This window comes from Agelaius tricolor, unplaced genomic scaffold (genome assembly GCF_023055355.1).
Source record: "Agelaius tricolor isolate 1412-34295 unplaced genomic scaffold, bAgeTri1.0.p SCAF_2, whole genome shotgun sequence".
In the NCBI taxonomy this organism is placed as follows: domain Eukaryota; kingdom Metazoa; phylum Chordata; class Aves; order Passeriformes; family Icteridae; genus Agelaius; species Agelaius tricolor.
The window spans coordinates 40,367,149-40,511,327 of NW_027269262.1; the positions used below are offsets into that span (position 1 = coordinate 40,367,149).

Consider the following 144,179-nt stretch of genomic DNA (forward strand, 5'->3'; position numbering starts at 1 on the left):
ATTTTCCCCTCCCGTTACACCACTCCATGGGTGCAGGAACTCCATTTCAACTTAATCTGGGGGCCTTAATCCCTTCCCAAGCTGGGCTCTAGGTGTGCCTGGCCTTCCCAGCTGTGTTCCATGGACCTTGAATCCCTAAAGATTCTGGATCTTCCGGTGCATGTGTCTGGGGTTGTTGATGGTCACAGTCATCAATGCCCTGCTTGGGTGATGCAGGTTGGCACACAGGTCAATGAAGGTGTTGCCTGCTTTGGTGCTACCCCTGAGCTGTCCTACCTCATGGAGTAACCCCATTCTTGCTGCTAACACTTTAAATGTGCAACACTCTCAGAACCACAGATTTGGATCCCTTCTTCAGAAGTATTTGTATGTGAAAAAATCCTTGAATAAAATTTAAATGTGATGCTGAGAGCAGGGACTCAGCAATAGTTCATTCCAAGTGACCGCTCTTACTCCAGGGTTTACAATATACCTTCCACTGGACCTCTTATTTCTTGTTTTTTTTTCCCAATGACTTAATCCTGGCTACATATCTTCAAAGCTTCAAGTGAAAAAACTTCTAAGTAAATAAGCTGTAGTTTCCTGTTTAAGGCACCTGCTTTAAAGATGCCATATAATCAAATTCCTTTAGCAGGGAAAAGAGTTTTGGTCCTTGAACTGTTTTTACTTGCTATTTTATAGGTGATACATACCACCTCTGTTTCCATATAGACAGAAAAGCCTTTTTTTTACCTAACAAAAATATGTTTAATATAGAGTGAAGGTTAAGAGATGCATATCCCAAGTAGAAGAGGACACCAGCCACTTCAGCCTCAGGAAGAATTAAGAGCCAGTGTTTCCTCCTGGCCTGCTGCAGGCAGATTCAGGCAGAACATGTCTGACTTTACACTGAACTCTCCTTCTAACATTTTAGGCCTTGTCATGTCAAGAAGCTTAATTCTTTTTGAGATTTGGTGGTGGATTCTTGGGGCTAAATCAGGACTATGGTTTCCATGTTTCAGGTTAGATACAGATTTTGATAGAAATGAGATTTTGTTATTATTGTTCTGAATCTCCTGTACTGGAATATGATCCCAATATTACCGGGTGGAACGTGCCTGGGCTCGTCTGGCTCTTGCTGCTTGACCAGAGGTGGCAACTGAGGTGGTTTTACCTCAGAGACACCCCTGGCTGGCTGTATGTTGCAGCTGGCACTTGCGACAAGTCCAGGCAAGCAGGAATTCAGTTTTAACTCTGGTGGAAAGGCTTTAGGCAAGGGTGAAGGAAAAAGGAGACAGGTCCTGCTGGAGGGTTTCCATCCAGAGCTTTATTCGTAGCACACAGACCTCTGAATGCTGCAACAGCTCCAACAGAACCAAGAACCGCGTGGTCCCTGTGTCTTTTAAGCCCGGGGAGAGGGGGAGGGAAGGGGTAGGTGTGCCACCAACCAGGTGGGAGGGGGGAAGTCTCAGGGGACAAGTGACACCCAGATAGCCCAATATTGCCAGGGCTGAGAGGCATCTTTTGAACTTTTGCCAATCAGACGATGCCCTTGCTGGAATGTTAAGATTGACGGACAGCACTTAGCAAGGGGCAAGGGGAAGGGGAAGGGAGAGGTTGTTGTAGGCACACCTGAGGGAGGAACTGGGATAGCTGAAACAGGGTATTGCATCACACTGCAACACTCCCGTATCTTAGAAAGATTTTGAAACTGAGATTTTGATGTACATGATCTGTGACTAATGGAAAAACTACCTTACTAATAAGGCAATCAGAGTTTTAAAAAATGGATGTGTTAAAGGCTTCAAGCACCTAAAAGCTAAAGAGCTTAAGGAAATCGTATAACATAAGTAGCTGAGCCCAAAAAGACTAGAAAAGTTTAGTTTTCCTATTGTCAAAGAAGCACTTGTGCAGCATATTGATGTTTAGAATAAAGCTTTTCTGTTTCCAGTGGACTCGGAATTATCTGTAGAACAAACCTTGGCAGTGAGGAGTGTTCATTTTTATCTTGATTACATGTATTTCAATATTTTAAAATTATAATAAGTACTGAAGTACTGACATCCGGTAGAAATAGAAAGCTTCAATGTTAAAAAGAACAAGGAAGCATTGAAAGTTTTGGCAAGATGAAATATATGAAGCATTTCTTTGTGCTAATAAATACTTCAGCTGGATAAAGTGGAATCATTCCAAAGGAAAAAGATAATTCAATGAGTAGAAATAATAACACTTTCTAAAGATGATATGTAAAAAAAAAAAGTAAACCAACTTTTGACAAGACGCTCATCAGGTAAGAAATATAATTAACTAATTTCCAATTCCTGTTTAGTGAGGAAAGAAAATGGGTTGGCTCCTACAGCTTTTACTAAAACTGAATCCATGTATCTGGTATCCTTGCTGAGCCCTGAGGGTATAGGTTGCTTTAGGTCAGCTACCTATTTTTGGGAAAGGTAAGAATTTTATTTTCAAAACATTTGTTTTTCAGCCTGATGTAAAATGGAGGAAATGTGGATATCAGGAATCTTTTTCCTGTCCAGCTTTCCTACTTGGATCAAACACTAACATAATTCTGTATATCTCAAATTCTTTTTAACCTTAGCCAAATATCCACTCAGGAAATGTCAGTGATTTTATCAAAGGCCCCCATAAAGGACTGTGTTGAACAACTTGGGAGGGAGCAAATCAGTTTATCTAAACTAAAGCCAAAGTTACATTAAAAGTTAAAGATATATTATGTTAGAGACTTATAGTGGATTTTCATTTCATAAATTGATTTTAAACACTTGTTGTTAATCGTACTGCACCTAAGTTTACTCATCTATAAAATGGATTAATGGACACTCCTTAAAACAACTATGTTTGTTGCTTACAAAAATAATTATTAAAATTTTCTGTGTTGCATAGCTACAAAATATTAAGCAAATATATTGTTGGAGGAAATTATCCAACTCAGTGTGCTCAACTTTCCATTGAAGGAAGATATGAGCAAACAATCCAACAAAACCCCACCAAACAAAAACCCCAACAATTCTGTAATATTCATCTCAGATGCTCATTTATGCTGCCCACTGAGAAAATTACATTTCCAAGGGGCCTTTATCTAAGGCCCATGAAGCTTCAAAGTATCTTGAACCTTCAGGTACTTGAGGGGGAAATAATTTTCCCCTAAGTTCTTAGGAATATACTTGAACTTGGTTTGTTTATTCTTTTTTCATAAAAGCAGAAATCAATATAAATCTTGCTGAATAAAAAATTTATATTCCTAGTTTTTCTGTTTGGAGGATTAATTGAAAGGTAGAGAGTTGTGTATACTGTTCAATGATGCATTTCTCAAAGAACATAACAGCTTCACCTGCTATTGATACCTAAATTGAGGATGAACATCAATGAGTACCTCAAGATACTCCACTTGTGACAGAAATTATTGTACTGCTGTTACAGAACTTTTATAATGATAATAAAATATTTCTGTTTTCTGTCATGAACTTCTGAAATGTTTTTATTAAATAGCTGTAAAATAGTCTCAATGTGGACTTTTGTTTTATTGGTGTTTATTTTTCTTTTTCTGCTTGGAATATTTATTTTTCTTAGACTTCATGTGAGCCTGGTCCTCATCCTGCATTGAGCTATCCATGTACAGCCCTTGCATTCGTGTGTGAGAAATGATGCCCACTTTTAAGATTTCAAAGGTTTATTAAACCTTAACAAAAATACAACAGAAGACTGAATAAGGAAAAAATCAAAGCTCTGGGAGCACAGCTCTAAACTGCCATGTCCTTGCCTACAAAAATGGATGCTCCACCTTTTATACCTCTAGCCCCTCCCAAAGTCTTGTCAATCAGCTCCTTCTTTGCCTTCCAGTGGTGGAAATCACTTTCTTACATCTTGATTGGAGGTCAGGGTTTACCATAGTAACAAGCAGACCCTCCCCAAATGCCCCAGCTGCCAAGGCCGTCCTGTGACATCAATACAAAGGGGGAGGCGAAAGAGGACTATGGGATGACATGTTAGAGGAAAATAGCTATACACCTACAAAACTTCTCTTAACATACACATAACATTCACCCCTTGATTGTGAGAGCCAATCATCACATTGCTCATCTAAAACATCTTGTATTCATGTTAACTTTGGAAATGTCATAGCCAGCCTACAAAGCCTTCTGCAGTACTGTGCTCTGTGGGACATGCACTGATCAGATGAGCCAGACAGTGAAATTTCTTCACAGGCAAAGAGAGACATAGCCAGAGGGGACACACACCAACAACATCAAATCCCAATGGCAAGGCCACACTGGAGCTGTCAGAGCAGGAGTCAGTCCTGGCTGGTGTTGTGCTTATCTAAGATGGGATTTCTAAATGGAGACTACATTAATCATCAGTAACAAGATCCTTAGAGCAGAAATTATAAATTGCCACCTTTTCATCCTTAAGGAACATGAAGGACTTTCTGTTCAGCCATCAGAATATACTGATTTTTACTTAAAAACTTTTTCCTTGCTAGCATAAGCTAAATTAACAGAAGAATACCTGAAAAATGTTCTAAGGATACTCTAATTTTGCAATAAAGCATTAAGCACACTCTCTCACCTCAAGAAGAGCACAATTTAGTAGGAACCGTGAGGGTGTAATGGTGTTCAAAAGGGAAGGTCAAATCCTCCTACAGTCAGAGGCAAAAAGACACTGCAAAGTGTTTAGGTCTTCTTTACCAGTAACTCTGCATGTGATAAAGGCATCACCTTGATATCAGCATCACCTAAGGAAATAAGTCTTCCAATTATCACATTGCAAAGTACTGAATTAGCATCAGAACTTACTGCTGCAGAAGTGGCAAAGACACTGCACATTTAATATTTTTTTAATATTTTTTTTAATACATTTTTTTCACAAAGAGTTGGAAAACCTTAAAAAGCTGAGTACTAAGCATCTTTGTACTGCAAGACATAGGATAAGGCATGCATCTACTGATGTGATCTGAAAAAAACAGAATTTAAGGAAAAATTTATGTTTTGGGAGAACTAGAATTACTGGAGTCACATTCATGATGAAACAGTGTTGTACAGTAGATTCTTCTGCTTCTATATTATAGAATATTTTAGGTAGGAAGAGACTTCAGTATGTTATCTGTGTCTTTCTTTCTTTGCTAAAATACATTAAATTCTTCTTGTATCCCCTAAAACACAAGTGTGATGTCTTGCTCTCAAAATCTTTGTTTTCTGCAGTTCCTTGTTCACAACAAAATCTTTTCTTCTAGAAAAGATTGTTGTGAGACAATTCAAGCAGCCTGAATTAGGATACTTGGCTTCTTTTGCTGGCTTTAATAAATACTTGTCTGCCAATTGTAAATGATCTTTTAAGGTCTGTGATCTCCACCTTTTTGACAAATTCTGATGTTGTCTATAAGTTTAAAAAACATTTCAGTTGTGAGGGATTGATGTATTAATAGTCAAATTGCTAATATTTTTTCATTTTTCATTAAGCTAAAGACCATTGTATTTATTTGATTATTGCATGTACATCCATAGAAGAATCTAGGAGTATCTTTTTACTTCCTGAGTCTGCAGTATTTTTATTTTCCAGTGATTTATATTTTTTTCCATAGCACTTATATGTGTGTGTATGTATATTTTTACATATATATGTGTGTAAATATTTGTGGTTGCTTGGCTACTGATATCTAACAAAACTATATTATCTCAGTTATGCAGCAAATTGTTAACCTTAGATAGTTCTTAGCATAGGGAACTCAATGTATCCAATGTATCCAAGAAACTTGAGTGAATCTAGGAATAAATTCTGAGGTGATTAGCAACCTTCAACCACCTCTGGGCTCAGTACTTGAAGTAGTCATGTTAGAGATTATTTTCCTCCAGGGTTTTCCATTTTGCTGGTAAGTTAGAGAAAATACATAATTTCTAGGTTCCTATTTTATGAGCTGACTCAGTCTCTACTTGGTGGTCTAATCTCTTTTGTTCATATTATACCAAAGTTCTTGTGCATGTATCTTTAGATGCTTACATCTATTTTTTAATTAATGTGAGAGTTGTCTTTTTGTTGAAATATGCTTAACCAGGAGTTTTATTCGTATTAGAATGAGCAAATCTTGTTGCAAACCAAGTATGAACATCAGTCTGAACCTACATAGTGGAGGTACAAAATCTTTTATACTCCTGCAGACACCTCATTTGATGTAAAAAGCAATTACACTATTTGAACATGACTGCTTAAGAATAAGGAAATTAAAGTTGCTTAATAATATTATTATTGGTAGTAATGTAACTGGAAGCAAGGAGATAAACTAGTTATGTGAGTAAATGTTGTGACACCTTCTTTATGCTGTGGCTTCCCATCTGTAGATAAACAAAGGCTGTGTTATGTTTTTGTTTAAAATTTCTTTTAAACAAAAGTACATGGACTCTCAACTATAGAAAAGATTTGTGCTTTCTGAGCAATATTTACAGAGTGGAACTACCAGAACTACTAAAAGAAAAACAATTTTAAGGTGTGGCAGAGTGGTCTGTTTTAGGAAACTGAAAGTTGCCTTAGTCCTTTCCAGACACAAATGCAAAAACCTTAAAGGCAGAAGGATGCTGGGAGAGATACAGTCTGGATGTCTAGTAAAGGAAAGAAAATGAGAAGCCTTTACAGATCTGTCCTCTATTTTCAGATGGGTGAAATACCTTTGGAGAAAGAAAATGATGATATAATGATATATATAATAGTTTAATAATATAATATAATATAATATAATATAATATAATATAATATAATATAATATAAATATAATGTTATATATATATAATATGTTGCTGGGGGACAGGGGCAAATAGCTCCTGTGTTCTCATCGCTGTGGAGCCTGAGGCTGTTCCTATGCCCAAGTTAGTGTTACAAGAAATAGACAAATTCAAGGATGTGCTTGGTATCTGTCCTATTTTAATTCTATTAGTAAGGAAATTCCAGTCAACTGTTTTGTTCTGTTCAGTCTCTACCAGCCAGAGCCCAGATTAGTGAGTGGGAAATTTTCAACTGTGCTGGTAGGGGACAACACATCTCATGGTGGTGTCCTGTGAGGAAAGTAATGGGCTGTAAATCTTTCCTGATATCCATGCTGTCTGCTTGATATGTCACAGATCAGAGTAAAAGAAGAAACAATGATCAGACTTTATTGTAATTATTTTATTTTCTCTTAGAACTGTTGTAATCACATTAAAATAAATATGATAATGCCTTATTTTCTCTCTTTCTCCCCATCCCTACCCCCCTTCTCCTGCCATCCCCCTCAATTTGTGGTACAACAAGAATTCAGTCTTTTGTGTGCTTCCCAGTCTAAAAAAAGTGGTCAAACTCTTTCCTCAATGATCTACAATCTCTTTTGTTATATAACTGGTTCATGAACAGGCTCATAGGATGCTTATACCTGTAATAATCACTTCCTGGTGATAAATTTCTATCAAATTTAGAATTTGCTGCCAAAACAGCATTCAGAAACATGCAGAAATTTGACTTTTTAGGAACTTTGTGTAAAGGAACCAAGAATTTATGAACACATTTCTTGTCTGCTTCTGCCTTTGGGATTGAAAACTATTATACAGCTCTATGTTCAAACAAAGCACTTGCCAGGTCAGTAATTTCCCAATTCACTGCTACCTCCCTAATATCACTCTTCCTTTGTAGAGCCATACAAAGAAGGTCAGTATCACTAATCTGTTCTTTTGCAAATAGGAGTCTATCTAAACTATTTACTACTGGTATGAAATGTCTCCATAAGGACTATTCCTGGCTTAAGATGAGATTATTAGGCATAAACTTGACATCCTCTGATCAATTTTGAGGACAGTTGGGCTCCATTGGTTCATGCTATTTGGGAACAGTATAACTAGGAAGTTTATAGCAGAAATTACCCTTGTAAATTAAATTCCATACTTTCTCCTCTTTCTCCTACATTTATACAACAGCTTAAGTTCTGTTACTCTTGGCCCAAACTCATCATCCTGGAGAGGATCCAGGTTTCAAAATCTTAGATCATGCTGACTGATGATCTTAAACGTAATAAAGGCCAATCATTTGAGTAAGATAATGGCTCATTTTGGTTTCTTTGTATATAAATCTCTTCAAAAGCTTTTTGTAGAATGATCTACAACTTCTTTTTACATAAAGATAACTTAGAGGTATGCAATGTGGAAATAAGTTCCATTAATGACATTAAAAATGTTAAGTTTGAAATATATACATATTATCCATATTACATATACATACATTTCACTTGGCAAATCATTACAATTAATTTTACATCACTCAAATTCCGGGTAAATACATTCTATGGAAATACAAACACCAAATATTTCTTTAAAAAGTGGCTTTTAGGGTAAAAGTTGTGTAAAATGTATTAAATTTATTTTTAAAATTCAACTTTTTATCTTGTAGAAGCATTTTAAAATTTTAAATGCAGAAAATCCAATGCTGACAGTTTGTTTTGGTTTGTTTTCTTTTGAGTGGGAAGGGAAGCTAAAGAAAAGTAGAACAACATGAAGTTTAAGCTGTTAAATAGTTGTATGTCTTCTGATACACTTCTGAACTAAGTTTCAAGACAGCTATATTTAATATTTGTGCATCAATGCTTGGAAAGGAACAAGATGCTTTGGGTGCCAGCTCACTTGTCCTGTCTTTTCTCAGGAGCAGCAGGAAGTGCAGAGGGGAGCAGTGAGAATTCACAGGGTCACTCATCTTCTGTGTCACTGCACGCTGTGGGTGCAGCTCTAGCATACAGCAGATTTTTATCCAGAGGAAAACTGGGTACTGGTATTTCCATGCCTGATAATTGACTGTCCTATGAGAACAGATTCAACTATCGAAGATGAAAGTTCCCAGCAGTAGGGTGTCGTTCTGGTGCCAGCTGCTCCCAGCAGCAGGTCCTTACTGTCTGTACACAGCTTCCTGGCTTTTAAGGAGCATTGCAGCATGGCAGGGTTGCAGTGCTGGCATGGGGTGTCCAGAAATGTGCTCATAAAGTGCTGATTAGTGTTGCTCTGGCACCACCCAGCTCATGCTGGCACAGTGGCTGTGCAATCTCGAGCTCCTTGCTGTGTATGCTGCAAGTGAAAAAAAGGCAGAGTTTAAGGAATTTAAAGATAAGGAATTAAAAAAAAGGCAGGTTGTGGAATTTAAAGATAAAAATAGAGCTGGATGTAGTGTGGTAGAAGGCAGTTTTGGTTTGAGTGTTCAGTGCAGGTGTAAAGAGAAGTGCGGAAAAGTGGAAGAACTTGTTTGGGGCTTCTGTGTCAAATTAATGAAGGAACACAGTTATGCTCAATGCTGAACAGCCATGTGGGCCAGAACATAACCTGCTTTTCTGACTGAGCACACAGCTGCTGCTGCTAGGTTGGTGAAATATATTATAGATCTCTTGAACACATGCTCAGCCTGCTCCATGGTTGGACATACAAGCAGGAAATTCAGCTAACAAACAGTGGGGAGAACATTCTGCATTTTAAAGTTCCTGGTCAAGAATTGTGACTTTAAGCAAAGGTTTCTTTGTTGCCTCTTTATGGAAACAAAACTTCCATGGGAGGTGTTTCCACTAGTATTTTTTTTTTTTTATTAACAGTAAATCCAGTAAGAATCATTTAGCTTAAAATATTTTGGAGTAACAGAAGTTCTGTTATTTGTGGGAGTTTTGTCTTTTTTGTTTTTGTTTGTTTTGGATTGGTTTGGGCTTTTTTGGGTTTTTGTATGTGTGCAATTTTTTAGTTTGTTATTTTTGGGGCTGGTTTTTTTTGTTGGGTTTTTCTGGCTTTTTTTAGTTTGATTTGGTTTCTTTTGTTTACTCTTTTTGAAAATCATGCTACTGAACTTTTTTTTCCTTTAGTGTTCAATGCTCTAAGACTTATTGAAATAACTTCATTTATTATTGTGCTAGTTTAAGTGATGTTTTACCTTTGCCATTCTGGTGATGCTGGTGACACAGAATTAGTCCATCCAGCTCATCCACCTATCTCTTCTCAGATATATTAGCGTTTGAGAACTAGGTTTTCCCTGACCTAATAGCTTGTATTGCTACATATTAATTACCTCTTTTGTGAAGCAATTTATCCTGAAGTCCCTTTCTGATCCATCTTTCCTTAGCTTTGGTTCATGCCCCTTGTTTTTCAGCCTGTTATTCTGTCAAGCATTTTCAGGGCATCTGCCTTTTATATGCCCTTCAAATTTGTGTCTCTTAATCATTGTGTTCTGCTAATCACTTCTACCCTAATTAATATATACCTTACCTAATGTCCTTTCAAAATTCTCTTGCCCCATATTACTATCTCAATTGTTCCCTGTCTCCCATATTACTATCTCAATTGTTCCCTGTCTCCATGCTTGCTCTTACCATCTGGTTTATCAGATTGTGTCAGATATTCTGAGTAATTACCTGCAGCAAGGTTCACATAGCTTATATTAAAAACTCAAGCTCTGGGACCAAATATCACAAATTTGTGGCCAAAACCTGTGTCCTGTCATCAGTTCAATGCAGACAACAGGTGACATCCCAATATTAATGTTCACATTAAATTGTGGTCAGTATTTCCTAATGAAATTAAATGAAAAAGGGAACAAATATACAGGCAGACACTTCCAGCATTTGTAAAGTAGCAAGCCTTACTGGTACATGCAGGGGAATTAGATGAAATCAATGTACTAAGACCTAATTGCTAGCCTGGTGTAGTGGGTCTCCCTAGGATGGAGTTAATTTTCTTCATGGCAACTCATAAGGTGCTGTGTTTTAGATTTTTGATGAAAACAGCGCTGATAGCACTATGAACAGTGCCTGCAAATCATGAGCGCCTTCTGTGCGCTCAGTAAATTTCCAGATGACACTAAGTTGGGTGGGAGTGTTGATTTGCTGGAGGGTAGGAAGGCTCTGCAGAGAGATCTAGACAGGCTGGACGGATGAGCTGAGGTCAATTGAATGAGATTCAACAAGGCCAGGTGCTGGGTCCTGCCCTTGGGTCACAACAACCTCAAGCAGTGCCACACACGGGCAGAGTGGGTGGGAGGAGGCCCAGAGGGAAAGAACCTGGGACAGCTGGTTGACACCTGGCTAAACAGGAGCCAGCAGTGTGCCAAGGTGACCAAGAAAGCCAAAGTCATCCTGGCTTGTATCAGAAATAGTGTGGGCAGCTGGACTGGGGAAGTGATTGTTCTCCTGTACCCGGCGCTGGTGAGGCCACAACTCAAATCCTGTGTTCAGTTCTGGGCCCCTCACTACAAGAACGAGATTGGGGTGCTGGAGTATGTCCAGAGAAGGGCACTGGAGCTGGTGAAGAGTCTGGAGAGTGAGAAACAGCTGAGGGAGATGGGGTTGTTTAGGCTGGAGAAGAGGAGTCTCAGGGGAGACCTTGTTTTCTACAACTACCTGAAAGGAGGTTGTGGCAAGGTGAGGGTTGTTTGGCCTCTTCTTCTGAATAACCAGTGACAGGACAAGAAGAGACAGCCTCAAGACAAGGAAGGTTCAGTTTGGACATTAAGAAGAATTTCTTCACTGAAAGAGTTGTCAAGAATTGGAATGGGCTACCTGAGGAAGCTGTGGAGTCACTGTCCATGGAAGTGTTCCAGAAATGCCTGGTCATGACTCTTAGTGCTATGGTCTTCAGTCAAAGTTTGGACTCAATGATCTTGGTGGCCTTTTCCAATTTTAATAATTTTATAATTCTATGATTCTGTTTCTCAGTCTGTCCCTGTCACAGTGAATAGGCTGTGAGAGGACACAGACAGTAAATGACCTTAAACAACTGCAAAGGTGTTTTGTACCCTGTAACGTCATGTTCAGCTATAAAAGTGAAAAAAGGGAATTTTAGGATGGCTTTGCTCAGGTAATGGCTGGGCATCAGTCTGCCCTTGGGAAGCAGTGAGTGATTGCCTTTGTGTTCTGATTTTGGCTGTCATGGATCTAATTATCTCCATAGTAGCCAGTATGGGGCTATGCTTTGGAGTTGTGCTGGAAACAGTGTTTATAACACAAGGATATTTTTGTTTCTGCTGAGTAGCGCTCAGACAAAGTTAAGGCTTTCTCTGGCCCTCATACCATCCAGTGAGTGTGCTGGGGGTGCATGAGAAGTTGGGAGAGGACATGAGAGGGATAGACGACCCCAAAAGAACAACTCCATACATCTGAATTATGTTCCTCCACTCCAGTATGTCCCCAAGATTCAGAGTTTTCTTTAAGTTTACCAGTAAAAGTTAGTGCCTTTCCGTTATTAGATTATTGTTTCTTTTCTTCCTTTAAGGAATAAATCTTAGTGAAAACAAAATGCAGAGTACTATCTTTTTTATATTTAGTTTCATGACTTTAGGTATTTATTTTCCCAAGCCTTTCATAAAATGTGCTTGGTTATGTATCCTAAAACATACAGCAATGCTCTAATAGCTCTTGTTCTATTTTATTCATTTAAATAAGCCATATGTACCTGAATAGTCATTATACTATGATAAATTACTTTTATAACTCTACACATTGTAATTAATCAACTCTATTCCAGCATAATATCCCAATATAAGCAAAAAGGCTTTTGCTCAATGTTTGTTCATAATTGGCATAGTCCATTAATTACATTAATATGTCCACAATTATTCAAAGGCTAAGCCATAGAAATTCTCCCTGCACAACCTTCTGTGGTTTCTTTCCTTCCAAAAATTATAACACCGTGATTTCATGTTTATATTCCCAGAGTGCTGGTATGAAGACAGGAAGTAGATGTCTTTTATACATAGTCACCCCAAGACAGCTGCAATTTTCTATTACTTTTTTTTCCCCTTCAAATTCTAGGTTTTTTGGCAGGATATAGAAAATTAATACTATTGACTTATTTTTCTTGAGGCCTGGAACATCACAGGTTTATAACAAGAGAATACTAGGTCATTTTTGCATTAAGTAACAGCATTTCATCACCACAAGTGAACCACTTATCAGTTGGAAAGACAAAGCACTGAGAGCCAAACCAACTCTTTCAAAACATAATTTCCTCAAAAGAGAAAGAGTATTATTACAATAATGGATGTAAAGAGAAAAAGGTAATTCAGAACAAATGATGGGGCAAAAGATGGAAAACATAGTTTAAAAAATCAAATGTATGATGTGTCATTATAATTGGAAGGAAAACACTGGAAATGAGCAGATGGTACCATCAATGAAATCAATTATGGGGCCGTACTGATGTAATAAGGATTGTGCTGCCATGAATCACCTCACTAGCACTTTCATTCCACACTTTCGGTAATGAGCGTTAATGACTTGGCAAAACCACAATTTTTAAGGTTTTATTTTAAATCAAGATCTGTCTAAAATTTGATTCAGTTCTGAAGAACTGAAACATAAGGTTTTTTAATTTGCTGATTTTTCCAAACATGAGGTGTAAACATCTGTGAAACAGATGTGTGTGAAACAGCCAATGGTCTTCTGATATTCAAAGCCTCTGTGAAGCAGCCAACGGTCTTCTGATATTCAAAGCCAATAAACAGACATTAACAAACTGAAAGTATGCACTTAAGCCAATACTTCCACTAATATGTAAAAAAGTTTCATAAAAGGTCACTTATTCCTGCTCTTAATGAAATTTTGACCTGCTGAAGATGACATTTTAATTTTAGATGAACTAAAAGGTGAGTGAAGGATGATGGGAGAATATAATCTATCTTAGTGAATTTATCAACAAAAGTCCACATTGAGAAGGAAGAGGGAGAGTACACTTGAGCATGGAGAAAGGCCATGTTTATCAAAATAGGTACTTCTTTAGATGGAAATGTTAAAATTAACAAAAGTTCATGCATTCCTAAATAGACAAAAATTGGTTAGAGTAGAATGTGGGAAGTTTTAGACTGAAAAATTTTATCTTGTTTTTAGTGAAAGGCAGAAGAAAAAATTTACGTAATTTTTATAATATATTCTTTACAATGAAACCTCCATTGAAACTTTCTTCAGGCACGAAGCAAATGTAGACATCAAGCAGAATTTCATCATTTAGACTGAAGGAAATTTCTGGAAACACAAATTGTTTGTATTTAGTTTACAGCACCTACTTGTTATCTGTAAATGTGTCTCTTTAATATAAAAAAATTGTAAAGAACAGTACCCACTGTATCTTTTGTTTGTTCTCTTTGTGTTGCTCTTCAAAGATCAGCTTTTCTCACAATCTAGTCAGCAAAATGAAGTACAGGACTGTAATGTCCAAAGGTTTCCTCCCTCTAAACTTAATAAAAAATGTCATTCAACAAAATTATTTAAAATAAGGCTGGGAATATAGAGAAATAAAAAGAATATTGACAACAACAAAATAATATATTAATTATTAAAATACAAACATATGAGCTATAAAGCAGTAGGGTTTCTAACTGAAAATAGTGCAGAAGTGAATACAAAGAAAAAAAAGAGCACTGAATACTACACTGCATCGTGGAAATGAAACCTGAACTTTTGTTTGACAGCACTGAGGCGATAGTGAAGAATTTATTGTATTGGATGACACTGTTACAAGTCCCTCCTTTCCATTTCTTTTCTTCTCTTACTGAAAACCCTAAGGTACAGGTTCTTTGCTCTCCTTCAGTTACTGTAATCCCCTGATGATCGTTTGTTCAGCTTACAAGCAGGAAAATCGGCATTATCTGAGAGACAGAAAAGTTTACTTTCTATACGCTTTTGACAACAGCAATGGAATTCAATCGTGTCATGTCTTGTGTGTCATACACTACCATTTATGCGAGGTTTTTCTATTATTCCTTTGATAGAATGGTGTGGAAGATAAGGAAAATGCTCCCAGGTCCAGGAACACAGGCAGTGCTTCATTTAGTCCTCTAGAACGTCATATTACTCCATGCTTTCTTGCATGTTCTGAAGCTATAAACCCCATTTTGCTATGTTAAAATAGTTCCTGAGGAATTATTTGAGGAGATCATTTGCTGGATTTTTTGACATTCTTGGCCAAGCTGAAAAAGAATAAATTTGGTTGAAAAGAGACGTGCCAAATAGAAAATGTGGAGTATATCCATTTATTATAATAGTCACATCCCCACTATTAACACATCAAAATGTATAGATTTTATCCTTGCATTGTCATCAATCATGATGCCAGAAATGAGATTTTAATCTCAATCACTAGGATGATGACTTTCTTACCTTCAGTCTGGGGGTAAAGCAGCTTTGAAGGTCAAGTAGTTCTGAAGGTCACAAGTGTTGTAATCCTGAAGTGTAAAGTTTGATATCTCAGATACATAAGTCACTTAAAATGTTGGAGTGTTATTAAGAAACTGAATTTAATCTTCAGATAAATATCTCCTGATTATGGCTGGCTTGTCAATTAACTGTCAGTGTGTAACATCAGTTTTTAATGCCTTGGTTTAGGAGTTGCAGTTTCAAAACTTCCATTAAAAAACCCTGCAAATTGGAAGACTGTTCCTGAGAAATATATCTAGTTAAACGTAGGTGTTTTTGGAGGTTTGAAATGAGATGCTTTTGCAGATTGACCTTTACTCTAGGTAAATGGAATCCATATCAGAGAAGGTGATATAGCCAAATACCTAGACTCTGCACAATAATAGAAAAGAGCCGGAAAGTTCCAAGTTCCTGTAGTTTCATCTTTTTTTTTTTTACTCTGTATACTTTTTTATTAGACCCACAGGTGTTAAGAGATCTCTCCTCATTTTCGTCATAAAAAGGACTCTGTTCATAAACCCCAATGCTTCCGTAAGGAAAAAAAACCCGCAAGTGATGAAAGTATTAAATTTTTAGAAGGTGAAGCAGCAGAATTTTCACCTTTATCGCATCCACTGATGTGAATATACTGAAGAAGTGCTTAGAAGAAGTAAGAGACAGCAATTCAGTTGCTCAATATTTCTCAGAAATTCTGTAGATACTGGAAGTAAGTGTTAAAATATTTGAGATTTTATATGCCTAAACTGTACTCTTGAGAATAGACCCTTAATTTGATTTGTAGTTTTGATAGAGTTTTTTAAAAATCTGAAGACTCCACAGTGTGCATTATAGTGGAGTTATAGCATGAAATTGCAACAATGAACAGTAAAACGCAATTTTTTTTTTTTTTTTTAGTTTTGTGTGGAAACATTGTACAATAATTTAACCTACAACAAATTAATGATGGTATTTACCTCAGAGTATACTTTAACGATAAAGAATCACTTCTTCTTGTGGTGCTATAACACTTTATCAGTCCAAAGACTCCAGAAATTTTAGCCTTTTTTCATACTGCACAGTACTGCACATAAAAAATTCATGGTACACATATTCCTTGAAAAGCACAACAGAAGCAAACATATCTATCTCTCTGTGTACTTGAAATGGTTGAGATGTGGAAAAGTAATTCATCCCTCTGAAAATATTAGCAAGTAATTTCAGGAAAAGAAATGTCAGCTACACCATATGTCCTATAAATGTCATTTGTAAAATAAAGAATATTTTTATTCCAGAAGCTGTAGCCTAAATTGCTTACCTGAGGAAATTGAAAATATCTTTAATGTGATTAATTATCTTAAAACCCATAAAACCTTGTTTTTTATTTAAAAGTATTTTTTATTTAAAAGTACTACTCTGCAATGGGAAAATCACTTGTATTATTTTGGGGCTGTGTACCTGCCTCATGCAGAAAAACGTATCAATAAAATATAAAGTATGAATGCGTAAATTAAAAGCCCCCCTGAAATACCATATTTTAAAGAAATCAAACCTCCCAGGTTGTCTCAAGTACCTTCAAAGTTTTCCTTCATGCAAATCCTGGCTATTGCAGCAAGCCCCACAACATATTGTATTGGGTTTTTTTAGAGATATTCTAAATCAAATCTTCTTTGGCATGTCAGGCAACAGAAAGAAAAAGTATTTGTTTAAAGATAATATCTTTGTTTAAAAACATCTTTTTTGCCATGCTGTTGTTATATTTAGACAATTGGTTGCAGACTACTTAGCTTAGTTTCGAATTTTATTATGTGGTGTATATCAGAACAGGTGTTAACTGCGTCACAGGAGTTTGAATGTGTGAATGATGTGATTGGCCATGGCAGATACCATTAGTTCTCTTCAAAACCTATAATCCAAGACTTGGGATACATGATGGACATAAATAAATAGTCATTAGTGCAACAATGTTATCTTCCAAATAGGGAATTTCATAACACCTGTCTATATATTATATCATCTTATCTCTAGATAGTACAACTTTCCAGTGGAGTTCTTCTCTGTCCTTAGGGCCACAAAGGCTTCCTTCCCTAGGTCTCCCTTTAGAAAATGAAAAAGGTGTTCAACTTTTGAATAGTCAAGATGGTCTTTAGAATTAACTGGGGACTGCAATGTTTTTCTGTTCTATGAGGTGACTTGCCACAAACAATGACATTCTGAAGACAAAGAAAAGGTGGCAATATCTAAGAATGAAAGTATTGCAACTCAAGCTGATGTTCATGTTTACAACTCAACTTTTACAACGTTACCAAACTGGTCCATTCCAAATTTCAGACTAAAATTTGTGAATAATTGTGCCTAGTTTTGAGTGAAACAATAATATTCTCTGTGGAAACAACAATGACAACAACAACAACAAACAAACAAGCAAACAAAAATTTCCAAAGTAATTAATTTCAAAAATATGTTTTTGGTTTTTTTTTTTTTCAGAAGTCATTTTATATTGTTAATGGGAAAAAAAATCAATGTATCTCTGTCAACACCACCTTTTTTTTTCTCCTTAAGAAAGCAGTTTGTACACAAAACCAGGACTGAAAATACTTGCAATTTGCACTATTTAATGTTCTGAGAGCTTAAAAAAAATTCTGATCTTAGAAACTATTTCTTTGTTGCAGGTAATAGCTCTGTATAGGCCAATTTTTCTTGTTTTTCATGGTCAAAATTGCTTTGGAAGTTCATATAATTCGTGGCAGCCTGTGAGATGACCTTCTACCTGCCTACTCCACCATATTGTTTTACTGGGGGAATACTGAATTGACAGCCTATGGTTCTGCTTCTCTCCCACTACAGAATATTATTTTAAAGAGAAAAAATAAAGGAAAAAAGAAGGAAAACATCTAGAATGGTGAACATGAGTTCGCAAAAAAACTCAGGGGGATAAATTTCAAAGTGTGTTTCCTTTGCAAGTGGAAAGATCATGACTGTGTAAAAGAACTCTTTTACAAATAAAGAGAATGGTTTACAGCAAGAAAACAATAGCTTTGAGCTATCTTCTCCTAGTGACTCATAGTTCAGCTCTATAGGTGGAGCATGACACCCAAAGGTAAGGGATAACCCTTTGCTCAGTTGGGGTCAGCTGTGCCTGCTGTGTCCCCTCCCAGTTTCATGTGTGCCCCCAGCACCACCCTGGTGGGGCATTGTGAGAATGGGAAAAGGCCTCAATGTTCTCCAAGTGCTGTTGTTTTTATGTTTGTAATTTCATGTTCAATAAGAAGGCTATTGTGCATCACAATGAACTTTGAAGGTCAGCACTAGTTGACAAAACGTTTTTCAAGAGATGTGTGTTTTACCATCTATAGGAAAATTTTAATTTCCAATTTGTAAGGAAGTCTTAAGTTCAGGCATAATGTGACGTTCTTGAAATATTGGTCATCCTAAGACTTACAAATTCCTACGGAATACTTCACACAGTTTGTGTGGAAGCAGGTTATACTTCAATAAACAGTTTATCAGACATGGTATAGTTTAAACTCTGCAAGAATTCCAGACTGAGGGATATCTAGGCCTTTAGCAGTCTGCTTGGAGACTAAAGCCTCAGGACAACATTTCTTCATTACAGTCTTTAAAAATGCTAAAAACCTGAAGGACAAATTTTAAGGGAAAATCTATCCCCACAAAAAAAGCTCTTTGGAAGAGGGCTTGTAATTTTTTGGTGTGTTTGTAAAAAGCCTAACACAATGCAAGTATTACTCCTGACTTAGAGCTGCTTGAAAGCATCTGTGACAGTAAGACACAATTTCAATGTTGAATTTTCCTTGCTCGATCTTCTTTCAGGAAGTTGATATTACAGATTTCTGTGGCATAACCGGTTGTTAAGGGCAGAAAACAAAGATTCCAGAAAGTGAATTAGCAGAACTCATAGAATTTTATCTCTTCATCCAGGCTGAAATAGGTTGAGTCAACAGGGAAATATAAGATTACAGCTGCTAAGGTTCTGTGATAAACAATTTTTAGGAACTAGTAGGCAAAATTTTACACCTCCATTAAAACAGAGTTCACTTGTCACTGTGAGTGAGGTGCACAGGATATAAAGGCACATATCTCTGTCTGTCCCTGTGAGCCATCTCTCAAAGAAAATAAAAGGGCTTTTGTACCTAAAAGGACTACTAATAAGTAAAGAAGTAATATTAAAAGTAGGGAGAAATTTCAAAACTACTACTAAAAGCATAGTCTTAATCACATTTTGTGTTAAAAAGTAAAATATTATAATGTTTTAAGCAAAAACAATTCTAAACACAAAAGTTTGAAACAGCATCCAAGTCTAGTTTCTATTCTTTTGATCTGATAAAGATTGGCATTTATTTTTGACTTGTATGATTGACATGAATGCATATTAACAAATGTTGATTTTAACTGAATAAAGAAATGCTGAGTGGTTTATTAATTAATATCAAGATCAAATATAGTTGAAGTTTAAATACATTTTTGGTAGATTGTAAACTATTAAACTTCCATATGTTTGGCCTAGGATCGTTATTATCCCTTTGGCTATCATTCATACCTAGTTAATTCCTTCTTATTCTAGTCCTGGCTGCTGTTTGGTCATAAAGAGACAATGGAACAGAACATCAAAATCTGCCAAGAAATCAATAAAGCTGGAGCCTCTTGTGTATATTCATTGGAAAGCCAACAGAGTAATTTGTAAATTTTAAAGGTTCAGTGAAGGGAAAAAAAGGATATGCTGACATCCAGACTAGTATATTAGAAGTACTTCTCTTATATATTGTGGTGTCTGTTCTTGAGCAATTTTTTTTTAAATTGCAATAAAGAACAGATCAAACAGAATGGGTCAGTAACTCTTCATATGTCAAATATGCTCTTGCTCTTCTGTTGATACTCCAGACATCTGTTACAGTTTTCAAACTTTTGTAACTAAATCTGCAATTATGTTTAATGTTAGTTTAAGGGCTCTCAAAATTATAGTTTTTCCATTTTCCAGGATTTTTAAAGAATATATTAACAGTAATTGTATGCTTTAAAATATTAGATTTCTGCCTTTGTGACTACAAAAGTCTTGATGTCTCCTGATTGAGAAACATGAACCTCTTTTGATCAAAGAAAAATTATACCAGACTGCTGTGGCTAATGAAGGGTAAATCTCAAAAGTTAATAGTATGAGTTCAAATAATCATCCATAACCTGATATTTATACTAGTCAGTCCAAGAATTAACCATATGAGTTAGAGTAACCCAATCACAGGGTTTCAGATTTTCATTGCCATTGTGTCACTCCAACTGCACAACTTCTGTTAGAAAAGCAGGTAGAAACTTCTTTTTTAACTTCAGAAAATACAGATAATGTCAATAACAGAAAAAGGAAGTGCTGAAGAAAAACTCAGGAAGGGATTTCCAGTAGCCAACAGATGTATAAAAAAATCTTAGGCTAGAATTGAAAGAGAAAAATAAACTTGAGTTATCTATTTGAGCACAAAGGAGAATTAATCTGGCGGAATGGAGCTGCGTGTGGGGAGATTGGCCATTTAAGTTGGACTAGGCTAGGCAGAATTTGAGAAGTGTCAGGGGAATACATGCAGGGCCAGGATGAAGTGAAAGTTAAAATTTGGCATTAAGATGTCAGACACTAAGTCAGACAGCAATTTTAATAGGACAATCAGATCAATAAAAAATGCATTGTCTGAGAGACAATATATGACTTTATAAATGAATGGTAAACAGAGCAGAAAGCCAAGATCAGTTATGTAAGACGTAGGCATGAGTTGAAAGAGGATCTAATCAGTTTTGCAATGGTTGATTTAATGTCGGTACTATAGGTACCAACACTGCAGCAGGTCCCTGTTTTGTAACACGACAGAGCAAAACATGATATAAAACATAATGTAATGCTACCTCTTTTGCCATTTCATTAGTTTACTTTCTTCTATACATTATTTCATTATTTCCAGTTGCTATGTGAGGCTAAAAAACTGATATGTCTCACTTTAGTTTTGGAAACTGGCAATGGGAAGAGGGAAGGTTTTAATTTCAGCTTTTAATTTTGGCTTTTTTTTTCTACTGCCTGGGAAAATTCAGTTCCCAAAGCCTGAATGACACCCATCATGTGAACTGATATATTACAAGACAGTAAAACTAGAAGTGAAAAGGACATTTAGTTATGAAAAGCTTTTGTTCTCACAAGAAAAGCCCTTGATTGGGTTACGTCTGGTCTATTTTGCATTAAATTCTGTATTGTCTGCTATCAAAACATCTCTGAATATGAGCTGATGTTTGAAGACAAAACAGTGGAAATAGAAGTCCAGGTGCACTCTGAAATCAATGTTAATTTTTCAAAGCCTTTAATTTCCCCTCTTTCATTATTTTCTTTCATAGTGAATATTGCTTCCTTTCAGGACACATGATAATGAAAATGACTTATTTGTTTTCATCCAGTGATCATGATTGCCACTAGTAGAATTATCTTTGAAAATATCACGCTTTTATCCTGCTGCTTTCATCTTTTTGGAGGCATTAATCTTCAGTCTAGGGAGAAAAGCAATATCTCAAGTCAAATCTACTCTTTCACACTATTCAGCTAGCACAGCTATTTTGGACAAAATCTGCTAAATAAATTTGCAATGCATCCTCAAGTGTAGTTAATAATAAATACAGAGTTATGACAGTGAGCAGCAGTATAATCAAACCTTTCTTTTTATTTTTCAAAACTGGCTTGCAGCACTGTATATTATTTTTGTGCTTAGGATTATGATCTTGACAAAAAGAAGGGCTGGAGTATTCTTCAGAAATAAATGACTGGAAAAAAATATTTACTGTGACTTCAAAGTTCAGTGCCTTAAAAGCCTCTGATCACACATCTAAGGAATGTGTTCCTGGTGTACAGAATGTATATGAACACACAAATGGTTCATAAATAAATTTAATGTTCCCTCATGATCATAGTGACTTGATTTTGCTGTGGTATGGGTATCGGTATTATAGCTATGATGGAAAGACCATGTTTTAGACCTAATTATCTGTAGCAGCCTGGCCCTGTGTAGACATGAGACAGCCTTAATGTAGATTAATTTATTTCTCTGGAAAGATCCATTTACATAACTAAGTCACTAATGTCAGAAAACATTTTTCACCTAGAGTCAACTGCAATGCAAAGCAGCTCATTTCTAGCTTGCAGTCACTCTAAGGTCATGAAGTTTAATTATGAATTTGGTACAAGAATAAATTCCTTGGACTCTTAAGTTCAAAATGTTGAGAACTAATTATATGGTGTTTTCAACATGTAGCATTTATCCAAATCTGCTATCTGTACACAAAGTATATTTTACATTTGAACCTAGATTTGGCTATAGCTGCTTCCAGTCCAAAGCAAACTAGATAATTCAAGGTGTGCCAAACTGTATTTATTATTTGAGTGATGAAATAGAAGACATGGGGGAAGAAACCAACTACCTGACCTTACAATGCAACTGGAGAAGAATTCTCAAAATATAAACAAAATTAACAGAAACTCATTGGTATTTTTGCCTTAAGGAAAACATAAACTGGATATGTAACTGGAAGCTTGTGAGTTCTGGTCAGTGACAGAGCAGCTGCATATATAAAGACCTCAGGGTAGCAATTAAATATCTCCCCAAAATATACTGAGTCTTAATGCTCTTCAGGGTTGTAGTGACCTAGCCCTGTAAGGGTTGCCACTACAGGGGCAGAGTACCCTGGAGGAAGAAGAGAGGCTAAAAATACTTTTTCCCTATATTATTGTTACCTCTAGGTAAACAGTGTTGCAGGTGAAGAACATGTCAACATCTTGTTAGTAAGAATTCAAAATTCCCTACTTAACTAATTCCTGGGTAGATTCCCACATCATAGCTGGATGCTGAAATGGTTCAAATTGGATATATTTCAGTGATACCTAATCTGTGTTTTGGAAAAAAAGCTACTTTTTTTTTTACATTTTTTTCCTCTACATGTACATGTAATTAGAGGATTTTTAAGGTCACTTTCAACCCAAATCATTTTATGATGCATGATTCTATGATTCTGTGGATCTGGCCTCTAAAGAAATACTTTAATGTTTAATTTAAAATACATTTATATCAATTTTTAGTAACTTTAATCCAATTATTTTATTTTTATTTATATATTTATACAATTTTTTTACAATATTTGAATAAAAGCTTTTGGGATTGGTACAGGTCCTTGATACAAAGATATTTTTTCAATTTTCCATTTCTAGCAATTTTAAGTTTCCAATTTTCTCCAAGCAATCTTAAAACAAATAAAAACTTCAACTCAGAATAAATACCTCCCCATACTGGAAGCACACAAATAATGCTTCCTTTATTTATTCCATAAATATAAACTTCAACTATGTATGGTGGGAAAAACAGAAAACAAAAAGTTAGAGTATTAAGATTTAGATTTTGAATTTTAACATCCTGCAAAGGTAGATTAATACAATTTCAGCTGGTTTCACTGAGGTTCTCTCTTATAAGAAGATTTTCTTTATAATTTCTTTTTGGAATTTTTTTCATTCCTTTCTGATTTAGATACATCCTAATTCTTATTCTTCTCTAGACGTGTCTGACCTTTCTCTGTTTAGAAGAAATGGGGTTGACAGTTGCTCAGCAAGTCTTGAACCTCTTTCAGTATGTTAGAATTGTCTAGACATTCCTTTCCTTGGAACAATAAAAGAAAAAGATCTGATTTTCAGTGTGAAAAATCTTCAACATAGACCTGTTTACATGTCCTTTTGATATTCATTTAAACAAACATAAAAGCTCCCTTATGTAAAATCTCTGAGACTGGGAAAATAGTTCTAGATAAAGCCCTCTCCCCACTTCCCTTCTCACAGATTTTAATTTAAGAAGGTTTGCAAGTGCTCTGGATAGTACATTTATGTTTTTGAGATTGTGTTATAAGAATAGCACAATAAAAGAAGAAGAATTAACATGTACAGTATTTAAGGTGAAAGGCTAATGAGATTGGACTGTCTCTTCCACAATGTTCCTAATGTTCCAACACACATATTTAAAGCAATATTTATGTGTGCTGCTCATTGTTGATATTCTTTGATTTATTGTGCAGAACTCATAACAGGGGTTATGGTTTGAATAGGGAATTAAATTTAATCAGAATATGTCACTCTTTGTGGTACTGAGAACCAAGTAACTAAAATAATTTTAGAAATTTTCACAATAAGGTTTTTTTCTGAAGAGGGACTTTTATTATGTGCATATATATATATAAGTACTAGTACATTGTCATCTTGAATAAGGAAAAAAAATCAAGCAGAAGGAACTGACTCTCTCACTTAATCTTTTGCTCTCAGTATCATCAACTATTTAAAAAGAACTAATATATTGGCATACCCACAAATATAAAAAACAAAGTAATCTTTTATGTCCATTCTTTTAGATCAAATTTTAATACACTTCATGGCATTGGTTTCTCATCTACAGTATTAGTGTTTTATCATCCCATGAGCAAAAGGATTTCTTTGCTCTCCATCATCCTTTTTCTGAAAAACAGCAGTAAAATATCTGCTATGTCACCAATATCTAAATGGCAGTAAATAATTCTTTTGTCTTTTTTTTTTTTTTGAGTGAAGAGAAAGGGAAGAAGTGGAAACCTTTCAAGATCATTTTGTATTGTTCAGTTGAAGGCAATATAATAGGATAGACAGGTGGATGGTTTGTAAGGTCAGTTTACCTTGATCTGATCACTTTTTATGTCATGTCTAACCCTAGAGACTCATTACAAACAGTTTTTTTCAAGTCTTGACAGAGATGCTTTTCCTGTGAGGTTCCGGATATCTTTACTTTTAATGCATCCACAATAAAAAGGACACATACCAACGGAAATAAGCTTTTCTGCAGAAAACTTTAATTTTTGATGATGTCACCTGATATTTGTTTGTGCCACAATATAACATTTTTTCCAGTGGCTGATTCAGTTTTAAAAGGCTACCAGCCTCCTCTGATTTTCTTTTGCCCTTTCTTTAAAAGTTACAATCCTGTTAATCTAGTTACAGTTCCTAGGTGGACAGAGTCCAATTTGTTCCAAGCTTTTAAGGACTGGAATTAGAAATTTGAATCTTATCTTGCAAATACCAGTGGTAGCAATTATATGCTGATCATTTGTTCTGCTGCCAATAATTATGACTGCTAGGGAATGATTACCATGTGACAAAATTTGTATCAGGTTGACTTAAATTAATATTGGTCTACAAAATATATACATAACCTAGGAATTTTAGTTTTACAAAGATATCCCCTGAAATAAAGGAAGATTAAAACAAGTTAGATGATCTGAAACAAGTAAGGTGATATGAAACAATTATACACTCTGTAAAAATGTTCAAATTTATAAATCTTTACTTATAAACTATGGGAGAAAAAAAAAAGTAGTAAATGCAGAGGCAAAGGAAAACAATCCATTCTTCTGCAATGGCAACCTGGAACGTTCACAGTCTCATGTTTTTTCAATCTGTCTTGACAGTGAAGATAATCATATAAAAATACCCCAATAAATGAAGACTTACCAATGAACCCCACAAAGGGATCTTTGGAGTGATGGGTTTTGTCTTCCCAAGCCCCTGTTGTGATGTGGCCCTGCTTTTCTGAGGATGGCTGAACACCTGCCTCCCAATGGGAAGTGGTGAATTCCTTGATTTGCTTTGCTTGTGCATGTGACTTTTGCTTTCCTTAATTAACTGTCTTTGCCTAACCCATGAGTTTTTTCACTTGTACCTTCCCGATTCTCTCCTCCATCCTGCTGGTGATTGAACCTTGGCAGATATTATAAACTGGATAACAGCATTAATCAGACTGATTTTATGATGGCACCACTTTTAGAGAAAGAAGAATGTTGGATTTTTAATTAAAAAAAAAAGCTTTGTTGGTTCTCAGTGGAAATTATATTAGGACACTTTTGAGACTAAGCACACACATGCAATTTTTTTATAAAATCTCTTAAATGGCCTGGACAATCTTATTCTAGTGTCAGTCATTTACTTGACTTGATTCAGCATTCCCATAACCAGTAAATGTCTTTCTAATTTAAATGCATTGAGGCCTCATCTACAAAAATAGAACCTTTGCTATGACCAGTGTTTTAATCTAAAGTCTAATTGGTTTATCTGAATAATTTTCTTTATGCATAATGTACATTATTACACTTAGTGAAATAGTAAGAACACTTAAGATGCTAAAATACTAAAATTATTTAATCTAATTTTACATTGTTTGCATCACTAAACTTCTACTCAATTCAATTTGGGCCCTGCAAGAAAATGTCTCTAGAGTTTTCCTGTGTCTTTAAAACACTGTGTGGCAGATATCCTCATTTCAAAGTATAGTCACTATATCACAGAGTCTGGATAATAATTAGATCATACTGATAGATGTGAATTTTAATTACTGTGTTGACATGAGAGACTATCCTACCTACTACTGCTTCAGCTACTGATAGGATCTGTCTCTTGCATTTTAAAAATAAAAATTTCAAAGGAGAGCATAACTCCACAGTAAAACACTTGTAATCAAGAGATTCATCAAGATCAAGATTTACATTACCTGGTTTACTTTATAAAATAAATTTTACTATTTCTTTTTAATTTCAATATACAACACATATTTTTACAATTTCTTTGCACAATAATTAGTAAAATGCATCCTTTGGCTGCTGATGCTAGATGCCATCAGTAATCTACTTTTTTCTCTAGTTGAATTAGGTGGCCTATTCCTTGTTGTGCCCAAGAATTTGGACATCATGTTTGGGAAAACTATGATAAATAAGTTTGAACACCTTGGAGTTTCTCATTCTCCAAAAGAAATGATTTTGTCCTGCATCATAGTCATTGGAGTTAAAAGATTGGTCTGTCCGAAAAGCCAGAAGACTAAAAAAGGAATTTAAAAATGTTTTTTTTAAGAATACAAAATTAAAGACTTTTTCTGGACATCCATTTAAAAATTATATTTACAAGAGCATTTGAACCACAAATCAGCATATAATTTAATAAAATATTAAATATAAATATAATTGAAATTTAAATTATATAATAAAACTAATAAAGGCAAGTAATATGAAACATAATTTTAATAATTATTTGCTTTGAATCTTCATTTTAACGTACATTCTCCAGCTTTAAAACCACTGATTTATTTTTTATTTTCTCACCTTCTTTTGATTTGTATTGAATATAGCAATCACACACTAAAAATGTAATAGAAGATTATTTCTGCTATGAGTGTTAGACTCGATTTGTGGATTTGATACAAATTAGCATGCATATATTTAGATATGCATACAACTTTCTGTCATTAACTCCAGGGGAAAGAAAAAGGGAATAATTTTAGGTTAGATTGTTTCTTTGCTCTACTTCACTGTGTGACTGTGGAGCTTATGGTGTTAGGATGAAGGTGGGGGCAACAAACATTGGGAAAAGTGTCTGAGGGCATAAGAATGATTGCTTATTTGGTGGATGAGTTTCAATTTATTTTGTTTGTACAAGCTAAGGAAATTTCTGTCCAGAGAAGTGCACTATCTGCTAAACACCTACTGAGGTAGGAGAGAAACACTTTTCCCTTATCACCAGCATGACTTGCAGTGTTCAGATTTTTTTGTAAGCAAAACCAAAAAACACATGCTGCCTTTTGTGTAGCTGTTAGCAAGGTCTGACTGCATGGATTACCTCAGTCTTCCAGTAAAAGACCAAGAATTTCTGTAGATGGAAATAACTTAATCACTTTGCTGCTTTATCAGGTGGTTAATTCTAGGTCTATGATTATCTCAAATTTTGACAAGCTAGCACCCCTGTGATCTCCTCAGTCTTTATCAATGAATCCCTACTGACTAAAACAGCACATTCAGTCAGGCTCAAAGGGGGCGCTTTGCCTAAAAACATCACTTCAGTCTGTCACTGAGAAACAGGGGAGCTAGGAGAAATCTTAACAGTGAATGTTATTTTTTTTGTCATTTTTTTTTAGGAATACTGATAGGAGTTGAAAGTAGACTACTACATTTTCAAATTTCCTATTTATTATTCTGGCAGTATCCATTTCAGGATCCAGCAATTTTCAAAAAATACGGGGTTTAAAACTGGTATTTATTACAAAGGAACAGTAGAATTAAATATTTCTGAGGCATCTGAATGACTTTAGAATAAGCAGAAGGGATTCTTCTGACTCCATTCCAGCTAAGCACTGAAGCTCATAGAAGGCTAATAGCTTGTATATTAATTAATAAATTCATACTAACATGTTTGCCACTCAACAGCGATGTGTGTGAATACCTAAAGCACTCTAAGGCTAAGGAGTTGGTTACTGTGATCAGTGGAGCTGCCAGTGGTCTAATGAGTTCCACCATCCCTGCCAGCTGGTTGTGCAGACGCTGTCAGGCTGTCCTGACACTCACTAAGTAGCCCCAGCTAAAGCTCACAACTGCAGAGCTGCAGTATTTTATGACAGTTGCCTGCAGTTATGTGTCCATGCATGTCATGTCCCTACGGAAGCATTCTTGTCCAGATAATGTCAGCATGTGTTCTTATGCCAGGGCAGGAAGAAAATTGCTCATTGTAAAGTTGATGAAGCAACTTTAGTTACTGAAGCAGCTTTACATTAAAAGTAAATTTGCATAAATTTTAAAAGTCCAGAGAAAGAGACAGCTGTATTCATGTTGTGGAGAAAAGACCAAAAAAAAATCCAACAAGCAGATATTAGTGTGAAAAAATGGCAAAACTGAAGAGGGAGCAGTTGAGTTTTCCAGGGACTGCCAAGTCTAAGGGCAACTGAATTTGAGCTAACTGTAATAATTTCACCAGAAGATATTAATCGGAATATTAAAAGGAAACATGTACAATAACATCAATTAAGTGTTCTGACAGGTTCCCATACCTGATCAATTTGTTAGAGTAAAATGACGATTTTTAATGATTCCTTCCCAGAGATAATATTATTAAAATAAATGAACACAAATTAGGCAAGGCGTTAGATATTTTTTTCCTCACCAAGATAATACACGTTGAAGCAATTGTTTGGACAACCTGCAAGTAAATCCTCAAATCCTTTCTGAATTTGTTAAAAAATTCATCTTCCTAGTCAAAAAAACCTCTTTTTGCTTCAGCCACATTGGAAAGTTACACGTACACATTACAGGCTGCCTTGTTAATCATGAAAGTAACTGTAGACCTTTTATGTTTTACTGAAGGAAATATAATGCTATTTGATCCTTCCTGAGCTGACTGGTTCCTTGGTTTGAAAATGTCCCTTTTTGACCTTGGAATTTTGAACAGAGTTAGCACTCTCATTTCTGCATTAGTATATGTTTGCAGGGGTTTTTTTTTTAATAATGTGAGTGCAATTGTTCAGGAAAGCTGGATTTTTTTGTCTGACTCTGCCACAAGATAATACAAATCTGCTAAGTATACCTGGAATCATTCCAGTTAGGTTTTTATATAAGTGCTGGATAATTTCCTATACCAAGGACATATTAATTCTAAGTAGGGACTATGAAAATCAATGCTAATGAGCTTCCGAGTGACCATAAATCTTCTTTTATGTAAGTAAACAGAACTCAGTTAAATAAAAACTTTTGTATCCCTTGATGTACAAATGTGATATTAGGGAGAACGAACATTGTGCTTAGAGCCAGTGAGCACCTGGGCCAATCTGTACCAGATTTGTGCTTCTCCACTCCTCTTCCTTCACATCTGCACAAAACACCATGCTCTGCTCCCATAGCAACTGCTATTGTTTGGGACCATATCTCTGTGTATTCAAAAGGCACCTTGTTTTGCACAAGCCTTTCAGAATAACCAGTAGGAAAATATTTTTTAAAATATTTTAAATTCTATTGACACAGAAGAATGAAACAAAGCTGCTGGGACTGTAAGCAAAGGATTCTGTGCCAGGCAGACAGAGTTTGTGTTTTCCATCTCGATCCAAATCTAGCAGAAATACACTGAAGCCAAATCAGAGAAAGAAGGAGCATTTTTGCAGCTGCAAATGTATCAGTGCTAACTGAGGAGTAACTACAACTTTTGACAAACTGAAATTGATAATGAGAAACAGCATCAATGTTTGAAATTACTTTCTTCTTATCCTCTATCTTACTTGAGGTACTTATTTCCATTTTGGTACCAGCCTGCATTACTGAAGTCTCAAAAATAGCCTGTATATAATCATGTAACTGACTGAATGCAGTCACAATTTGAAGCAGCTAGAAATGGGGATGAACCATAAAAGTGTAGAAGAATATTTATTTCTATGTACTGATAAAAATTAATTTCCTTTTCTCCATGATGAGAGAATTTGAAAAGTTTGTTTGTTTTTTTTTCTCTCTCGTCAGTAATTTCTTGGGTTCTGCACCCAAGAAAGGCAAAGGTACTTTTGTCTTGCACATAATGAAGACTAGAAATTTTGATGAACTGGAACCATTACTGACAGATGGTCATGCATATTTTCATTTTCAGTACTGTGCCAAAACTCATTGGCCCAGCAATAATCAGAAGGCAAATTTAAGCTGGAAACAGAATAAAGAAAGCAAAAATGCATGGCATATAATTAATTTTGCAATAATTTTCTCAAAATTTGTTGCCTATTATCACTATCCTTGATTGCTTATAAGTTTTTAAAAACTTTATCCCTTATAAACAATTTTTGGAACACTGTCTAGTCATTAGTATTTATTGCAAAGCTCTGTTTATTTTTTGTAGATGATTAGTGGGCCATCAGAAGTAATTTCTAAAATTGCTGTGTCATTATAGGTCCTAACTTCATTGAGGACCCATGACCCTGTAGCATGAAATTGAATTCAGACTGCTAGACTTGAGGCTCCAGTGTATACAAAAAATGTTAGCCAATTTAATAGGATTAAATCCTAGATCAAAATGAATAAGATACACCAATATTAGCAACCCTTAAGCCAATTTAAGAGCATCTGCACAAGGGATTTCATTGGTTTAAATCAATTTAAGAATTGATTTAACTAAATTGTAACAATTTCTTTCTGTACACAGGGGACAAGTTACGTGAGTTTTATTTTTGGAAGAGTTAATCACTCACCTACAATACCATGGATTTCAAATATTATTGATGGAAAGCAGGTAGGTGCATTCCATTATAAATGTTAGGGCTAATCTATAGTGTCTGGGGGATAAGCATGAGTGACAGATACAGGGGAACTGGATAATTATATAACATAATTATATATTTCTATCTATGTATATTTACAATAAAGGTAGGATACTCAGATATGAAATTAGAAGGTCTGGGAAAGCTGTCAGATTCAAGAAAGGACTACAAAGTTGTTATAATGTAATTGATGGTGGATAGGAAGTGTCTTTACAGTAAGAAGTTATCATGCATATCAAGCTTTGGAATTTTTATCCTTGACTTGCCAAAATCAAGATTTTCACAGGTATGTTAACAGCACAGCTCAAAACTCTGTTAATAACCAAAATAATTCAGCATCTGTTCAGCAGCTGTTGTGTTCCTGCTAGGAATACTACGTAGAATGTCTAATAGTGACGCTTTTGCAATGCCTGCTCAACCTGTAGATAGGTATTCCCTTGGAGCTAAATGTTCTTTCCTTTGGAAACACCAAATTTCAGACTAGCATTCTGTCATTACAGGTGAGATCTGAACTGATGTTTCTGTTTCACTTCAACATCTTGTAAGGATGGATTGAGTGATGTAAATTGCTGTTGATGCATGCCTAATAGACATGGAAACATGGAAAACTGAAACGCACATTTCCATGTATTCCTATATACATGCCTCTATACAAAGTACCTCATTAGTTACCAGGCCCCTCCATTTGACTATGTTTTTCCTTTCTTTCTTTCTTCTTTAACAGAACTGTTGCAAAAGTGTCACTGTGCAAAATAATTTTTCATCAGTGTCCTTATGTTTTCACATCCATTTTCAACACTGAGCTGTATTTAAGGAACCATGAAAAATTAAGACTTGAATTTTTCAAAAGCTGTCATGAAAGTGAAAATGGATGCCTGAAATATAAAGACTTGTAACTGAATATTAAAGAATTCCCTTGAAGCTCCTAACTTCTTAGAAATCCTTAACTGTATTCCAATGGTTATAGAAAAGAACTGGAATGCAATCTACTCTTAATAAGACTAAGGAAGCCACAGTTTCCTCAAAAGTCTAAACACAAATAACTATTTTATCAATTAAACTTCCATTTTAGAAAGTGCCATTTCAAGTATTTAGCATGCAGGTGCCCAAGAGCTGCAGGGTCACCCCTTTGAAGCACCGGATTCAGCTGGCTCCAAAATGGACACACCTCAGGGACAGCTGAGCCCCTCAGCCAGAGTGATGATACATCTGAGGAAAGATATTTAAGAAAACCATGAAGAAATGAGAGGTGTGAGGAAAAAATGTAGGAAAAAATGTGAGAAACAGCCCTGCAAATGCCAAGGTGAGTGATGAAAGAAGGGAAGGAGGTGCTCCATGTGTTGGAGCAGAGGTTGCCCTGCAGCCCTTGGAGAGACCGCATGGGAACAGGTTTATGCTGAAAGACTGCAGTTTATGGACAGGACTTCTCCATGTTGTGGAGTGAGAAGTGAGAGAAGGAATAGCAGCAGAGAGAAGATGTTATGGAATGATCACAACTCCCCAGCTCCTCATGAGCCTGTCAGACAGGGGATCAGAGTGAGTCAGGCATGGAGTAGTGAAGCAGAATATGAGAAGTGGAGAGAATCTGTTCTAGCATTTGGTCTTATTTTGCACTGTATAAATACAGTCTATCAGCAATAAATTACATTGATTTTCACCAAGCTGATTCTGTTTTGACAATAAACATTAAATGATCTCCCTGTCTTTAGCTTTGCTTCATTTTATCCCACTGTCCTTTTGAGTGAGAAAGAAGCTGGACAGGCATCAGCCAGCCAAGTCTGCCCAACACATCAGCGTGAATGACAGTGACATGGAATGGGCCTGTCCTGGAAAGACCAAACTCCGGTAACCTTTTTCAATATAGATTCTAGAATTTCACAGTGGTTGTGAAGACAACAACAATACTTCAACATGTTCTGTTCTGATTTGATTTATAAGGGTTATCAAAATAGGAAAAAAAAAGTGACCGGTCTTCATACCTATCACTGCAGTTAAAAAAGGAAGAACACACTTTTAACTTACGTAAAACAGTTGACAAGCTGTGATGATCAGAGTGTAAAGTGCTGATCACATGCTCTCACTGTTGTTTGCACCAGTAATTTTAAGAAAAGATCATTAAGGGAAAGAGACAATTAGGTTATGAAGGAAAAAAAATCACAAATGGTTACAAAATCTCTTTCTAGCATGTGTCTGGGTTGGAAATGAAGGCCAAAAAAGTGAATACATGATTGCTTCTTTTGGTGACAATAAATCTCCTTCAATTGGTGCACTTAATTTATTTAGTTGATTTACTTTCAGATTGATTTGTTTTACCTTATGTTTAGGCATAAAACCACCTGATATCTTATTCAGTAAAATGAACACAATCAAATTCTTTGTCAATTTATTTTTTTTCAGGTAAATCCTGCCACAACATAAGAACTCTAGCAACTTTATAAAAAAATATAAGTTTGGATTAGGGCTTTTTGTTTTTTCCCCCACACTTGCAAACTACCTAAACTTTCCATCTTGTAGAAAAATCAAAGTTTGTCAGAAGACTATGAAAATTAACGTAAATATGAGCTAAAGATAGGTGATTCACATTTTACAGTTTATTTGATAGTAATATCAAAGTTGGAGGATTGGAGGATAACCCAGATATTGAGTAATTAAGAAAGATGATGAAAAACCTTTAGAAGCTGGAAAACTTTGATATGGAAACATTGGGATAATTTTCTTTAAAAGTTGGGTAAACAAGGCAGGACATAGAAAAAGTTTCTTTGCCAGGAACAGGGAGGTATATAATTTAATTCCTAAGTATGAAATTTAAACCAAATTAAATGATAGTTTGTAATTAAACTACAGTATTCACTGAAGTGAAAAATTCTTGCATCTTAGAGCTAAACCAAATAATAGGCCCATATCCTCAGTCACCTAGCTCAGTCCTACAAAGCTGTAGGTAATGCCTAAAAGTTAAACTTGCTGTGCCCACAAATTAGGCAGGCCTTTGGATCATCAATACGTGTGCTGGGAAAAAGTACTTCTAAGTCTCATTACTGTCCAACTTTTACATGTTACACGGATAAGTTTGACTTAATCTCCATTGTTCTGTCTTCAAGGTTATCCAAATGTTCAATATAAATACTACTCACACACTTCATTGATTTTATCTTGCAAATATTTATCTGATTTCTTAAACACATTCCAGCTTGTTTTAGCAAGGTCATTAAGGAAATATTAAATGCAATCAGTCTCAAGATATTCATAATGACTTTCACAGTTACTCTGATCACAGTTCATTATTTTTTCTTGCAATAAGACTATTACCATTTCAACTTTAGTCAATTGAAAAATAAAAAAAAAAAATGAAGCTTGTGGTAAGTCCCCTCTGTATGTCAAATAAAGATTTTTCGATATAATATTGCATCAAATGACCCAACATGTAAAGATTTATTATATTTAAGTCAGTGCTTTATTGGTTATGTTATCCATGGTAGATCTGAAAAAACCCCACATATTTTTGATCTCATTATTTTCTACAGATTCTTTCATTTATTTTCCCTCATTATTTTCATATTTCTTCAGTGTAAGTTCTTGAGTTTTGCCATTTTTGAGATTCTTTCTTTCCTGTCTTCACAGAATGTTGTGTTTCCTCTCCTCAAATGTTATGATATACTTTTAGAAACTGACATGACTCATGTTTTACAAATGTTCTTTGACAACGTGACTTTAATTGTCTAGTCCTTTCAATATAAACATATCCCCTCTTTCACAACTTCTTTTCCAGTATGACCTTCTACTTGTGTCTGTTAGCTTTTAATTTTTCTATAGGACCTTTGGAAGCATCACTGCTCTTAGAAAATCATGAGAGAAAATTATAATACAGCTGTTTTGAGTAATGCCTAGATTGCCTTTAATATTTTCCCCATCAAAAATTTACCTGTTTCCCTCTCATGCATTTATTAATTTTTGCTAAATTTATATGGTTGAGTAAACTGATCTTTTTTGCTTTTAAATCCTTTACAACACTAAATCTAGATTGGTTTTTTTGGGAACTCTTACTAACCACTAAAATAAGCTTTCTCTTCGCAGACTTCTTTTTTTTTTTTCTTCATATCATTTGAAGGCTTAATACATTTTCTGAGACACTTATTTCCATTCGGGTTTGAAGTATTTTGCTGTAAGAAATACATATTCTAGATAAATTTTACATCTTTTACCAAAAAAAAAAAAAAAATCATCCAAATCCCAGCATTACAGTACACCTCTCTTGATTAATTTCTTTGACTTCTAAGAATTGCCAGCATTGAATTAAAGAAAAAATCCCTGATAACTTTTATGTATGTCAAATTATTTCCTTGTCACCCAAAGGAAGATTATTTTCTTAGTAATGAGTTTTTTGAAGTGTTGATACTTCTCCAAACCAAAGAAAAACAGCTTCCACTCTGCTTGGTTCATTGATATTCCGTGAAGAAATCTGATGGATGTCATATTCCAAAATTATCTGAGACTCACCATAATTAAACTAACATAAAAAAAGTTTTAGAATGTTACTTATCAAGAGCATAAAACTATCGTAATTAAACAAAATGTTTCTGAAATTTTCTGTTTCCAATGAATGACAGATCCAAGCAAGTAATTTTTCAGAGTTTAGCAGTGTTTTATTATGATACAGGTATAACATTGCATGTTTTGAATGCTATCAGGCCTGGAATGAGCACCATCATAGTGGCACTGCGATACTTGAGGTATCCATCCAGTGTTCCCTAACAGAGGGACAGCTTCCATTCAACCCGGCTTCTACCCCAGCCCTCCTAACCAGAAGCACATCAACTTTTATTTTCTGCCAAGAGAAACAGGTCTGAATAATTGCCCTGCTCTGTTGGAATGTTGGGGGACACTAGACAGATTATGGACTTTGGACCTGGTTAACATAAGAGATTTGTTAACAGGATGCCTTGGCAAAAGCAAACGGAACTTTGACAATGAGACCTAGATTGCCAGAAGATTAAATCAAATGGGTTTACCCAAAAAAGAAAATCCCATTAAACTCTGCAAGCAAGAGATGTTGTTATATAAGTTTGTGTATGTGATTTTAACCTAATCATTGTAGTACACATTACTAGTCTCCCTGAAATAGTATATAAGCGTTTGTATCCTACAATAAATCAAATTCTGATCACCCAGTCAGTCTTCCCCGTCTTTCTCCATTGCCAGCACTGCTCCAGCAGCATGGAGCAAGCAGCAAGGCTGCTTCATAGGGACCCCTGTGTTGTCTCACACGATTTCCACCCTTTACTACTTCTTTCCTCGACATTTGACCTCCTTTTTGCCACCCTCACACCTTACCTTCTCTGCCCCAACATTTTCCAGGTAAATAATTTCTCTGTAATTGCTTCTTCCCTGTCAGCTCCATTTATGCCATACCTATATCCAGTTTTGATGGCTTTGATATAATTGAATAGGTAAATTTCCCTTATATAGCATTAATAGGGGGTCTCCAATTACCACCTCCAGTTACATGTGAGGCTTGACTCCTCTAGCCACCCATGAGGATGCCACCATCTGCTTGGTGCTATCCCTACCTCCCTTCCAGTGCTCACACTGTTGGCTGTCAGGTCATGCCACTCGTCCTGCCAAGTCCAGAGATTTTCGTGTCACACTCCATTAGTGTAGCAACAGGGCAGGTCATTTCCTGCAGCCTTAACAGTGGTGAGGACAGGTCTTTCCATAAAACCATAAAGTTCCATAAACTTCTGAAAAGTATTTCTGAACCTTTTTCAAACATACTGGTGCAGGTTGTCAATAGTGTTACTTTTTTTTTTTTAATTGCATATGTGATCCAGCATGCTAATCTCATCCAGCCCAAGAATGAATGCAGCACAGCTAGATAACAAAGAAAAAAATTATCTTGTATTTTTTCAAGTGGATTCCTTTTCCTGAGTGTCACACATTATGATTTCCTATCTATAATGCTGCATTTATCACATTTCATTTTAACAGACTGTAGAGAAAGACTCGTCTACTGTTTTATATGCACTTGAATGCTGGAATATTCAGACTTAGCACTGATAAGAATGACTTTGACTTGAAAAATAGACTCTTCAAAATACATTAACATTTGGGGAAATCAGTGTTCTGAGACTTTCCGATAAAGTTTTTAATTCTATTTGAAATATTTTTAAAACTACAGACACAATCTAGGAGAACTCAATTATTTAATACACCCTTGTACAATTTAATACACTTTATTACAATTTAAGTGCCCCTTCATACAATGGATGTTATAATATTAGGGCTTTGAGCATAAGAGAAATTATGTACATGTAATTTTGTTTGATATTAAGAATTTTCATACAGAGGAAAATCCATGACTTTATGCAGAGAAAAATGTCTCATATCAGTATGAGAGCTTATAAACAGTAAATTCTTAATGGCTGCTGTGGACATAATGAATAAACCAAAAAAACACAATATGACAGTGGTCCTTTGAGCTCCCCTTGAAAAAAGTGTCTTTGGCACATTTAATCTAAAAAATCACATTTTTTATGATCTTTTATTCTTGTTGATAATAATTATATATCTCACCATATATTACAAGTTCAAAATTTTAGAAAAATTAGACATTAGAATTAAAAGAAATATAAAAATTAGAAATTATTTGATACTTTTTCTGTTCTGGTAGTCCTCTCCCCAGAGATGCCATGTGTTATGAGTTCAGAGGACAAATCAATGAACCTGAGCAATGAATCTAGGGTGTCAAGGATAACTTGACAGTTAATTGGTTTGATTTGAACTTGACTTCACATGTACTAAAAGTCCTGATAAGAGATTTTAGGAGAAAGAATGTCATTAAAATGGATGAACAGGCCTGCACATGCTGGCGGACAGAGATGCAAATTACCTTTTACTGAACTTGAATGTGCTGTTGGAATTTTGTAAAAGTTCCCCTAGGAGACATGCAGGGGTCATTCACCTTTTCTTGACAATTTAGCATGGAAAGAGCAGGCTGAAAAAGCAGTGTCTATTTCAGGAGAGATTGAGTTATATCAGTTTTAATGAATGAGAATTCCTTCCCAAAATTTTATCCCCATGTTTTCTTTCAGAAAAGGGTTTGATTTGCTATGTCTTATTTGCAATATGAAGACCTCCTTTTTAACTTCAAAATTATTGACTTTTAATGAATAAAATAATTACTCATTTAGTCCTAAAGTTCTTCGAATCATTTTCTGTCTCAAGGTTTTTCAACAAAAAATTGATTTGATTTTTAATTTGCTTTAGCTCAGTGACTTAGCTGAATATGTCCTGAATTGCTTTGACAATAATAAGGTTTATAGCTGTTTGTTGATACCTATGTGTACCTGGAAAACTGTCTATCCTATCTCAAACCAGGACAAAGCAAATTACACCATCATTAATAAATCCTTGCTGTTTTTCTCAGTAGTTGTTTTGGAAAGTGTTTTCCAGTAATTAAGCAGAGTTAATCCTGATTTACATAGGCATGCTAAGAAAACCATGGCCCACAGCTGTATGCCACAGACCTAATACTTTCTTTTATGCCTTTTCTGATTTTGATGTATACGAGCTCTGTTATTAAGATGTTAATGAAATGTACACAAATAATGGCGAATGTTTAAGTTAATTTCAGCAACTAAATTGAGCTTACTGAGTTCCATGAGCATAATAAAGCTATTGCAGAAACATTTATGCTGACAAAACATTACAATCCACATGTGTCATTAAATTTAGGGAAAAGGGGTCCCTCAGAAAGAACTCTTAAATATTTAGAATAACAATTGCTGTTGTGAAAATTTAACTAAAAAGATTAACAAAATACATTTTTAGAATAAGATTTTAGTTTTCCCATAAGGACAATTGCAATTGCTTAATAAATAATGTAAACTCCCCATGGATGTTAAAAGAGATTTAACTTTAGCTTTCCTGATTGCTTTATAAGGATTAATTGCAACCTCTGTTTCATAAAATATAACAACATAAATAATTAAAAATTTGATTAAAGTAGTTTCTTTGTAGAAGAGGTTCTAATTTTGTAAGCTGAGCATAGTCTTTTTTCATGTGTCTTTATTTTGGTTGTGATGAGGAGCAAAATTGCAATATTACACGGATTAGCAAAATAAAATATTGAAATCTGTTCCATTTTATTTCAGCATATAATTTGTATTTTGAACACTTTGTGATAAAATTAAATGTAAGTTTTGATGGAAAGCTTGTTTCAAGCTGAAAACCAGAAGCCACTTCTGAAGTTATATAACCTCCTAACTCCGCTATATCTCTTTGAAATACTGCAGCAGAAATCTATACTCTCACCATATGAGAAATATAAGAATACAAAAACTTGAGAAGTATCTCAGTGCTGCAAAGCTGAAGTCCCAGATTTCCAAGTGACTTGTTTGCCTAAAGGTTGCTTTGAAAGTCAGCGAGACTTAAGTTTATAGTATCTGGAGGTTATATGTAAAAACAGGAAAGGTAGGGATGGTGGTTCTGTCTGCCACAATGAATTCCTGTTCCTTTCTTCTGGACAAGGATTTCAGAAGTGGAAGCTAACGTCATAAATGGATGGTTATTTTCATTTTAGGTACCTAATAATTGTAAAGTTAGTTTAAAAAAAAGTGTCGTATTTCTAAATATTTCACTTAAACATTTAATCTTCCTTGACTCATCTAAGTTTAGTGGAAAATTGTACATTTAGCTCAATTTCAGCCCATAGTTACCCATTGTAATCTCACTGCAGGCCTCTTGTCTGTCAATACAGTTACTTGCACAGGTTATTTCTATGGAGATTATTCCAGACATCACAAAAAATCATCTGATCATCCGTTGAACTCCACTGTGATTTGTGTCATCCTCATTTATCCTGTAAATTTTGCCTCTGGAATTTTATCTCCCACCAAATACTGTGCTGCAACTATGAATTTTATCAAAGTGACACTCACGTGGCTTCAAGAATTGAGCCAAGTAAAAACCAGAATCCATGATTTAAATTGATTTTTTCTGAAGTCAAAACAGCATGTCTCTAAGGTGTTGGTATGCAATTGTAGTACCACAGCTATTTCCCTTTCACAACACCTTTCCTTAAAAAAGCTGGAGACAAAATATTTCTTCTATTATTCATCCTTTTATCAAACATATTTGGAATACATTGACTTTGGATTTTTAGCTGTCCTTCAATACAGTAATTTTTTTCCCTGATAAAGATTCTTTAAAAATTTCTTGAATAGAAAAGTTCAAAGACCTTATTGTATGATTTCTGTAACACGTATTCTGAAATGAGCCACCTGGGAGTGTCTTTGAAGCTGATGCTTTGATGTGTCATTCATTTTCTTTCATGTTTAGCTGAAATTGCTTCAAAGTCACTGCATTTTGTCCTTACTCTACTTTCCTGTGAATTCATTTGATGTCTGTGGAATCAGGTGTTAAGACTGAACTGGTAGAATAAAGTGAACAAAATAAACCGTGACTATTTTCAGGACAAGAAAAACAACATCAAAGTGTTTAGAGTTATTTCAATGGCTAGTAATGATTGATATTGCACGGTAACTGGATAACGAGTATATTGACTTTCTTTCATTTTATTTTGAATTCAAACTTTTCAGAGACATTTTTAGATCTGTTTTATCGAAATGTCAGTATTGAAATAAAAGGCAGCTTCTTATCTTTTCTTCTTGACCAATATACTCATGTGGGTAAGAAGCGCCCAAAAAAAAAAAAAAAATAGTTCATTCTCCACTGTAAGTGATGGATACTGCATGTTCACCTGTAGTTACAAAAAAAAACCCAAAAAACAAACGAACAAGCAAACCAGAAATGGATTTACTGAAACATTTTGATATTTCATCATTTATTTCCACTTGATATTAATAATGAAAAAACAACATCTTATCAGTAAGATGTGAGACACCCACTGCTTGGGGAGACTCCAGCTGGATAATGGAAGGCACAGGTTCAAGGAAATGATACTTATTTTACATAAACCAAGGAATTTTATAACTAGCCCATGTATGTCCCTCTTTCTACATCAGTGCTCTAACTAATGTTCTTACTGTTGTTGCTCTGGTCCTCATCTTTTTGGTTTTACCGTGAGTTTCACTCTAGGTCTGATAAAGATCTGATGAATTTCATTACCAATTTTATTCCAAAAGAAAACAGTGTTTTTCTCAAGTTCTTCAGTGGCTTTGCTATTGACCCTGTAAATATATCCAAGAACCAAGTCTTACGTACTAATAACCTACAGTAAGTAGCATATTATAAATTCTAGCTACAGCTATTGTCCTCAAGGTGACATATCTGAATAAACTTCTTTATTATTAAACATTATTAAGGATGTGTTCTAGTTGACAAACAATTTAAATGACAGCACAATTCTCTCCACTATTTCAAGATAATACAGAAATGTCAGATTTAGCAGGCCAGGATATTTCATCCTTATGAGGAGCCTCTGAGGAGCTGTTTAGCTCAGAGGAAAGGAGGCTCAAGAGAGAACTTATTGCTCTCTACAACTACCTGGAAGGAAGTTGTAGAGATAGGAGGGGTGGTCTCTTCCCTCAAGTAGCTAGTGACATGCCAATAGGAAATGGCCTCAACTTATACCAGGGAAGATTTAGATTTGATATTAGGAAAAAGTTCTTCATGGAAAGGCTTTTAAGTATTGCAACAGGCTGCCTGGAGAGTGGTGGAGTCACCATCCAAGAGGTAATAAAAAGATGTGTAGATGTGCCACTTTGGGACATGGTTTAATAGTGGACTTGACAGTGTTGGGTTAATGGTTTTCTTTTACAATCTTAGAGTTCTTTTCCAACCTAAATGATTTTACATTTTTATGACCCTGGGGGATCTGCATTTCAATCCAGGAATTCAGTATTTTTTCCTTTTTCTCAAAACCAATCTGATTACACAGATTCAAATGTACATTGATATGTTGGCTCTAACTAATCCATTCTGTCAAATACAGTCAAGGTTACCACAGCTCATCTCAGGTGCTATTAAATCACTTTTGCTAATTGACCACCTGATCTCAGTGATAAAGTTCCAACACTAAACAACTGTTTCACTGCTATTTTCTCCCCTTCTTACTTTTTACAATGTTTTGCATAATGATACTAAATCTCTTATCAGCTGAAATGGCAGTAAGAATGAATTCAGCTTGCAGATAGGAATTAAGAATTTGTTGTTCTTTTGTGTCCCATCTCCTGTGATGAAAGTATTTTTTGAAATAGCAGATGCTTTTTATTCTCCTCATAGGATTGAGTTAGCAATTGAGTTAGCAAAGATAATCCAACCAGTCTCAAAACTATTCTCAGGCAGATTTTTTTAAATTATGTATGATATATATGCATATGTTTCCAAAGGTAAAGGTAAATATGTATATATTTAAGTTTCCAAATATATGTATGTGGATGCATCATATTCTGGATCAGTATTTTCATGATCTTTCTTTATACTTTATTCATGTACACAAAACCCTCCAACCTTTTCTGAAGATGTGAGAAATTAAAAACTGTCATTAAATGATACTTAGTGAATTTGAATATAATCCTCAAGGATTCAAGGATTTAGAGTTCAATTTACATTACTAGCAATTAAGCTATCTTAGAATTATCTCATTCTAGTTTGTTTTCTTTATGTAAGATGCTTCACTCTGTAATAAGTACACAGAAAATAGAATGGTTTTTGATTATTCAGATAACAATGGAGTTCTTAGCATTGCACTATAAAGAGGGTGCCTTGTTGTAGTGTGGAACATTTTAAATTTTCCTTCATTTTTAATTTTATGAAGAAATTCTAGTATAGAGAGTGTGTTATTTAAACAGCAATCTTTTAGTGCCTGAGGTATGGCTTTGATTTTCATTCCCGAACAAATTGCAAATCTATTAGCATCCCTGTTACATTTAGAATGGGCCAGCTTTGAAGCCAGTTGGAGGGAATTCCTGGCACAAAAGAAGCATATATTCCATCAGAGTGTAGTGTAGAAAGCAGGTCTTTGTAGGTGGCTTTCACTCCATAGAGCAAAAGAGAGAGTAAAAGCTCTTGCTTTTATCAAATTCCTAGAGATGTTGAGATGCAATTTAAATGCATTCCACAGTCTCTACAATGCTCTTTTAATACTATAGAGCATTAAGGGACTATAAATTTGAATTTTGTATGGAGGTCTCTCATCCTCTATGTTATTCCACTAAACCTTTTTCCAGGGATTTTTACATAAACACAATTACATAAATAGGATTCCTTTCAATATAATTAAAATAGTCTGGCATTGCATGCTTCCAATGTGAATTAAAATTTATTAATTGCATTTTTATTTATGCATGCAAATCTCAGAACTATAATAGTATTTTTCTTTATTTTTGTTTTTTCAAGTGTTCTAAGGATTGCATTACGCTGAATAAAAATCAGTATTTATAATCAGATCAATGTAACTTGTGTCAAGATATCTTTTTAAACATTTATTTAGGAAGCTTCATTTCTAAAGGAAAGTTTTTGACCTTTGACATCTATTTTATCTACATTTGCTCTTCAAAATTTTGAGATCAATGATAGAATCTGGTCCGTTTTCTGACATTTAAAAATTGATGTTATTTAGGAGAAAAAATTAGGAGGAAAAATCTCCAGCACTACTTTTTTACTCTTACTTGGAAGCTGAAGTAGATTAAGAATATTTAGTACTTTTCAATATTTTTTTTTATTTCAAGCTATTATATTAAAATGAGATTTTGGCAGTTTCTGAGCTTCTAGGATTTAAGAGGACTTATTTTATTTTCATGAAGGAGAGTTTTGTACTATGATTTATTACTACACAACATCATTAAAACATGATGGGTTCTATAATTTTCTTAGCTGATATGTTTGCAATGTCACTGTAGATAATATCTTGTCTACACTGACAGAATAGAGTTTATGTGACACTAATGTTTGAACAGATGTTATTAGTCATAATTAAATTATCTCATGTGTTTGCACTATCTGTGGTAAGAAACACTCACTCTTTTTTCTTCTGGTGTTTTCTGAACTAACCAATAAAGCTGAATTCTCAGCAAGTTCCTTTATATTATGACAAAGTAAATATTTCACACTTTGCTTAAGGAAAACATCAGCAAATCCTGGAGGATTGTGGATTCCTCAGGGATTTTTGCTGGATCCTGTGGATGAGCTGGGAGTTGAGCTAGAAAGAAAAAAACAGGAACATATTGTTTCTTAACCCATTGACTATCTAGCCACTTTTTCCTGTGCAAACTCAAACACTTTAAAAGAAAAGGTGGGTAAAACAGCTTACATCAATTGTTCCTTGTGAAGATTGTTATAATTTCCCCTTGGTTGTCTTTAATAAGAGTGGTAACTTCCTATATTAAAAATATTAGCATTTAATCCCAAACAAATAAGTAAAACCACATTTTTGTCTAAAAGTTTGCTACTTAGGTCATGAAAACCTTGAAGCAAAAACTGAGTATGTAAAACTACATAGCATGTGGAAATGTGATTGTTGCTTGAGGTCAGGATATTTTTACTGAGCAGTCACTGAAAAGACTAACTGGTTATTTTATGGGTTGAGGTAAACCAGCTTAAGGACACTACATGTGTGTGTGGTTGTGTGTGGGAGTGTGTGCATGTATTTTTCTGGGGAGGGAGTGCTTTGCTTTATCTATACAGGATCATCAAGCTCTGGTAGCCACATTGGAGTGCTGCGTCCAGCTCTGGGCTCCTCACTACAAGAGAGACATGGAGCCCCTGAAGCAGATCCACAAGAGGGTGACAAAAATTATTAAGGCACTGGAGCATCTCTCTTATGGGGAAAAGCTGAGAGTTGGGCCTGGTCAGCTTTGAGAAGAGAGACTGAGAGGGAACCTTAGGGTCTATAAGTATCTGAAGGGAGAGTGCCAAGAGGATGGATCCAGGCTCTTCCAAGCAATGGAACAAGAGAGAATGGACAGTAAGTGATACACAGACGTTACACCTAAATACAAGAAAATGCTTCTTTACTCTGTGGATGAGTGTGCACTGGAACAGGCTGCCAAGAGAGGTTGTGGAGAGGTTGTGAAGTCTCCCTCACTGGAGATATTCAAGAACCATCTGAATGAAATCTGTACCACTTGATCTGGGATGACCTTGCCTGAGCAGGGAGTTTGGACCTGACAACCCACTGCAGTGCCTTTCAACCTGACCCATTCTGTGATTCTGTGATTCTGTGAAATAATATAACAGTATGAGGATACCTTGAGTTGGTCTATTAAGATACAGTGAGAGGGCTTTAAATTGAAACAATCAGCACTCTCATGAAGTCTGATAAGTCACTTATGGATGCTGGGGTTTTTTTCTTTTTTAAATAACTTAACATATAATTTAATAACTTTAATAACTTTTAATAACTTTTTTTAATAATTGAGAACTCTGTATGTCAGCCATAACACTGCTTAAAGTCACTGTCATACGCACAAAGCCTATAGCTTTAATGTGATTTGCAGAAGAAGAGGAAATGGCTGCTGTCAGTTTCAGAACAGATGAGGAACAAAATCTGTCACAAACCTAGAGAACTTAATATATCACTAAAGACAGTTAATTTAGCAGCCATGACCTATGTAGGCAACAGAATTAATAGCAAGTCTGTTCAGCAGTGATGTTCTCCCTGCTGTGCCATTGGGAGTGCAAGTCAATATTCTGATTTCAGCAGCATTTTGTGTACAGCCTGTTCTGGCTCTGCTTCCCCACCACATACATCTCCCTTGGTGTCATGGTAGCCAGCCACCATGTTTCTAAACTGATTGTGTGTTGATTTTGATTAAAGAAGTATTCTGTGGTGTGAATTGACTGAAATGGATTGTGGGATTAAAACATGAAATAGACCCTGGATTGATTAAAATTCCTTTTATTGCTGAGCACTTGTATTCCATTTAGAAAGTGCTAGATTTTCTCCTGACATCCTATGTCCTTTTATGTGAAGTAAAATAAAGTAAAAAATCAGGACAGGGATTTTGTCACAGGTGTATCATGACTGTGTAATGGTAAGGTTACTTTTGCAACATTTTCAAATTTATTTTCCCAACTATTCTTGAGGTGTTTTTGTTTTTTTTTCTGTGAAGAGATCTCTTTGCAATATTCCTGAAATGAACCTCCCAAATATACAGCTGGACGAAACAACAGCACAAATAAATATAACACAAAAATTGAGCAGGTCTCTATTCAGACTGTTTTAGATAGCAGTTTTCTTTACAGAGAGTAAAATCGTCAAATCCTGAAAATAGTTTTGATACAAGATTGATACAGAATCACTTTCACGTATTTAAAATTCTGGAAATACTAATAGGTTATTAAACTAATGAGTAAATAACAAGATTTCTAAAGTATTGTCTATTGCAGATGTGGTTTTACATTGTACTTGAAAATAATGACATTTTAAAAATTGTCAGGAATTTTTGTAATTTAGAACAGAATTTTATGTTCCAAACCACTACATTTTGCCAGTTTTAAAACAGTAACTGTAGCAAGACTATTTGAAATACAGAAATAATGTTTTGCCTTATTTACTGCATGCAAGGGAAAATACAACTCTAGCTTACATATTAAGCAGAATCAAAGTAATTAAATGTCTTTTAATGCATGTCTTTAGTTGCTTAAGTGCAAATATGTGATAAGCAATCTTATCTCAGAACTGGAGTCACATATTGATTTAAAGTTTGCCTTCCTTCCTTCCTTCCTTCCTTCCTTCCTTCCTTCCTCCCTCCCTCCCTCCCTCCCTCCCTCCCTCCCTCGCTCTTTTTCTCTCTTCCTTTTTCTCTTTCTTTCTCTCTTTCTTTCTTCCCTTTTACCTTGGTTGAATTAAGTCAGGTTTCCTTTTTGTTTAAACTTCCATGTATTTATTATTCCTGTACTTTTACACAACTTCCCTGAAAACTCAGTCCACCAACTGTAGCTCCATATGCAATCCTGGTATCCCGCATAAGCTCAACTATGTCTTCAAATGAGTGTAGTCTCAGGTTTGAAAAACAGCAGAGTTAGATATGTAGGGAGAAAGTTAAATGAGCTCATATAGCTGACACATGATAAATAACAAACACTGGGAGATTTCAGACATATCTTACCTCTGTAGAGATAAAGATCTCAAATGGAAAAAAACAGGAGCTAAGTCTAAGACGAGAAGAATTGATCTTTGCTTAACTAAAAATATGTCAGTAAGATCATTGAAAGAGAAAAAGGAGACTTTGGGCACCTGTGGACTACTAGAAGTAATATGAAAGGGAAAATAGCTGATAAGGTGAATTCCTTCTAAAGGAACTTCTGAAGTCTAAAATTTTATTTATAGCCTGTGAAACACAGTGAGATCCACTAAGGATGGAGGAAGGAAGGGTCAGAACAGAGAAAAAGTTGTAAAGTAGTAAAGAAATCGTGTGGAGATTTCTGAGCACCCGGATTGACAGTAAAACAAGGAGGGATACTTTTGTGGAAAATGTTGTCCCACCAGTAGCAGTTCTATGTTTGCTGGTGTATGGGTGTGTTCACCACATTTTCCAGCCTGCAATCCGGATTGTGACTTCCCTGAGGACTCAGACAATGCTCAAAATGGCAGCAGGTAAGGGTAGCAACACTGGCAGTGTGGGTCTGTTCAAAGCATTTAAACTCCCTCTAAGCATTTGGGACTTAGGTGTTTAAAAGAAACCCTTTATACTTTAGTAACTAAGAAGTTAAAAGAGGATTTTGAAGATTACACTTTCCAATATAGGCATATGAATTTTCTGCAAGTCCTTGGTGAATTTGGGCCAAAGTAATCTTCTCTTTGTTCTTCTTGTCTTTGAAACTCAATGTATGCTTCTGTCAAACATACAAGATCAGCATGAAAACTATGTGCCAAAAGAACATTTAATTCTACTTAAGCTTTTAATATTCAATTTTTTTTTGTTGGGGGGGGGGGAAGTATGACCTAGTAATCTCTTGGGCACACGGTGTGATTCTTGAGGTGTTCTGTGCAGGGCCATGAGTTGAACTTAATGATCCCGGTGCCTTCTAACTCAGCATATTCTATAATTGTACAAACATAAAGAAATACACTTTGCCATGGCCACATGCCTACTGATAGGAAAGAAAACACCAGTGGAAAAAATCCAAAGTTAGGTCATCATCATACTTCTAAACTAATGTAATTCTGTTATTGTGACCCTCGTATACGGTCTCTTCTTTGTTCTTCAGCACAGCTGTTTACAGAAATACTTCAGTGCAGAATTGTTTTCAGTCCTGTACTTTGTACTTGGTGGAAGGGTTTGTTCTTGAGCTTCCAAGTCTTGTTTTCATATTCTTTTAAACCTTGAATAACATTTATTAAATATGTATCGCCATCTCCTATATATTTTTTTCCAAAAATTTATGACTCTAAATTGTCAATGTACTACAGTGAATGAAAGTGTAGGTGAGAGTTCAATAAACATGAATATAAAGAAATGCCACAGTTAATATTTTCAAAGGTTTCTGTACTAATTTAGATTATTTAGGTTAAGGTTTTTTCCAGATGTATCATATATGTTTGGTTCTCCTCTAATTTTTTTCTTTCATATGATCCCATTTTTCTAGCCTTTGTCTAACTGACAAAAGGAGCCCACCTACAACTGTTAGAGTCTAGATGATCAATAAACTTGACTACTTTCCTTTAAGAGTATTTACTACATCACTGCTTTGTGAAAGAACTGGTTGGTGAAAGGTAGTTTGATATCACAGAATCCCAGAATGGGTCAGATTGGAAAGAAATACACTGGGTGATCCACTCCAACCTCCCTGCTCAAGCAGGTTCCACCTCAAGCACATGGGATGGGATTGTGTCCAGAAGGTTCTTCAATATCCCCTATCTACACCTGCATTGCTGTGAAAAAAGTCATGTAATAATTGGCTTCCTAATCTTGTGTTTCACCTGTACAGCTAACTCATTCAGTTTCAAAACAACAAAGACAAGCTTATACATTTTTAAAATGTTTTTTTTTTACGTGCAAGAAAGTAGAGAAAATATAAGCCTCTATTCCAGGTACAAAACGGGCAAAAGAAAGTGGTTTTGGAGAGAGATTCATCAACTTTGTAGTACATCACCTGGGCAGGTAGTGTCTTTAATCATATGAGCAAATCAGAGCATTACTCTAACATCATGCACCGTAGGGGTATTTCTACCAGTTCTAGAGCTGAATACTAAAATGTTCATGTTCGATATTATATATATATATATTTATATATACACTTACTATTAATATGATGTTGGGGTAGTAATACACATTGTGTCCAATTTTCTCTTACTCTGATTTTTTTACAACGTTGTCCTAAGATATCAGTGTTGTGACAGTCAAGTTGCATTTTCTTTTAAAAAAATGTTGTAATCAAGTTGAAGGAGTAGCAAAATATTTATTCATGATTACACACTAAGTCAGATCTAGACCCAGAAACTGAATCAGTTTTTGCTTTCACCATTTTACGTTTCACATTGGAATGTCCTCAACTTTCTTAAAATGTACTTTAATTTAGTTGGACATTATTTCTATAGCTTCTCTTCCTCCTCTAGACCGTCAAATTATATAAGAGGAGTGGCATGAGAAGAATGATCAAAGAGGCAGCCCGGGGAATATTTGGTAACTTTGAGCCTGTGATGCAGAAAAGTGAACACTGTTCTTGTTTTTTCATAGAAGTTTTTGGTATGTAACAATAGGCTACTGATTGTTGCCGAAATTTTCCTTTTTAATCCCATTTGGCTGTTACTACATTTGAAATGTTTGAAATTGCAGCGCATACTGCAAACATTTCTATGTAATTCAACAGCAAGATGACAAGACGTTTAATTAATACTTGTTAGCATATCTGTAGTGTAAATGAAAAGGACCGAATTTTTTATAACCAGCTGTACTTCCAATGTGTCTATAATTTCCTCAATCCCTTAGCACATGCTTTTTGCATACTTTTCTTATGCATTAGAACAATTTCCTTTTGCTTTCTTTGTGTAAGAGGCAATCCCTGAAAGAAAGAAAGGACCTCAAGGCAGAACAGTAGGAAGCTATTCAATAGCATTTATTTATCTATGTGTCTTTAGGATATATAGTAACATAAAGGTTGTCAAAATATTGGGTGAGCCTGGCCAAAAGAATACAGAGTTTGAAAAGCAAAATTACACTTGAAGAGGGAAAAATGAAGATTTGGCAATTGTAGCTGGCATACCTATAAATAATTCTTAATGTTTTCCAGAAGGGAAAGATAAAGGTCCATCAACATGTATTACTAAAGGAAAGGAATTTAATTCCAACAACTTTAAAATTTGAGTTTGTTCTAATTGGAAGTGAAAATAAGCAGATGGTAGACCCTGGGACTGACATGGCCACTGTAAGGTTTGTGCTTTCTTGGAAGGAACAGCTCTTGTGGTAACCTGGCCTGCAGTAGAGCAGTTTGGGAGCCCTGAGCTGCTTTTCCCTTGAGAGCGTGCTATCCTCATCTCTGTTACAATAAAAATGGAGTTCCTCAGTACTGAGCCCCATGATGAGTTAATACAGAGATTCAGACAACATTTGGTTGTTTCAAGAATTATTCAGATTATGAATTTACTGAGTAAAGAGACCTAGAATTTAGATGAATTAAGCTGTTTTTGGAGTTGCTTGGTAGACCAGAGATAAAATGGATGAAAGCTACCAGAAGAAAATTAAGAGTCAGAGAAAATATTTAAGAGATGGAGATCCATCTGCTGCTTTTTCCTCCACAAGTATAGACTATAAAGTCAACTTTACTGTAAGAATATTTGTGGAAACCTATCCTACCTTTCTGTAGGGCAAGTGTTCACACTATGCTATTTCTATGATAATATAGATATTCTAGATAATAAATGCATTTTTAATTGCTTGAAATAATTTTTAAATGTAATATATCTATTTAAAACTATCTTGACCTTATTTCAAAATTATGTCATTATATTTTCAAATATGACAGCAATAAATAATTGAAAGCAAAAAAAGTAAATTCAGAATTAAAAAAATATGTTTATAATTAAGCAATAGGTCTCAGAAATACATTCCATTTTTGTGGTTTTATGAACCAAAATTAGCTTAAATCTTAACTATTCTCAATTTATTCCTTTCCTTGTAAACAGTCTTCCCAAATATCTTTTTCATCTGGGCTTGCCAGCAGCAGACTTTTCTCCATGTTCAGTTTAAGATGTGCTTTATCTAACAACGCAACATGAATCCTCACAAAGTTTTATCTGTTTTCCTGTCTGTTGTCCCAAGAAGTGTCTAATCCTCCTCCTTTTTTCCTTTACTGTTTTCTTTTCCAAGGAATATTTTTAACACATTAGGAACCAAGGCATTTGCTAGTAAAATATGAAAGTAGAAGAATAATTTGGACCCCCTAGGAAATAGGAGATATTATGTATGAAAGAGCAAGACAAATCTGTATTAAAACATCTATTGTTTACTTTTCATGTCTTCAAGTTTAAAAGATTTGCAAACTCCCTTTCACATCCCTAAGATCTATCTTGGTTCCATTGTCTAAACACAGCCATCTGGTACCATTTGAAGCAAGTTGTCATTACCCAGGATAAATACACAGAGCTGGAAGAGAAGTCATAAACCTATGTGACCCCTTCCTGAAGAAGAGTCCACCAGGATGGATTCAGAGATCACCAGTAAGGCAACTAGTGAAAGGTCATGAGGAATACATTCATCTGAGCCTAGGCAGTTATTCAGATTACCCTAAACTAGTGGTTGATTAACAGAGTAACTTTCCAGACTCCATATTCAGTGTTGACTCTATTTTAATGGATTAGAATTCCAAGATAGATATGTCTTGCACATTCATCTGAATGTAGGTGTCAATCTGCTGCTGGATCTCATCCTAGGTAATGATTCCACATGGCTTTCAGGGACATGGTAAAACTGAGGGGCTGCCCCAGATGACAGAAGACTGCAGATGGTAAATGAAAAGATGAAAAGTACTTGGAGCTCAGACTTCAAATTAGCGTAGCATGAAGAGGCTACAGAGGACACCACCTAGAATTCAAAGTGAAGGCAGGAATAGGCAGAGAAAAAATGAGAACAGAGCATTCTGTCTTTAGAAAAGGGCAGTATGTAGTCTAAGTGAAAAGAAAAAGAAATGCTAGTTTTATTAAAATTATATATCGGTATGTATATATAGTAAAAGTATCATAAAGTAACATAGTTAAGCGTATCATAAAGGCATATGATATAGTTCAAAGGAGATATAAACCTGCATAAACCCCTGTATGTATATACAATGCATTACATGTAGAGAAATACAAAATTCACAGCATCTAAAATGCCCAAAATTATCACTTCTGCTTGTGTGACTTATTTTGCCATGATAATGAAGAAACAATTGCTTCCTGTTATGGTCTTTGTTTTAATCATTTGAAGCACTCCATCCAAATGCCACTGCACAGTGTGTTGAGCTTCTGAATTTCTGAAAAGCTGAAAAATTCTGAAAGCTGTTGGCTCTCTTTTTTGCCTCTCACACTCATCTATGTGTACTGTAAGAATGTGTGGGAAGACTTTTCAGAACTCACACCAAGTATTTTACATAACAATATTGTAAAATATATATGACAATAACTTTCCATTTACCTATTATAGAATTTCTCCTAAAAAAAGTAGTATTTCTGGATTTAAATAGAGCCATATCATGCTCCGGAAGACACAGCATAGAAAAACAGCACATTTCAAACTCCTTCCAACTTTTATACCCGGAGTGGTCCCGAGGAGTTTCTATGACGTGTATGAAGTTTGGAATAAAACTTTATTTCCTAATGAACAAAATGTTTTCCTTTCTTCCAAGCTCTTCCCTCATAGTAACAGGAGAGAAGTCTTTTGGACATTCAGAATTCATCTTTATTTACCATCAAAAACACTAAGTGGGAAGTAACCTTTAAAAAAGGTAGGAACCAAATTATTAGAATTCCCATAGATAAAAAAATGACATTTTGAGTTACACCTCAAAATTAATCACAAAGCGCCTCAGACTCTAAAACAATTTCTTAATAAAATGAAAAACATTCAAGGAAGTAAACAATAAGACTAACTCTAGATATAAGCAAAATGCAAAGGTCTACAAGTGCAGATTTGGTGCAGCAAAGTCTGCACTCCACTTGAACTTTGTATTTGATGAGCATTTTTAATCTTTCTGTTACAGCTGTCTGTCAGAGTCTTTTGCTTATCTCTTTCCATTTCTACATGGCTGATGGCAATGCAGAACTGTTCTGTATATTGTGAAAAAGGTCTTCTTAGATGTTCATTTGTGAATGATTAATGTTTGAAAATTAAATCTTTAGAATACAGCTGGCCATAAACTGATAACTTTACTTATTCTTTTAAATGCTCTTTCTGTTCTTTTCAGATCATAATTGTAATTTCGATTGTAATTTAAAAAAAAAATTGCCAGTTGAACTTAAAGAATTGATACATAACCGCAGCTTTTTTATGATTCGTTCAAGGAAATATTTAGGCAAGAAAGATATTAAGAGGCATTTCCTTAAATAAAATACTTTATATTTGTACATGTATGTTGTCTAGGAAGACTTGAGGTATATGCAATTATTTTTGACCTAAAAATATGTGTAATATTTGGTTAATGAATATTTCCCTAGGCTTTTAAAAATTATAAGACATAGCAATTTTTTTTTTCCTTTTTTATGGATAGTAAATTCTGTGGGAAATTAGCCATCCATAGAAACCCAGCAGGGTCTCCCAGAGAAAAGATTGGTAGAGAATACCAATGGAAATCAGAGATGTGCTTTTTTGGCTCTTGCTGAGGAAGATAAGAAACAGTGAAAACTTGTTTCTTACTGAAAAAAGGAAGGAAGTAAATGGGGAAAACAATGAATATTGGAGAAATAACAGTGTCTGAGTCTTTCTGTGAGAATAGGTGACACATTTGTAGAGGGTGTCAAGAGAGACATAACTTTTGTTTTAGTGGATGTCTTAAGTAGAATCAAAAGCTCTTTGATTTAGCTTTTAGAGATCTTATGTCAGTACATAGCATACCAGACAAAAAGGCATTTTGGAAACTGCCTTGGATATCATGAACAGAATTCTTGTTGATAGAATTTAGAGTATGTGATATTTTTAAATCCTAATTGTTTTGTTGAAAGGTTTGATCACTCTTTCAAGAGTTTAGAACTTTGTTTTTAATGACTGAATAAGTAAAAGCAATATACTTTAGACAGGGATAAATATTGTGGTTTTGCACTCAGCAGCAATGACTTCTGAGAAAATGGTTGTTTTTGGAAGGGTAAGGTGGAAATGTTAATATGATCTGAGTAAGAAAGGAGCACATTATTGACTCTCCTTTTTTGTCAAGGACAAGACATGAGTTAAGGGGTGTTTTTAGAGGTTTTTCACTTAGTGTTGTGACTGAGGATGTGACTGAGATCCGCTGCCATCTCAGTCTAGCTGTTCTGGAATAGAGAGAGGTAGATTGCACTAAAATTGTGGTAATGTTAACAAGGTGTGAATAGATGGAAAGGTTTGATGTTCTATCAGTGGATGAATTGATGTCAGGTATACAAGTAGTAGAAGAGGACACTATTGTATCAAATGGAGATGAAAACTACATTTTTCTTTCATATGTCTACTTATTAGGAGAAGGAAAATTAAAGAGTGTATATTGGTTTAGTAATTGGTTTAGTATTGCAATTGTACTGAAAATCCTTTTGAGTACCTTGTTCCTTTCTGTGTTTTCTTAAAGAGGGAAATCTGGACTGGGTTGAGATTTTTAGGCTATTTTTTTTTAGTTATTTATTCTTGAAAGCAGGAAAACTGTTATTTTCCAATTTGCTTAAAAGTTACTGCGCTTTAATGCAAATCTTAACCTTTTGCTGTGGTTCAAATATACAGAGAAAGAGATCAGGATGTTATTTTGGCAACCACTTTATGTGGGAAATTTCTTCCTCCACATCTATGTCAAGAATTTCTGATGTTTCTGTAAGAGGAATTTTTAAGATGCTTTAAATTTACAAAGGACACATTTTTTTCACAGATTACCACCATGCTTTGGGTATAGATGGCAATCAAATGCTTCATATTCTACAATGAGGTAAAAGCAAATGCCTTCTACTGGAACTAAATATGTATATTTGTTAGGGTATACATAATTCAGACCTCCAAAGGACAGAGATAAAATGGTTTTGTCCTCTATATGGGGTAGGTTTTGCCTTTTAATGTTCCTACATACATGATTCATTAAATGTTACATCATTTTAAGAAAATTCTCATTATGACTCCCTGTGGAAGAGTGTTATATCTTTTAAACAGTTTTATTTTTATTTCCTTTGTAAATCTGACATAAAGCTGGTTCAGACAGTATCATCCAGTTAATTAAACTGCATGTTTTATACTATGCACAAATGGAGATCAGCTAGGAGAAATCAGGATTTTTTTCCCTACTATTGTTATTTATTAGGCTATACATAATGTTATGGGAGAAATCTTTTCTTTTTCAAAAGCTAGGCTTAAAAAAATGGCCTAACAAATTAGCCTTGAAGTATGAGTTTAGTATCTTCAGAGTACATACTTTTTTCTGTAAAGAAATAGATATAAGACAAAATTTTAATCAACAGTTATCTCTTGCTAAAAAGAAAAAAACAAACCAAAAGCACGTGACATTTTTCTTCTTATTAGGATAATGGAGAGATCTACTGTAAAGGTATGAACAGTCAGGGATGTTTCAACAATACAAAGTTTCAGAAGAGATGTGTAGAACTGGTTTTGTGAAGTCATCCTGGAAACTAGATTAATTTCTGCTAGAAACATGTTGTAGGAACTGCTTAGTTTAGTGATGGTTTTACTCACTGGAAGATGTGACTGAAATCCAAATGGATCCCAAGTAAACCTGAAAATAAATGCAGGACAGTTGTTTCTATGTTCATTTGCAAAGTCCTGCATTCAAATAACATAAAAATTGATCTTTTATAATAGAATTTTATCACCTTGCACTCATCATGAAAAAGTAGGATCAGTCCATATACTTGAGCACAGTACTTTAGGAATTCTGTGGCGTAACATTCTTACATGAGTTCCAGGCTTATATTTAACTGTTTAACATACAGAGTTTCCAGATTTTAGGTAAACACCGAGGATCTAGATTCCTATATGATTTATCTACATTCTCGTTATTTCTGTAAACAATGCCCTTAGATCGAACCTTGCTGCTTCCTGGCACTTCTGGCAAGGATGATTGTCTTTGTTTCTGTGTTGTTTATGGTGCCTCCTGAAGCATCTTAATTGCTGCTTCCTACCTTGTCATCCCCGCCTCCTTGGAAGACAACATCTTGGACTAGACAACATCTAATTCAAAGAAGAGGAATGCAGACATCAGTTTATGGTGTGGGAGGCCCTGCAGGTTCTGGAATGGGATTTCTGAATGGAACCAAGTTGGGCTGTGAGAGTCAGGCATGGTCCTCAGTGTCTCTGGAATGGTGTAACACTCCACATGAGTGCTCTGTGGACAAAGAACCCATATATTCTCAGGTGCTGGTCATGATGGTAATGAGGAATGACAAATACAGAGCTGGTGAAGTGCATGTTGGGCATTTCACTTTGAGGAGAGAGAAGTAGCCTGTTACCACTGCATGGGAATAGCAAGCAGGTAATGGCTGTGGTTCTACTATGCCATTAAATAGTCTCATAAATAAGTGAAAAGAGGTCACTGTAGCTGGGAATAAACAAAATGTTCTGAACACTTAACTTTAAAAAATGTGTTTTCAAATCACTTTAAGCTATTGAACTATCACTTTAAAAAACATTGTATGGCAAAGTCTACCTCCACAAAGAGCTTTCATGGCCTAACATCTTAATTTAGAATTTTCTCACATGTGGTAATGCTTACAGAAACTGAATTTGAGTTTAGCAATTCTTCTTGTTCAGTGATTAATTTCCAGTATAAACAATCTCATAGATGCAACACTGAATTTAAAAATCCCAAAGCAATTTTGAAATTGATTGGTTTGCTGTGTAGACTTGATCTTTATTTGTAGCTGAGAATTTTCAGTAATCCTGCAGCAAACTAGAGAGCTATCGAGAGAACTGAGATGCATTGTGTGCTCTCAGAAAAGTTCATCCCGATCCTATTGGATTCAATCTAAATCTTTCTACTGACTCCAGTGAGCTGAAGAGAAGGGCTATCTTTTAGGGGAGGATAGATTAAAGAGCAGTTCTTCAGATATCTAAAGTTTCTAGGCCATTTAGATCATATTTTCATCTAAGAGAAAAAGAGAGGATAGGTTTGTTTTTGTTTTTTCCTTCCCATGAATCAAATTAGATCTGTACTAAAGGTGGCAGAAAATAGATTATATATGTGATGGAGAGGTAGAGATAAAAAGAAACCTTCTCTTCCTTATTTTTCTTCTTGTCATTAAATCACTGCAGTCAAGCATGGAAATGGCAAGGTGAATGTCAGTAAGTTAAACTTCATGGGTGGCAGGCGACTTGATAAACATCTTTTATAGCACCACCTGTGGAGCTCCTTCAGATGTGAGCTTGTCTGGTGTTGCGTTAATTTCTCCATATAATACTGGAAAAGAGGACATATGAGAGTCAGAGTTTAAAATAAGGTGAAAAAGTATAACTAAGTGTTTCTGTTATGGATGTAGATTGACACATTGACAAAAGTGTTTAGCTGGTGAAATATTAAGAGACAAAGGAAACCAAGAATCAGGACAAGGAAAATATTTTGTGTATGTTTTTATGTGAAAATGGAAATTTATAATATATATATTATTCCAGAGTAAATCCAGTCTTACATCAAAGGCTGAAAGGTGTCTAAGTGACCATTAACTGGCAATAATCACATCCTTAGAAGAACATATCCTTAGCAGACTAAGGGTATCTCTAGGCAATAGGAAAAAATCTTTTTGCACTATTAGTGAAACAAGGTTTCAGTTTTTCACACAGTCAAGCCTCTGAGTATCTCTTTCCACATAAGTGGTGTGACTGAGTGATTCGATTCTGATCATGGCTTTTTCCTCCAGAGTTCTCATTCCAATACTTCTAGCAGGGTTATTTGGTTGAGATATCTTGGCATATGAAGTAAGGCTCTGTAGTGAGAAAATAATTTTCATGTGAGAATAGCCAGGTAGAAATCTTGTATATGAGTTTACATTTTTTAAAATTTATGTAAGCTCTGTACATCAGCTGAAGTGCCATTTATTTATCGCTTCCTTGATACAGCTTCCTAGTGTGCATTTTTGCAAAAGGAGGAAGAAGTTGCTCTTTTCCATGAAGTTTCAATTAAAGATAATTTTCAGAACTCAGTTGTTGATGTTGGAGCTGAGAGTCCTGAAAGAAGGAGGTTTCCTGTGTCATTGACTTACCATGGAGCAAGTCAAGGACATAGACTCTATGAATAAACAAGATAAACAGATCTCCATGTCACTGCCTTTACTTCCATCAGAGAACTGCCTCTAAAAGGCCAAAATACCAGTACTGCTTGACAAAAGGGCAATAGAATATACTCCACAGGTTTTTGCCGGAACTTAAAAATATAAAAGCCTCAGAGGTAAATAATAAGCTAACTGGAGTAAAATGTCAAGGGCAGAACAGGAGAGCATGTACTTGATTCTACATAATGACAACCACAAGTGGATCAACCACCAGACAGATGTAGCTCGCTATTTTTATAGAGGTCATTGGAACACTGGACATCAAAAAGAGTTTACAATAAAAAACCTCATGACTCTGAGGTTTTGTTTTCTTCTTCTCTTATGTCTAATTTTATTGATTTAGCAAGGCAGAGGAAAATATTTTTTCCTCTGGTCTTGTGATAATATAATCTAATTACATCTGATTTCCCAAGTTTTAAAGCAAGTAGCCCCATCTGAATCTTAGCCTTTATTTATAATAACTGATTCAAAATTATTCTGGGTTTATATTCTATATGCTATGTCTTTTACTGATAGATTTAGTGGAGGAATTGTCCAGAGTTACTCTTAGATCTTATGGACTGCCTTTCATTCATGACCTGTCTCAGAGCAGCTCTTGTAGAAAAGCTAAATCTTTCCTTCTAAATAGCCACGTTAGCTAAGTATTAACACATGGCTAGGACTTGGTTGAATCAGATTAACTTTGACAGGGAAGGATGCAAAATTAAAAAATAATAAATTATTGAGAAGGTAATTTTAGAATTGTCAGTTTGGCAAATTGAGAGCATTCTACTACGACAGTGAGTTTTGCCAGTTTTGATTTCAGAGAAATCTGAAGACTACAGTTTTCAAAGTCCTTCCATTTCAGCCATCTAAGTGGCACAGATGGGGTGATGAAGCATCTCAGGTTCCATCTACCAAACTAGAGAGTTGGCCAGACTGGCTGCTCTGTGACCAAGAGCTTTACACAGAATATTCTGATTTGGATTCAGGATACAGTTGAAATTAATGTGTGAGCAAAAAACCAAAATTAAATTATGCTGAAGATTGCTTGGAAATTGAAAACTGTGCAAGTTTTCCATGAGTAAGAACAACTTCTCTGACCACAGCTCTATTTAGGAAGGAAAAGATCTGTTGTTGAGATTATGTAGAAAAAAATCTGTGTCTATACAAGAAACGTGAAGAGTAACTTTGAATACATGGGGTAAATCAAACAATTTGCAGGAACTTCATATTCCTTTGCCAAGTCATAACTGTCATTTTGGTGAAGAAGTAATTAACTTTTTCATGGAATTACTCTGATACCTATAAAATCTTGCTTCATATGGAATAGCATACAGGTTTGCTCCATCAGACCCCACTAAAGAAGAAGTTCAGGATTCTGCACAGAAAGCAAAGCTGAAGATGTCTCAGGGAAAAAAAATGCAAAAGAAGATGAAGGTGTGGTGGTCATCTGTAGTTAAGCATGTTGCTATATTTGCTAGCAAGAATCTTCATCTTTACTCCAAAAGTATATTCTTTCCACCATTATAAAATAACTTAATTAGAATATGGCTCTTACTTTAACAAAAGTAAAGTGTCCTTTTATTTTTTTAATGATGAAATTAATTTAAAATGCATTTCCATCTCCTAACAAAATATCCCATTTTTCAAACTAAAGTAAATTTCTTTTACAATTTCATCTTGTAAATAACTGCTTAAAGATAAAGTTAAAATTTACTGAGTTAAAGGGCCTTGGTAGATTTCCATTGTGATGGAAGTAAACTGGAATAATTTAAAAAAATAGTTTGTATGGGTCTTTGTAGATAAAATTTCAACCCCACAAGAAGCAGCTCAGTAACTTTTGACCTGGGATTTCCTTTGGTTGTCATAACAAAGACTACTGTGAAATATTTCAAGATTACATTAGCAGAACCAGATGTCTTTCTTGTTAAAAGGAAAACTCTGTGTAGTATACATAATTCAGAGATTGTTGAATTGCTACACAGACAAAAAAATTGTTTTCTTACAATAAACAGTAGATAATAACTGCTTTTTATTTTCCAAATCAGATCTCTTATCTATTGAGATCTGAAAAGATTGCATATATAATTTTTATCTTGATCTTTTCAAGACCAAGGGCTTCTGAATTTTTCAGGCTTTTTCAAATTCATATAATCATAGAAGTGGACTGTTGGAAAGAACCTCAGAAGTTTATTAGTCCACTTTCTAGCATGACTAAAATTAATTTTTATTAAAACTGGTAATGTCAAAAATTCCTATGAGCATGTGTAATGCTAGAAAATTTGAGCCTGAAACATTTTCTCTAGATGTTTAAGAAAACAACTTAAAAGTACTAATACTACCTGTGGAAAGGATGGGTAAGTAGAATCTACAATTTATTTTTTTTTAATTAAGGCACTTGTTTTTTCTTTGAAAGTCTCTTTTTCTTTAGATTTTCTAGGGGATCTGAGAAAGTGAAGGTAGAACATGTCTGTGCAATACAACGGAGAATGCTGCACATTGACCCAGCTCTAAAACCAAAAAACACAGCAGTGTTGGTTCTGCAGCAGCTGCAGGGATTGAGGCTGTGATGAGCTCCATGCTGCATAAAGTTTTGAACTTATCTACTATTGCAGGTCAAAACATTGAAATTCAAGCTCTCATGTGTCTTTTGTTCAGGTTACTGAAACCTTTAATGTAGGCTTTAGTTCTTCCAGTCCTTGCTCTTAAATTAGCTTTTATCTTATTTCAGCACAGACAAATGAGTGCCTCCTCAGGGTGCTGCACCATATTAGTGCACTTGAGTGGGTGTAGCTTCACCTAGTCTATTTCAAGACTCTATCCTTCTCTCTTTACAAACCAGACACTGAAATTTCTTACACATTTAATTTTATAGCAGAATTTGTCAGCCTCAGCATTTCTTAACTCCCACTTTACAACTTGTCAAGTGATTACTGAGGCATTAAAATAATAATATAAAATACATCCCTGGAGCTTTATTTTTGTTTGCAAAAAGGAGGCTGAAAATTAGCTTATCCTTGTCAATAAAAAGAAAATAAAATGCTAATAAGTTAGCCTGTCAAAAAGAAAAAGGAAAAAAATAAGGACGGTGAACACTACTAATTTGCTAAAACAACTGAGTACTTAATATAGAACTATAATTTGTAGAAGGCAAAACTATGCCTGTTGTGACAATGGCCATTCAAACTGCTCTGGGACTTAAGTGAATTATGACTTTAGGAATGAAAAGTTAAATGAAAGAGGTTGCTTAATACTTTTTATTTTGCTCTGTGATGCAAAATAGCAAGACCTTGCTCCCTTTCTGTTTTAAATAAAATATGTAACTATTTTTTTTTTTGAGAATTGCGAGAGTAAAATCATTAATTTTGGTGAGCCTTTCTGACTTTAGAGCAGAAAGGAATATGTAATTATCAAGACACATGAGTAAGAAAAAATCTCCCACATCCATATACAGTAAACAAGCTCAGAACTCAGAAGTCTGCAATCCAATACTACTTCTCTAAGTTTCACTACTACATAGAGTTAACAGAGTCTCTTTTAAACAAAAAATGAATGAGGAGAAAAAGATATTTTCTCTCTTCTTCTCTTTTTAAATGTTCCAGCTGAACCTTCAAAGGACCATGACAATATGTTTTCAGTGCTGACAAACTGACCTCAGCTTACTTTGATTGAGATGTTCTTAGAGTTCAAAATTACATGCTAAAAAGATTGTCCAAGACCCTGAGTTATAAAGGAAATTAATTCTTTTTTTCTGTGATACCTGCTTTTATGTCCAGAATTCATGTTTTTCAAGTATCTTTTTCCCCCCCTTTTTATCAGGTAGGACAAAGAAAATGGTGTAAGTGGTACTTAAAAGATGAGTGAACATAATAACAAGGGTGATTCATGCAGGTCACAAAGAAGTGAAAATGAAAGTACTTTAAAATAATGTGATCAAAATAATTTGCCATAGAAATTTTAAGATTGATTCACTACTGAAAAAAACAGTTCACAAAAACAGCAACTGCAAATACTTCTCTTACTGTCGATGGGAAGCACGTGAAATTTTACTTTTTCCCATATAGACTTACTTTTCTAAGGATCCCCTCATCCTTACCCTGAATAATCCCATTTTCTCTGAGAACTGAAGCAGTTATGCCAGATCTCAAGAAACAGCTGCTGGATGCCAACTCTGAAGTTTCCTCTGGGTCAGTCTGGGTCAGTGGCAGGCACTGTTGGATTTTCCTGACTGATCAGGCAGGTCTGTGACAGGCTAGAATCATTTTGTTTGCAAGGTTTTAACCTCCATGAATATAGAAGTATTTGAAACCATGAACATGGTGTAAAAATAGAAGCAGCACATTTGGGAGGTTTTTCAGTGAATTTCTCTTGTGTCTGATGATAGACTCCTGTTCTACTAAAAGTGCAGTGTGAATTGGATCTTCATCAACAACCACAGAAACCTCAAAGAAGAAAACATCAAAATGGACTATCTGGTGTCCTAGAAGGTACAGCCTCCAATTACATTTCTCAGTGTTCCAGGTAACATAACCTGTGTCCTGTCTATACTTTTGTTTGAACTCACAGATGACACTGATTGACTCACTGATTGCACTTCACTGATGACAATAATACAGTTTCTATTTTCATCCTCTCTTCAGCTGCCTAGTCTCAGGTCTTGCATCAGAAAGCACTGTCTTTGAAATCTGTCTTCAGTATATCAAATTAATATTAAATTATATTACTTAATAATATTACTATACCAGTTTAGAATAAAATAATCTAGGCCTTTACCATCCCTGTCTTCCTTAAAATTTATTTAATATTTTTACATGGTTTAATGTTAGGGGCAAGTAGAATTTAGAATTAACAGAGACAACCATGTCCACAGAAAGTTATGGTCAGACAAAATTTGAGAAAGCAAGATTAAAAATAAGTATTTAGTAAATGCATTCAGCAGAATACAGAGCAGTTGAATCAATGTCTGCATACATATATGGGAAGTAACACCATAAACACATAGATTTGTTAGCAAGTAGACTAGCAAGTTTATTGAGACAGGAAGAAATTTATACTGAGACTGCGGGCCCTAGGGGGAAAAGCCATCTTTTGAAATTGTCTAATCTCTAAACTCATGCTGTAGTGAAAAAAGCTGGACAGACATTATGGAACCATCTTATCAAGTGGTTGCCAAGGCAACCTTGAATGAATGTGGAAGAACAGGACAACTCATCACTTTGCTGGGATGTGTGGAGTACACAGAGGGACTATCACTGCTTAGAGGTCACAGTCTAAGGTAGTCTGCTGGTTACAATGGAGTGAGCATGTAATTATACAAACCCAATCATTGCGGGTCCTCAGTTGTGTTGGAGTAAATCTAACACGCAAAACGTCCTGCTATTTGCATTTTTTAATTTTGTCCTTACTTTTTGGGCTGCAAAATAAGTAAAATAAATAAATAAATACATAAATAAATAACCTCAAAACATTTCATTAATATTCATTTTCTTGAAATGGAAATGTCATGCTCTGAAAGCTCAAAATATGAATTATTCTTAATTATTCTTGCACAATATACATGCCTTATTTGGTTCCCAATCTGTAAATTTTGAGAAATTAATTCTGGTCTTTTTCATTTGAAGTAAATCAAAATCATTAATATTTTGATCTGTCTGAATTCCCTATTCTGAGATACAAATACTATGTATGGTTTTATAGTAAAAATGTATCCTTTTTTTTTAGAAACATTGTGTAAAGCTTATAAATAAACATAATTTCAAAGAAAAATTTATCAAGACCTTTGAACTGTAAATCATATTATTTTAAATAATTCTGCCACTATATTGCTACCCAAATCATAAAGTAGGATAGAATACACAACTTAGATGAACACACATTAACTGAATTTGAACCCATCTTGGAACCTTGAACTCTTTTTGGTTTCTCACATTTTTTCCTATATTTCTAACTTTCTTTCCATTAAACAACAAAATAGGAAATGAAAGTACTTGCTTAAAAAGTGAATATGTGGCTTGGTATATATGTGTTTAAAATGTCACAATTTTGAAAAAAAACCCACAAAATCTTTTTAAACACTCTTGGAGTCAAGTGTGGTTTGTGCTAGCAAGGTTGCATTTGCACATTGCTATCTACAAGATAAGTACTGCTAAAGAAATGAGCTTTTTTCTCCTGAACGCTTCCACTTTGCCTCACATTATTTTCTTTTCAGACCTGGCTTGTACTGAAACAGCTCAAAAAGCAGACAGCATAAACCCAGGTCTCACTGCAAAAGGTTAAGTAGAGCTGCTCTTCTCTAATATTTTGACAACACCTATAAAGTAAATGTTAAGCCCAGATACCTTCTGCTGAGCAAGTGTATGACAACAAAAGTTATCCTTTCACTGTGCCAGCACCACATTGCTTCAGGGCCTCCTTTGTTAGTGCCCATCTTTGTCTGTGGCTCGCTCTGCCTGAGCTTAGCAGAGGTGCCTGACCTGGAGCCTGAACCATACTCAAGAAACAAGGACCTAGATGCTTGTCTCTTTATATGCCTTTTAACAGCCTGGATTCAATGCCCTTCAGAAAAGGCAGGCAAAATGTGACTATAGTCAATTGTTGAAAGGAGATGTGCGTGGGCTTTTCATCGGAATAACAGGAAAAGTGTGGGGACTGGGAGTCAGAGAGTTTACATTGAATGGTACCGTTGCCTTTCACCTAAAATGAGCTTATATTGTGCTTGTCACACTGCTTTCTAGAAAATCGCTTGACATTTATCTCATGCTGATCTACTGCTTGGAAGTGCTAGGTCTTGAAGGGATAAACTAAGAACTGAGAAAAAAACTTGATAAATGTAATTTCTTTATGAATTACTAAAGCAGCTTTAATTTAATTATCAAGATTTTTGTGATGATATGTAGAAGGAGATGCCCATATAGAAGACTCTGAAAAATGAGTAGTTTTGTTCCTGTGGAAAGAGCCTGTCATAACATAAATCAGTTGTGGTATGATTCACCAAAATGCTTTTGGTGCATTAGTAAGGGCATAAAAAAAAACCAATCACCATCATGTTTCCAAAGCGGTGATAGGAAAAATCTGATGGAATTAGACTTCAGTAACATATGCTAATATTTTTATTGTAAGACAAAGATTGGTCATTGCTCATGGTCGTTGTTATTGACAAAAACCCAAAATAATTTGGATGCTAATGCAATGAATTGTCACAGTTCTACACATCAAAATAAAATGGGCACAAATTAATGCATTATGTCAGTATAAGAATCTACATTTTTTTAGTATTTTGTCATGCTTTCTCTGCATTTCTTCTTATTCTATGTAATTATTTCTTAGGTTAATGAGATCTTAATTCCTACTAAAACTTTCAAGATCATAGTGCATGCACTCATAATTGCACAAAAATTTTGTTACTTCCCTGACTTCACTACTAGAAGTACTGAACACTGCTAATAATAATAAACAATATACACCACCAACCCTTCCAGCCTGAGCAATCAGCCAGTACATGGAGCCCTTTTAATTGATTGCCAGAATAAAAATCATTAATTGTATGGTTCCAATGTATCATAGGCGTAAGTTAGTTTGTTTAATAATCTTGCCTTTTTTCCAGTATATTGGTAACAAGCAGGAGGGCATCTTAAGATTCCCAGATTTGCCTTTTCTGTAAATATCTTGGTCAAAGGAAAATATGCTGTTTGGCTTTCCCCCAGGTCCATGCAGGACGCCCCATGCACCAGTACCCGTCTGTTGGCCTGCTGCTTCACTCACACAGCTGCAGCCACTGAAACCACGGGGATCCGCGTTTGCTTTTCCAGCTCACAGTTTTGCTCTGATGGCTTAGCTTTTCACTAGCCTTTCCAAGCAGCAAGCTGCTGTGCATGTGCAATGCTCAAACCCATTCTTTGAGCATTTAATTACTACTTAAGAGTGATTTATTTCCTCCTTCTGTTTAAAGTGAGCGAAGGGTGGTGAGCAAGCTTCCACTAAAATATTCCTGTGGAAGGAGCAAACTGAGTGGCACACAGTGAAATACCTGAAGAAAAAAAAACCCCCAAGATGTATTTGATGGCTAATTATATGAAAAAAAAAATGAAACCCACCCACACATATTTGATTTCTAATTGTACCTCCAAATTATATTTGTGTCTGCATGTATGAATATCTGGTATACATTTAGATAAAATTAGGTAACAGGAGAGATTGGAGACTGAAGTTTCTAAATTTCTTATTACCTAAGGTTTCCAATTTGCAGATACACTTTTTAAGCCAAGGCATTGAAGCGTGCAAGAAATCTTTACCTTGTTGGATTAGAATGCAAAACAAGGCAGTGTTTTTCAGGACTATGCCTGCTGGGTTTCTTTTCACCTAGATAAAATCCTCTCTTTGTTTGAGAGATAGTGGGGTAAGACCTTTGTACTTTGCTATTGATGACGAGAGTAAGAAAGTGACATTGGCTCTAGCATTTGTAGTAAAAAGCAGGGATTGATGTGTAGAGAAAATCTTGCTTGAAGTCAGATTCTATATGTGGATGAGGTGATGGGGACATATTTTGTGTGTTTTATATGTTGTTACCCTAAAAGATCCTCATATCTCCAGCAGGAATTCTGTGGCAAAGATAGGATTTGGGAGGCTAACATTATGTCTGTACACGTTATGTGTGGTGTGCTCATCTCATAAAATGATGAAGAAGACTGAAACAGTAGTAATCCAAGATAGGTGTAATTCTTGAAGAAAAGAAGTGATGACATAATCCAGAAAACATACCTGGAGAACATTAATAATACTTTCTAATTAACATACTTAGATTTATACATTTTATTTCATATTAATATGCTATTGATTATTCATTGTATTAGAGTACAGTAATTATTTTCAATGTGCTGGTTTTGTCTCACGGGAGTGATGTTCTAAGAGAAGCTGCTAGCAGTTTCCTCCATGTCTGACAAAAAACCAATCAGTAATTAGCTTTGAGAATTGGCAATCTGTTAAACCACTGAGAAAGCTGATATGGCTGTTATGAGCAGAAAAGTTGTCCATTTTGTTTTAAAGATTGCAGAGTTAACAGGTTAAACCAATTGCTGCTAAGTTGGAGTTCTAACTATTTGTTGTTAATAGTTTCAGGTTGTAATCACCTGTTGTTAATAGTTTTTCTTTAATTACCTGTTCTTGATGGTTAGAAATCCCCCTTTGTCAAGTATCACCCTGCTGCTTCCTGGAAGATGGCACCCGGGACTATGAGGAGAAGGTGACATTGGGGTTGGCATGCAAATGAGGAAACCCCTCACCAAATCTAGCAGGAGAAACCCCTAAAAACAATGAGCCACCATGGAATCAAGACATCTAAGTGATGTCAAGAGATGAGGAACAGACTCCAGTGTCTGCTAAGACCCTTTTTCCCTCTCACCCTAACCTAAAAGATGTCGGCTAGAAAGAGGACCTTAAATGTCAAACAGAAAAAACCAGGAATCTCCTGGGGCTCTGGTGAGGACCGCAGCCCCAGCTCTGCCTGCAGACCAGTGGACACAGCTGCACTCTTTCTCCTCCTCCGTGCTACTCCTGAGAGCAGTGGCAGCGTGTGCGCAACCCATCGGTTCTTCCCACTTGAACTGAATTTTAATAAAGGCATTAAAAAGGAGAAAGATCTCCTGCCCTATTTATTTCATGGCTCTGTGAACACCCATGTTAAAAACTAAAAATCCCAAGCATGCTGCCTTTTCCTTTTCTGGCCTGAGACCAGGTAACATGGCCAGCCTGGCCCCCACCACCCCCATCTCGGCTGGGCCAGGCTGGGCCAGGCAGGCTCTGCCGCGGGGCCAGGCCCCATCGCCTGCCAGGCAGGGGGAGAGGAGACCACAGGGGCCAAGGCCAGCTGGGCCTCAGTGGCTGCAGGGCAGGGGCAGGGAATGCCAGCGGATGCTGGGTCCAAGCCTGGCTGCTGAGATCCTGGCCCTCCCCATACCTCTGAAAATAGCAGAGGTAGCTCTGCAGCCCATGCAGAAAGCAGCCCCAAGCCGGGCCAGCTTGACCAAGATTCTACCAGCACTGAGAATCACCCACAAACACCGGGCAAGGGGCAGGAGAAGCCATCAGCCTGCAGATGTGCTAGCTGCTGAGTTCTGGCCTGGCTGCTGAGATCCTGGCCCAGCAGAGCCAATCCTGACACAGCCCCATCGCAGCCACTGCAGAACCCTCCACAGTAAAACAGCCCCAGCCACAAGCTACCGAGCCCAGCTGCAGTCAGGTGACCATCTGCAGGCCCTGGGCGAGATAACAACTCTTACAGTGCTTCAATCCACCCTGGAGTGAGAGAAAAAGACAAAGTGTAGGCACACAGAGGACCAACATGAGGACACTGAAGTCAGTGAAGAGGAAGTTCAGTCCCAGATGGGAGGGATGAGATGTCTTGATGTGGGGGCTAAAATCCTCTTGTAAAACTACTGAGAAGAATTTAATTGATCCATCAGACTTTTTTATTTCCCTCTAATGCATTGAAGAATTATGGTGGGATGGATTGTTCAAACCTGTGTTGAAGCAGGCAAATATTGAAATAGCTGTGAATTTAATAAGAAGTTTGAACAGAGAGAGAGAAGAGTAATGAAGACCCTGTGCCCCAGGGAGAGGAGAAGACCTCTGTTCCCAGAGATGAAGGTGATCTCTGAGATAAAGAGAACCTTTGCTTTTGAACAGCTCCTCCTTAAAATAGTACCCCATACCTTGACATGGCCCATAAACAGCTGTGGGAAAATCTGTGAAAAATGGGAGGGACTTCACAATTGCAGGCTTTTTCTGGGAGGCTGCTATTTGTGGAAATTAAGAGCCATGAGAGAACTGTTTTCTTGTGGGGAAGTCCCCAATACTTTCCTAGAGGAACGCCTCTCCCTAAGTGAATTATAGGAAGACTATTCGAGAAGTGATAAGCTGACTGAATTGTTTCTGTACATTGTGAGTGGGAAAGAAAAGGTTATAGGGTGAGAAATCTTATAAAAGTTTTATTCTAATTCTTATTATTCTTTCTTTTTTTTTCATTACTGTTAATGATGTTTTTTTAATGTTTTTTCATTGTTGTTAATAAAGCTTTTGTTATATCCTTGAAAGTTTTGACCCTGCTTTGCCTTCCTCTTAATCCTATCTCACAGCAGGAAATGAGTAAGTATATTCTAGTGGGTGAGCTGGCATTTGGCCAGCACTGAGAACCACCACATTAATTGCTTCATTGGCTGGGAAATCTAGAATTGGTGAACCAAACCCACTACATTCTATTATTTGCATATAGTTCCTTTGATGCTAGTCACCTTGTATACTAAAACTCACAGGGTAGTTCCCAGGTAGTTCTTCGATGGGAGATGACTCATCCCCATAAATCCCACTGGTCTGCTCTTTAGGCTCTGCTCCTGCATTATAGCTTTGGCCTTTTGTGGTGACCTGGAGGCCAGACACCCCTAGGCTTGGGAGGTACACTGTGTGATCAGCACCTCAAGAGAAGAAAGGAAATGTGAGTGACCATGTATTGTGGCTGCAGATGTTAATGCTTCCCACCAGTAATTCCTCCTTACAGCCACAAAACAAAAACCCAGCCATCAAGCTCTTCCACCTGGTTTCCAGATATCCCCATCTGAAGCATGCATGCCCCTACCATGCACAGAAATCCCTTATTTATTACCTTGACACACCTGCCTCACAATGTGTGCAACCAAGATCTTAACCTGGAAAGAATTAAGTGGCAAAGGAGGAATATGCTCCCAGCTGAGCAGATATATCCTGATGTTATGTGGAATTCCAAGATTGTAAAATTCAACACAAGGTAACTGAGTGTACTGTAGCTTTTGACAAGATCTCTTACCTGCCCTCCTCTAACCCTTCAGTTTATTTGAAAAGAGAAATTTAGTTGAAACTCTTTGCAATATGTGTTTTGTAGCCTAGAACTTTAACAAGCCTTCATGTTTCAAACTATGATCAAGGTCCATTTTCACTGTCACTCACACCCAGATGTTTATTAGAAAAACGATTTTATTTTGATCATAGTATTGTCAACTGTATACAGAAGGTGAATTTTAATTAAAAGTATTTTATTGGGATTTCAGAGGGAAAAGCTAATAAACAATTTAATAATACTGAAAAAATCTTCCAATATGTATGAGACATTCATATCTTTCACTATAAAAAGATAAAAGAAAAAATAACAGTGGGAAGCCACAATATTCTACTGAAGTCTTATAACATTTAGAAAACAATCCTGAAAGTTCAGGTTCAGTAAATCTTGAAAGCAGATGTCTAACTCTCCCTATACACTTCTAAGGGGTTTTGTCCTTCGGTTGAGCTGGCTGTGCAGGAAGAGCTAAATCCTGTCCTCAGGAGGAATCACTCTGTCTTGAAAAGACAAATTATTGGAGGCTACTTTAGGAGAATACAGGATTACTGGTGTTTCCCAGACTTTCAGTACATCAAATGCACATGTTAGATTATGGCATCTAGCTTCTTGGTCAAGCAGAATTGAAAAGGTTTTTGATATTCATTTTGTAGTGATCCATTCCAACAAGGAGCTGAGCAGCCCTTGGAGGTGGCCATCTCAAATACCTGAACTACCTTTCAGGAAAGGGAATGAAATCTTGTGATTTCAATAAGGATTATTTAGGCAAGCTTTGGTTCATTTCCCTGCACTTCTTGGCATCCCATTCACTTTTATGGTTTTCACTTGTTTTCAGAATGATGCCATTTGTTTTTTTAGCATTTAATTTCTTCCAAGTCTTCTCTTCCATGTTTATTTACATTTCTTCCCTGATTTCAAGATTTGAATTGGAGTAATTTTGTCAGGTTTTGGTCCTTTTCACTGCACCTCGTTTCCTCTCAGTCCATTTGGTTGCAGTCACTCCATTTCCGAATTTCCAAGTTTTTTTTCAATATCCTTATTTTTTGATCATATCTCCTTTCCAGAGTGTTTGTTCGACTTTGTTCTCTGATTTCAAGATTCCATTCCCTTTTCTCAAAGGGAGGAAGTCTCAGGACTAAAATAAATTTTACTTAGGAGCTGTCCAATGCTGTAAAATATGGTCCTCTCTGCACTAAACAATGTAGGTGGAATCCTTAATTTTTTTTTTTTGGTTTTCAATGTTTAGCAGCTTCAAAACATGTTACAAGCAATGTTTTCTTCCACTGGCATTTAATCCTTTTAGAGGTACTCCTGTTTTTATCTTGCTTTGTCCCACTCATCTTTTAAAATAGCTTTTCAACCAGGAAATTCTTCTCTAGGAGTTTTCTTGCAAACGGTAAGTTGCATTTCAGGAAAATACTCACTTAAATGTCAGGGGTCACTATCTGTCACTGAACATCTCAAGTGATTTAAGTCATTGTCTTGGTTTCAGCTGGAACAGATTTATTTGTAGCTGGTACTATGCTGTGGTTTTGATTCAGTATTAGAATATTGCTTTGGTTGTTGCTGAGTAGCACTTGCTCTAAATCCAGGACTTTTCAGTGTCTTGTGCTTGCTCAGCCTGTGAGCAGGTGCACAAGAAGCCGGGAGGAAGCCCAGCTGGGGCAGCTCTACCAAACTGGCTGAAGGAATATTCCTTCCCAAGGGACATAATGCCCAGTATATAAACTAGGAGAGGTACCCAGATGGGGCCAATTCCAGCTCAGAGACAGACTACGCATCAGTCAGTGGATCATGAGCAATTCTGTTGTGCTTCTCTTACTTCTCTTGGGTTCCCTTACATTCTCTCCCTCTCCTTATCAATAAAATTAGTATTATTAAAATTATTAGAATATTTTATTATTATAAATAATAACATTATTATGATCTTGTTCTTCCATTATTAAATTTTTCTTGTCTCAACACATAAGTTCTGCCGGTTCTTTCTGATTCTCCTCCCCAAGAGGGGGCTGAGTTGAAGTGGGAAGCAGTGAGCAAGTGGATGCATGATACTTAGTTGCCAAGTGGGTTTAAACCACATCAGTTATTTTGTAGCCTATGGTTTTAATTTTGTAATTTTAGAGGTGGGATGGATTGACTTGAACAATTTTTGCATACCAATGCTGCTTCAAGCTTTGGATTTTCATTCTTTGTTTGTTCATGTGAAAATATTTCTATTATTTTAATTATCTTGATAAAAACACAGTAGTGTCCAGTAGCTTAAGCAAAACTGACAGCCTGCATTAGGGAGGTCTGAAATTATTTCCCTGATCTTCCACTGACCTCTTCCTGGTGGTCCTTGACCACCAACAGATTGGCTGGGTTATATCCATGTCTCTGTCAATGACCAGAATGGTAAGGTCCTCTTCTTCAAGACTTTTATCGCCTGCCTTCCTGGCCCTGCCCTGTTCCCTACATGAACATACAGATTCTTCTATGGCCTGAAGGACATTTTAACCAGTCCTTGAATTAAATTGTGTACTTGCAATACAGGAACTTGAACAGGATAGCTTTGAGATTAGCTGTAGCATTTCTTTTAGAAAAAAACCCTGAGTATATTCCCCACTGCAAACTAGATGCCCTCAGCTCTATGGAAACATTGGGTTTGCTTTCCATGTCAAAGGGATCTATGAGCATAAAAGCCTTCATGTATGGCATGTTCAGGTGCTTTCATAATGGGGAATACATACACCTTTATAAAAAGTGATATCAGTGCATTATTTATAAAGCAACAGGGCACTGAAGAATAAGATGTAGAAACAAAGTGAACAGCAACAAAAGTCCTCTGTTGATCTGCTTTTTATTTCTTGGAAAAACAATACCACTGAAACTATGATGATTTGTGCTCTCTATTACAGAAACTGCATTTTAGAAATATTTAGCAAGTGCAAGTTGCAAATGCTTAGCTATAACTATAAATACCACCAAAGTAAACAGAAAGCTCAAGTGTTGTTTAATAGCACATCTCCAGACAGACAGCTTTCATAGCTGAGTAATTTGGTTCCCCTGTTATTGAATTTCTGCCCCAGAAATATTATACCTATAAAAATGCTATGCTGACTTTTGCCCCAGACAAAAAGATCATTACATGTTGGAATGAAATTCACTCTCCAGCCCTTGGAAATATTTTGTTTCTTAAATGAGAGAGTATCATGTTGAAATGACTCTATAAAAGCAGTGTAATTTTGGTTTAGGTGAACAACAATGTGTCTGAGTTCTTATGAATATGTTTTGATCATAAAAGAAGCATTCAATGACTTAAGTTTTTAAAGAAAAATGGCCACATTTTTTGGTATGAAAATAATAGATTTTTAAACAAAAATAATTTAATTGTAATTAAAATTATATATATTGATACTATACTATTTTCATAGCTTATTTAAATATTTCATTGTTACACAAATATTTTGAATTTATAAAAAACATTTGCATTGTGACTTCTGCCATGTTATCTCTTTTAGAATGAAAGAAAAATCAAAATGCCAAATATTGTATGGATTCATGGTTTCCTCCCAAAAATATCTCTGTCTTTTACTCATAAACTGAGTGTAGAACCTAAGGTTTAGCATCACCAAATAACCTATATAGTATAGCCTTTGGGATTTGAGAATCTATCTGCATATGGGTATAAATAATTTCATAATGGTCATGGGTAATTAAACAAATGGTTAATTCATAAGGTCAGAAAAATCAATTTTTAATATAGATGCATTCAAACAAACAAAATGAAGCCCTAATAATGTTAAAACTGGTGTTTACTGAGCCAGCTATGGATTGAGTTTACAATTAATTTCATCAAGACACTTCAAAATGGTCCCTGAATACTCATATAGAAACAAGGCAGGCATCTCTGTTTGCATGTGATGCAAATTAAGTAATAATTTTTTTAATATATTCATTTTTTAATATTAAAAATGAAATTAAAATATTTTCTTGCCTACAGTCTAGTATCAATTTTCCTCTTGCAGATAACTGGTTTGGGGAACAAATTCCAGGCAGTGGTAATGAAATCACATTGGACCTCTCAAGAATGAGGGCAAAGAGATGATTGTTTACTGCGACTGAAGCTTGAATGGTTCTACATCAGAAAAAAAAATAAAAGAACGGAGAAAAAGAAAGCAAATGTGCCTCTTGACAGGCAGAAGGTCACAGGATCCTCTGTGGTGGGAGAGGCTATGTACACTGGAGGAATGGAGCTCTATATATACACTTGTAACGTTTTATGTGCAAGAATAAATAAATGAATAAATAATAAACATGTTTTCTACATGTAGATTAGAGAGAAAAAAACAGAGATTAGAGAGAAAAAGCTAAGCATCAAAAGACTCTCTTCTTAGCCTGTGATTTAAATAACAGCTCAAGAAAAGCCTGAATTAGTGCAGCATTAAATTTACAAACCATCAGAAAAAAAATAGACATGAAGGATTTAGTTCAGAATGATAACTCAAAGTAGAAGCAGATAAAGTGCTACATAATTAAGTCTTTCCAAAGAGATATTACAAAAGACATCGTAAAAGACATTATTTTAAAAAATGCTTGAAATGCTACCAGATAAACAGGATGAAACCCTGAAAGCAGTCAGGGTAAGAAATCAGTAATTTGGAGGTCAGGCTATAAACAGGAGATGTCGTGTCTATTACTATCCAGGCAGACATAAAACCATTAGAATAGTTTTGAGTGTGCATGATATTTAGACTTGTGTGAGATTTATGAATCATGTTTCTTATATGAACTACATTCTTTGTATCTGTTGACTGATTAGGAAAGCCATATATTGTATCAGTGTGGCTTTTCATTCTATTATGTAGTATAAAATCTACAAATTGATATTTTGAAAGGATTCTGTATCTAAAGCATGGGCTCCCTCTGTCTGTATACTTGAAGCTTGCATTAAACAGGTGTGTTTTTTCATAAAAGAGTAAGGAAATGTTCTCATTATTCCTCTACCTTCTTCCTTGTGCATTTTCAATATGAAAATATATGCATTTTATTAAATTTCTTTTAAATATGAAAAGCCTATGGTTTTAAAACTGAAGATCATATGCAACTTTGCAGTCTCTCAAGTCTTCTCACATGAAATATTGTATTGTCTTAGGTTATTGAACCCGATCATTTGTTAATGACCTTAGGTTTTGTATTGTAAGATGCAGAGAAGTGGAATATCTGACTACATTTCTGGACTTAATGTGCTCCTTAGTTAAGAAAAAAAATTAATGATTTAACAGCTTGGTCATCTTTTCCTCTTTTACATACATAATCATCACTACTAACATTCTTCTCTTTCCTTTTTGTTTTTTCCCCTGTGACTTGCAAATTTGAAGAAACTATCTTTGATTTTCCTTTGGATGAAACGTATTCTTCTTTAGCAGTAGGACATCTCTCACAGTGTAGCCTGATACTGGCAATTATAAAGAAAAAAAATAAAGTGATTGCTTTTATTTTTGGTTTCTGTACCTTCTTAATTGGTACACTGTGTCCTTCCCTACTGTGCATCATGCAGTGCAAGGTGTGTGAATATTGACCCCTTATACAGAGTTGGTGTGCCATTGTAATTCTGTGTCCTCCTGCAGAAGAATAATGAAATAACCCCTGCTTAGTGTAGATGTCTCAAAATATGCATTTAAAACATGGGGAAGAGTTTCAGTGAACAAGATTTCTGCATGGACTTTATTTAGACTATTTTTTCCTTTCCAAATAAAAAATCTACCAAAGAACCCCCGAAAACAAAACTTCACCAAAAAAAGAAATTTATAAAAGAGAAAAGAGAAAAATAAAAAAGCCCAAAGCTCTAAAATTATGAGTATTTGTAATAATTCCAAGAGAAACGAGTTAGTTTTGAAAAAAGCCTGAAAAGAAAGGAAATGCTGAGTTCGGATGGGCAGTGACCCATTTGTAAATAATCCTGTCTCAAAAAGATAGATGTTACATGCTCATAGGAAACTAAAGGACCTGAAGACAAGGGGGGAAAAAAGAAAAAGAGATGGCAGATAAATTGGTAACAGAAGTAAAAAGTCACACCACGGCCACATTCAGCTTTGGTATGTAACAATGCCTGAGAGATATAGAAGAGAGATATATAATACAAAGGTGGCAGTAGGTGTCAGACATATCTCTGAAGCTTGTGGTACAGTTACAGCTATCTAAAATAAAATCAGCAAGTGCAAGGGACTTGTTAGATAAGGACTCTGTCTCTTGGCAAAAGGAAATCATCACAGACTAAAATAAGCTGCTTCCAGGAGCTGATACATTAAAAGGATATGGCAATACCTTGTCATGGATTTCCTGCTCTTGTACATGTACATTTAAATTATACCTGCTTCTGAATAAAACAAAAGTATGGTTCTTGAAAAGGGAAACAGACTTATGGCAATTTTTCAAAGTGTAACATTTATCAAGTTTTCAATTGGCTTATTAGTATTGTGGTGAAGTTTATATCAGAAGACTCACAGAGTTTCCAACACCCCAGCAATCTTCAATCCCTGAGAACACTTATAACAAACAAAGGAATATCCTTTTAAAATTTCTTCTAATTTTCTCATTCTTTTGAGAATTTCAGTGAATAAAAAAAATAAATAACAGACTGTTTGTTCAATGTTTTTCTGGACCAGGACTAATCAAGACAGAGGTAAATGAGGGATTGCATGTTATGTGTAGTCGTAACTTCCTGGCTTCCCTGGAGACTCCTGGGAGCTAATATGGTTACCATGCAGAGGTGTTTTTCTGTATCTAGAAGCTGTAGGGAATATTATCTTACTCTGTTCACCTTCTGAATATTTTAATCTGCCACATTTATTTGTACCTATCAGTGAATTAAAAAAATAATATGTGATCTTCAGTTATCAGATGGAGACCAATTGATTCCTTGAAACAGCTGAAAATGAGTTCTTTTCTATTTGCTTTGTTGATTTGCAGTAGATCAACTTGATACTTTGTACAAGAGTTTTCTTCTTTCCTGGTAATTTTCTGCTGTTGTAGGAAACAGCAATCTCTAAGCCTGGACTGCTGTGAAGCCTTGGCTCCCGTAAATGGCAAGTGAAGATTGCTTTGTTCTTGCTTTTGCTTTTTTTCTCCTGCAGAAGGGGCGTCAGTGGAATTTCTCCAATAGATTAACTCCTCAGTGAAGAGACATACTTAGAAAGGGAAGTGTTCAATGCTGAGGTGTGTTTTTGACCATGCCCAGAACTGAAGGCCTTGGTGCAGGTGTTTTGTTGCTATGAGGTATGCTGGCAGGTGTTCCCTGGAGGCCATGCTCCAGGTCCCTGCAGACCAACTGGCTTATGCTTCAGTTATTGCATCAGGTTTCATCAGCTTTTTAATTAACAAAAAACAAAACAAAACTGATATTTTTAGTTGATACAGAAGGTTGGCAGTCTAGATCTTTATTTTTCTCTGTTTACATATTAGTCCAATTTTGCTAGGGAAATTATGATACAGGGTGCTCAAAACTATTGCCAACGTTAATCATTTGCACATTACTCTGCCCAAACAATTGTTAGAATCTATCAACCCTGGTATTTCATTTCAGATTTAAACAAATTGTTGCTTCAAGTGAGCTATTGGATTAATATTTTTGCTACCCAAGACACTGATAGTAACCTAGGTTGTTATGGATATATGATTTTATTACTTTATTCAATCAGTGATATCTAGGTTGTGAAATTAAAAAATACAACAACAGGAAAGAAACAAGTAAGAATTAAAACCAATTGCAATTGATTGACCAAAAATAAGTTTGGTTAAATTTGTAGTGACAATTAAGCAGACAGTATGAACTTGTCTTGTATGATACAAGCACTATCCAATACTACACCCTTAAATTACCTTTAGAACTGTCCTTTAGTATTAATTTAGGTGTTCGGAAAAAATAATCACCAGCCTATGCATGTTTACTGAGTGGATGAATGAATTGCAACTGAAAGGGATGTGCAGGCATATTAAGTGGGTTTAAATCTTTGCTTTGTGGAAACATTGAACAAAACTGGCCAAATGCAGCATACTGCCAGTGAAATCTTTGTCTTTAAACTAAGCAAAGTCAAATGGTGGGGGAAGTGCTGGATCATAAAGGAGAATACCCAATTATTCTTGTGCTTGGATTTGTCCTGGCTTCCACTCAGTTAGCCCACAACCTACTGTTCTACAATCTACTTTTAATTTTTTTTTTTTAAGTAATCTTACAAAAGCATGAACATAATTCTCCACAGATGGCAGGGGAGATATGAAAGTGGTGAATGTGTCTCCATTTCTTTCACTATTGACACTGGTTTTCATATTTGAAGCAGGTGTATAATTTTAGAACAGCCTTATGGAAACACAACATGGTCCATGCAGCACAACTCATTAGCTCCAATAGCTATGTTGAAGGTGGATTCTAGTACAAACCTTTTTATTATTTTTTTCAGTTAATAGCAACCTTCATACTTTGCAAGTACACATCCAGTACTGGGAAAAGGGGAAAGAGGTGCTTCCTTGCTTACAGTAGCTGTCTAATCATGTAGCTAATCATGTCTAACCAGAGAAAACTCTTCAGTGGGCATGTGTATTTATCTCAGTATGACTTGACAAAATGATCAGTTCTGATGCTGTAGATTGATTTTGTGAATTATCCAGTCCTAGATCACAAATACTATTGTGATCTAGGCTCCTTATTTTTCCAGTTGCAAGTTTCACGTTATTTTTGTTAAAAAATGTACTTATAACTTCAAACTTCAGAAGTTTTTCAGCAGATGCAATGACTGGAATCAGAGCATAAAATTTAATTAAAGAATTTAGGCACTGCCTTAAACATGCAATATATATGATAGTAGAGTGCAATATATGTGATAGGGATATATATTTATATTTATATTTATATTTATATTTATATTTATATTTATATTTATAGTTATATACACACACACTATATATATATATATATATATATATATATATATATGACAGTAGGGTGCAATGTAATCATGATTGTTCAATTAGAAAAGTATTATGTTTTCTAGTAGTTGTCAAAATTTAGGGCCAAGGAAAAAAAAGAACAGTATTTTACCACAGCATTTTTGCAACTTTCTTGACATAAGTATTTCTTCTCCATTCTGCTCCTGATCATATATTACATGCAGGCTTTATTCTGCACAACCAGTAGTTAAACTCAGAAGTTGTTATGCTTATAGTCACATACACTCTTTGCAAATGAGTTAGCTTTGACATAGATAATCACAGAAGTAAGGGACAAATTGTAGGTTGCAGCATTAATTGCAGCCTGCCCATGTGTAGAAACCATATGGTGGTATATGTCTCATTTATGCTCACTATATTCCAAAGGCTCAATAAAATCAACGTACGGTATTTATCAACAGAGTATAAACACTGCACATGCCTACAGAAAAATAGCTGCTTACAGTGCTTTTTACCTGATTTGTCCCTGGGGTTTGCTTGAAGGTATTTGCAGAATATTAAAATGACCTCCCTAGACCACAGGAGTATGGGTAAAATGAGAATTATTTTGATTGATTAGCTAATTACCCCAAAGTACTGTAGTTTATACTTTGCATATTAAGAGGCAGAGTATTAGGCGGTGGAGAGAATTAAACAACTTTAAACACATCAAATGGAATGAGTGTGCACAATTAGATAAAAATATTTTTGGAAGTCTTATTATTTTAGTTTGCTATGTATGTTTTGTGGTGTGGAAAGACAAAGACATTTATTTCTTTATTTATTTATTACAGTTTTTACCATGTTTGCTTTCATTGTATCCCTTCTGACTCTTCTGGGTTTTTTTTCTACTTGACTTGCACCTTTATTTTCTTATTGTCTGTGGCAGTACTCTGATAACTGGTGCAATCCATGGGCTTCTCTTAATACAAATGCATGGATAGAGAACTACTGCTGCAGCTTCCCACAGCTCTATGGCAGCTTTGGGTTAAAAGTCTTTTCCTTGGGCCAATTTTGTAGTAATATTTTTTGTTATGGATTTCTAAGTCATGAAATATTCATATATTTTGAGAAATCTTGCTTTGAACAGCTACTGGAAATTAAACTCAAAAACATTGGATATCAGTACACTAAAGACCACCTATCCTCAGAAATAAAGAGAAGATCCTGAAGATAATTTAACCCTCAGACAAATACAGAAAATGTTATTGGCCTGGAAACCTAATAGAGATAGATAGGTATGGTTTTATTTCTGTTATATACAGATAAAGAAACAACTGTTAACTGTAAGTGCAGCTGCATACAATTTTCAGACTAATCTAAAGCTTTTCAGACTACTTAAAACTGAATGCCTGACAGCATTCAGGTTTTTTTCTTTTTTTTTTTTTTTTCTTTTTTCTTTTTTTTTCTTTTTTTCTTTAAAAGAAGAATATTCTTCTTTTAAAGCAGAATATTTCCATTTATTTAGTGAAATCACTCTAAGCAGAGTAATTTTAAATGACACATATATTGAATAGGTTAATTCTTTTTTTGTCGTTACTTGGTGTCTGTGTTTGAGACTTGTATATTTACCATGGTTAAAATACTTTGATGTGATGGTGATCTAATATATTCTTTTCCTCTAATGTTTGCTTGCACTTGTGTTATGTAAAATCAATTAAGAAAAAAAGAAATAATATCATCCTTCTATAGTCTGTGTCAAAGACCCATTAAGATTAAATACAATACTTTGCAAAACATTTATTTCAAATTTGCTAATGTCAGGTTGTAGAAACTCTTCAATGATAAAGTAATATGAAAAGGATGTTTACTTACAGGAGTATATTTGTAATTTCAAACATAAGAGAAAGAAATATAGCTTATGACTTCATCTCAGTATGCTTTTGCAAATAGGAAAACTAAATCAAGGTACCTGATTAGGTGTAGAGAACCAGATGAATTCTTTTGAAAAACGAATCCTGCTCCATTGGCTGCAAGAAAAGGCGAATATTAGTCAGTTGAAGATCTACACAAATACATTTTCCTACTAACTAGCTCTTCGGCACCACCCAGTGCCTAACCCTGAATATGCATTTCTTTGTGATGTACAGCACAAAGTGAGAAACACCAGCCTCAGCCATAATGGCGCATCAGCCAAGGAGCTGAGCAAACTTGTGGTCAGGAATACTGCTGTAATTAAGGTTCTGTAGTGGCTGCATGGAATGTTCTTTAGATTGGAAACATATATGTTAGCTAGACTGAATTCCCTGAGGAGTAGCATCATGTTAATGCCCCACAAGCTTGTCTTATTTAGCTTGTCTTGGGCATCCTTATGAAAACAGATCATGTGAACATCCTGTTGCTCCAAAAGTACTTAAGACCTGTTCAACACACAAGCATCTAAACCACAAAGAATTGCTTGATTTTTAAATCAAAAAGGGTTTTTTTGATATTTTAGATAGCTTTACAGCATAGATGAGCAAAATGCTCATTCAGTGGCAGTATGTCAGAATGGTTTTGGGCTGCTTCTTTTTCAAACTGCTGGCATAAAACAAAGCAAGAGCTGAGAATCCTCAGTTTTATCCAGAAGCTCAGTCCTAAGATCACAATCCTTGCAAATATGTTTATTTATAAGAAACCCTGGGAAAAAAATATTTAAAGGTGAAGTTTGTCATTACACTGTTCTGTACGGATGCTTGGAGAAGTCCCTGCATATCATTATCACCAGTGACAGGAGACAAACTGCTTTTTAGTAACCAATGTTTTGATTCATCATGATTATTCCTTCTTTGAGAATATTTAGGGTAAAATGTTAGACTTGGTGCAGCTCATTCCTATTGAGTATTCCTACAGTAAATGTCAACTGCCTTATCTTCAATGGAGTACCTGTACTTAGAGAGTAAAAAACAATTATATTCCATCCAAAATTATCCTATGTTGTTGGGGTTTTTTTTCCACCCACTTTGTGTATTTTTACATATCTACCAAACTTCAAAGATTTTGCCAAAAGTCTCCAAAGAGATTTTTTGCAGTGCAAATGTTTCTGAGTTTTGATTTTCTGTAGAAAAATAGCAAGTTTTTCCATTCTTTCCTAAAGCTGATTTTAATAAGAGACTTAATGCAGATCAACACCCCACTGAGCAATACTTTACTCACTAAGCATCTAATAAGCTTTTTGCTAAGTTGCTGAATTGGGAATAAGAAGAACTCAATCTCCATAAATTGACCTTTTAGCTTCAGCTGAGCAGCTCTCTCCTGAATAATAATAGTAAATAAATAAACCTAAACAAAATGACAACAAGCATAAACCAGTGCACAGGAAGGCTGGGCAGTTTCATGAAGAAAAATGTAACCCAAAGCCAATGGTGAGAGCGAGGCAGGGGGAACTGGTGTCATCAGAGGAGACAAGCTTTGGTAAGTTGGCCCTGTAGTGCCCATGTGAATCCATAGGGACAAAAGAGGTCCAGGTCAGAGCCTGTAAGTCATATCAGCAAGGTCACAATCAGCAAGATAAGGGAACAAATGGCACAGGAACACTCACGGCACGGCACAGAGAAGGGACAAGGCTGATGGCTGATGGCTGCAGAGCCTCTTGATGTATTCAAGACATCAACAAAAGCCAAAGTTAATTTTTAGTGGACCAAATTCATGTTCAGGTTTTCTAGTGATACATGAAAAAATAAGAGATATGAAGAGTAGAACTGCAAATATTTGATTTGGCAGAGCATGTTCCACTAATGATGATTATTTATAAAGAAATCAAAAAAGATAAATCTCCCAGAAATGTCAGTTCTTGTGCAGCTTCTTTTTTACACAAAGAGCAGGTGGTACAACATATGTGCATGATGTGTGAGTTCCATCTCCTTCTCCTTTACAGAATCTCCAAGACTACATTTCCTACCTCCTAGTCTGTTCCCTGGTGTGTCCTACAAAATAAGAGAAGGTATGTAACAGTGTTAGATGATTTGGTGTTGACAGTATGACAACAGGAAACTTAACCTGTTTCTTTGGCCTCCCTGACTGAAGAATTATTTACTCATTTGAGGAAAACAGTAATTTCCTGATCCTTAGAAAACCCCATCACTTTAAAAGACTTAGTAGCCATGGCCATTCCAGTTAGAAACCTTTATTCATCCAAGAAGCTTTGGTATTCTCACAGGTAATATCCTTCCAGAGGCGTAAATGAAACCCCAGCTAACGAACCAGGGCCCCTAATTTTAGATTTCAGGACAGTGTTTCTTCCAGAAAATGCTGGCAAACAAAAAGGTGTTGTATCATCAGCCTTCTTTTTAAATTTTAAATTTTCCTTTAAATCAATGTTCATATGCCTAACAGATTAGTTATATCAGCAGCTTTTGGAACTGACAATTTTTTTTATTATCTCTTAGTGCTCTCATTGGTGGAAGCATCAATGAAATTTTACTAAGCTTCAATATTTATTTTATGTACAAATCTTACTGATATAAAATTAAATTATATTAGATTCAGAAAGTTACTTTGAAGAAAATCTGGTCATCTGGTCATAAATGAACTAGATAAATGGTTGATTTTCTTAAATTATGAAATTCACGATTAATATACTCTTTTGGATGAAAATACTGATTTTTCCTGGAGTTAACTCCATTTCAAGTTAGAACTGTCACTGATCATATTATATAGTGTTTGCCATCTACTAATGAATCTGAAAGAACTGAGACCATCCCACATTTTTAACAACAAGAGTGGATCCCACAGGGTGTTTTGTTCCAGTTACTACCTGCTACAGACAGAGGTAAGTAACTCTTCTCCTCACTTGGAGATATAAAAGTCTGCCTGTGTACTTACTGCAATACTAGGTCTGAAAGACATGTATATAAGCAAAATTATTCTAAGTGTAACTGCAGGAATAGAAAAATGTGATTTCACTACTACCCTTAGGCAGCAAACGATGTTTACTTTTTATGTCACTTACAGATAGATTTCCATTCCAAATGAATGTGAAAAAAATGTAGAAATATCGCGTAGACACTAATTTTGAAGGATAGAAAAAAAAATCATAAAATACTCAACTGCAAGTTCACCAAGCATTTCTACAGGCTTTTACCAAGGTACATTTTCCTTTTGTACATAGTCTGATATAACTTTGACATGTTGCCCAGTCTTTTTTCCTCCTCTTCTCCTATATCATCTATCTTTATGCAGCTTCCCAGAAGGATGAGTTGGTTCAGCTCACTGATGGCAGAAAGTACACTTCTCAGCATGTGGGAGGGAAGAGAGGATTAATTTTCTATCAAGTGAATGTGTCAGCCAACTCATCCTGTGGGCTCAAGCTTGCAAGGGAAAAGATAGAAGTGTGTACATGGTAAACAGGACCTTTCAGCAGCTGAATTCAGCTGCAGTGAAAGACTGTCCTTGTCACTCTGCAGTTAAGAGTCCAAGAACATGGGTAAGATTACTTGGAAAATCTTCTACAGAAATCACATGGCCAAGCAGTTTAGTCATGTATGAAAGGTTTTATATTTGCACCAGTCTCATTTAGAGGTGGGCAGCTCCCTGAATAGATACCAGCCTAGCATTATGTGCCCTCCTCTACTGTGGTAATGACTTGAGCTATGACTTCCTACCTGTGGTGGGTTAACTTGACTGAAGGTCAAACACCCCTCCAGACACTCTCTCACTCCCCCTTCTCAACAGGTCAGGGGGAGAAAATGAGATGAAAAAACACATGGCTGAGGATAAAGACAGGGAGATCACTTGCCAATTATCCTCACATGCAAAAGAGACTCAATTGGGGAAACTTAATTTGTTTTTTACTAGTTGAAATAGATTTGAATGATGAGAAACAAATATAAAAATCAGAAGATCACTCTTGCCTGTTCCTTTTCCTTTCCAAGCTCAACTTAACACATCTTTTCCCAGCTTCACTAGCTGTTATCCCTTGGCTGGTGTGGAAAGATGGAGAACAGGGTTGTGGTCACCCTGTACCACCTTCTTCCTCTTCTCACATCTCCTCTGCTCCATAGTGGATCCTGTTAATGGACTGCAGTCCTTCAGGGTAAACCCACTCCAGCATGGATTTCTGTAGAAGCTCAAATGTCTGCTCCTTTGTTGTGTCTGCACCAGCTGCAGGGGAAGCTGCAGCAGCATTTTGCCTTTTCTTAAATATGATTTCCCAGGGCATCACCATCTTGGCTGAGGGGCTCAGCAATGTCCTGTAGTAGATCCATTGGAGCTGTCTGTCTCCATCATGGAGGGCAGCTCCTGGTCCCAAGATACATGCTCTATACCTTTTGGATGAATTGCACCAAATCATGCTGTTTTTTACAGTATTTTCAAAGCATAAACAGTCTGCCTGTGAAGATACTAAATTTCCTTAGGGAGTGTTGGTTTGTCTTGATAACAGTGTTCTTAGCCTATGAGGTTATTGTGGATCTTCACTGCCAGTGACACTGCGAGTTACCCAGGTCTGCACAACTGAGAGATGGATTTCAAAGAAGGGGTGTAAAAAGTAGTCTTAGTAATAAGTTAAAGCAAAAAGAAGTTGAAGTTTGAGTAAAAATAAATTGAAGTTGAAGTCATTGAAGTTGTTTATTGTTTTCACAGTTTAGTTTTATATACTGTTGTGGCTCCAAACAGTTACAGTTCTAAGCAGTCACGTCATTAAGCAAGAATTTTCCCACTAGTTACAGAATCAGCCTACTGTTTGTGTTACTTGGCAGCCTTACAAAACTACATAGTTTCAAAAACCTCAATATCTGCATATGCTGTACTTTCCCTGCTCTTCTCAGTGACCTGAGAAGAACAGGGAAGTGACCGGTGGTCACTTATCCCAAGGCCACGATATCTTGATCAATATGCTCCACTGTACTTTCTGTTCTGTCCCCCATTTGTTCTCCCATAGGTTTCACTGTTCTAGAGATTAATCTTTATTCAAATGTCTCTATTCCTACTTAGATAAACAAGCCTTCTCCCAGTCCCACATACTTGTCCTGAGGTAGCTTTTTCTTTAGCATACATCATTCTTCTACAAGACACAATTCCTAGTGAAGGCATTATAGATTTAGTTTTATTTTTGCTTTCATGGTTTAGTTATATGGGGTATGATAAGGATTAAGTATTTAATGAGTATGTATAAAAGTATTTTCATGGTTGTGCTGAGCCATGAGACTAAAGATCACTCTAGTACTAGCCCTAATGCTATACTCTTTGAGAAACAAACAAATATAGCCTAAGAATAAAATTTACTACTTCATCACACCATTTCAGAAAGAAGAAAAGGATCTTTTATAGTTTTAGCTCCTATTGCATCTTTATTAACAGTCAATTACATTAATTTGTTTAAGCATTTATATTTTATCCTTATACAGATACTGCTTTGCATTATTGCATAAAAATATAAAGTCTTTCGGCTCTTCTCATTCATTTTTAGATTAAAAAAATTCTTGATTTCTTACCTGCAAACTCTGATCTTAGGTAATTTATAAAAAAATTAAAGCATGAAGGCTTCAGTTAAAAAAAAAAAAAAAGAAAAGGAGTGAAACAGGAAATTGTGGTGTGTCAATATCTGTGTCTCCTTTCTGTTCTGCATGAGTGATCCATTTTACAAGTTCAATTTCCTGACCTCAGCTTTGCTAAACTAGAATCTTATTGCCAAGACCCAGATAAGCTTATGTGATCCAACCATTTATTAGCCTGTAACTCAAACGGGGTTCAAGGTCCTGTCTTAACCTTTCAGTGATTTCTTCTCTAAAACCAAAAAAAGGTGACATCTTAGTTTCAAAGTTGGAAGAAAAATTAATAATCTTCAGGAGAGCCTAAATGTTAGCCCATTTTAAAAAAAATTTTCCTTTAAATTGTAGGTAAAAAAGAGACTGAGAGACAAACAAGTGAATAAGAGAATGAAACAGCCATTTCTTTGAGACAGCAGCTATTATTTCTTTGTAGTTAAATTTGATTTTTGTTTCTCATATAGCTAACATAGCTAATATTAGGGCATTTGATCTTTTTTCCTTTCTGGACAGAGGGTGATGCTTATATGCTGAATGAAGATGAAGTGTTTCAATTTTATTGTGAGGCATGCCAGGCAAGGTCAACTCAAAATAAAGGAACAAAATTCAATTCTTCAGATTACATAAAGGTACAATGGAAACATGTCTTTAATTTGGTGTTCTGGGTAATTCAGAGGTAAGAAATAACTTTTATAGAACTACTGTAAAAAATCTCCTAAACTGCTGAAAGTGGTTCCTGTGCTTCTGAAGTACAAAACTTCTGGACCATTTAGCCTGGTGCCTGGCATAGTCTCAAAGTGGCCCTCAAAGCTACAGTTAAAGAACTGTAAGTTTTCATACTGAAAAGAGTTGTTTCTCTGTAAATCAGAGAATGATTTAAAGGTAAACATTTCTAAGGATAGTCCAGTTTAATTTAAATGGCTTTGGAAATGTTCTGAATCAGGCCAAGAAAAGAGTACGATTGCTGATGGGTTTTTTCTGGCTTATAGCGTGTACCATAAAAATCATCTGCCTAAAGAAGCTCTTAACATTTCCACGTTTACTTCCTGGGTAAAATTACTGAAATGGTTTTAAACATAAAAATCACTCTTTGTCTTAACCATTGATATCTGCAATCTACACCAGTATTTATAGCACAGCATATTTCTGTGAAAATTCTCACATCTTCATAGCTCATATAATAGGCAGCAGCATATTAACTACTGTTCTTCACATCAAAATTACCTGTTTCTAGGAAGATCTGAAAGTATTGAGCATACTGGGAGACAGAAACAGGGATGCAATAAAAACAGGTAGTAATGAACATAAATCCCAGGCTGCACTTGTTTTCCTCAGAGATGTAATTTGTGTCAGAGCTGGACCTAACTTCTTCTTCATGTTCTATGGAAGGGAAAATGTGCTGATATGAATGACAATTCATGGGAATGCAACTTGCCTGACTTGTAGGTCCATGAAAGTGTTGTATGCCTTCTGTGACAGTAAATTTCACCACTGGCCTCTGATGGAAGGCCAGTCTGAGAGGGATTCTTCCATCAGTCTTCCCACCAGTTTCTTGTTCAGATGTGGAAGCTATTCACTTTTGTGCAAGAGGGCTAAAGTGACCTTTCTTACGGTTTGTGTAAGGGTTTTGACATTTCTTATATGGAATTTCAGGTGTACCTAAGGAGCATAGATTTGACTCTTGAACCACTCTAGCAGAAGCCAAGAATAAAAAAAAGCTAAAATGCATCCTTTTTAAAATAATAAAAAAAAAAGGCTAAAATCCATCCTTCATTCTAGAAAATTGGCATTGAAGCACTAGATTTAAAATAAGGTGTTTGTATAAGTTCTGTCTATGTGTCATACTGCCTCCTATTATGGTGATCTGGTATAATTAGTAACAAAACAAATAACTTCCAGCTGTCATGAAATTGGGCAATTTTTCATAGGCCTTTTGGTACTAAATATATAATGGATTAAGTCTGCCTATACTTCTTTGCAGTATAATTTTTTTATAGTAGATATAATATTTGGTTGTTGTTTTATTTCTTAGGTTTTGTTTTACAAGTTAGAGGCACTGATTTTATATTCCTTGAAGTTATTTGCCACTATCAGACCACAAATAATTTTACATGCCTTACTTTACATCAGCAAGAAAGGGACTAGCCTAAACCAAGGTTTTTTATTGGAATGTGGAGTGATGGGAGATGAGGAAGACAAAGTTGGACCTTACCTAGTTTTATTGCTAGCCATGGGTAAGTATTGTCTGAATTTTAATGAAATCACTAAATCAGAATATAAGCAGAGGAATTTTCCCTTTTCCAAGGGTCAAATCATTAAATGAGAAATCCTCTCTTAATTCTGATCTTCCAATGTATTGTAATCCTTTCACAACATTAAATATTGCTGGATTAATGGTGGTTAGTGCAAAGCTTTGCTACAAAAGCACATTTTGTTAAGAAGTAGTAATAAAGAATTTCCACTTGGAATTCAGATACAAGTAATTGAAAAGCCAATATGTACCTTCAAACAAATGAGGGACAACACACTATTTTAAACTTAGCTTTTCTTGTTTCTCAAAGTATTCTATAGCCATCCTCATACTGTTTTACATTATAGTTAAGTGATCCATGATTGCAGGATTGGCCAGTGTTTTGTCGAGAAGTATATTGTTCTTTTTCCTATTTCCAGAGTCTCTCCTCATCTTAGTATACAAAATAAAAAGCTGTACAGAACGTATACAGAAGAAAAGCTTTTTTTTTTTTGCAAAAGCAAACTTGCTTTTTTTATTCCTTGTTTATTTACCACTGGTTCAACTTACCATTCTTGCTCCACTATTCTTTCATTGTTTGACTTCTAGCCTGCAGACCCAATTTTCTGTTGTCTCTCATTTTTCCCTTTCCCCGAGCACTGATAATTTGTAGTTGAAATTAGGAATTAGCAAATTTACTGTGTATCTATTTCAGTTTTCCTGAGTATGTGATTAATTTGGTTTGACATTCAACTCATCATTTACTTCCCACGTATTTTAGTTTAATATTATTTGCAGTCCATTTTTCCAAATAAAACCTAAAGTGTATCTTGCCCCCCAAATTATTGTATTTTTATCATTCAGATCCAAATATTGTAATGCAAACATATTTCTAACATTTTCTGACTATTCAAGAGTCAAAATAAAGTAAAAATAGCAAATATAATTACTTTTTATCATAAATCTATTAGAAAAGAATAAAACACAGGAAAAAAATGTACTCCTGGCTTTAAGTATTGTATTGGGTTTATGTGGCTAGATTTTGATAACACTTGAAGTGGCAGGTGTGGCTTCTGTGGAAAGGTACCAGAAGTTGCCCCCATGTTGGGCAGAGCAAATTCCAGCTGTCTCCAAGAAGGACACCCTGCTGGCTGAAGCTGAGTCTCTCAGCAACATTGGTAGCATTTCTGTGATAATATATTAAGACAGGGTAACAAAACTCTGTGCCAGAACAGCTGGGAGAGGGGAGTGAGGATGTGTGAGAGAAGCAGCTCCTGAGACATCAAGGGCCATGAGGAGGAGGGGAGGAGGTGCAGGGGTTCGCTTGCAGAGTGGGCTGCAGGCTGTGGTGAGGAAGGCTGTCCCCATGCCGCCCAAGGAGGTCCAAGGTGAAGCTGATATCCTCCTGCAGTACCTGCAGGATCCTACACTGGATCAGCCTGTTACTGTAGGATTGCAACCCATGGAAAGGACGCATTCTGGAGCAGTTGTTGAAGAACTGCAGCCTGAGTGTAGCGAGGAAGAGGACTCATAGACATAATGGTAGGAACTGACTGCAAACCCCCATTCCCCATCCCCCAGTGTTGTAGTGTGTTTTGTTAAGTTATTAGGTTGGTTTATTCCAATCCCCTTCTGTCTGAAAATGATTCTGCCCCAGTTCTCCCTTCCCGCCTTTGGAGCTGTCTGTCTTCCTCGCTCCACCCTAGCCAACAATGTATCCCCTAAACTCCGCCCTGGTTTCCCTGGAAACCCTTGTATTTTTTCTTCTGATCCCTCCCCGGTACCCCGCCAATCACTCTCACTCCCCACCCTAACTGCTAGAATGTTCCAGCAGGGGAGTTCGATGGTTGGCTGAGGAACCGGGACCCCTCCCCAGAATGTTTTCTGTTGGTGTTGTCCACGTGTCAATCCCTTGGACCCCACTCCCCACTGCACCCCCATTGGCCCAATGCCCGGCACCTCCCTACCCCTAAAAACCTGTTGTCAGCCCCTGCCCCGTCTTCTCCTGTCGGTCCCTCTGGGGTTGATTAAAGCCTGGATTAAGCCACAGTTGGAGTCGGCCGTCTTCTTTCCGCTGGGTGCAGCCTTTACCAGACTCTGTCCTGCACAAGGTGTGCCTACAGCCGCAGGCTGGGCACTGCCATAGGCGCTATCCCGAAGCCAGCTCTCGGGAGATGTGCCCCCTCGTGCTGCTGGCAGTGCTGGAGCTCGCCGGACGCTGGCAATATAGTCACAATGCTGCACCCCAGCACTGCTTAGGAGGTAGAAGAGGAGGTGAAGCTGAGCTTGGAAAGAAGAGAGGGGTGGGGAAAAGGTGCTTTTAATTTAGTTTTACTTCTCACCATCTGTTGTGGTGTGTTTTATGCTTGTTCAGTTTTCCCCCCATTGTTCTCTCAGAAGGTCCTGCCCTGTTACCAGTTTGTGTCAATCCCCAAACCCCTCCCCAGTTGTCTTGGTTACCAAATGTATCTTTCTTGTTCCCCACCCCTGGCAGCCTGCCTGTCACTCGACACCCCTGCCTCTTTTTCTAGAGAGTTCGGGCCAGGGTGTCGAGTGATTGGGTTAGGGGCCAGGGTCCCTCCCGCAACTGTGTTTGATGGGTTCTCCGATCATGCCAATCCTTAATGTATCCCTCTCTGATTTGCTATCTTTCACCCCTCCCACCCTCTGTAAAACCGAGGCTTTTTCCCTGCCTCGGGGCTCTCAGCTTCTTCCACCGAACCTGCACGTTTCCCTACCAATAAAACCACCCCCCCCGAAGAAACTGAGGGTCGCCTCTTCATTTCATCCTGCGACTTCGGAGCTCTTTACTGCGGCCACACGTCCGCAAGGCTTGACATCGCCTTGGGCACAAAGCCCTGACTTCGGGTCGGGGAAGTGCCTGACTGGCTGGAGGTTGGCTGGACACTTATCTAGCCTGGGCGTTTCACTTTTCACCGGCCACTGCTCCAACCATCCTACTTTGTTGCAATTACTTGAAATAAAATACATTACTATCCCTAATTCCCTGTTCTGTCCTTGATGGCAATTGGTAAATTGTCTTCCTGTCTTAATCTTCATCCACAAGCTTTTAATGATGCTTTTTTCCTCTTGCCCTTTTGATGGAGGGTGAGAGGTAAAACATCTGTGTGGGCACCTGGCATCCAGCCAAGGTCAATGCAGCCCCTATATGTAAATAGATATAAGCAATGCCTTCAAATTCAAGAACCCTTAGGAAATTTAGAGGAACTCTCAATCTCTCTTTCTTTCCCTCTAATTGCCAGGTGAAAACTCTTCTGGCAGAAAGCTCTTAATTGAAGTTTTTGTTGTAAGAAAATAAATTAAAATATAAAATATTGTAAATTTTCCAATCTTTCTGGCATAGAGAAATAAAAATGTAAGGTGATTATTTAAGAAACTTGTTTTCCTACAGTATCTAAGCCAGGTATCTAAATTTAGATTAAATGAGAACTGCTTTTCAAGGTGCTCATTAATGTACAGAGCTGGAACTGAATGTCCCTGATAGAACTTATTTCAATACAAGAATCAGTAGAATTTGGGAATGAAATATTTGCATGTTATTGGAAAAAATCCTCTAAAAACCTTGTGGCCTAAGGTATATGTTTTAGGATTGCTGATAAATGTTCAGTTCCATGACTGATCTGCAATTTTTTTTTTCCTTAATCTGATTGTTTCCTTTAAAAGTCATGCAGGCAGCGTTCAATACTAAGAAAATGTTAGGATTTAACATAATCTGATGTCTGTGACAGCACAGTCATTAAGCTGGTTTCCACAATACACAGAGAATTGCTGAATAGTGTGGCCATAATTATGTGGAAAAGATGATTTGTACCCTGAGAGGTAAGAATATTTACTTACAGAGATAAAATTCATGCTAAAAAACTACAACAGCATATAAACACCCCAACAAAAAAATACCTGTTAAATCTGTGATTTTAAAAGTTAAAAGAATGTATTTGCTCCATATTTAATTTCCATTACATTTTGTCAGTATGATAGATGTCCTTGATGTTTACAGCAAGTTAATCCTGATGATCTTAATGTAGAGTGGAGTCAATGGAAAGATTATTTTTGAAGGAAGGAACAGTGATTTAGCAATGGTTCTAACTGACAAGATATGCAGTAGGGGTTTCTCAGAAGAAGAATATTTGGAAGCTTTTACTCCATGGAATAAACAAAAATGTCAGGGTTAGAAGTCAGTATAAATTATTGGCCAAAACAGATGCAGACCCAAACATATAACCTAGTGGGAACAGAAAAAAAATACTATTTATTTTTTAAAATGTTTATTCACATACTTAATTTTGCCATTTACTATAGTTCTCTTATTGCCTTCCTGCATGCTTAGTAGCAGTTTTTAAAATTAATGTTATCAGTGAAATTTTCAAAGCAAATATATTGGATAAGCCTTCATCTCCTGCTGAGCACAGAGCAACTTATGTGACATTGCCTGGAGGTAAAAGCATCGTTGTTCTGCATGATTTTGGATATGGCTCTGCTTTCTTTAGTTAATCCAAGGTCATTATTTTCAAACCACAGCATGTTCTCACGAAGATCAAATGTTTTCCCAAGAAGGAATGATGACAGAATGATACACGGGAAATAAAAAAGTTCAAATTCATATCAACCACTGATCAAAGGAGAGAAATAGTGTCAAAGGAGGAAATTGTTGGTTTTATTTAAAAGACTGAGCTGTTTACACAGGGGAATAGATAATTGTGAGATACATTTTAGAACTAGGAAAAAATTATTTGTTTCTTTAGTAGCAAAAAATATTTCAATTTTCTGTTGCTGTTTGCTTTTCTTTAGTTTACATGCCACCCCCTATCCTACTCTCCCAGAAAAAGACATGTAAATGGTTTATGTTGAAACATCTCTATGTTACAAGATAAGCTTGATACTTAATATATAAATATTTTTATCAGTATTACTCTGAGGTTAAAAACTTACATTATGTTGTTGGATAAAATGCCAGTTCCTTGGCAAATAATTACTGGAAAATAGAAAGCTGAAAATAAAATGTAAGTACGTGGTGTTCCCTGTTTTATGCTAACATGTTTATCCATTTTCTAAGTGATCTTGAGGAAAGAAAAAGATTTTTCATTCTGAATGTTGAGTACTCTTCAGAAAAATGAAAGATGATAAGTTATAAGAAAGAAAGTGGATGTTAAGTAAGTGAAGTAGGATGAAACAAGCACACAAAAGACTGAAGTTAAATAGGCAGTCTTATAGGAATCTAAAAAAGACATTGGGGTACCAAAGCCAAATATTTCCTGTCCTCCTGAGGTGAAGAACTGTCCTGATTTTAGCATCCTGTAAATGCTGTGTAATTTCAAGTACTTGCTTACAGTGAGTAACACATTCCAGTATTTCCATAACCAATATTGTAGTGATTTGTTAATGATTGCTTAGTTCAGAAGTGCAGATTCCTGCATCAGCCTAGTTGGATAAAATAAAATTATAGAATTAATCAATAAATAGTGGCTTACTTCTGAACTTGTGTGCTGGTTTACCTTGAGTTTTGTTGTGAAATTTGTGTAGGTCACTGAGCTAATATCTATATTCAGCCTTCGGTATTACTCAACAAAAAGTCTGAAAATCAAACCAGTGATACTGCTCTAGTTTTGAATTCTCTATATCCTTCCAGATAAGCACACCAGAGATAGTTTAGATGCATTTGGTTTGGGTTTAAGGCATATTACAGTGCCATCTCTTTGATCTACCTTAAAAGCCTTTCTGGTATTATCATCAAAGACTATGTACCAATAATATATGCACAGATTTTAAAAGCCATCTAAAGGTCGCAGCTATGCCAGCAGATAATGTCTAAGTCAAAGATTCAATACCTTTTTCATAAATGCTTTTCTCAATGCAAATATTACTAATTATCACCATCCCAATTAAAAGTGTATGCATCTAATTGTGGCTCCAAATGAACTTTCCTCCTTGAAGTGTTCTCATATGCCTTTTTTCTTCTTGTCCTAAAGCACATATGTTCAAGGAGATTTAATAGGAGAAAGAGTGAGGGTTTTAGTGGGGTTTTTCTAAGAATAAAATGTTAAAGATAAAATAGTGGAATCACAGTGGTATAAAATGTGATTATTCCATTTTTGCTCTGCAACATTTTGCTTTTGTGAACTAAAAATGCTAGTGAAACATTACCGTATTGAAAACTTTAATTTTTAACTTTTCCTCTAATTACGAAGTGGAAGAGTTGTTTTTTTTTAATACTCCTTTGGTATTAAATTTCTTCCAAGTAGCTTTCAAGAATCTACTAGTTTGAGACAAATAATGGAATGCAGGAAAATAATTTCTGTCAGATGGCTACTCTTACCTCCCCTGCATAAGCCTGTTTTTTCGAAATAGTGATTTTCATCAATCTGGAGTGTAATTTGAACCAGTTTGAAATGACAATTACTTAGAACAGTATTAGGATCTTTTGTTTCCTGACACTAAGGCTGTTATCTTTATGGACTCTCTTGTCTAACCTAAAATACATCAGTATTAGGAATAAAATTAGCTATATAACTATAATTAAATAATTACATATTTGATTTTTTTTTAATGGCACCAAATCCTTTTATGAACCACCAAGTGCCTGAGAAGTTCTCCTTAATTTCTTTTCTTTTTAATAGTTATTGAAATGAGCCCATGCTGGCAGGGGTTAAATTGGCAAATTCCTAGGGGTGAGTCAGTATAACTAAGGTCTTGGATCATAAATGTTAAATTACATGAGATGAATTGACAAGAAAGTCGATTAATGCATTAATTAACAGTACTGTGAATTCTTAATTAAGTGATGCAGAGTTAAATGTGTGCATTTTTACTGTAGCAAACCATTTACATTACAAATAAAGAACAAATGTATACATAGACATAAATAATTCTGAGGAGGAAGAACATGGAGCTATGTGTCTTCTCATTTTTAAAATCATTAAAAAATTAAACCTTCTGTAGATATTTCTTCAATGAATAAGAAACTTTACTGTAAGAAACTAATCTGTAATAAGTTTCTATAAGAAGAAAATAAGAACTGATGCAAGAACTAACATAGCTGTCCAATCAAATGTTGTCTCTCTGACCCTAAAAGAGGACAAATTCTGTGAGTTTTTACAATTTCTTTCAGATTCCAGTATTTTCAGAATTCCATCTGATTTCCATATTTTGTCTCATGAATTATCTGGATCCCCTATCTTATAGGAAAACTTAAAGTACAATTAACATGAGCTATATATGTGCCCTTGAACAGTAGTTCCCAAGTGACACCTTTTCCCTTAATTGCTGGGAAGGGATCTCAGAAGTAACTGTGTTCCTAAAACATCAATTAATCACAGAATTAATCAAATAGTGTACAATTTCTATACAGCAGTAGAAAAAGGAGATGGGAATAGAGAAATCAAATTATCTAAAGGCATAGAGTATAGGACATATATATGTACACACGTGTAAGTTATGAAAACAGGTATTTTGCAGGTCATTGGTTCTAAATGGCTTCTGAGGAACAGAAACCATGAATGAACTGGAGGAAAAAAAAAAGGAAAAGAGTGAATATGGAGTGAATATGTGTGAAAACACAATAGGAGAAAAAGGGAAAAGAGTTTGAGAGGTGGAGAAATAAAAGGGTGAGGAAAAGATCCTTGCATTAGAGAAAGGTGAAAGAGTTGTGAAGGAAATTATACAAAAGAGAAATAAAAGTTAACATAAGGAAGTTTTATTAAGAATAAAATATACATCTTATAAGTATCATCAGAGTAAACCACCGAAAAACTCAGTGACAGTGAAAAATGGAGTAGTTAAGATAAATGCATATGGTTATGGATGAGATGCCTTCTTTTCAAATACAATCTGAAGCTACGTTAGCATTTACTAAGAACAAAGTAAGATGAAGCTCTGAATTTTTTTAAACAGTTATAAAACCTGGGACCAGCACTGGCTGGAGCACATCCCACCTTTTGCCCAGTGGGCTTACAGGCTGGCTGCTGTCCTGGTGTTATCCACCCTGGCTGCCTGATGCCTGTGTGCTGCCTAAGGAGCTGGTGGGTGGAAAGGAAGCTTTGGAGACAGGTCATGCCTTAAATTTAACTGAAAACTGAGTTTGTGTGTTATTAATTATTTTTCCTTTAACACATTACTTTCTTTTTCCTTATGCTTCTCCTTTGTATTTCATATGCCAGGTTCATTAAAAACATTGGCTGGCACAATACTCAGTTTAACAGCAACTGACAATTTAATCAAGCAAATCTCTTCATTCATTCCTCTTAGCTATACCTGGTTATAGAGTACAATATTTCTGGGACAGATTTCCAAAGATGTTTTAGTGTTTGATTTCCATTCAAATAGGTAAATCTATAAAATTTAAATAAAAAAATGTTTTTCAAAATCTGTTCTTTGTTCATTATTTATAAGAGTCCAATTTACGTTCCATCCTCCACCCAACCGACTGTCCCTGCCCCACAGAAAATCTACATTTTCTGCATAAAAGAAAACCAGGAAAAAAACAAAAAAAAACCCCAATTCACATATGTTGAGTTCCTGAGAAGCAAGAAACCTTGGTCCAATAAGATAATCATAAAACTAAGAGGGAATTTTCTGTTTCCTTCACACAAGAACACCAATATTCTTTGTATGTTTGCATAAACAGTCAAATTCCTTATTAATTTTTTCTTTACTCATTTATGTATGCTTCTATTTATCTTTGTTCATTTCACTTGTATGGATTCACAGTAGGAAAATGTGACCTTGGTGTTGCAAACACACAGTATGGGAGGCCTTGTGTTTTCAGCTGTTTGTCTGAGAGCTGAAAGATGAGTTAGGGTGAAAAACCTTTTAATGTTTCCTTGTGGTAATAAGAATTTTTTTCTGGGCTCTGTGACATAACTTCAGCTATGAGACAGTCTGATGCCAGAGTTTCTGAACAGTCCAACTTTGACGTGACAGTATCTAGATTTATACTTCTTTTATTTGACTTTAAGTGAATTATTTAAAATGCTTAAAAAATTCAAGTAGAACTCTTGAAATGTCAGATTTTTTTAATTACAAAACAATGAATGCCATTTCTACATTCTTAGCACCATCATACTTTATTTAGAGGAACAGCAGTCTTGATTTTTATGTTATTTAATGGGACTGAGATGAAGTTTTGAAATTCTTCCTGAAAAAAGAAAGAAAATAAGAAGAGAAGGGGAGGGAAGGATTATTACCATATGAGAATATAAATATATCAATTCTCCAAAAGCTTCTACACCTTTTGAATTCCCTATTGTATTCTTGAAGACAGTGGCACAATTTATTAGGGTTTTTTCCCCTCATTTTAATTTCAGGATACTCAATTAAAATTTGCAATTATTATCTTGACTGTCATGACTTTGGTAACTTTGGAACAAAGAGTCCCATTCACGTCAAAAGGAATGAAATATCAGGGTTTTCTTTTTTTTTTTTTTTTTTTTTTTTCCCTGTCCCTGCCCTTTTCTGCTGTGTGGTCTAAGTTCAGCTGTGAATGATTCTGAAATTTTTCAAGCATATAAAGTCATTATAAACAGTGACCAAAAGAAAGGTCATTCATTGTAATTTCTGCTCATTTCTATTCATACAGTTGCAAGAAAAGCGGTTGGAGGCCTGCTGAGAAGTGTAAAACTGGATCACAGGGCACACCTTCAGGCATTGTGAATCTAATAAGTAAAGCAAGCAGTCACCACCATTTTGGAGTGTTTCAGCTCTAGCAGGATCTTAGCATGTGCTTGTTAATCAAATTAATTCTGAGGTAACATCTTTTTGGGTGAAAAATTTTGGGGAGCTGTAATGCTGTTTAATCTCCTTAATAGTGGGGATCTCTACAAAGCTGGGGCCCCAAAGTAAGGATTGCACTCTCTGCCTCTTCCTCTCTTGTGCCTTCCTTCACTCTTTCCACCAAGTCAGTGTTTTGCATGAGTGCAGTAACAGATATTATCAATACTTCAGGCAAAACAAAGAACAAAGAACTGAAAATTGCATCTATTCAGTCTTATGCCTAATACAGTTTTTCACTGCATTGCCTAGGTATGAGGTAGAGCTAAGGTGTGCTGCCAAAGACATCTTTTGCTTGTTTGTTTTGCTTTGGTGAATATGAAATGGAATTCAGGCAAGTCAGTTTTTTATGCAGGAATGTGAGATGTGGCACATATCTGCTACTGCGTTGCCTCCAAATGAGCCTTCTTCCATTTAAGAGATGCTTAATCCCACTCATGATTAAAATCTTTGCCATAGATTTGAGAATCTGTTTGTATCATGACATGTTAAAATCCAATTTGTATTTAGTAATGAAGGAAATACCAAGAATTACAAACAAGCCATTCCAAACCCCTTTATTCCATTTTCTGATGCTTCTCAACCTCGAGAAAAAAAATCACAAAAAGACAATGAATTCAGGAGAGAGAAATAATGAAGAAAAATCCCAGACTCTTTTTAATTCTGGCACTATTTGGAACTAAGGGTTTTTTTATGGCTGCAAGAAAAGTGACTAAACCAGATAACAGTGTACAGTGATACTACACACATCATAAGAGTTTTGCAGCTGTTAAGGTAACCAATACTATGTGGGTAAATATGGGCTTAATTTACTACTTTCTTGAGTAATTTTATTCTGAAATATTCTCTTGGATAAGCCTATTTTTCTTTCACTTTAAGACATGGATATATGTATTAAAAGGTTCTTTAGACTATTTTGAAATATAATATTTATTTTCCTCTTTTTTATTCATGGCTTCCCATATCAAATGAATATGCCAGTTATGTGACAGTGTGAACAAATATAGTGTGAACAAATGCTACTTAGGCAGGTGAACTGAAGCAGAAGTAGCAGTATGAAGCCTTGCTGGCTAGATGACTCAGAGTCTATTCTAGCTCTCACTATAAGGGAATGGATCCCTGTTCTTATTTTTAATGTTCATAATAGAAATTTTTCTTTCATTAACTGCATGTGAAAGCAATCAGACACCACCTTCAATTATTTCTATTGAAGAATTTCCTTATTTGGAAGAAGTTTGCAATCTCAAAAGTGAGCTGTCAGATTGACAGAAAGCATTTGACTTCTTCACTTTATGGCACCCACTTAGTGCAATTAGTTGAACTGTGTCTAGCTCACTCTGTAACATTCCCTGAGAATTAGGAATCTAAGGACAGTATTACTCAGTTCAGCACTCCCTTTTAATCCCATTATCCATTGAGTCCTTCATTTATTTCCTTTCTCTCTTGAGTTATTGCGTACCCAGATTTCTAACTTTCTATGGGAAATTTCTAATTATCTCATTAAATGTTTTGTGAAGTAACACAGAGAAAGACACTCTATGGTGTGCTGGTTTTATTTATAGGTGATATCTACATGTACATTTCAAGGCTGCTCAACTTAGCATTGGGAAATTAAATAAACCACTGTTGTGAGAAAGTCAGGAAAAAAATGCCGTGTAATCCACAAAGTGGGATACTCACCTGAGTATGAAGGAAAGTTTATTACTTTGGTCTAATAATATTTTTCACCATTACATAGTGCATATATCAAGGCCAGAGGCTGTAAAAATTGCCTGCACAATATTTCTCATTTGGATTGAAAATATCACTCTTTCCAGAATCTGCTATCTGTGGCAAAAGGAAGAGAATGATCTATAAAATGATAAACATCAAAAGAAGAAATTGAAAAAAATGTTCCATGCATTCCAAGTGAACACACTCTTTTCTGATCTCTGGGGCTGAAAGAGGGGCACTATTTCCAAGAACCTAAATGATTAGGCATATTCAAAAACTGCCCATCAGTGCCATCCCAGGAAATAAAAAAAGAAAAATCCAACAGGATGTAATCATAAGGCGCACATCAGCGCTGTCAAAAGAAACTGCCTTCCATGTCACAAGGGAAGATGGTGAAGCCTGATGATCAGTGATGGGACAGAACAGATGGTAGCTAGAATGAGGAAAACACAGCGAGAGCAAAGTCAGGCAGAAAAAGAGGGAGACGCTTAATGAAAGTATGAAATGTAAAGGAAGAACATTTTGGCAAGTCAGGGAGCTGAAGTAAAGCATCAGGGAAAAGGAAGTGCAAGTGATCAAATGGATCATTTAACAAAGAAGCCAAAGAAAAGTGCAGGTTGCTGAGGGAAGCAGAGAGATTGAGGCTGAAATTAGAGAGGAAAGCTGAAATGTAGTAAGATGATTGGCAGTGATAGGACATGACAGCAGCTGTAAAGAAGAGAGGGGACTTCCTGCAAGGGCGGAAAATGAAAGGAGAATTGAGAGGGTTTGCAGGGAATGATGAGGGGTACCCAGTACCAACAACCTGATCTGGTCTACAGTGAAAAGATAAAATATTTTGGGTTGCATGTCAGTAAAAGTGCTGTGAATGGTTGTATTTTTGTTCCATTATATTTTCTTATATTTTATTCTAAGGATGAAGGAAATGTCCCAGAGAAAGGAAAAGGATAACAATAGCAATGGCCACAGAAATGACAAAATGGCCCACAAATGGTGAAGGTTTTGAGGAAGATAGATAAGAGTGATAGGAATAACAGGCATGCAGGATGGCACTTTTTAAAGAGTATATTAGAGAGCTGGTTGAAAAAAATATGGGTGTGAGAATCTGGATTCGTACTAGTTTGAAAAGGAGAACAACAAAGAAAAAAACGACATATCTTAAGTCTGTAGAAATATAAAGGTGCTGGGTATAGTACTACAGTGTGAGAAGTTTATATGGTATATTTATTCTGAACATGGAAGTGGATAAGGAGACAGATGTACAAAAATACTGTGGAATAGGTAGACATTACTGCAGCATCTGTGAGCCATCAAAAGCTTTCATGGAAAACAAAACATTGACAGTTTATTTTTTCCATGCTTCTGAAATTGTTTTTTCAGGATCTCACCCACTGTGCTCACAGAAGCAAAAGTAATTGGTAATCCAACAACTGACAATGCATGAAAGTTCTCTGAAGGCATATCAAACTTGCAAAATTAGTTGCAATATTGAATGAGGTTCCCTTAGTTGTATGTCAGTTGAATAAAGTTTCTGGATTCTAAAGCTGTTCCAACTGACATAATTGTCAAGGTTAAAATCCTTCTTGTCTATGTGATTTCTTTGCACTGAAGGGGTACAGAAGCAGCATACATCATTGGGTAGGCTTTTAGATGTGTTCTTTAATGAAATCTAAAAGCTTTCCATCTCAGTTTGATCTACTTCCACACGTGTGCTCGGTAATTCACAGTGTGCCAACACTTTACCCTGTAACTGCAAGTTAGATGCTTCCACTAAAATGTTACATTCAAATAGTGGAAGTACAAAGCTCATATTTTTAACTGAACAGTCAGGATTACAGATTTTCATCACTTTTCAGAAAGCTGGAGACATTGTTAAAAATAACAATATGAAATTGTCCCTGGTCTGATTAGCTGTAGCAGGTGGACTAGATCAACTCTAGAAGTCCTTTCCAGCCAAATTGTGATTCTGTGGTTCTCAGATATTGCTGTGAAAGAACACTTTAATTTGTGTATGCAGAATAATCTGGTAGCCCTTGAGTATATCTTAATGAAACATGGTATTCAGAGAAAAACTCTAGTTGACACATGTTAGAGGATGAAATTCCTATTTTGGACTTCAGTTTCAGGTAAAGAGTCAAGTTGTTTTTTTGTATCAAAGATGCAATCTTTATGTTTACCCAGCATAAAACTCCCTGTATGGCAAATCATTGTGTTTTTCTATTGAATAAGTGCTGGTCTGGACTCTGGATCTAAATGTAATTTTGTTAATAATATATTGTTACTCCTATACAATAGTATTTTATCTTTAAATCTTAAGTGCATAAAGTGCGTATTTGGTTGTGGCTACATCACTGTAGGATCACAACACTGTTTTCTGAAGACATTTCTGTCACCTATAAATAGAGGACTATTGCATCATACTACTTATTCTGGCTGTCACTTATTCCTGTAAGAGAATGGCGAGAGGACAAAAGCCACCTCTAAGGTGTCGCAGAACTGTAGTACAGGGATTGAGCTCCATCTTGTGGAATAATGAGAAACCTACAGCACATTCCTTTTCCCATTCAGAGAAATTATTATGAAAAACACAATTTAATAAATTTCCTGTAGAAAGTTTTCCTTGTTGAAATTTTGAACAGGTAGGGATAAATTTATTACTACATATATCACATTAATAAGAAATATTAGAGTTTAAATTGATGGGAGATAGAACCATGGGACATAATGTTGGGTGAACATTTTTTTGAGACAGGAGATGACAGAAGTATTGTCAATTGAACTACTAATATTTTAAAATATATATGATGAAATATTGGATTTTAGAACTCAGGCTTTTAGGTCCTTTAATAATTCATTTTACCCATTTGTTGAAAAAAAAGAAAATGTCACCTCCCAGTTATCCTGTAGATGCATTGCAAAATATTTATGAAAATAAATTAATGTATCCTCAGAAAAGCATACAGACACTCCTACAATAAGATTTAGCAATCTGTTCAATTAAAATTTTCCACTGAAGAATGTTAATGTTAGTATTAATGGCAGCTGAGGGAGAAAAATAAAGTCATTATTTATGTGTTTATGGCACATACTGTTGAACATAAAAAATGTTTTTGAGATTGAAGAAAATCCTCTTTGACTTTAAAAGAAATACATCACTGAAAGGCATTCAATACTATATTCTAAGTTCAGAATTTTTGCTATATAATCACTCATGCCTACACATATAGGACAGGAAAATCTAGCCTGTGTATTTTGGGCAGCTATAAATATGAGATCGTCTGATATTGGGTTTTCTTAATTGGGTTAATCTGAGATAAAAAGGTGGGGGAATGTAATTAAAAAAAGAAAAAAATAGACAAGTAATATCTACTCATCAAAACTGCACAAAAGCACTTAGTGGGTGTTTATAAAATGTCAAGCACACAACTCTTGTATGAGTCGTAGTGAAACACACAAAATCTCTGTCTCTTTCTAGAAAAATACCTTTCCAAACCAGCTTTAAAAATTATGTCCCAATTGAACTTTTGAAAAACCTCACTAAAGTGATTGTAACTTTAAGTTTCAGCGGTTCCATTGAGACTTTCTAGGAATTTCAGTGAAACAAATGTTCCCAAAACTCTTACTTAGGTTACCTTGTTCATGTTACATTTCTAAAATAAAGGCATGTCTTGCAGCTCACTGGGTGTCACTTGGCCTCAGTACTTTTCATCGAATCACTAAGGCTGGAAAAGACCTGCAGACAATCAAGTCCAACCTTTGATTTCATACCACCATACTCACTGAAACATTACAAAATTCCACCTCCACTGTATTTTTTTTAAACTCCTAATCACAGGGATGATGACTCTGCCACTTCCCTGGGAGCCTCTTCCAATGTTTTATCGCTCTTTCAGTGAAGAAATTCTTCCTGATACCCAACCTAAACCTCCCCCGGTTCAGCTTGATGTAATTTCCCTTTGTCCTATCAGTAGGTCCCTAAGAAAGAAGCTGACCATCACCTCACTACAACCTCCTGTCAAGTAGGGGTAGAGAAACATGGTCTCTCTCCCCTGGACCTCCTCGCTCCCAACTGAACAACCCCAGCTCCCTCAGCCATTCCTCAGGGGCATTATGTTCCAGAACCTTCCCCAGCCTTAGTTTTTTTTCTGCAACTGTAATTCTGTGCCAAAGAATATAAATGTAACCTTCCAGAGTGTGAGAGAAGAGAATATATAATCAAATAAATGAAAAAAAATTCCAAGCCAAAAGCTTGCAACTTCTTTTCTCCTCCTCTCTCTTTCCCTTACCTTATGTGAGATAAGTGAAGACTGCCCACAGTTTTGTAATTTTTGATAGTAGTGATGTTAGTCTCAAAAGGATTGCCTACTTTACTGAAGACATGTTTACAGTCTTGGGAAATTATTTTTGTCCACTAATTTGCTTTTTATATACTCCTTAAGCAAATAAAGACTAATAAAGGTAATAATATTAATATTATTAATAATATTAATAATAATAATAAGGATTATCATTAAACAATGAAAATGTGTACCACACAAAAGTTTCCCTTCAGGAACACTATTTATTTCATTCTTACTGTGCAAATGCAAACTTTCCTCAACATCTTTGGAACAATTTACTTTTATAACACTTCCTTATGCAAGTATTACATCTGATGCCTTTTTTATCTTTGCCAAATTGCCTCATGATATTCTGTCTGTGATCTCAAAATTGCAAAGTGTCTCAAAGAGATTGAAGCCTAAGGGGTGAATAAAACTTATGGGAAAACTGGTACTTGACTCCCTAAGTAAGCAGAAATCTGTTATGGAGCTGAAGGGGTCTGGAATTTACAAAGAACAGTTTTTTGTAAATGCAAGGGATATAACAATAAGTATACATGCTAAATCAAGTATAGATTGACTTTTATTTTTGTCTATCTCATTTGTTAGACATTTTTTGCCAAAATTTTGTGATTGCTTTCCACATTCTTTAATCTTTTTCCCAGATCATGGGAATAATAATATCTCTTTGAGATTTCTTTTTACCTTTCATTTTTTTCTTGGACATAATTTTCCTTTAAAAACCCAGAGTAATTCTAGATGAATTGGGATTTAATATTTTTATTTCTGACAGTTTTATTATGCTATGCAATTTCTCAGTTGATGCTCTTTGGTGCAGTGCCAATATAATGCTTTAGATTTCATTCATTTGATCAATGTCTAAATTAATTTTTTTATTTATCTAGATGTCTTGCCAGAAGGTCACTGCATGAATTAAGTAAAGGATTAATGGTGGAAATTATAGGAAATTAGAGGAAAGCCTTTCTCCCAAACCCCACAATCTAAGAAGGTTATGGTCAATAGAACTAATGCAGTGCCTCAAATAGTCTGGAGAATCTCTGAGATGCCTGAGAGGTCTCTCTTGTGTTTGTGGTTCAGGAAGCTTCAAAGTTACAGGTAGAAAAAGCATTTTTCTCTAGTCAAAAAGGAATTTCTGCAAACTTCTGCCTTCATCTTAAGAACAGGATCTTGTCTGTTTACTAAGAGCATTCAACTGTTTATTCCTACTTGATAGTCTAAAAATTTAAATCCTTAGCATTATTCTTGCTTTTCTCATGTTGTACATTCTAGCAAAGATACAGAAAGTGACCCTGTGAGCAGAATTAATTTTTTACAGTAGCTGAGGGGGCATGGACATGAGCATGTCTGAGTTTATTCTATCCCAACGAAGGGCAGGGTTAAGGGACATGGCAAAAATTAAAAATATATCTGAGAAGACCTATGTCTTCTTTAGAGATCAGAATAAGAAAGTGTATGGACCAGACCTTAGGTTTGTGGCATAGATTTATTTATTATTATCCTGAAGTCCTTGGGCCACATAGTTTAAATTCTTTTGAAGCTTTATTGAAGTTTAATGTTTTAGCTGCTAAATTCAATAATTCATCTTATATTCAAATGCATATCTAGATGTGTGTGAGAGAGGAAGAGAATCCTCCTTATTTGCAGTGACATGTTTACAGCAACCAATGTTTTTTTCTTAAATTTGTCTTGAATGAGAAGGAAAGCAGCCTCTCTAGAATGTAGGATCGATGTAACTTGAAATGCTAAGCAGATGCTTAGAGAAGAAGATGACAAAATATAATCTCTGCAGCATCCATTTGATTCTAGCTGTGCTACCTGGACTAATGCTGCAGGTGCCTGACAAATGTGGCACAGCTGACACAAGTCCAGTACACAGTTATGTGATTGGATTCTCTTGAAGGCTCTTTTGTGAGCTTATTTTGCTTGAAATGAAGCAGGTGAGTTAATCCTTTCCATCCCAGAGCTCTCTGCCAGCAATGTTGCTGATAAAGACTTCAGGCCTTATCAGGCTCAAGTAGGATTATCTCTTCCACTTTTAAATTAAGTATGTCTTAACATGTTTTAAGCAAATAGTTCCACAAGTCAAGCAGAAAATTATTATCTCTAATATCTAAAATCTAAATATCATCTAAAATAATCTACATTCCTTAGAGTTTCCCTCCCTGCCTTCCCCTCAAAGACCCTGAGCTGGAAATTACCTCTAGAACAAATCAGGACAATACATGTTCACATTTTGAGGAGTGCAGTACCTTCATCAGCTCAAAGCTGGAAATGTTCCAGCCTGAAATCAGAGCTTCCCCTGGAAAAACTATGCAAGATATATCCCAAGTAACCAATTCTTTTAAAATGGATTTGTATTACTGTTTAGTTGTTAGCATAAGAAGGAAAAAAGAAAAGAATGAAAGTGCTATCCTACAGACAGCAGATGGATTACATTGAATATTACTTGCTGAATCAGATAGTTTGACAGACACAAGTATCATTTCATCCCCAAACATAACAATCATCCCCAGGGACAATGGAAAAAAACTCCAGGTAAGAATGGAAATTATTTAAACAAAAAAAAAAATTGGGGAATTAAGGCTACTCAGAATTGAGATCCCCATCAAGTGCCTAACTTCATGTAAAAACATCCATTCCTGTAGTTCAAAATTAACTTTTAGGAAATATTTCAGGTGATAATTTCTAAGAACAGATTATGCTTTCAATACTGTATGTTGTATGATATGAGCTGGGTGTGATTTCCAGAGGTATTTTGGTTGTAATGAACTTAAAGTCAGTATGGATTTTATGCAAAAAAGAAAGAAGAATTTGACATTATATGATATTTTAATGTATTAAGGCTGTAATGAAATTAATATATCCCATAATAAAGACATGGATTCATTTTTCATCATTCCAAGAAAAAGCACCTTCTGGATTTAAAACCTGTTCTGATATATGTAACAGATGGTGATAGGATGAAATTCACTACAACAACAGCATTATTCTCTCTATAATTAGTTGTATAAATGAGTCATATTCGATTTTGAAGAAATACACCAGCAGCTGTAACTCTGTATGTATCATAGTTTTACAGTGAATTTATACAGGCATTATGGGAACCAGAAATTTCCTGATAATTTTATTTAGAATAACTAAGAAGCCAAAAGTATTTAAAGAAAGAAATTCAATCAACTAAGTGTTTTTTTCCAAAGGAAATAAATTATTATTTTTGGATAAGCTATTTATTTTTCTTAATCAATACTATTCATTTGTGGACTACTCTAGTTTCAGTCTTCATTGCGTCAGCCTTTACTTATGATGATGACGGTGATGATGATGATGGTTACATTAATTAAACCACAGTGAAATATAATTAGAATGAGCTAGAAATAAAATACAAATATCAAGATTTTAAAGAAAATGTCAGTGTATCAAGCATAAAAAAATGTGGTGCATAAAAAGGGCTATTTTATATATAAAGGGCTATTTTATTTATATATAAGGGCTTATTTATATATAAGGGCTATTTTATAACATAATAGAATGTGTACAAATACATGTATCCATAGAAAGAAATATACCTACATGTATATATATATGTATGCAAAAAAACCACACATGCACAAATGTGACATAGACTTTAAAATTTAAAAAAAAATGTAGATATTTTAAAATGTTTACTGTTGTTTTCTTGTTTGAATTGTGCAAATTGCTTCCCTGTAAATGTCAATGTACAGTGGCACTGATATATAATTTGATTAATGACTGTTTTCAGAAAGCTGTGGAAAGATTCAGTTTGGGTGGGAGATCTTGAGGTCATCCTGCTGTAGATCTGGTTCAAAGCAGGAGCAGGTTGACCAGGGCTGTGCCTAACCATGTTTTTAAAATCCCTGAGGAAAGACACTTCACAGCCTCAGTGCATCCTGCTGGTGCTTAACAATCTCCCACAGAGTCAAAGACAATTAATTGAAAACAGATTGATAGAAAGGTCTTAGGAATGCTGAGAGATTCGACGGTGGGGGGTGTGGGGGGGAGGGGCTGTTTGTTTGTTTTTTACATAATTGGAAAAATTGAAAAACACATTCATCTTGAAATTAAGGGGAATTGCTGAGAAATTACCCATGCAAACAAAATCAATTCTCATTTACAAGTGTGATGCAAATCATTATAGCATGCTGGGATCATCATCACAAACTGAAAGGAATATAGAAACTGTTATTAAAAACTAAAAATGCTAAACTGATTATAACTCAGCAACAATATAATGCATGTTTGTAATCAGTGTTGAAGGAGAAAAACCTCTAAAGAATGACTAAAATAAGTTGGAAACCAAGTACTATCATAATTATCACCTTTTTTTTAGATTAGATGATTTATGTTTTAGCCATTAACTGCTCATTGCAGAAAATTATATACATAGATGTTTTTCCTAGTAATGTGCAGTGTCAAAACAAAAATAATTATTTTCTTTAGTTGCTAAATTGTAGTTTGTTTTTATATATCCACAATATAACCTAATTAGAGAAATAACTCCTCTTCATTTTTCCTCACAAGTTCTCAGGAATTCTTTGCAGATGGGGATTGCATTCATGTGTTTGCAAGAAGCACCTGGAAGACTGACTAATAAATGTCTTGCATGATTTTTATAATGATACAATTAAATAATTCTGAGACATCCTTTAGTACAAGTAATAATAAAGTTGCCACTGTTAAGGAAAAGAAAATTTTCCATAACTATTTTTTAGAGCCTACGTAGCCTTGGAAAATGCTCAGACTTTTTAAAAAACATTCCTGTTCCTCTAAAGAACAACACTTGAATATTTATTTTGTCTGATCCACGGATTTTTCCATGGACATCTAGTAGTCAAGACACCACAAAATGGTAGTGATAGAACAGACAACATCTAACAGAACCCAGAAATTTGGAAATTAGGCTGTCACCAAGGTTGTGGGAGATAAAGATTAAGTCTTTTCTCAGAGTTTAAACTAGAAATCTTCTCTGGTTAAGAAAATATTTCAATAGTATTCAGTTTGACCATGTTGTCTACCCTGGTTATTTGGTTAAACACTGAACAAGGACTTGACAAGAGAATAAGTGAAAAGATCTAGAAAGGATTTAAGAAGTGTAAATCCTAATCTAAAAGAGTTTGCATGTGATAAGCTTAAAGCTATGGTTGATAAAACAAAATAATTTGTCTAAATCCTAGTCTTCCATACTCTCTCATTTTCTTAACACTACTTAAACTATGTTAAGCTTCTTTCTATTTGACTTTGAATTCTAGTCTGAGTTTTAAAATATATCTCATATTCCACGTTCTTAGAATCTTAGAAACAATTATCTTCTGCTAAGAACTGTGGTGACAGAGAACCTCCAGTGTTCTTCTAACTAAATATTACAAGGAATTGTACCTAGTAATGCACAGGACAGAACCTCTCAAAAATAGAGGTAAACTGCTTATCTTAAAACAGACATGAACCAGTTAAAAAATAATGCAAAACCCTTTGAGTGGGTTTAAAGATTTAAATTATTATGATAATCTATCTTTTACATAGATCTTTTTTTTTAATCTTCTGATGTTTTAGATATTTACCAAATAGAAAGACTCAATCTTAATAGCTCTAAAATTCAGAGTTTTTTTCATTGCCCTGGAAGAAATCTTTGGCAATTCTATCTAGGCTGCTCCAGGTAATATTGTTCTCCTTTGATTCTCACATATAATTGTGATATAGTAAAATATAAGAATCAGAACAGATGGACGAAAGAAAAAAGAGCAGAGCTTCATAGCTTACTTGTCATCTTATTCACCAACCAAAGGAAATACTTGGGTTCTGAGAAGTGTTTCTGGACTGTGAGTGTCAATCATATATATCCTATTTTACAGAACAAAAGAAATATTTATTTTCCTCATCCCCACCTTTTCCTTTATAACAGGAGGTTCTCAGCTTTGAAAATCTCAGTCTAATAGCTCCCTTTAAGTGATTGAACAGAATACTTCTCTTCCCACTGGAATGATGATTTCTATCCTCTTCCTTGGTTACTGGTTCAGCCTTCTTTTTATTTTTCTTTTTTTTTTTTTCCTCACAAATACTCTGTGCAGTCATAGTTTTTTTTTGCCAGCTATGAAATCCTTTCAAGGGTAAAAGGGACCATTAGACTGCTGTACTTTACCAAAGGGATGTGGCTTTTAGAAGCAGTAATTCAAGAACAATCTCCCTTTCCTTTCTTCACGGGATAAGTATTGTGGGTTTAAGACAAACTTCAAAAAAAAAAAGGTCAAGTACATAAAAGACTGCAAGGATACTGATAGAGAAAAGCAGTTTTGTGTCATTAAATAAGATTAGCTTCTTGTCCTTCTAATATGGCTCATTGTTATGTCTTAACTTTCTAAATGAAATGACAAAGAGCATTTAAAATATCAGTGCTCTTGCACTGATATTGCACTATCATTGCAGTGTCAGCAAAAATGCTTTGAGATCATTTACTGGCATTTTCTTCAAAGGACAATATAATAATTTTATTAGTGTTGGATTTCATTCTATTACGTTGGATGGACCTTTGCTATTGAAGTTGATTTTGGAGTAGCATCCTCTGTTGATGGACCACAACTATCTTCCAAACTTCAAGTTCTATATATTTCTATTAAACATTTGACATGGTAGGCACTTATGATTTTCTTTTTGATTTTTTTGATTTTGTGCTGAAACATAAATCAACTAAAAAGGAAGGCTTGACTTTTACACAAGTAAATCTAGTACAGCACTATGAGCCAGTTGGCAAAACTGTGCTTCAATGGCTTGAAAATCTTGATATGCAATAAGACTACTGCCCTGGGAAGCTCCAAGTGGAATGGAAACTCCATTCAAATCTGTGGATATTCCAGACTTCAGTTGGTGTCAAAATTTCTAATACATGTCTTGCAGCTGATTTCTTTTAGAGAATTGTAAGGAGGTTAAGCAATGCTGTACTTAAGGGACTTAAGGGATGCTCTTGAGGGACTATGTGAGTTTATGCCCCAATAAATCATGCCATCTAGCCAGAGCAGTAGGCATAAGCTCCTGTTCTGAAATATATGATAGGTGTACATGGGAAATGGGCCTATGAAACCAAATTATTCTTCACTTCAAATTTTCAAACTATATGCAACATATTCAATGAATATTGCAATTTTTCTAAGTTAAAATACTGTTTCCAGCAAATTGAAAGAGATGGAAATGGGGATTGCCCTATGAATTGCTGTTCATCTCTTCATCATGCTTGTTAAAGTATGACAGAAGGCTGCAAAGAATCTGGGCAAACTGGCATAATCTCCAGTTTTCTCTATTATATTTATCTATTATTCTCTAATAGCTTTTGCAAAATTTTTTGTAAGTGTCTTTAAATAGAGTAGATATTTTACTTCACTACTCCCTCTGGGAGTCTGTTCCATAATCTGACTCTTCTAATAGTTAGCAATCTCCTAATTTCCAGTCTAAATTTATATATTGCCAATTGCCAGCATTGTCCTTTAGTTTAAAATGCTCTTTCTCCTCCTGGGCATTTTACTGCCCTGCTCATTCCTGGAGTATTTATAGAGAGCAATCATGTCTGTTCCCGTTATTTGTTTGAGTATTTGCTTTTGAAAGTGTGCTGTAAATCACAGTGTTGCTGTTGCTCCCTGATTAGATTGCTGAACCTCTTCAAAGCAGGAGGAGGGCTGCTTAAACCAGTTAAAAATGTTTGCATCGATACTTGGGGAATGGTCCTGTAGGCAAATATCTATTTGTATGCGGTGCATTGAGCCTGAATGGGATTCTACTCATTTTATGGAATTTAATCTTAGCAGCAGCTGCTTCATACCTAAAGAATGACACCTGCCGTGTTGCAACAATACTTGAAATGGAAAGCTTTTTGCAGCAACCAACCTACCTGAGTGGCCACCTTTGCTGACACAGAAGTAGGGCAGAGAGGGAGAGGGACAGAAAGATAAAGGATACTATCTAGCTGGTGTTAAAATCATTCATTACCATGATTCGCTTCAGTGGATTTTAGTTGCTTTTAATCGTTTTAACTCTTCTCTGAGTGAGTGTTTTCCCACCATAAACCTGCAGTTCATTGCTCTCTGTACAAAGAGACACCTGTTTGATCTATGTCTAATGAAATCTTACCTAAACCTTTAAAGCAAACTATTGATTGAACAATTATACTTCATTTATACTGAAGTGTTATCTGTTCCCCCATTCAGTCCTCTGCTTCTTTATCTGACATTCTATAGACCCTTGTTATAACTCTATATATAAGAACTGGAACATTTAGACTGTAAATCAATTTTCCATTTTCATTGTATTGGAGAAATTGCTTTTCAATAGGATTTCCTCTTTCGAAGGATAGGTTCAGTGTAGAACTTACATTTAATTGACCCACCAGGATTGCTATTGAAGCCCTTGCCAATGTTGCCCAGGTGAAGTAATCTGCAGTATTCTTATTGCTGAAAAAGCTAATTCCAAATAAAATTAAAGTTGAACTTTTTCACCTATAAAATAAAGGGGTATTAAGCTGGTTTGTGTGATACTGAAATAATTTCCTGGTTTAAGATCATTTTGAACTTGTACATACTAGCTGATATTTTTTCTTTCAGCTCTGAAATTATTGGGACTAGCCACCTCCCTACATTTTAGGGGCATTTATATTGAAAATTAATTAATGAATTTGTTTAAATATGGTCATTAACATGTTAAGAGCAATACCTGGAAGAATTTGCATTGTCATTGAACTCTTAAAAGAACAACGAGCTATCTAAAATGTTCATAACAATATTCAAGAAGTGTCAACAATCCCTCATTTCTATCCCAAGGCTTTTAAGATAGAAACATCCCAAAACTTGCTTCTCAGACTTATGGGGAGAAAAACATGAAAGGAACATTTTATCATATTTTAGGTACCTGAAATCCATTATTACAAAAAGATCTGTGGTAAATCAAAAATACTTTGATGACTTTCTGAACAGTAGGTCTTTTCACAATCATCTGCTCAGACTGCACCAGCCCTGGAATGCTTTCTTCAGCAAAATCTTAAAGGAGCACCAGAATCTGCTTATGCAATTTTCAGTACATAACTAAGCTTAACAACTTTTTTTAAAACCCAACAAACTAAATCCTACTTAAATTTTTGATCATTTTAATTCTTGAACACTTTTGGAATATAGATGTAAAACATACACCTTTTGTTTGTTTCCTAAGTACAACATTGTCATATGAAGGAAGAAAATATTATACAATAAATGATTTATGGATTTTTACTACTTTTTTGAGATCATGATGTTCTTTGCAACTATTAATCCTTACTTGGATCAGTGTTATTTACCATCTTTGAAAGAGCAGTACTTTAATTAGGACATCACAAGGTTTCTTCATTTCCAATGAGAATAAGTCTGACTTTCTTGTTAGTCCTTCATGAGCTGAATCTTAGAAGCATGGTATCTGTTTGACTGTACTCCACTGCATTAATGATGGCATGAAAGGTATGAATAAATATTAACATGGTTGGATCTAAGAATTTCAGCTTCAGATCATTAATTTCAAAGTCCTATAAAATGTTTGTAGTCACTACTGAGATTTTAAAATATGATATTACTATACCCTCTGCAAAACATACAGAGTGAGAGTTCTCAGGTGATCTTAAGTGAATAGAAGTGGAATAACTAAGTAAATACACTCAAGTCTCTGTGGGAGTATGAATGCAGCATGTCTCAAATTTTAATACTTGCAAACTTATGAACTTTAAAAAAAAATAAATCTCAATGAATGATTTATTTTTTGTATCTTTTGGAAAGTAGTACTTACATGTTTCTATGAGATTCATTTGGATTGGAACAAAACTGCAGTCATAACCTTGAAATTCAGCTTGCTTTCTCTGGAATTTTCTAATTGAAGTACAAATTAAAGGTTTCCATTTGTCAGTATGGGCTCACTGAAATAAACAGTTGGGTTCAAAACAATATTCAGGCTTCTCAAATCTCAAAATTGGAAAATCAATGTGGTATCATCCCTCTTGGTGTTGGGATGCCTCTGCTAGCAGAGATTTCAAAATGAAGAATACATGTGCAGATGTCTAATGCTTAGAAAGGAGAAAAAATTTATACATAAAAAAAGTTAAATTATACTGAAAAGAAAAAAAGTAACATGTTTTTGTTACATTATTGTTGGTATCTGATGCTTCTTTCTTGTGTTTTTTCCTATTTTTCTTTTTTTGAAGTTCTGAAAACAAATAAAAAAAAACCGAAAAAGAGAAAACTGTTTATCTTAATATAGGCTAGTCAGAGAAAGACTACTTGAATTTCAAGCTATCAGTGACAGGAGTCACTGAGTACAGAATAGCTTGGTCTCATTTTCCCTTAAATAGATATACTTGCAAATTTCAACTACTATGAGTGGTGAAATAGAGAATCTCTTTTCTCCTGCATATACAGAGTAGAGTAGTTGTATTGTGGATGAAGCAAAACAACTTCCTGTTGCCATGAAAAAAAAAATAGCTAGACATGTTAGATAAAAAATTCTGAAGTTTATGAAAATTATATTAAGAAATTTATTAAAACATAAGTTAATGAAATTGTAGCTGTGAGTTAACTGTTATAAATGGTCATTTCATGTTGCAGTGAATTAAAGAGTTAATTTCAGCAGAGATTACCCATGTGTCATGCATGCCTAATAACAGTTACTGCCTTCTGAAATGAGAAGGAATGTTAAGACAGATGCAAAATAGAATTTATATGGGTATAAATAGCAAGAACAAACTACTTCAACTATTTTGCCAGTTGAACCCCAGATTGCTTTCCCAGACATGTATTAAAACTAAGAGAGCTCTTAGGAATAAGGAAAAAAACTCCCTACCAACAAAGCAACTATCAGCAGACTAGAGGTTACAGTCACATGGTTTTTCCTAAATTCTTTCCTAAATCCTTAATCACAGCAGCTGAAGCCCTGTCTCCTCATTATTTTTTCTAGCTTCCATGTCGCATGTGAATTATTCTTTTTGTACATGAATAATATGCAATTCCAGGCTTTAATAAAACCAAACAAAAACAACCAATCAAAACCAAAACAAAACGATACAAAGCAGAAAAGGGGAAATTTTGTTCACACAACCTGAGAACCTGCTGCAGACAGTAAAAAGTTAACACTGCTTAACGAATACGTGGTACTTTTACAGTTCTAAAAGGAAAATACATTGAGGTAAAACAATTGTAGTGTTGAGGTATTTTTATTATCCTGTTCATATTCTTTTTTCAACATCTGTTGAGAACACAGGAGTTTCAGGAACAGAACACATAATTTCACCTTGATGTGGTGTGGTCCTTCTTAAGCTCAACAGAATTTTTTCTGCCTTCTGTTCTTTTTGCTTTTCTACTAATTAAAGGTGAGGAATGAAGAAAAAGAAGAAAACCAAAATTGAGTTGAAAAACGTGAGTGCAAAATAGATGAGAGGCATTAACGATGAGGCAGATATTTCTGAGTGAGCAAATAGGGACAAGGACTAAGAAGTGGTGGTAAAAATGGTAAGAAGACTGCTAGTCACAGAATGAAATATTTCTACATTCATAGACATAAGGATTGACATAAGACTGCTAGTCACAGCATGAAATATTTCTACATTCATAGCCTATTCTATCCTTCTAACATTCTCCTACCCACTAGATTATAGATGCCTAACCCTTTTCTAAATTTTTACTGGGGGTATGACTGTACCAAGACATCAGTTACCGGGATATGGCTTTTCATCTCATTTAATAGTGTTGATATTTCAATCATTTGTTTTTCTGTATTTGATGAAGGTTATAATTTTATATATTGAATAGGCTGGGATAACTGGACATTTATAATTCTCTGACATTTTCCTTATGCCCCTGAACTCAAAGGATGGCAAATAATTCCACCTTCTAAGAAAAACTGAGGAAAAATATTTTATCTCTTCTTTTTGCAGGTGGTAGCCTTCACTCTGGGATAATTTTCAGTGTTGCTACTTGTTTAAGAACTGACATCTATTTTCAGTCATGAGTATCCATTACACTCTAAAATTTGAAGAGACTTTAAGACTTTCTCTATAGTGTTTGAATTTATTTAAAAAAAATAAAACAAAAGCTACCACCTATGACACCTATTATGCTTGCAGATGTAGCTCATTGTGTGAAGAGGAAGAAGAGATAAATGGAGATGACATTAATTAGACAGGGAATGTCATAGGGTGAAGCCTATAAAAAAAAACATTTAAATAAGACCTTGGCTATATCTGCCCAGCTCTATCATGTTAAGTTATTGGCATAGGATCACTAATAAAGCACAGATGATTATTATGGAGAAGGCTTACCCTAAAGAGATGATCTATATCCACCTTTCTCTAATAATTTAGGAAAGAAAGATGCATAGATAAAGTGCTATCAGCTTTTCATCCATGTGATACATCTAGCATAGGGTCCCAGAAGATGTCATTGATTTAGTTATCAAGAGGCAATTGACTTAGTGTGAAGGACTTTGTATTTTCTGTCATGCATTCTCACTGTCACAACTGGACAAATGGGATTGGAAGAGAGGGTCCTGTTAAACTGGTACAACCCTGTTCTGAGTCAGCTTCCTGCTCCATCTTGAGAATCAGTCCTCTGCCTGGACTCACTGCCTGGAGGAGGCCACAAAGATCTGGCTGAGTATGCATGAACAAAATAGTACCAAAGAATCTAGTTTATGTAAGAGGTGTGCACCAGGTTAACTAAAAAGAGAAGTGGATTGGGACCCCCCCCCCCCCCCAACTCTCTTTTTTCTCTTTCTCTTTCACTTTCTTTGTCTTGATGGCCCAGCTCCAGATCATCCATGTGGCAGGACCAATATGGCACCTTAAGGACTGGTGATATTTTTTGGTTTTTGTTCTGTCTCTCCCTCTTCTGTCTGTATTTCCCTCCATCGTTCTTTTGCCTGGGCAGAGCACAACCATCATTTTCTACCCCCTACTGAAGTCTGTTGTGGGAATGGGGGAAATGTAGAGGTGTGTTGTAGCTTTTTAGCCAGTACCTTTGGGGAGTTTGTTGTGGGAGTTTAGAGCTTATACTATAAAAAATTAAGAGTTTTTCAGGCACCGTTCTTGTGAAAGTGTATTGTAAGAATTTGAGGGATTGTTAGATATTACCTCTTGAGTATAAAAAGTGGACTGGCTGCCAGCATAAGGTGAATACAATAAAATATAAGAGCTCCCTGACATGCATCTGGTTTCTTTGTTCTGCCTGATGAGAATTCATAACACACATCACACTTCCTACCAGTGGGTTGTGACACTTACAACATGAACAACATGAGATAGTCAAGAGATTGGCCTTGGGTTATGCCTCTGGTGGCTTATACAGAATTTTTAGAATAGAAACCAATAAATAGTGAAGACAGTAGCTCCTTTTGGGGAAAGTACACCCATGAATGTGTTCATCACTGCCAAAGGCTGAACACACTTAGCCATCCAGGGTTTTGACACCTCAGGCAGGTAGAACATATGTCCTGTGCCCTTGAGACCATGGATTGGACACCTGGATTGGACAGCTGGATTGGACACCTTGTCTGATGTGGGCAGCCTATGCAGGCTTATGTGTGTGCATATATGACATAGAATAGGAATTGTTGTCTAACTCTTGTACTCATCCTACTTAGTAAATAAATCTAAGATTTTGTGTTACTTGGTTCCATCATACTTAACTTTCCCTTTGATTGATTACAAAGTCTTGGCAGCACAATGACATCTTATTTACTTACCTCTGATCAGTTACTGTAACTTGGAAATATATTCACAAGTCCTGATGACTCCCTTTTTATGATCTGTGTTTGGTCCTTACAACAGTTGATCAGTTACAGAGGGAAAATGCAATTCACAGGAAATGTCTGTGGGTGGGAGGAAGATTGGCTGATTTCCAGTGTGGTAAGAGTAATTAGTAGGGAACAATGGAAAGTACAGGGTACAAGCTGGAATAGCTGTGGGTGGCAGAAGAGGGCTGTGAGGAGACACATAACCTGTAGTGTCTTCTAAAATTTCTGTGGAGGCAAGAAGACAGCTCTCATTCCTGCTACTAGGGAAGAAAAAAAGTGGTAAGAGATGACAAATAACTTTAGAGAGGTTTCTGCTGTTGCTAATTAAAAATGTAAGGGCTATATTAACAAAGATGTAATCCTCTCCCATTATCTGCTTTTGCACCTTCTCATGGTCTGCAGAGACTGATGGTCATTCAAGCTTGAGAAGGACCTCAGATTTCCTGAGGAAGTATGGCAAGTGCTTATTGCACCTCTTTTATATAGTTTAATGACATTAAAGTTATCCTACTAAATAAGTGACTTCGGTTTTCAAAACTTCTGTCCCCCTCCTGACACTCTTCCTACTTAATTGGAATCTGCAAAAATATAGGCATCTTAATTGTGAATTATCTGAATTCTAGAATAAAAAATAACTTATGATATTGACTGTTCATAAATTAAAAACATTCAAGATAAGAGAAAAAAGCAAAGAAAGCCAACATAGAAACACAAGTGAAATTGCTAAGCTGGTATTAGTAACACCAGGATTTCAGGAAAAAAAGTCATTTTTGATATATCTATCCTATTACTCAATCCTGAGTAAAAGGCAGAGTTGGAAGACAAAAACTCAGCAATATTGATGATCTGTCTATACTGTGTAACTACAGACACCTGCATCTCCATGACCTCTTTGGCTTGCAGTGACTCTCATTAGCTGCCTGCACTAAAAGCAGTGAGCATACTGATGTTTAACTTTGTGGCATGCTAGTCTAAGCTTCCTATTACGACTGTTAGCTCACGATTAAACTATGTGTTCATAAAAATTGAGAATAAATAACTGCTTGCAGTGCTTGAGTGCAATTAAGGATGCCCAAATGAAAGTGTTTTAAGAGTGGATTACACCCAGCAGCCCTCTAAAATAGTTCCCTTTCACATAAAAGGGAGCAGCCCTGGAATTATGCAATTTTCTCCTTCCCATCCAGCCCTAAGGTTACTGGCTATCATATTAGCAACCACAAATTTAACAGCAGATTTTCTTTTAGCTTGGAAATAGTGTTATGGAAAATAGCTGTAACTTGAGAAGAAGCCCAAGGAAGTGCACCTCAGATTAATATTTTTCTTATATTTAAGAGGGTTTTATTATCCAATCATATTGACCTGCAGAATTTCAAAGTTCAGCCTTTAATTTCTTTTGAACTTCAACCATCTTCCTAGATTTTTTAAAATACTTTCTCTAAGGCCCATTATAGATGAAAGAAATATTTCCTTGTGCTTTCTTCAGATATTATTCAGAAATCCAAAGGGTGTTTTTCACATTATGTATTAATATTAACTTTTTGATCATCTCTGAAATTACAGCATGACATTTATTCTAATTCTCATAGAAAAAATATTTTTAGTGCTGAGGTAAATTAATTACTTGGTTTAGAAAAAAAGAGCAGCATTTACATTCAGAAGTTTATATCAGATTGCAAGGTTTTTTTTCTGTATGCAAAATAAAGAATAGTGTGTATAACCCCATTTTCTCTAAAACCAGAAATATTAACCTGTGACTTTTAAATTAAACTTTACTTATCCTGTTCTTCTCCGGAAGCCCTAACTCTTCCAATGCACTGAAAACAGGGTTTCTTTTAAACAGTTTTTTGGGTTTTTTTTAAAGTAAACTCATCTCAATATAATGATAATACAGCAATTTTGCACTTCTAAAGGGCTTTTTCATTTCAGACTTTCAAAGCAGCTTAGATGTACTAAGGAGAATATTTTTAAAAAGAAGTTATATTAGCTGACTGATGCTCTTGTTAAACTCTGGAAAATTCTCGCTAACTTCAGTCAGAGTAAAACCAGGCCAGCACTGAGTGTCTTGGGATACCCTTCTCCCACACCATCCACACTTGTTAAGTTTTTTTACATAACTTATGATGTTAGGAAATAAATGCTTGTTATTCATACTTCACACTGAAGCAAGAGCCATGATTCATTTAATCAAATGGCCAAGAGGTCTGGGCTTGAATTTCAGAATATGTGGGTTGGGGTTTTTTAATAAGGATTAGGTAAAGAGTAAAGCCGTGCGGAAATTTGCTCCATGGAAAGGAAACAATTTTAAATTATTTTTCCTTAATAGAGAAAGAAAAGCTTGTAACAAAATTCAAAACAGGAATTTTGGAAGTTCTGAAAATTTTCATTTCTAGTTTCTCCATTTATGACTCTTTAGCCATTTGCCCAAAGGCTTCCGCAGAGACAGGAGAAACAATTAATTTTTCACTTTCCCCAGCAGCTGCTAACAGAAATTACCACAGTTCCTCCCAGTGGCTCAGAATTGTTCAGTAGAGGTAAAGAGTATTGTTATCAGCAGTATTTCTGTGTCACCTTGTTACACTGTCTCACAGGCACATGCACATTTGCACACAATGCACGGTGTGCTGCAGAGTCCTACCATGGAATAGAGTCCTGCAGCCCTTATCAAGGATAGCAGAGCAGGTCCAAACAGAGCTGCCCCAGGACTATCCAAGGGATGTCTGAGGGCAAGTCAGGAAGGCAAGGATCACGAAGGATCCCTACATGTATCCCCATAGCACAGACCAGGCAAGAGCCAGGGCTAAGGGAAGGGGCTGAGCTCCAGCACAGCCCTCATGGGAGGAGGAGACCCATGGAGGCTGATCCCAGATCTTATCTGAAGTCACTGCCACATGGCAGCAGAAGTGGGTCTGACCTCCCTCCCCAGGCCCAGAAGGAGAAGGAAGAGGAGTGAGATAGGATGCTGCACCCAGGGCCTTAGTGATCTTATAAGTATTTGTACATGATGGCTAGAATAAATGGCTGCTTTTCCTCACTCAAATATAGAGGAAGAAGTCTTGGTTGCAACTTGTTCATTTTCCTGCAAGAGAGCTGCTTCACCCAACACCTGTCCGTTATCTGAATATTGCATGTGTCTCAGTTACTCAATCATATGTTAGTGAAAATGACTGTGAAATCTTTGCATCGCTGTACAAATTAAAATGTTACTTAAGCAAAAATAAAATTTTCAGTGTTTTGTATTATCCTGTCTTCCCAGTAATGTGGACAACACTGGTGATTCTCAGCTCCAAGCATCAGAAGAGAACCTGTTTTGTACGTTACTGATTGGAGCTCTCTGCTCAATTGCATATATGTAGAAAACTTAATGAATGTAGTTAAATAATTTGCTAAACTATATGTGGCATAGTTCTTGATCATATTCATTTGAATTTCATATTCATATACCATACCATTCATATTCATAGCATATTCATTTGGATTTCTTGGCCATTACCCAGTTTTTCCTATAGTTCTAAAAACTAGATTTTCATATCATAGACTATTTTCATAGACTATTCATATGAATGATATGAATATCACTCATGTGAGTGAAACAGCAGTCACAATCCTAATTCCCCTGAAGTATTTTCTAGTTTATTTTCCAAAATTAGTTTATTGCAGATACTACATCTGGTGAATATTGCCTTGGTGATTCACAAGAATGCTGGCTAATGTTTTGATAAGTTGAGTAACAGGGGAAAATATGACAGCATAATCAGCTGTCAGAGACATTTCTTCTTCATGTGAATAAAACATTTGCCTGTGGATGTTAGGTGTATCATGAATTGTCAAGGAAAAAGATGGCTGCTTAATATGAAAGATGGAGCTCTCGAATATGCATTATTGTATTAAAATTGGAGGATGAACTTTTTTCACAACCAGGGCCAACAAAGAAATATTAGGAATTGTCATGGTTTGACACTGGCCAAATGCAAGGCACCCATGAAAGTCACTTACTTTCCCTTGCCACACTTGGGCAGAGGAGAAAAAAGGGTTAATGAGTTAAGGAGCTGGAGAAAACACTCCAAGGTCAAAACAGGCTCATCTTAGAGACATAAAGTGAGTTTATTAGTAACAAAATCAAAGAAGGATAATGAGAAGTAAAAATAAGCCCTTAAAGAACAGCTTTCCCCCCCCAGTTCCTCTCTCCTTCCCACCAACAGCACAGGGAGAGAGGGCATGGGGGTTTGGTCAGTTCATCACCCAAAGTTTCCCTCTTCTGCTCTGGGAGAGGAGTCCTTTCCCTGCTGCACCGTGGGGTCCCTCCCACAGCAGACAGTGCTCTGTGAACTTCCCAGGTGTGGGTCCACTCTCACAAGCAGCAGTCCTACCACACCTGTTGCAATGTGAGCCCCTCCCACAGGCACACAGTGCTCCCAAAACTGCTGTGGCATGGGTCTCTCCACAGGGTGCAGCCCTCCAAGGACAGGCTGCTCCAGCCTGGAAGCAGGAGAAGGAGCCCTCCAAGGACAGGCTTCTCCAGCCTGGAAGCAGCCCTCTCTCTCCACTGGATCTCCCAGTGAATCACAGCCTCCTCCAGGCATCCACTTGATCCAGTGTGGAAACCCCCCCACACAGGCTGTGGGTGGATCTCTGCATCCCCCATGGATCCCCATGAGCTGTGGGTGGATCTCTCCATCCCCCATGGATCCCCATGGGCTGTGGGTGGATCTCTGCATTCCCTGTGGATCCCCATGGGCTGTGGGTGGATCTCTGCATCCCCCATGGATCCCCATGGGCTGTGGGTGGATCTCTGCATCCCCCATGGATCCCCACAGGCTGTGGGTGGATCTCTGCATCCCCCATGGATCCCCACAGGCTGTGGGTGGATCTCTGCATCCCCCATGGATCCCCATGGGCTGTGGGTGGATCTCTGCATCCCATGTGGATCTCCATGGGATGTGGGTGGATCTCTGCATCCCCCATGGATCCCCACAGGCTGGGGGTGGATCTCTGCATCCCCCGTGGATCCCCATGGGCTGTGGGTGGATCTCTGCATCCCATGTGGATCTCCATGGGCTGTGGGAGGATCTCTGCATCCCCTATGGATCCCCAAGGGCTCTAGGGAACAGCTGCCTCACCTTGGTCTCACCACAACCTGCAAAGGAATCTTGGCTTTGGCATGTGAAGCACCTCCTGCCCCTCCTTCTCCGCTGACCTTGGTGTCTCCATGTTGTTTCCCTCACATGTTCTCACCTCCTCCTCTTCTCTGGCTAGAATTAAAGCTGCATCACTACTTTTGTTTTGCTTTCTTCTTACATATGTTATCACAGTGGTGTTACCATCATCTCTAATTGGCCCAGCCTTGGCCAGAGGCATGTCCATCTTCAGAGCCATCACGGCTTGGCTCTGCCAGACCTGATGGAAGCTTCTATCATCTCTTCAAAGAAGCCACCTCTGTGGCCCTCCTGCTACTGAAAACTAGGTGGTGCCAAACCAACCCAGGAATGTTACATTACAAATGAAATATTGGAAATTGGAGATGCTATGGAATTTTATGAACTATAGATTTATCAGTGACTGGTTTTCTTGATTCATATTTTGAAGATAACTTCTGATGTATCTTCCCAAATAATATCAGCATTTTGAAAATGTTTGAAATTTTGACAATCAGAAGTGATAGAAATAATTGGATTGGAAGTCTTTAACTATGTAATATGAGAATTAACCTTCACAGACAATGGTGATTATATTGTTTGCCATTGGAAAATAAAATTAAAAAAAACAAAAACCCAACCTATTTTCTTTTCCTGATTTTTTTAACTCAGTAAAAGACTAACTTTAGAAGAAATCTGTACAGGTTGTTCAGGCTCTTATCCCCATTTTCATTCCTTTCGTTTCCTATAATTTATATTTTAACAGTCCAAAACTTTTGTGACTACAGAAAATTTTGCATGGCAGAAAGAAAGTGTGTTAAAAATATAAATAGACTTTCAAAATCATATCTTTAGTAGTATCTTTTGATGTAGACTAAATGATTTGGTACGCATAAAGGAGCTGGTCATAACACAACTATGTGATCTCTCTCTCACACTCTCTGTGTGCTTATAATGAATATTTCATTGTTGAACAGTTTTTTTTCAAATCAGTCCAAATATTTGATATGCTCACATGAATATATATTATGTCTATTTTTTTCCTTTTTTGTTCCTACAATTTCCTACAGTGAAAAGGCTTAGCATAATTTGATGCCCCAGGGTATGTTCCATATTCATTTAAAGCCGGGTTATCACTGAAGTAGGAAAGACACCTTAAGTCAGTGAGGTTTGTTTGCAGTAAGCTGCAATCAGATGTAGAAAATGTGCAACCACTCATGTCCACAAATGACAGTTCTGTTCCTTCAGCATAACAGAACTATCTACAGTAAAATCATGCACTGCCTTTGAAAAGTCAGAACTATCTTAAAAGTCTAGTTCAAAGGACCAAATTCTCACCTGTTTCTACCTTGACAAATTATGGGTAAATGAATCACTCCTTTATGCTTCATGTAGTTCAGTTGTTTAGTAACACATATATTCAAACAGAGAGTCATAAACAAATTTTTCCTGCTTGGAAGTCATTGCACCATCAATGTTTCTCCCCAGAAGAAAAAAGGAAAAAACAAAGCATGACAAATGTTAGTCATATTTTAAAATTAATTCAGGAAAGTTCTTCAGTTATTTTGATGATATGAACCTGTGTAGATAAGGACATAAAATAATGAAAAGCAGACGCTTGTCACCAGAATAAATAACACCACTTTTGGATTGTGGTCTCAGCAGTGCCATGTGTTGACTTGCTCACTGATACGAGAAACTGGAGCAACATGATAGGTTGAAATGCTAGCAAGGTTCTGCCCTGTTACCTTCTTAGCAAGCGTCGTTTGGCGAAAGGGGATCTGCGGTTAACAGTACAAGTGGCTCCTGTTCTCCCTTACAGTCCCTGAAAGCGGGAAGGATTCACATCCCTTTGCTTGGTTACCCCTCTCTGGGTGTCCTGAAGGAGTCACAAGCACTGGATTAATCAGCCTGTCGTCAGGTCTGGAATCCTTGTGCCGCTAGATGTCCCTGCACACCAAACTTTAGGAAGATCTGCCTGGACTACCCCGACACCTTTAGTGGCAGAGCGGCAGCCACAGGGCAAGCAAGGATAGCCATCAAATTTGATTGAGCAGAACTTGACCATTATTTTTTTAGGTAATAACTGCAGTAACTAGAAACAATGCTGAAGATTATCCACCCTGCATTACCAAACATTGTTATTCATTCACACAAATGTAAGATCTGTGGCATGGTATTGACAGTCAGCATCATTTAATCTAAGTAATATCTTCCCTCACAAGGGTAAAAACGATGTATTGAAATCAGCCTGTAATGCCTGTTCACTCAATAAACTTGAAATGCCCTTGGTGCTCTGTATGGAAGGGCATTTTTACAGCAGCAACCATCACAAAAATTTCAGAAAGCAGATATAATGCTACTTTAATTAAAGCAAACATTTGCATATACTGACTTGAATACAGTAAAATAAGTATTTTTAAAGAACTGGAACAGGACATATATATCAAAAATACCTTTTCTAAATTACACTAATTTTGATCCAAAAATTCTCCTTGATTAGTTGGATTTTTTAATGGTTAGAGATACATCAAATGTTTGCACAATCATTTGTACAGTAGCATGCTGCAGGGATATTTGTTTTTGAGCAGCACTAGAAAGCTCATATGCAGCAATTATTTTGTCATCTCCTGGAGGAACTAAACTTGGCAAGAAAGTCTTAGCATATAACCAAACATTAGAGGTCTGCTTGTTGTGGGTAAAATTTTCTTTGTGTTCTTGGAGGAAGCATTTAGGTTTGGCTCTTTCATAACAGTAGAATATTGCTTTGAATAGCATGCTTCCTGTAGATTCCTGCTTCAGAAATTCAGCATCAGGAAAAAAAGGTGGGTCACATACACTGGTAATTTAAAAATACTGCTTTTTTCACCAAGACTTCAAAGTTTGAATCATATTCCATACATGAAGATATTAGCTGAAGAGTAAAATAACCATGATTAAGTTAATAACAATGGAAGGGAGTGAGGGTTTTTTACAGAATTAAATCAGTACTCCATCTTGGTTTGCTTGTGGTGTGCTTTTTCAGTTCATTCAGTTATTGCAACTCCTTATTTTTGCCTCTTGAATAAGGGAAGCAGCAAATGATCAATGCTATTTTCCCGACTGTGGAAAATGGTGCTGAATGTAGCAAGGACTTTTCTGTAAAAATTTTATCTATGGAGGATTCAGAAGCATCTGTATGCAGCATATCCCTCCCCTCCCTCCTTTCCTATTTTATAAAAAAGTGACAATATTTAGGTTTACTCTGACCCTGATATCTTTCTTTTCTGTTATATAATCTTGGGTGTTTCGTTGTTGGGTATTGTTTGGTTTGGTTGGCAGGGGCTTTTGGAGGGGCAGATGGGGATGTTTGAGGGGAATTTTTCTTCTTAATTTTAATTTTTTTTTCTGGAAAGTATTCATTAGAAATACTCTCCCTTCTCCCTTCAGGGCAAGGAAGATTTCACTACAACCTTTTTGAGCCTGAATTACAAAAATGCAAAACTAACTCACAGAGTAAAATTATGGTGAACACACTTGGGAAGTATCACTATATACTTGTCCTGGTCTTAAATTCTTCCTGAGGCAACCATGACCAGTTGGTAAAGAGTGAATATATGGTTAAAGAAACCTTGAGGAGGTCTTCTTCTTCCTATATAATGCAAGATATCTCGCTTTTTTTTTGTTTGTTTGGGGGTTTTTTGTTTTGTTTTTTGTTCAGAGCATTCTTTTTGAACAGACCTAATCTATCTGAAAGATTTGTGGTTGGACATAACTGTCATGATTTTCTTGTTTGCCTCCTTGTTGTAGATGGAACGTCTACAGACTGTGCACACAGAAGCTTAGTGTTACACTCGGTTTCAAAGTATGAAGATACACCTACTATTTTGCAGTGGGAAAGCAGACCAAGGTATTGATTGCTCTGGAGAAAAACTCCACAGTGAATGTGTGAGAGGCAGAGATTGCTCACAGGGAGAGAAGTTTTAAAGTAATTAATTTCCACTAATAAATTCCTGTTTGGGTATAGAAGGAATGAATAGTTTTATTTTAGTAAGGAACACATGACACATGAATTTCTGTATAACAACCTAATGCACTGTTGCTAGACTGCCAAGCTGTCTGCTCAGATTTGTTATAAAGAAAGTTGTACACAAGTAACAACAGTGCTATATTTATAGCTAAACCACAGCACACATTTTTTTTGTGAGGCTTTATTCTAGTCACTGCATCCTGTGTGAGCAGCGGGAATTGCAGAGATCAAATGAATGCATGACTCTGGGCTGGGATCCCCACTGGTGTGTGCACCACTAATTCTAGCAGCCAAATATGTGACAGCATATGAAGCAGGAGATACTAAGAGTATGAACCTCCTGCTTCTTCCTTATCATTTTTTTTTTTTAACAGCAGAAGTCATATTTCAGGAATCAGTACAGATTTATACAATAATATATTTTTCAGAAAATCTTTCATAGACATTCCCAAAGAACCTAGTGAGTGGCAAATTTTACTATTACTTCTGTCAATTATTTATACTTTTTTCTAAGGGATATTGTTGATTGTTTTTAATGTTCTAAACAGGAATTATAAACAAGGAAATGTATTGGAGCTGTACTGTAGAAATATAAGCCAAGTGTTTGAAGCAAAATATTCTCAGCTTTAAAATGGTCCTTAGGCTTAACTCTATGTTTGAGGCAATCTTAGCCAAGCCTCAGAAGCAGAAAGAATTTAAGTAAAACCATCACAGAATTACAGTAAGTATCAATTTGTAGTTGCTGCCAGCTGGTCATTTTTGCAGGAAACACAACAACCACTCAGCCAACTACAGAAACACTAAGCAGATCAGCAAGTAAAAGCATATAGATGAAACTTAAAAATTAATTCTGTGTTAGAAAGGCATAATTATCTACTCCAAATCTGGCTAGTAACTAGGCACTAACATTGCTAATTTTATGAAAGTTCCTGAAAATGTTCAATACCAAAATGATGAAGACATTAATTTCCCATCTCATACAGAAAATGTCTCTTCCAGCCGTACAGCAGAAGGTGATTGATGATTACTTGCTAAATAGAAATATTCCCACATCTTGAATCTCTAGAGTGACTTCCTATGAGCTCCATAATTACTCTAGGAGACAACCACCTCAACTTCCCCATTGAAGAGAATACTACTTCTTAGTCTGATTGAAAAACAGGTGTTTAATAAAGAAGTTAAAAGGTATCACAAACAATGCTCTTCTCTCCTAACATCCATTCTGGCTACAAGGGAACAAGAAAGTCTAAAATAGCTTTAACTGGGGTCACAGGTCACCATAGCAGTGGCTGTAACAGTAGGAATGGAATCTTTAGACTCTCATGATATTTTAAAATGAATTCTCTACAGTGACATATTGCTATAAAAGAAAGGCTTCAGTAAAGGCATAAGACTATAGAAAACTGTTACAGAGAGCAGAAACCCAAATATACTCAAGCAGGAATAGGCCTGGAAAAAGAAAAAAGCTTCTCTTTTCTATGAAACACTCTGTTATACAGAGTGACTCATATTTTGATTTATTTTTTTTTCAAGAATCATAAAAATGGGGACTTTAAGTCACTAGCTTTGAACAGGTCAGCTAGCTATAAGGCCTGACCTTGTGGCCTCCCAGAGCTTCAGCAGCTCTTGAGGTTGTGACTAGCTCCTGATGAGCTGTACCAGCAAATGCAATCATACCTAGTTTTCATTTTCTTATTATTATTTTGGTATTGACCCTTACAACAGGATAGAAGCAAGTACACTGAATTTTAAGGCAGACTCCACTAGAGATGACTGTGTCAGCAGTAAGTCATAGACTTTTAATGATTTTTGCACATTGAACATGCATAGGGAGCTCATCTGGGCAAGGGACATCTAAAAAGAGGATTTTTTTTCTAACCTTTTTTGACAGGCAGTGATGGCAAAAGTAGTGCGAAAAGTTATTACAAAAGTGATTCATGACAGAGAATTGCTTATAAAAATACAGATGTGGGAATCCAGGAATTTCAGAATGCCCCAAGTTTGGAGCTCCAGGGAGTTTTACTTTCCTGAACTAAAAACCTGTGTGGATAACATCTCAAGAAAGGTCATTCAGGTCTCTAGACTTTACTTGTCAAAGAATATGAAACCCTTGGACTCCTGGCAAGAAAGGGAAATACCAAAGCTGTAGGGTTTTCTTGGGTCAGCATTCCCTGGAGGAATTCAAAGTATCTCCAAACGGCTCACTTCAAATACAGTCAGAGACCTTTGTTAATCCTCCTCCCATGTACTTATGTATGCATCTGAAGAATCACAACATATTGCTGTTTTGCTTTATTGAGAGCTCAGGGAGAAAGAAATTGTTTGAGTTTTACTGGGTTAAGGGGCAAAAAGCAATGTCTCTTGACAGGCATTAGCTATCCACCTGCACACCAAGGACATGAGCTTTCTACTGTCCACAGAACCAATGTATTAGGTGTCTTTGGGGGTCATTCTTTAACTACCTCAGTTTCCTCTAATCTAGCTTATGTGCTTTTAATTCTCCTTTTAGTCAGCTTTGTAGACCAATAAAAATGTAAATTAACACTATTCCTCTAATTTAATATTGTTTTATTTGCAAAAGGAATTTAGGAATCTTATATCCCTCTATCCTTGATTATGGCAAAATCATTTTCCTTAAATGCTCTGTGGCTAAATAAGAAGACACCATTTTAATGAATACTTAAAGAAGTTTTTCTGTAAGAGATTTCTTCAGTCAGATTGTCTACCTTCTTTTTCCATGGATTATTGTACAGTATCCTCACAGTGACAGGAAAATAACGATCTATTACAGTGGCATGAAATCAGCATGGTGTTCCTCCAGCAATACACTAGATCAAATCATGAACATAGCAGTAGTACAGCAGTATCATTTTGATGATGATTCAAACGAGCATATCATTAGTGCTACTGTACATCACTTCAGAGATAGAACATGTTAATGCCTCATCAGATTGATGTTGCTGAAGCAAAAAGCATTAGCATAATGCAGGGGTGATGTAAGTATGATAGGTAAGCTTTCTACTACTGCTGTAATTTAAGTATTAGCATAATGCAGTGGTGATGTAAGTATGCTAAGTCCCTTTTTCCTCTTAATCATTCTTCCAATAATTTATCTGTGGAAAGTCCATATATATTCACTTTACATGTGAAGGTCAGATTGTGCTACTCTGGTAGTTATAACTAATTTAATTAGGACAATCAAGCCTGCTATTTGCAGTGCTTAAGTGAATGAAAATTTTGCTGCTGACTTAAATAAGATAAAATTTCAGTTGAGAAACACTGTCCCGTTCACTATAAGAAACTTTGATGCTGAGAGAAAGACTAGCATAGCACATTGACTGGAAATTCAGGCAGGTGCCTTCAGCTCCTGGTGGTTACATATATGATTCCAATGTTCATGATTGGATGAAACAGCAAACTGACTTAGTGATTTTGTGTAAGTCACTTCTCACTGAGAATCCTATCTTTCCTGTAACACCTGGTTTTTTTTTGTTGACTGAAAAACTTGTGTTGTTGATTGTTTATCACCAGTATTAATAAAATGTGTAGCACATTAGAATGGCAATCTGGTTTCTACAGCCTTCTAAATAGTCTTTGATTAGTTTTAATTAAAGATTTAAGAAAATGATCCAGAATAGGAAAAAAAATCTAGTTCGCACAGTTTAGTTTGTTTGGGTTTTTTTGTTGTCTACAGAAGAAAATTATTATTAATCAACAGCAGGATCAAAGAAAGGTATTGACACCAGATTTTTGTTAGTAGCCAGAGCAGAAAAAGTTTATATTTCTCCCATAACTGGATTCCTGAAAAAGCTTGACATCCTTGATCTCTTCATTTCTGTATGGTGGGATCTGGGGGGGAACCTGGCCAGGCAGAAAGCCTCTGAATTTATTCCTAGCTTGAATATACTGTTGCTGAATTTTTGTTGTCTTCCCTGTCCTGGGAAAATGATGGTCTGGGTCTTTTTCTCCCTTTTGGTGGATGAGACCAATTGGGCTCTGAGACTGTTACATTGCTTGAAATGTAAGACAGAAATACAAAGTGAAAATATGGTGAGTTTGAGTAAAGGTACCAACAAAAACTATCTCCCAGATTTTTTATAATATGATAAGGATGGCTGGATTATTTCCAAGGCATAGATAATTCTTTTCAAGTCATTCAAACCTGCATCAAAACATCCACAATGTTTACACCACAGTTCACTGCATCCCAAAATGATTGCAGAAAATTTGTTTCTTTGTAAACCATTTATGCACAAGATTTACTCACTGAAATTTTACAAAAGAGCTTAAGTAACTTAAACTGAAGAAGGTGCTGGGCCAGTTTCTCTATACTGTGTTTTGCCAAGAAAAGTTAGACCATATGATCCTGAATTTCCCTTCCCACCTGGTATTCCATGATTGAACAGGTTGTGGAAAGGAATTACAGTGCAAATACAGTTAGGGCAGAAGTGCCTGATAAATGTGATTTATAGAAGGTTTCTGTGAGTCAGTACATCAGTTTGTTATGTGATAAGTATTACACATAGAGCCCAGTATATACCCCCTTCCACAGCTGTTCAACAACTAAATTTCAGAGGAACTTTTTATCAGGCTGGTTGCAGGCCTGCCCTGGAAATCAGTTCCCAGGAATGCATGAGCATTCCAAGTCACTAAGCAGCAGGACAATTCTCAGCCTTCCCACGAAACACCACAAGTGATTTAATGTTTTAATACTAAGAGGTTTTGTTGTGGTTAAGCAGTCTGTGAGTGCTGCGTCACCTACCTTAGTATCCTGGAAAGATTTAACAAGACTTCCCTGTCTGGTCCATAACCAATCAGGCCTGCTTGTAATTTGACTTTCTCAGTGACTGTGCTCTTCATTAGTTGCAGTCAAGCAAGCTTCAGGATCTATCATTTTACCTCTTTCTCACAGTCTTTTCTCCATACTCACCTGAAGGGAAATTCACTGCCGTTGGTATGCTCTTTCTGTGTTTAAGTTTCTTCCTAACAGAAAGTCAAATCATTGTTCCAACATCAGCTTTCACATACTTACCCTAGAAATTATTTTGCCTGTTAGATTAAACTCACATTTTCCTACATATGCAATTAGAGAATGTTTGATTCATTTACATTCTGTTTGAAAATCTAATTCACTTGGCCATCTTGAAATTCTTACTTCAATAAATATTCTTCCTCTAATAACTTCCTCATGCTAGAGAGAAAATATATCTGTGTATATATGCAGTGGTTTTGGCTGGGTTGGAGTTGGTTTTCTTCATGGTGTCCAGTGCTGAGGTTTGTGCTGAAAATAGGGTTCTTAAAATAGAGATGTTTTTGCTATTTCTGAGCAGGACATAAACAGAGTCAAGTCCTTTCTGTTTCTGTATGGCCAGGCTGGTGAGGAGACTGAGGGTGCATGGCAGGTTGGGAGGGATACAGCTGGGACAGGTGACCCAAACTGACCACAGGGTTATTCCATCCCACATGGCATCAGACTCATAATAAAAGTGAGGATATAAAGTGAGGGAAGAGGGAGGAAGGGAGGGATATTTGGAATGATGATATTTTTCTTCTCAAATAGCTACTGATCATGATGGGGCCCTGCTCTCCTGAAGGTGGCTGCACATGTGCCTAACTATGGGAAGCAGTGTTTTACTTTGCTAGACTATATGGAAATTTTTTTCCCTATTCAACTGTCATTATCTCAACCTATGAGTTTTCCAGCTTTTAATCTTCCTCTTCTACCCCTGATCCCACTGGTGGCAGAGTGAGAAAGTGGCTATGTGAGGCTTGGCTCTTGCTGGGGTTAAACCACCACAACATATTACATATATAAAAATATTTAAATATGTATTACCAAAGATGAGGAGACAGAGAGCAGTAAAAGGTCAAATAGATAGTCCTATTCTCTCTGTCTGCCTTGTAATGTTAGGCAGCTTGCACAGGATCTGTGCCCTTTCCTCTCTTTTTATGACTTTATCTTGTCTGAAAGAACCCCATGGATCAATGCATCTGAAATTCCTCTTGTCAGCTCATAACAAGAACAGAGAATATTTTGACATGTAAGAATTTTAGAATGTCTCTAGATTTCACTTGGCATTTCCAGACAAATTTTAGGTAGAACAAGGAAGAAGAAGTAAGCAGACTCTTGAGATTTCATTGAGATAAGGTGACTCCTAACCATATTTAACTGTTGAAAAAAGTACTTCTGCTCTCATTTAAAACAGAAAATAAATTCTTCCTTTGCCTCTCAACAGTCCTATAGAGCTCTGGAGGAACAGGTAGCTTCCACACTTTTCATTTATTAAGGATGTTTCTCTGTGTCTGTTTTGATTAATGAATATCACATTGACAAGAAAGGCTGCTGTGACACAAAGTAGTTACAGGGTATGTTTTAAAGAACCTTTCTCATATGCCTAATTTCTTAGCTATCATTATCGTCTGTCATTTTCAGCCAATCTGCTGCAGCTAACTGACTCAATGAAAGAGTGCATCCTTATTTGTCAAAAGCAATTAAAATAATTCACTACACTGGAGCATGCATGCAGCCTGTGCACAGCTGAAGAACATCCTGTAGGTGAGAAGATTCTATTTTCCCTTCAATTATGATTTTGATTTATGTGTAATCATTCTTTGTACTGTATTCAAAGAAATTTACAGAGCCTTTACAAATTTAAAATCCACGCCCCTTGAATTTCTGCCAAACTTTACTTGTGTTCTGCATCTGATGGCATCAGAAAAATGAACAGTAAAATTGCACCGGGTCAACTGTGGAGCTCTATGAAGCAGGGGGGTTCTGTTCCTTATTTTACTTGCACTATTTGTGATGGAATAATAGATTTTGTTTGAATGTGTATTTTAGCTCTGCTTGTCCACCACTTTAACTACTGGAAGCTCACTGATATTCCCTGTAGTCTGGAGCCTACAGTCACTGACCCTCTTATGAATTCTTCTGCTGATAGCAAAAAGTGAAGGACTAGTTAGTCAACAAAACTCTGATCCAGCTAATCATTAATCGGAGTCTATTCCAGTACCTGAGCTATATCTCAGAATATGTGTAATTACTCTGTAATTTAGTCAGTGAAATCCTCTAAAATATAGAAAACTTTGGATTATTTTCAACTCCCGTAGGCCCAGTACCACAGAAGTAGAGATTCATACATGACCAGAGACGAGCCACTGGTCCTTCTGGGTTATTACTGCTCTCTCTCAGGTGCTTATCAAACAGAATTTGAATTTTCCAGTTCTCTGATTTTTGCATCAACTTGTTCGGTAATTACAGATCTTTAGTAGATATTGGTTAGATAATGTACCTACATTACTTTTCTCAAGAAACTGTTGAACTGTTGCAGGTACAACTGATGGAACCGCCACAATAATGTTTATTTTACCACTAGAATTAAAGCAGCTGAATGAAACACATAACTGTCATGTACATAATGTAAACTTATCCCCAGATCTATCATCCCCTGACTGCAATCCGTGAAGGTGTAACTTCATTAGAAATCATCAATATTGTCTTTAAGAGTTAATTTGATTCTTTGTTCAGTTGCCCTCCCGCCTTCAAAATTGCAATATATACTTTAAACTATTAATTTTCTGTGCATGGGATTTATTCTATGGCAGGCACACCGAATATTTTTTGACACAAAGTTCTGTTGTCTGACTTTTTCTTTACAATTTCTTTTACCCCAGTGGCCATACTAAACAATGTTTAACACATTTAATTAAGAAATAAAAGTCTAAACATAAGACTGGATTGGTTTGGGTCCTTCACAGGAAAAATGAATACTATTTTAAGCATTTTTTATTCTTGTTATGGTTTACACCAAAATGAAAATGTATGTGTTTTTTGGAAAGGGGAGATTTCCTTGACCCTTAGTGTTTGACTTGTCTGTCAGCACCCCAAAAAAGCTTAAACCCTTGTGTCTGACCAGTCTGTCATTGAGGACCTTTCAATGACCAATCCTGGTGGATCAGAGGGCAGTTTGACTGCCTTATTCAAGGACACACACACCAACTGCCTAAGGGAGACCTCTCAGCAGATCTTCCCACCTTCCTTCCTTCAATGGGTTTTCCACTTTATTGCAGTATGCCACCCATTACCAGCAAATGTCAGTGCACATGAAGGACTAATACAGAGTTTACAGAATAAAAATCTTTATTAATATAAAACTGTGACTGTTAAGATTTGAACATTGTCAGTGATAATATCTGACTGCAAAAATGTATTCAAAGCAATACACAGACAAGCTCTAATCCATAATAAAAATATGCAGTGCACCTAGAGTGTAGTTCTTACCCAACAGGTTTCCCTACTGGGGAGAAGGCAGTTTCAGCCCATTTATTGATCCCAGTAGCTGGAATGCAGTCTTCCCTAATCTATCCCATTCTCAACTTAGTTTTATGCTATTTCTTTGTGCTTAGGTAGATCTTGAGTGCAGGTGCCATGGATACAGATTGTGTGAATGGAGAACCATTGTAGAATAGGTTTTAACCATGCCAGCCACATTCCATCCAGTGAGTATCAGCTGTGTTTTACCCTATGCTTTCCATACCTTTATAACTTATGTTAGGATATGAATGTAACTTCTCAGTTTCATCTACTTTTTACACCCAGCCATCTTTCTACAGTATGGCATGAGTATTTTTCATTTAATTTATCAGACTACAGTCTATTTTATATGCTCAACCATTTAAAGGAAATATTTTGTGTTCATGACTGGATAAGTAATTACATCAAGTGAAGGATGTATAGATGAGACAGCTGAAATATTTCTATGAAAGAGAATCCTAGCATAATTGGATATGAGATTTCTGATGCTTGCATGCAAGCTTGTCTATACAGAAATGTAGAATGGTAGAGGAATAGCTTAGCTCCTTTCAATGACCATTTTCTGTAAACATGTACATTCAAAAAATCTACAGAACATCTATATTATATAATGCAGACTGCAAAATGTTTCTTGGTAACCCATGATGAACATTAAATTTTTGATAAACCCCCAAAGCTTCAATTTTAATGTATCATAATAAGAGAAAAGGAGAGAATAATCAGCCAGGTTCTACATTCTACTCTTACAAGGCATTTCTTTAATAATTAAAATATTTCCAAGTTCTTTTCTCCAAATATTTTGACTGATACTCTACCAAAATCTCTTTCAAATGTTTTCTATTCTGAAAAGTTACTGCATGGATGGATAAGAAGGTTTATATTTTCAAGAAGTGTCTCTTTTTGAACAAGTGTTTTTCCACTCCACAGCCTAGAAGGATGCATAGAAATACAAGTGAACAATACATCTGTGTTTACAATTTCTGTTTTTGTTATTTAGACCAAAAAGTGTTTCAGCATCTACTTAAAATTCTATATTGTATTCATGTTCTAATCATAGTGATAGAAGGTAATTATAATAACATTCATCATCTTATTCATATCTGTGTTTTTTCGGTATGTGTCTGTATTAGAAAAAATAAAAGTTTTAACTATTCTGAATGGCTCTTCATATTTTGGGTATTTTATGTTCACTAGTAATTTAAGTCTACATGTAGCTATTCATTGAAAACTGATGGCTTCTTTTCATTTCCGTAAATGTGTTTTAGTCAAAAATAAATTACCATGATTTTAATTGGTGGAAGTTTCAGTGGCAGAGAATATCAGCCTTTCTACTGTATTGATGTCTTCTTTATAGCGAAGAACTGTCATCTGACAACATTTGACAATTGTTATCCAATTGTTATCCAATTGTTATCCAATCCTCACATCCTAGCACTATGCTTTTAAGGAAGGCATTGGTTTTGATTAAATAGAGAAATAACTTCTTCAAAACACATAAATTGGTTTTCTGAAGAAATAGACATAATATTACAAGAGCAAGCAAAGTAATTTCAGAAAAGAAATCAAAAATAAAACATTTTTGGGTTTTAATACATTATTTATTCAAATAGGAGCTGGTAAATGTAAAGTTTAGACTTATTTTTTTCTTTTTCATCTCAGAAGAAAAAAAGAATTTTTAAGATCTGATGCTGGTCAAACCACAAACTATTTTGGTCATTTTATTTTTTCCTTTTTTTCCTTGATTAAAGGTTTTTAGATTTCCATCACTCTTTTCATATAATATAATTAGCCAATAGTGTTTTGCAATTACAGATTATGAGAAAGGTGATTAATTAAAAGAATATTTTTTTAATGATATTTGTGAGAAATACTCCGTGTTTAGTAATTTCCATGCAATTTAAAGCATCAACTTTACTTACTTTGCCGCATTTTTCTTTTTAACATCTCCATATTCAGATTTCCATAAACCAATAAAGTGCATCAATAAATGCACATATAGAATGTGAGATTATCTTGTCTTTACAGGCAAAAGTGATAGGACAAGAAAGGAGTGGTGGAATACTAGAAGAAAGTCTTTCTCTGTCATACATATAGTCCTTTTTGATTAAGGCTGCACTACCAGTAGTTTCTTTGTCATCTCTCAAAATTTTGCATCTTAATTTCATGTTTTTTGTAGCATTAGTTCCCTAAGTATTAATAGAAACGACATGCTGTCTGCACTGATTGCATTGGCAAATGCTCATTTTCTTGAGTGGTGTGCCCGTTGTTTACTAGAAATCAGGCATATCTCCTTCATCTATTGTGATGTATATTATTTTCTTCGCACTTAGGGTGTTACTAAACTTGATTTTGGGTAGCTATATTCTCAAGTGGTTGCAAAGAGTAAATTGCAAGCAGTTAGCCTTTTTCTCCAGAGATATCTATCAATATTCTTTATGTCTCCATCCAGTCTATTGCCTTAAAGGTGGGCTGCTGAAGAAGATTAGTAAGGAGATTTGACTGTAGAGTTTTTGGCACCTTGTAGGCACCCAGCTGTCTTTCTCCACATAATCTGACCTAAGAACTTGATTTTGAATGTGAAATCGATTTCTTCCAAAGGCCAAATAGAATTTGAAATATTGCACATGAAATAATATAATTGCATTTACCAAGAGCAGTGTAATTTGAAAATTAAATGAAGAATTTTATTTCCAAATACAAATGAAGTAGAAATACTTTATACCTAACCCCCAGCATATCCATTATTTTTATTCATCTTCCACTGTGATTAACATTTTTTTGGTTAATAAAAACATTATCTGTTTCAAGTAGACAATCACTATTGAAGAGATTAGCAGAATATTCCAGCCACATAAGTAAAGTATTTGGTCTGAACTAATAAGTTATATATTGGACATAGATAATGCTGTTTAGGGTCTATGCAAGAGTATGGTTGGCCTGAATATTTAATTGCCTTGTAACTTCATTGAGCAAAAGCTCCATCAAGAATAAAGATAAATTCTTCTTCCAGTCGCTGTGCAGAGCTCTTTTACTGTGCTACACACGGACTCATTAATTAATGACATACTCTAATGTGTCCTTTAGTCTTTTGCCATGACAGTTATCCTGTTGAGTTATGGTTCTCAGGTACCAGGGGAAGGAAACTGGAGGCTGCTGCCAGGAAGTGAGTCTACAGAGTCTTGAAAATTAGTGAAGCTTCCCTTGCATAGGCACATCATCTGGAAAAGTTAAGCTGTTAATAATTTATCAACTGTGAAGTGGAATGAAAGCATATTTATTATCCTTAATATGATTTTGTCATTTTTCCTTAACTATTTGCACAATGCTCAACAGCTACAACAGGATTGTTAGAAGTGTCTTTGTCATCAATGCTTTGTGATCACTGCTTTGTCTGTGCACACAGTCAGTCATTGGGAAGTTGGTTCAGCTCATGTATTCAGTCAGATAGGCCTGTCTTTGCTGCCTCTGATGCTTCTACAGGCTAGTGAGATCATAAACCTATCATTTGAGATGAGGACTTGAGAAATATAGTTTCATTGCCTTTCAGATACTTCAGCTTCAAGTGATCCCATTAATTTCTTTGGACTAAAACACATCTTAAAGCAGTTTTATTTGATTGGGTAGTCTCTTGAGCTAGGGGCTCTGGAAGAGATATAGGTCAGATGCTTCAGTTAAATTAGCAAAGCTCCATTACACTACTGCACTAGTCAGACACACTGAAGCCACTGGTAATTTATGAACTCTAATGAACCAAGCCTTTAATAAAGGTTCTGCTGTGGTAGTTCAGGTCTGATCCATGAAGGAATTCCCTTCTTCAGAAAATAATTTATTAAGTGCACCTCATAAAATTAATATTTCTTGTATATATGTGAATATTATGGCTTTAAGACAACAGAGCATCATAATTTATGTCTCTGTTTTGTAATGCGGTATATAGTAGATGGAATTTACAGCAAATCTTAGAACTGTTCATGGACTTGGATGTAGAAAGCCAAATACAACTGATGCTGCTCTCTGAACATCGCCAAACACAAAGATCTACCTCTAGAAATTGAGCTGTAATTAATTAATATATTGTTCTCCCCACCTGTTCTAGCTATGTAGAGAAATGATTCATAACAACACAAGTTCATGCTGTACTGTGAGCAAGGACTTTCACAGAGGCAATTTTTGAACTATGTAGTAAATCATATCCCTCCCTAATTCCCACTTCATCATTGGTGCAAAGGAAACATACTTTTGATTTTGTGATACACTATTATTCTTAAAAAACCCAAATTTCTTCTAGTCTGTTATCCAATTCCACACAGATTTTTTTAAGTGTTTTTCATTTTATATGGTGGATTTGCACTTAGGGGATAGACAGCCTTCAAACAACTCCCAAAAGGGAGAAATTGATTATTTCAGCATGCATCAAATAGAGATCATTCAAAGATGCTCTTTGGGCTCCTTTCTGTAGAAGAGTCTGTCAGGGGGGTGTCACACTATCAGAAGGTACTGGTACTACTGTGGTAAGGGTTGGCAGCACTCAGTTATATCCATTGCAATGAAACTCATAAAGGGAATGTGGAAGTTATTTTAGCATCATTGCTGAACTCAAGGTTGAGATTCCCTGTTTTAGAAGGAGTCTGTTTTCCCCATAACTTGATTATCCTGCCAGTACCTGAAGGGAACTTAGAGGAAAGATGGGACAAGACTATTTACAATAGCATGTAGTGACAGGACAAGAGGGAACATGTTAAAGTTGAAATTAGGTTTAGATTAGATTGTAGAAAAAAATTCTTTATTATGAGGGTGGTGATGAACTGGAATGCCTTGGCCAGGGAAACTATGGATACCCATCCCTGGAAGTTTTTAAGACTGGGCTGGATGGGGTTTTGAGTGACCTGGTCGAATTGAAGGTGTCCCTGCCCAGAACAGGGGTGTTGAAAATAGATAATATTCAAGGTCCCTTCCAACCCAAACCATTGCAGGATTCTATAAGGTCCCAGTATCTGACTCAATCACCCCAGCGAGCAGGCTTGGGGTGCACAAGAATCTCAGGGGGGCCTGACCAACACAGCTGGTGTGAGATGACCAATGAGATATGCTTTACTTTATGATGTGCACAGCAGTAAAAGGTGCAGGAAAAGGAGAAGAAAGGAGGAAATCTTCATGGCCATGGTGTTTGTTTTCTCAAGTAATCACTAAGCATGATGCAGCCCTGCTTTCCTGGAAGTGCTGATATCTACCTGCCAATAACAAGCAATGAATTAATTCCTTGCTTCACTTTCCTTGTGTGTGACTTCTTCATTTTACCTCTTAAAATGCCTTTATATCAACCCATGGGTTTTCTGGTTTTGCTCTTCTGACTCTTTCTCTCTTCCACTGAAGAGGGAATGACCCAGCAGCTGGGTAGACTTAGTTGTTGGTTACAATCGGTTCACATGTGAGGGGTTTCTTTTAATTCATTTGCAGAAGATACTCAATAAAAATTTAATTAATTAATTTTTTTTTTACCACTTCAAATAATGAAAATACCTTCTAATACTGCATCGCTACAAACTTCCACTGTAAGCATTCAGACAGCTGCTACATAAAACACACTGAGAGGTTTAGCCATTTTCAGGTATTGATTCACACTATTGACAACACACTACAGAAACAACAGAACAAACACAGTCAGCAGACAAGCTGAAGTTTGTCAAGGTTCCTGTTGCTTTTTTTTAATGCTGTTTCATACAATAAGGCTTTATGAAAAATCTTCGGGTAAATCCTTTGACTTGTTAATAATGGATAAAGTGATTTGTTCTGACAGTGTTCCTGAATGTGATTGATGTAGGCACAGGAGAAAATGATCCTGTATAATAATTTTAAACAGACTTCATTTCTTTACTCTTAACATAATGTGGTGTTTTATTTAGATACTACAGTGGATATCACACACAGTCCAAGAAAAATTTTCTCCATCTGCTTGTGTCTCATTACTGTCACGTCAATTTCCATAAAAATTATATTTATTGATATGCATACAATAAATTCTCTAGCTTTATATAGAAAAACCTTTTATTTTTTTTCCCCAAGACTGAAAGCATTCTTCTGTAACTGAAAAACTAGTCAGATAGTATTTGAATAACTCATACAAAAATATGTTTTTACTAATCTGTACTTTATGGTACCCTTAGAAATTTTAGTTAACCTAGCCTTAATGAAGACTGGAAAGAGAAGAAATCAACACATAAAAGGCAATTATACATATTAAAGTTCAGTCTGACTGCCCTACTCTGTGAAGCAAGAACTTTGGTTTTCTAAGCCTACACAATGAATTACACCTGCTTTTCCCATAATTTCACTTGAAGAAAACCCCAAACCAACACAAAAACTCCCAAAACACTCCTCATATCAGAGCAGTAAGAAAATCAATCTATTTTCATTACTTTGTTACAATGATTCAGAGGAGAGGGTTAATCTAGGAAAACTGGTTTGGTATCCATATTGTGTAATTGTACTCACGAAGTGTTTCTAGTTTGGACTCCTATCTACTCTTTCTCTCCAGGGACTATGAGAAATGTTCAACATTTTGGCACCTTTGTTTGGCCTCTGAATATAACATGAATCCCTTTTGAATCCATTTGCTTCCTGAAAATGTGTTCCTCTAGTATATCTCCCACTTTTTATCTCCCTCTGCCATCATATCACTTTCAGATTTTAGCTTTCAAAGGAGCACTATACACAAAGCAGTATTTCATAAGCAGTAGATAAACTGAAATGACTTCCAGCAGCCAGGGCAAAAAATCACAGTGAAATCCTGGCCTTTACATAGTAAATTCAGAGCTGCCTGTTGTTGATCCCAACTGATCTTTGTAAAATCCATGATTGGTTTGTGGTCTAGCCACAAGCCAGTCTACAGGTAGGTGTAATCCTCCTGGATATTCACAGATGTTTTTATCAGAACAGTGGTCCCTTTTCTTCTTTAATACAAAATGCACAGGAGGAATATTATCCCTTTTGCTCTCTTGCTTGTGTTGGGATATGTATGTCTCCTTGGAACAGCTTCTGTGCCTTTGCTCACTCATAAAACAAATCTGGATTGTTACAGCTCTATGATTACCAAGGTTTAACAGTTATCACTTCTGTCCCAAAGGTCCTGAGTGTGTACTGTGGTACTGTGTACCTTTGCTACCCTACTTTGAGCAGTTCTGACTGAGAATTTCTGGACATATCATGATAGAATGCAAGCTGTGGAAAGTAATCTATCACTCTGTGTGATGAGTAGCAGGGCAGCTACGAGATGTTATGCAAATTACAAACAAAACCATAAAAATTGTCAAAAAAATAATTTAATTTTAGGAGAATTTGTTGTTATAAATCACTAGAAATTGAGTGAAGATCTAAATAAATGTTTCATATGTGATTAGTACTCTCCAGAGCAAAACAAGCTGCCTACTCAATGTGTTAGCCAGTCTGCTATTGTTAAGTACTTTACCTAAATCCACTTCCTGCCCCACAGCATATCATTTCTCCTCAGAGAAATCTTTCCTCAACGTCAAACTCTGCTGCTTCCTCACTGCAACTAAGAGCTTAGAAGAGTTAATGAGTTTGTGGTTTCAAGTGTTGCATTTTGGGGGTAATTTCACTTCTCCCTATTTCAGTGCAGGTCATTTGGTGGTCATTTGGTGGACATTTCTCGTGAGTTCTTTATCGTGATATTTCTAGTGCTCTATGCAGACCCTCATCCATTTACCTTTATTAGGAGATTTTAAAGGCAAAATAAAGATACGTGCAGTGAGCTTTTTTGTGTTCAATAACTTCTGGTAATAAAAACTTTTGGTCTGCTTTGAACTTTGATCAGACTTTTTAATTTCACAACTTAAAGATAAATGTTCTTACTGACTAGATGAGTTTTTAAAATGAAAAGAATTGTGAAACAAGTTAAAATTTGTGGAGTTTGCA

At 35.8% G+C, this 144,179-nt stretch overlaps 1 long non-coding RNA gene across 1 annotated transcript; it reads right to left on the reverse strand.

Annotated features, from left to right (window-relative positions):
• Window positions 1-7,262: 7,262 nt before the first annotated feature.
• On the reverse strand, window positions 7,263-81,473 carry LOC139605203 (uncharacterized). Its single transcript, XR_011684286.1, has 3 exons — window positions 81,376-81,473; window positions 15,125-15,189; window positions 7,263-9,065 (listed from the first exon to the last, which is right to left on the reverse strand). It is a non-coding gene; the product is annotated as an uncharacterized lncRNA (long non-coding RNA).
• Between the last annotated feature and the right edge of the window lie 62,706 nt (window positions 81,474-144,179).